Source organism: Periplaneta americana, chromosome 6 (assembly GCF_040183065.1).
Source record: "Periplaneta americana isolate PAMFEO1 chromosome 6, P.americana_PAMFEO1_priV1, whole genome shotgun sequence".
Classification (NCBI taxonomy): Eukaryota; Metazoa; Arthropoda; class Insecta; order Blattodea; family Blattidae; genus Periplaneta; species Periplaneta americana.
In genome coordinates this window covers 60823865-60968043 of record NC_091122.1, presented here as the reverse complement: position 1 = coordinate 60968043, position 144179 = coordinate 60823865, and the positions used below count along the sequence as shown (strand labels likewise).

The 144179-nt window shown below is 35.4% G+C and overlaps 3 protein-coding genes across 6 annotated transcripts in view; 1 reads left to right on the top strand and 2 right to left on the bottom strand.

Moving 5' to 3' along the window:
* Nucleotides 1-45967, bottom strand: part of Sec24AB (Protein transport protein Sec24AB) — an 81028-nt gene extending 35061 nt beyond the window's left edge. The window contains exons 1-10 of one of the 3 annotated variants that reach the window (XM_069828194.1): nucleotides 45808-45967; nucleotides 45217-45295; nucleotides 33152-33331; nucleotides 24543-25708; nucleotides 21078-21173; nucleotides 19038-19153; nucleotides 17577-17679; nucleotides 14692-14818; nucleotides 9777-9886; nucleotides 6996-7227 (exon numbers count right to left, since the gene is read on the bottom strand). In XM_069828194.1, coding sequence (XP_069684295.1) covers nucleotides 6996-7227; nucleotides 9777-9886; nucleotides 14692-14818; nucleotides 17577-17679; nucleotides 19038-19153; nucleotides 21078-21173; nucleotides 24543-25708; nucleotides 33152-33331; nucleotides 45217-45262 — 2176 coding nt within the window. In that variant the 5' untranslated portion in view covers nucleotides 45263-45295; nucleotides 45808-45967. The remainder of the gene's footprint in view (nucleotides 1-6995; nucleotides 7228-9776; nucleotides 9887-14691; nucleotides 14819-17576; nucleotides 17680-19037; nucleotides 19154-21077; nucleotides 21174-24542; nucleotides 25709-33151; nucleotides 33332-45216; nucleotides 45296-45807) is intronic. The other 2 variants (XM_069828197.1, XM_069828195.1) reach the window with 2 other exon arrangements.
* Nucleotides 45968-80172: 34205 nt separating this feature from the next.
* vimar (visceral mesodermal armadillo-repeats) lies at nucleotides 80173-130133 on the bottom strand. Its single transcript, XM_069828191.1, has 13 exons — nucleotides 129729-130133; nucleotides 124145-124267; nucleotides 119925-120167; nucleotides 116181-116344; nucleotides 112559-112679; nucleotides 108258-108380; nucleotides 101599-101745; nucleotides 99965-100096; nucleotides 92125-92245; nucleotides 87836-87978; nucleotides 87330-87462; nucleotides 83607-83875; nucleotides 80173-81390 (listed from the first exon to the last, which is right to left on the bottom strand). The coding sequence occupies exons 1-13, from the start codon at nucleotides 129733-129735 to the stop codon at nucleotides 81263-81265; spliced, it is 1854 nt and encodes a 617-aa protein (XP_069684292.1). The 5' UTR covers nucleotides 129736-130133; the 3' UTR covers nucleotides 80173-81262.
* Nucleotides 130040-136587, top strand: LOC138701369 (zinc finger and BTB domain-containing protein 14-like). Of its 2 annotated transcripts, none has more exons than XM_069828193.1 (4): nucleotides 130040-130213; nucleotides 130422-131372; nucleotides 135047-135241; nucleotides 136075-136587. In XM_069828193.1, the coding sequence occupies exons 1-4, from the start codon at nucleotides 130106-130108 to the stop codon at nucleotides 136456-136458; spliced, it is 1638 nt and encodes a 545-aa protein (XP_069684294.1). In that variant the 5' UTR covers nucleotides 130040-130105; the 3' UTR covers nucleotides 136459-136587. The 2 variants fall into 2 exon arrangements, with proteins under 2 accessions (XP_069684294.1, XP_069684293.1); XM_069828192.1 differs by having other exon boundaries at nucleotides 130040-130225.
* The last annotated feature ends 7592 nt before the right edge of the window (nucleotides 136588-144179 follow it).

Sequence of the window (144179 nt, the reverse complement as noted above, 5' to 3'; positions counted from 1 at the left end):
CCACAGATAAACTGAAGTTATAGGAGACTGCTTTAATGTAGACAGATAGTTTAGTAGGATTTCATTGAAAGCAGCAACTTCAGCAGTGCCATGACTCTGTGTATCACTAATGACTGCTAAACATATTGTTGTGACATCATCAGTAGAAGATTTTCGGAAATAGCAAACTGCAGTATAGATTGTCGTTGATGTTTCAGCTGATGTGTGTGTCTAGTGTGCTGCCATAACTTCATTCTGAAATTTTGCTACATAGTTCTCAGCAAAATCTGTTAGGAGAATCAGCTGTCCTGGTTGTAGTGATGATTTTTGATTCTGCTGTTCCTTCCATTGTCTTCTTTTATTGTATATATGATAGGATAGTTGCGTTAGCTGATTCTTGAAATAAGTGAAGAATTCATTTATAGACTTATCTTTTTGAACCAGATATCCACCTTCCCATTGCTTGGTGTGAACCTCATCACAGTCATTATCAATTTTTGTAATCAGCGTGGATTCAATATCTCCACATTCTTGGCAACTTCTTTTCATACAGTTCTTATTTTCAGTTTGACAAACTGTTTCTTTCAGAAGCTCCTGGATGGTTTTTGGTTTTTCACTTGTTTTCCAGGGCGCTGCTGAAATCATTAACTGCGCATTTTCACAGTAAGGGCAGCAGCACATTATCTGATCATTATCAGAGACCAACCTGACATGTTTCGGTCACATTTCACAAAATTTTGATAGACCAATCTTTACATTTGGATTCTGCTCTTGAAAAAGTGTGTATACTTCACGCAAATGATATACAAGCAGTCTTTTTTGCATATATTCTTTCTTTCCATCCTCACGTATTATAATAAAATCTTGTTTTCCAGGGAGTTGGCGGGAAACATCGTCACATTCATAAAAATCCTTCACCATTTTCATAGTATCTGCAGTAATAGACAATGTAGAAGATGTGGAATGTTTTGCTGGCTGTACTAATAGATTAAATGATTCGGCAAGCTTTCTTACTACGGCTGTTTGTTTTCGAGGGCTCCTTGGAAGGTTTCTTTGTGCTCTTTTTATAGCCTTTCCAAAAGAATTTGCACTCTTATAAGGAGGACTTCCTGAAGAACCGTCTTTCAAAATACATGAACTTAAAACTCTTGCTTTATGTCTTCTACGATATTCTTGTACTCGCTTCCTAGTGGCTTCTCTTTCTGCAGATTTTTCTGATTTTGATTTTGGCTTTTTCCTAAGTTTCCTCATAATATTACGACACTTTTCTAGTCTCTCTTGAGTTTTTTCTGTGTCCATTCTAGCTCTGTACTCACGCATTCTCTCAGCAGCAGATTTTGGAGCTTTTTTCATACTGAAATGCATATATGGCCCATCAAACATGAAAACGTATTAAAACACGTCTTATTTTAAATATAGGCCTACCAAACATAGGCCATTAATCAATAATTTCATGTATTAAACCTGATTATCTTATTATTTTTTGTGTAACAAACGTTACCACATTGTTATGTAACTTTTGTTATTATTTAATGTAACGTTTGTTACACAGAATTTATATAAAATTATTATTTTAAAAATCAGAACGTCTAGTATTTATGTAGCTTACATGAGGAAGTAAGATAATACAAAGTTTCATTTTAAAATAAAAAACAGTTTTCTAATTATGAAATAAAATAAATATTTTTGTAACAAACGTTACATAACCTAAGTATTTCTTTTAACAGTGGATAACTACTTTAATAGATTATATTTCCACTCATTGTTACTACATACAGGCACTGAAACAAACTTTCAAAGGTAATATAGCACTAACTTCATGGAATTTAATATTCTGATAGCTATGTCCTAAAATCAAATGATGTAATCTCACCAGAATCCCTCTTTAGCAGCCATGTCGACTTTGCTTGTTGGGAACAAAGAAATTATGCCGCCAAAATTAAAATTATACTATGCTGTATAAAGTCAATGAATTGGAGAATTTTTTAATGCAAAGGAACAGTTTCTTCGATTAAATATAAAATTTTGTCTTTATGTCCCTCATCTCGTGGAATGACCCATATGCTCGATTAGAAATCTCTTATGATGTGGAAACGTAATAAACAACTGTAATAAAATTGTAAACCAGATTAAGTTCTAGCCTAGATGCAAAGTAGAATTATACTGTACTTTTGTTACCGAAATAACTTTTACGTTAATTACGACTAAAGTGCTATTATTAAAAATAAAATAATTAATAATTAAACATGCATATTTAATGAAGTAAAGGCTAGGTGCTTGGATTCAATTAGGAGTTCACAATTAGCACTTTAATACAGCACATTTTTTAACCGGCACATAGATTGAAAAATCTTCACATGTAGAAAGTCTATGGTAATTATCCAAGATAATCATTTTCTAATTCCAAAATATCGCTCTAGAGGATCCTAGTTAATTTTTTTCTGTCTGAATATATTTAAATCTGCTATCCCACAAGAATTAATATATTTCGCTAATGCTCTGAATTGTCACTCTAATAACTCAAGGGTTCTTTCTTAGGCAAACGTGTTCTTTATATTGTCAATTACGTGTCATATATTTTCTAAAATCGTGTAATGCTAGAATTCTTTGTACAGGGCAGACGAGGGAGTCTTTGAGTTCAACGTATCTGCATGGTCGTTCATTCACCTTTGAATTCTTTTGTATTTTCACTTTCCTCGAACCCATCACAGTTTGTGACTCTAAAAAATGTATCGATTTTGAAAACTCACATTAAACAGCTGAAATGCTGGTCTGGAGTTCATTCACTGGAAGGAATTACGGTCTACAGTATTTGTTACGGTCAATGTAACTAGACATAATTTTGGGCATTCAGGTGTGGAGTAATGGTACATAAATGCATACAAGCGCATGATCAACTAAGGTGTTCTTCTGATTTTCGGGTGTCACATCCAATTATTTTTTACTCGGATATTTAACGATGCTGTATCAACTGCTGAATTATTTAGCGTCAATGGAATTGGTCATAGCCAGATGGTAATTGGTAAGGATACATTATTATGAGAACGGATTTATGTCCTCTTCGTTGGATATTTTCTCTTCTTTTCTTTTTTTAAGATATCGAGGCAAGTTTGGGAAAATATGTGTTATAGCATACGGTTTTGGTCTCCAGTTCTTGCGTGGAAGTCCTACCTCTTTACTGGCAATAATAAATTTATCGGCTCTTACAATCAAAATTCGCCCTCGGTAGCGCAGTTGACATAGCGCTGGCTTTCAATGCTCGAGGTTGCGGGTTCGAGCCCGGCCGAGATCGATGGCATTTAAGTATGTTTAAATGCGACAGGCTCATGTCAGTAGATTTAATGGCATGTAAAAAAAAACTCCTGTGGGACAAAATTCCGACACACCAGCGAAGCTGATATAACCTCTGCAGTTGCGAGCGTCGTTAAATAAATCATAATTTTAAAAAATTACAATCAAAACCGCAGAAAAATGGATATCACAGTTATAAGAACGAGCATACAGTTTTCTGTGTTCGTGGAATTGCTCTACACCACTTCTGAAAAATAGTCTAGTCTATGGATGGATAAAAGAAAGTCTCTTCCTTACAGATTATAGAGTATCTATAATTGGATTTACATCAAGAACAAAACAATTAGGCTTATTACTACTCGCTCACATAAACGGCACAATAAAAATCACCCGAACACCACAAGAAATATCTTCTTAATTCCATAGCAGAACGAGTTCTACATGCTCTGTCCATAGTATTAAGAGGAAAACTGCAATCTTAGAACGATTGCCACGCCAATGTTTCGCTCAGTTGCCGCGGCGACACTAGGGGATTTAAAAGTCCCATTAGACCCTTGCCGAGTTACCACACTTTCTATTCTAAACGCTCTGCCCTAAGGATGAAACCTAACCATTTTCTCCCTATTACTATATATGCTAGTGAATTGTGGCGATTTTCTAGTTTGCAGGTTGAATTTTCTTTTGTCAACTTCGTTTCGAATTTCGATACTGACAAATACTACAAATGGTAGTGATTTTGTAACTGGTATGTTGGCAGCTGAGATAACTATCGACAATATTTGTCGGTACTGGAGTTCCATGAAATTGAAATTGTACTAGATTTCTAAGCTGGTTAACTGGAAGCTAGTGAAATTTGAACATACTAATAATTAATTAATATCAGTATTAATATTAATATATAATAGTTATTTCATGTGTTGCATTGTGATTATAATTCAAGACTATAGTCAGGTAAGTTTTCGGAGTTAGTACTAATAATTTCATATGGTCAAACAAAATACATTTTTAGGTTAGGTCTCGTGAGTCAATTGTTTAGTCAAACCAATGAATTTCGTACTGCCAGAAAAAATATTTGACATGTTGATTCCTTTCCCCTATAGTTTGCCTACGAAAATATGTTACAAATTATTGAATTATTTAGAATAATCTTCCAACATAAAGCACGGCAAGTAAATAAGTCATTTAGTACACAGGATCGTGTGATATCTAGTAACAGTTGACAACACTGACAAGACGGCAATATTTGCTGTTTAGGAACTGTTCTTAAGTGACACTCACTATACACCAACTACTTATGCTTTCAGAGTTATATCTATTGTGAAATTAATAAATCTGGTTTCTAAAAATGGTATATATATCACCTTTCAATGGATATCAGGCAAGGTAACGTGATAGCAGATGAAAGAACAACCTTTTACCTATACCACAACCTACAGATTCCCTTGATAGAATAATAAATAATAAATAAGCAATGGACAGAAGACTGGTTAAGTGGACAAACAGGAAGAGCACTGTGGAAAATTTTGAAACAACTCAACAATATTAAAATCTACTGTGATATTTCCTGACAGGTACAAACTTTTGTTGCACAGGCTAGAATTGGACACCTTGTTATGGAAACTCATCTGTACTGATTTAAATTATCAGAGTCACCATTATATAAAAAATGTTTTAACAGAAGAAGAAACAATAGAACACATCCTACTTCAATGTAATAACACTAACCACAAACTGCAGGAAAGAATGAAAAACCACTTGCTACATGAAATTCTTACCAATCCACAACTCTGGAAAATTGCATATTTGATTTACAGTGAACATCATGTAATCAGCTTATAGCTGGACACATATATTAAGAAGTAAGTAGTAATAAGTAGGCTTCTGTATGTGCTAGATTTGGAAATTATGACTTTTTCCATCAGAAGGCTTGCCATACTCCAAAGAGTACATTACTTTTGAAGCTCTCTTTGTATTAAACATTTGCAAATTAAACAAAGGAGATTTTGAATAAAGGCCATCTTTTATAGAAAATTTAGATCAAGTATCACTCTTAAGGCTGGTCTCCACTAATAAACATTTAACAACACGTTAAATGTTAAACTGTTTACTGTTAACATCCCAACTTGTTAATTGAACATGTTTATGCTAATTTCATTTAACACTTTGTTCACACTGTTAAACACGTTAAACTTTACTTTCTTTGCAGAGTCCACCACAAATAGTCTATGAGATTTTAATGTACGTAGTGTCTTATTTTCAAACCCTGGACAATGGACTCAGATGAAGATGATTTGACTTTTGTAATTGTTGTTCTGTATGGTTGTGAAACTTGGACTCTCACTCTGAGAGAGGAACATAGGTTCAGGGTGTTTGAGAATAAGGTGCTAAGGAAAATATTTGGGGCTAAGCGGGATGAAGTTACAGGAGAATGGAGAAAGTTACACAACACAGAACTGCACGCATTGTATTCTTCACCTGACATAATTAGGAACATTAAATCCAGACGTTTGAGATGGGCAGGGCATGTAGCACGTATGGGCGAATCCAGAAATGCATATAGAGTGTTAGTTGGGAGACCGGAGGGAAAAAGACCTTTAGGGAGGCCGAGACGTAGATGGGAGGATAATATTAAAATGGATTTGAGGGAGGTGGGGTGTGATGATAGAGACTGGATTAATCTTGCACAGGATAGGGACCGCTGGCGGGCTTATGTGAGGGCGGCAATGAACCTTCGGGTTCCTTAAAAGCCATTTGTAAGTAAGTAAGTAAGTAATTGCATCTATAGCTTGTTAGAAGGCCTTGAAAAGGAAGAAATAAGAATGTGGATGTGGCAATATCTTAGCAAAAGACACAATGCAGAAGACATTCTAAACGAGCTTGAAGTTCAAGATTGATTTGGATTCAAAAACTTGCTAAGAATGTTTTTTTTAGTAGGTTATTTTATGACGCTTTATCAACAGCTTAGGTTATTTAGCGTCTGAATGAGATGAAGGTGATAATGCCGGTGAAATGAGTCCGGGGTCCAGCACCGAAAGTTATCCACCATGCTGATTTTAATAATATAGTGCTGCAAAAAATACTTCCTGTTATATCAAAGGAAGAGACACAATTAAGAGCACCTATTTCACCTCAATTAAAAAAAATTACAGAGTGATTGATTGTCATAGGAGCTACGACATGATAAATGTTAAAGGAGCGGCTAATATCATGTGATTCTTTCCGAAGTTTTACGAATGTTAACATACGTCACCAAATACGACCATTACTAACGTCAACATAGCATTAACATTTAGTGTACGAGGGTGCGACAACTCTCTATTGTATTCTCGAGAATAGTTAAATAATAATAATTTCAGTTCTCTAAAACAGTCGGCCTTCTTTGGTTTGTCTCTGTTATTATTTTGCAGCCATATCCCACAAACAAGGCGCCACAAAATCGAAAGTTAGTTGCTATGGAAACTGTACGAACTTTGCCGAGCTGTACCGATATTGCACAAGCAAGTGAACTGATTTTTGACATGTTTTCCATTGCTGCTGGAAAACACGCCAACATGTTAAAAGTGTTAAGTTCAACATACTCAGTTAACATGTTAAGTCAATTGAGACTTGAAATATCCATATACATGTTAAATTCAACATGTTGTTAAATGTTTAATAGTGGAGACGAGGCTTTACAGACTATACACTTTAATACACAATTAACGAAATGAATAAAATTTACTTACCATCAGTGTCCACAACTATCATCTGCTGAGGTTGACTCAAGCCTTCTGCAAGATTATAAAAATGTACACTACTGTCATAAGTAATGAATCCTATTTGTGTCCTGCCGTCTCCTGGTAATTTATCTAATTCTTCTAGTAAGATGTCACAGAAAAGTCGAAGGTACCCACATTCAACACCAAGTCTAGACACGTCCAAGAGGAACAGATAAACAGCAGGTTGTGGTGGCCGAAGCTGTAATAAAATTCAATTATCTTGTACAAATTCACAAAAACACAAACTAGAGTAGAATGACAATTATCTAGACAATTAATATATTATTAACAGGGATTAGTATTGAAGCACTATATACATGAAAACTGAGGTGTGTTCGCATTGCAGAATTAGTAAAATTTAAACATGAAAAAATGGTTATCATTTCCATTTACACATATATAAAACTTTAATAAACGTAACATAAACCACTACTACCCCACACAATTTCAGGACAAACTATTCAGTCAAATAAGTCTAGTCAACAGACTTGGCAAGGACAAAATCTTCATTCTTTCGTGAGGAGTTGTTAGCTTCATTTAGATTTAAATTATGTATGGTGAAGGGAAAGTCTATGTAGGTCAGCATCTTCCATTTTTGTAGATTCATGGCTAATACCCAACACTGTAAATTCACTTATGTCTTTTCACCAAGTTTTGATGTTCCTGTAGAAATTTTCATAACCTTCACAACAATGCCTGGATCTGATTTCTGTTTTCCTGCTTCGAACATTAAAGAGTATCATGGCTGTGTCATAAACCTGCAATAAAGAGGAAACTGGGCGAGAAATGGCTGCTAGTAATTTTCCTCTCTTTAATGAAGAAACGTGTTTTTTATGTGTCGTAGATATATGACAAGATATCTTTAGTTCAATTTTCCTTCCAAAGGAAGTCATGTTAAACATATTTATCATCCGAAAAAACACAGTTCTCTACTGAAGATTAACCCATGAATTTCAATTTCCATAGCAAACATGGTAGTTACTTGACATTGAGTATGACAGCTGTCATACCAATTTTCGAAGCATAGCATGGCCTCTATACAGATTCGTAAAATTTAGTTCCAATTGATTAATGAAAAAATTTGTCAAGAAACAATTTTTTACTTGTAGGGAAGCCATTTTTACATAATGGACAAAATGCTTAAAACGAATTTATTTTTAGATTTCTATACAAAAGCAACCTTATGCCAAACTTATGTTCGTGTGTAAATGTTTATCCCTAATAATTTTCAAACTAATAACATGATTATTTTAATGAAATACGACCACTGGTGAAGTTGTCTTCTTGGAGGCATGCCTGCAGAGAAACTTTAAATTACACACACAAAGTTAAGTGAAGATCATAATCATGCTTAAAATTTTATTAGTGTGTCCATTATAAAACGAAGTAAATTGGTATGATGATTGTGGAAAAAAATTAGACCAGATGTAAAATTACAATACATCTACATAAAGATTATTTATTTTATTTTTTTGGTCCTACAGGATACATCTGTTATGGTAACAATTAATATTAAAGGAGAAAAATTCACTCCAGTGCCAGGGATCGAACCCGCGTCCTTGGTTCTATGTACCAAGCGTCCTCACCATTGAGCTACGCTGAAGTTCAATCCACAGCACCGGATCGAACCCCACCTTCTCCAGTGTTTTTCCCTTCGTGGCCTGACTCCAAGTTGGGCATGTATGCTAACATTTTATATTAAGTCAACTGCCATTATACAAGGAGCACACTCAGTTGAGCGACTTGGTGGCCGGGTGTTACCATAACAGATGTATTTTGTAGGACCAAAAAAAAATAAATAAATAATCGTTATGTAGATTCTTCGAGCAACAGTGCATATTACTGTACAGATTACTGTGAAATCGCGGCCACCAAGTAACTCAACTGAGTGCGCTCCTTGTACAACGGCAGTTGACTTAATATAAAATGTCAACATACATGCCCAACTGGAGTCAAGCCACAAAGGAAAAATAATGGAGGAGGGGAGTTCGATCCGGTGCTATGGATTGAACTTTGATGTAGCTCAATGGTGAGAGCACTTGGTACGTAGATCCAAGGACTCGGGTTCGATCCCCGGTGCTGGAGCGAACTTTTCTCCTTTGACATTAATTATTACAATACGTGGTTTGTACTCTGAAATTTCGTACTGTTTAAATGAACTTTACGCCTTGAAAAGATTGAATCCATTTAGTCAATGTGCGTTGAAGTTTTGAAGTGTTGTTAAGCTCCACAATAAAGCAGGTCAGTATGCTTGTAACTAATCTATAGAAAAACATGCAATTTAGAGGAGCCATCTGTTGCTTACCCTGGTAAAGAGAAAATAAGAGAAATGATTATATACATGTTAATTTTCTGCAAATTCTTTTTTCGTTCTGGCCGAATCCATGCTGACAGTAGTGTCAACTCCATTTCTGTTCTGAAGTCAGGACTGTAAGCTCCACAAATTGGTTACATTCCTCCACCTCACATAATTTTCTTCAGGGTACAGATGGCATTTTATTTATGGCACCAAACTGTTTGAAATTGTTCAAAGGGTTTAAAATTATTATGAAAAATATTATCATACACTGTCTAAAATGTCTTTTCTTTTGGAGAATAGCTTAAAACAAAATCAATCAAACATATTAACTTGTAACTGAATTCGATGTCATCTCCATTTGCTGAATCAATTATGTCAGCAGTACAAAAATAATTTCTTCAATAAACAAACTGAGGAACAATAACTTTAAAGGAAACAACAGAACTTACCATATATTCGGATGGAGCTATAAATTCTATTGTTGAAGACTTAATTTCTGGTCTCCTTGTAGGATCACCATATGTTTTGCTCACAGGATCAAACTGGAATTCTTCTGGAACTGAACATGTTAAATAAAATTAATCAAAATGTCAAAACTACATAACCTCAATTAGATTTTCTTTACGACTGTATATGGTGTACACTGAAGAGTACATATTAAATAGAGAGATGCTTTAAGTTGTTCATACTGAAGCCGAATGGTTAGTGCAGAAACAATTATGGTTAAACTCTACACATCAGTTATAGGCATTTTTGTTAGTGAAATCCTGAAATAATTTTTTTTCTGCTGTTTCCAAATTACTGTAATTTGGTAATTATGATTTCATTAATTTATTCTCGTATTAAAATTATTTCAATGTTTTGAGATTACGTGTGCATGGCCTACCAGTAAATGTCAGATAATAAGCAAGTGCAAGAATCTATGCACCAAATTAAATCACGAGAATAATGAAGCTCTTCTTGGACTTGTGTGTGTGTATTTTTTTACACTAACTAATTACACTCAATAATGACAATTAATAATAAACACAAGTAATAAAAAATACAACAAATAATAAATTAATACCACTAATAATAATTAATAAGCAGCAGCAGCAGCAGTAATGACCATCCTAAATTATATGAAGCACGACCACTTAAAATAACATAACTTCTACAAGGTCGTGGATGATTTTTTGTTTGTTGGACAATAGTAACAAGGAAGTCATGAACATTACATGAATGTACTATATCTTATATTCAAGTCTTCTCCTTCTTTCTTAAATGCAACTTAAATTTATTTTGTTGAGTAATTCTAATGTAAGATTCCTTAAGCATTTTGAATTATTACCTTTATTTTAAATCCTGATATTTTAATTTGAAATACATTTTATTCCAGTTTTATTTATTTATATTATTGTTCCGTGATTTTTAATATATTTATTAATAGTTGAGAAGTTGATATACAGAGTGAACCAGAACTCTACCGACAAACTTTCACAGTTTGTTCAAGGATGTTAAATGTTATATTTTATTTTACAATGTTCACAACTGCCGAGGTTATATCAATAACCAACGTCGCCGATGTACCAAAATTTTGTCCCGCAGGAGTTCTTTTACATGCCAGTAAATCTACTGACATGAGCCTGTTGCATTTAAGTACACTTTAATACCATCGACCTGGCCTGGGATCGAACCCTGAACCTCAGGTATAGAAGACCAGTGCTATACCAACTGCCCAACCAGGCCGACTGTACAGGGATGTAGGCTGAGTGTTTAGATATAAGGAACCTATGGTCAACATGTTCAAAATATTCCTTCTTTGCTACCCTACAACTTTTGTATAAATGTTGTTGTTTTCTAATGCCAGGCGTTTGACAATGAAGTCATTTGACCTCTTGCACTCCAATATTTTTCACAGATATTATCATGACCAGCCACTGAAGCACAGATAGTTTTTCCATAAAATTGGAAATAAGAAAGTTACAAGCATTGTTCCATACTTTTTATTCACTCTGTATATATATATCGATGCTATGACAAGATAGAAGAGATAGTTGAGAAGGAGAAGAAGGGAGCATGAGTAATCCTAATGGGCGACTGGAATGCAGTTGTAAGAGGACAAGATAGAAGAACAGTTGGAAAAATATGGATTGGGAAAAAGAAATGATAGAGGAGAATATTTGGTGAATTTCTGTAACAGAAATGCAATGATTGTTGGAAATACATTATTCCAACAACATAAACAAAGAAGATACACATGGACATACCCAAGGGATGAAAGAAGATATCAGACAGACTATATACTGATGCAGGAAAGATTCCGAAATTGGTTAGAAAATGCAAAGACTCTACAAGGAGTGGATATTAACTCAGATCATGTCCTGCTGATAGGCGAAGTAGATATTCGTCTGAAGAAGATAAGAGGAAGACAGGTGACGAAAACTGAACATGAAAAAACTGAAGAACAGAGAAGAAAGAAGAGAATTTGAAGCAAATTTTTAAGAGAAAGCCGCTACATTAGAATCCACACCTGAGAATAGTAAAGAGTACTGGACTCATTTAAAAAGTTGTATACAGACAACAGCAGAAGAAATAATAGGATACACAGACTGTGTCAGAATTAAGAAACCTTGGATCAAAGGGAAAATGTTGGAGAAGATGGAGGAGAGGAGAAAATGGAAAAACATCAACACAGAAAAAGGTAGAAGACACTAAGGAAATTAAACAACGAACTAAGAAGAGGAACTAATAAAGCAAAAGAAAATTGCATGAATGAGAAATGTGAAGAAATAGAAGATCTATAGAGAAAAGGAAGATATGATTTAATGTACCACAAAATAAAATGTTTGACTTCACAAATAAGAACAGGAAATCCATGTGGTTGATAGAGAACATCAGAAATTAAATAACAGACAAACAAGAAATATTAAACAGATGGACGAAATATTTAGAAGAGTTATATGAGACCAGATGACTTAGTTATTGAAGATGAAGAAGCCGTATCAAAATACAGAAAAGGGTTTTGTATTCTAAGTGAAAAAGTTGAACTAGCACTTAAGGAAATGAAGAATGGGAAAGCAACATGACTTGCTGGAATCCCCATTGAATTAGTGAAATGCTTGGGTGAAGACAAAAAGCAAATTCTATCATTATGCAACGAAATATATGAGAAAGGCGAACGGCCTGAAGATTTTACGGAGACAGTGCTGAAGAAAAATAATGCAAAGAAATGTAAGGAGTTCAGGACTATCAGTCTAATATCGCACTCAGCGAAGATTCTCTTGTGAATACTGAATCGATGTTTACATTTTAAGGTGAAAAAACAGTTGGAAGAAGAGCAGTTTGGCTTCAGGAAGGATAAAGGTACGAGAGATGCAATTGGACTGCTACGGACAATCGGTGAAAGATACCTAGAGAAGAATAAAGAAGTGTATGTAGTATTTGTGGATCTAGAAATGGTTTTTTGACTGAGTGGATTGGAATAAACTGACGGGGATCATAAAGAAAATTCGTGTGGATTCGAAAGAGAGAAGAATGTTTAGTAATTTTTATACGAAACAACGAGTTAAAGTCGGGACAGGAGAAGAAATGTCAGAAGGAAATGAAACTGAGAGAGGAGTATGTCAAGGATGTCCTTCATCACCTACGCCGTTCAACATCTACTTGGAGAATTTAGTAAAGAACTGTTTTCAGAACATGGGAAAAGTGATAATAGGAGGAAGAAGAATAAAGTGCATAAGATTTGCTGCTGATATGGCGTTGTTAGCAGAAAAGAAGATGATACTAAGGGATATGCTACTGAAGCTAAATGACAGCTGTGAGCAGTATGGGATGAAGCTAAATGCAAATTAAACAAAGAGTATGGTCGTAGGAAGAAAAATACAGAAGATAAACTTGCGAATTCTAAATGAGGCAGTTGAGCAAGTGAACAGCTTTAAATGCTTGGGGTGTACTATAGGCAGTAACATGAGCTGCTGCCAGGAAGTCAAAAGGAGGATAGCAATGGCCAAGGAAGCTTTTAATAGAAAAAGAAGTATTTTCTGCAGACCTCTGGAAAAAGAACTAAGGAAGAGACTAGTGAAGTGCTTTGTATGGAATGTGGCTTATATGGGGCAGAAACATGAACATTACGATGAAGTGAAGAGAAGCGACTAGAAGCATTTGAAATGTGGATTTGGAGATGAATGGAGTGTGTGAAGTGGACAGACAGAATAAGAAATGAAGCTGTGTTGGAGAAAATGGGTGAAGAAAGAATGATATGAAACTGATCAGGAAGAGGAAAAGGAATTGGCTGGGTCACTGGCTGAGAAGAAACTACCTACTGAAGGATGCACTGGAAGGAATGGTGAACGGGAGAAGAGTTTGGGATAGAAGAAGATATCAGATGATAGACGACATTAAGATATATGGATCATATGAGGAAATGAAGAGGAAGACAGAAAATAGGAAAGATTAGAGAAAGCTGGGTTTGCAGTAAAAGACCTGCCCTTGGGCAGAACACTAAATGAAATGAAATGATATATATCGATAGCAAACTCTATTAAAACTGGACATTATGAATCATGTCTATAAAACATTCATTATATTTAAATTTACATAGTATATATATATATATATAATATCTCTCTCTCTCCTCCCCCCTCCCTCTCGTTTACAAGATAAAATTTGCTTTTGTTAAATATGGTCAGAATTTAAACTTCTGATCATACGGCCTTACTTTCGTGGCAGAGTATTGAGAGAACTGATGTACCACAAAACAAGTATTTCTGAAGCTTGTCACTAAGTTCAGGTACAGCTTAGATTAAAAAAATTTACCAAAATATTATACGATATATTCATTAATCACGAAAGGAAATATGGACATATAGAGAAAAATATATCCAATGAGGACACAGAAATGGCGTTTAGCAGGAGATACAGTGTAGGAATAAAGGGATCATTCCTACAATTGGTATTCGTTTACTGAAAATCGTAGGTAATTGTAAAAGTATAGGGAAGATTACTAAATTTTACAATTAAAAATAATTTTGTGTGTTTAAAAACGTTAAATTAATTATAATGAAAATATCACTTAATTCATAGAGCAGCATGTATTTAAAGCTACTGTTTGATAACATGTAAATGATAAAATATATTAATTCACAAAGGAAGAATAAAGCCATTACTTCTACAAACGAAGGAAGAATAAAGCCATTACTTCTACAAACGATATAAGTTGTAGAAGACTTCATAAAAATAGAACAAAATTTTTCCCAAGTGAATATAACAAACTCAACACTTCATTAACTACATAGGATTCTATTTCAATAATGTCGAACTTACAAACATACATACTCAGTCACTTTAACTAAATCTTATTATTAAAAAGAGGTAAAAACATACGTTCATTGACTCTGAAGCACAAATTACACTTCCATCGTTTGTGGTCGACAAAATATACGAAAGGATTGATGTAAGTTCTGCATGATCGGCATCTTACAATGGTGCTACATTGGATAACTGGCAAGTGCTGAAATACCAAGAAAAAAAAAACATCATTAAACACAATACAAAAAAAAATTTAGTTACATTACACTAATAGTCTAACTTTAAGGTTTGAAAGTTTTTTTTTTATTACTGAAGGAAAACTTACAACTGCAAACTAAAATTTCATATTTTGGTGAAGTACGTAAACTTCCAAAACTGCAATAACTAGTACATATCTCCACAAATATTCTTAAAACCAGAAGTACGAGGTATCTCACATTATAAACATTACAGCAACAAAGTTTAGATTAAAAAACAGGACATGAGACTGACTGTCCATTTCAGGTGGATGAAGTATTATAACTTTGGAGAAATCCTCAAGGATCACTGATGAACAATGACATAATATGTCATCTGAGGAAACTGAACACACAAGGCAGAAAGTCTCGTACTGGGATAAAAAATTTAAAATGATCCTGTGAAGATAGTTTCTTATGCACAAGTATTGTGTTAGTAAAAATAGGAAGTTGTATTTTTTGTTTAAATTATAGAAATGTTTTAAATCTGTAGCACAATCTGCTGTACACTATGAATTCAACTATTTTCATTTCAATTGGTTTTATCATTGTTTGTTCAAGTGTGTTGATGCAGAGAAAATACTGAAGTTGGTTGGACTACATTAGTAATCAAATACAAATAAAATATGTAATATTTAATCAAAATCAAATATGTAGTATTTATATCATCTTGTGTAACAAAGCGATATCTAGCTTTCATAAACCATGGATTCACGAAATACGATATTTCAGTTGATAAAGCAAACATTTTATATTTCATGCCCTTTCAGGTCAAAATACTGTTTAATTTAAACTCGCGAAACTGTATATATACGCGAAATTTTTGTTCTTAGTACGAATTTATCCGAAATGAGTATTTTTCAAGTGAAAATCTGATCATTTTCTTTTACTAAATTTCAATTTAAAATGTCCAAAAGACGTCAGAGATGGATGTGATCTGGAATTACTTGGCTTGTCTGATTTTGTTTCTGAACATTTACGCACAGTTTAGTATATACAGTCACGAAGCTTGAGTTTATGAGGGTACTAGGAACAATAGACTGTGCAGGTAATATTTCGCATTGTCTGTAATGAGGCGATAGTAGCAATCCTAGTGGTTAGCAACTATCTATGGATGCATATTTACTATGTATTGAACTTCGTGACTGTATATACTAGACTGTGATTTAAGTTTGTTTTAATTAGGTAGTGGAATTTTCTTGAAAATTGTAGAGTAAGTGATTAAAATATAATCTGTTCTGCACTGATATTTATGTACAAAATTTCGAATTTAATGTTCAAATCCTATTCAATACAGAATTTTGAATTTAATATTCAAATTTTATTTCAAGTGAAGGACTTTTAAGATTCCCTTGATGATACCGAGCGAATACATGTATATTTTTTTGTGCGAAAGGACACTGAAATTAGCCAAATTTTTATATTGAAATTTTAAAATTTTCATTCATTGTAAAATAAGATCCCTACTAATAGATTATATCTCATGTAATGTAGTGTGAAGTATAACTTAACCTCACATTTTCTTTTCTCACTAAAACTAATGTGTATAATATATTTAAACTATGGTCGCAAATCCTGAAGCTGGAACTTCCACACGTATGTCCTCGTGAAAAACCACATCCATGGGAAAGGTTTTAACCCAGGTGAAAGGATGCAAATTATTAATTTGAACAGATGTCTGTCGAAGTCAATCCTAATGTATTTGTAAAAGATATAGTGGATGAAGTAACAAAATCAATAGGAGTAGGAATAAGCAGCATGAACAAAATCCTAAAGCAATATGAAAATATTGGGGAGCTTAAGTCACCTGTAGAGTTATATGTTTCAATATTAATAACCTTTGCAGTTTGCTTAATGGATAAAACATCCATATGCATAGTTTACCAGGAATAGCTAAACTCTTTTTTGGCATACTACTTTCAATCAAAATCTTTCACAATATACCACGGTATGTTCATTAATGTGCATGTACTATATTGCTACTTATTGAAGAGTCATCAATTTTTTTTTTTTACAAAGAGACATACAAACAACCAAGCACACAACATCCGCACATAATGAAGATTTAAAAGCCAGTGCACAATATGAATAAATTGTTAATATTGATTAATTTTAGCAAGATCTTATTTTAAAAAAAATGTTCACAATCTACTACAAAATAATTGCAATTGACTGTTTGGCTAGCCCTGATTCATACAATTGTGTATTAATACTCATGTCATATATTTTCTAATTTTCCGGTTGAGCACAGGGGATTATTCCTGTGTTCGTCCATGGTCTGGAATTTAGGTTAAGTTTAGATTTAAGACCTCTCCTGGCACCACATTATCATAATCATCCTATCACATCATTGGGGTAATGTACCTCTGCCTTCCAGGCGCCCCAACCACGGAAGTGGGTTACAACTAAGCCACTGCCAAGAGAGAAGACCAGAAATGTCGAAAAGACAACCTGGTGGCATTGGATTAAAAAAAAAAAAAATATATATATATATATATATATATATATATATATATTTTCTAATTCCTTTCTCAGCAAGAAATATACTGAAATAGAACCTTGTAAATTGCGTTTTCACTTATTTCTTTTGTTTACTTGCACTCTATAGACATCCTGAATGTAGTACAAAATACATATTGCACACATCGAAGAATTTTTCATCACATCTATTAAAGAAAAAATTTCATAGCATTTTCATACTGTTAAATGCATTTTTATACTTACATTTAAATCTTTAAATGGATGAATTAAAATTCCTAATGGTAATCTCGATTTTTGAAGAAGAGAATTAGTTTCTGGAATTTTTGTTAAAGTGCATCTAAAAATTCTGAAAGAGAAAAAGAAAACAATGAATAAATATGATATTGTTCGCACAATCAAGAAACCCTACAATAATACCTCACTTAATTTAAACAGTGCAGTGAAAATATAATATTTTTTCGGACCATAATACGCACATTTTCTTATATAAAAAAAACATTTAAAACATAACTGCGCCTTATGTTCTGATGGTATGTCGATGCATGCCAATGCGACAGTTACCATTTTATATATTATTTTAATGTACCGAAGTACATATGATATTTCCATGCAGATATTCTGCGTCATCATACGATGAAAGAGTAATGGAACGGAGAAAAATTCTCTCCGGCACCGGGATTTGAACCCGGGTTTTCAGCTCTACGTGCTGATGCTTTATCCACTAAGCCACACCGGATACCATTTTGTTCTCATCCCAAAGCAAAGCTACAAATAAGGATGAATGCCCCTCAAAGAATGCAGTGGATAAAGAAATATGCTATCCACATCCTCAGTTCACTTGTTTTCTATTCAGTAGCGGCTAGTGGATGAACACTGGTCCTGTCAAATGAAAGTTATCCTTTGTTTACGTAACTTTTGTTCCACCAACCCACCTTTCCTTCCACTATTGAAAATAATATCTATGGATTATCTGAAAAACATGTTATCCAAAATGGCTCCATGCCCTTTATTTCAGATAAACGAGATTTTACTGTATTTTACCCTGATCACAAAAAACATGTACAGCTAGTCAATAAATGATTGAATACTGTATATTTTGTTATCCAAAATGGCTCCGCCCCATTTAGTTTGAATAAATGGGGTTCTACTATATTTTATCTTGGTCACACGAAATGTAAAGCTAGTCAAGAAATGATAGTGCTGTACATTCTGTATCATTTGGCACAAAGTCACCTAAGCTCTAAACAAATATAGTAATAATGTCAGTATCTGTTCTCGAACTTCAATCTCCAGCATATTTATCAGATAAGTTACTTCTATGCCTCGAGGCAGCTGCTGAAAATGCTTATGAGAGCATTAAATTATTTTTTGACTAATTTTACAAAATATGAAAATGTCAAATTAAATCTGAAATATGGAATCAAAATCAAGTAAGAACAACATAGTGTGACCCATAAAAATTGTAACTTCCGATTTCATCTCCATATTCAACATCATGTATTCAACTTATGGTCAAATATCCCTAAAATATAAATAAGAAAAAAAAAAACACGTACTATATATACCAGTAAATATGAACTATATCTATTCATTCATATTATTACATCTCACAAAAATATAAACTTGTGAGTAAGACGTCAATTTCACAAACTAAATTATACAGAATTATCACTAACTTGGTAATAAAATAACTAATACACTTACTCTGAACTACAATTTACACTATCTAAGAACTCTTGATGTAATCTAACTTTTGGTGCTTCAACTTTCTCTGGAGGCAAAACGTTTCTATTTTGAAGGAGATCAACATTTTCCAAGCCCTGAAATGATTAAATACACAATTAGAGATGGATTTCATGCAAGTGAGTGTTGGACAAAATGAGAGATTAAATATTTGTTTTCTATTGGCATCTAGATTACAGTTTTAGACCTTTTTCCTTCTAATATGGTTTGAACAGTTCCAATCTCACAATTCTGTAAATCGAGAATTTTCGAGACAATACCGCTTTTCCAGTCAAAATACTATCTCATGATTGCTGGCATCTGTTGCTATTCCAAGAAATGGCATGGCATCAATGTAGATTTAAGGAAATGTGGTATCAAGAAAATATGGTGACCACATTTCATTGATGAGGACTTCTGTTTTCGTTTTTGCACTCTGTTATTTATTGGTGATTTCTGAGTCGTCAAAAAGTTAATTTTTTCATTAACACTGAGGTGCAGTCTATGAGCCTATATGACTGATAGTGGCTCACAATATGGAATGCCAACATTCCTTCAGCCGCACTAGCTTTTTCGTCTATTTTATTACTTTTTTGCGTAAAATAACTGTTACTTTAATAGATGAACATGAGCTTTAGAAGCATTTAGTATACTTGGTAGATTTGTATGTCACTCCAAATCCAAAACATCTCCTGATGCTACAGATATGTAACAATCACACACAATATACAGTGCGTTCATAGCTTGGCAGAACCGTTATAACATAACCTAAATAATATAAACAAGTGTTACAAAAGTTTTAATTAGGGATGATAAAATAAACAAGAAAACTTTTAATTAAGGAAGATGAAATAAAAAATAAACATGAATAACTTTAAAAGGAACAATTACTGTAAGTACAATCTTCAAATTTGAATGTTTTAGTGGTCCGGCCGAGCTACGAACGCACTATATTTAGCTTCAGTTTCAACACATCTTTGAATGAAGCATGGATATTTGCTTCTTATATCATTGAATTTGCATTTTCTTTTGTTGCTATTCAATAATTTACTTCCTCCAACTGCACTACTGCCAATGTCTTCTTTTCTCAACATTTAAAATTTTTAAGCTTTCAGGATTGCATGAAAATCTTTAATTTCAGAGAACTTTAGATACACAACACAGAAACACACATGCTCCACTGCTTGCAATTAGCCAACTTGAAAATCCAGCAACCAGAAGTTCATAAAAGTAGGAAACGAAAGTGAAAAAGGCAATAGTGGAACACTGTTACCAACAGTTTTAATGATTAGAACTATAGAATTATCCTTAAACTATAGATTCTTTTGCAATATTTTCGTTGTTAATTTCTTTGATTGATATTCTTCAACTTAAATACATTTCTTCGCAAATAGGGATAAAAAGCCGGGCATTTTCCAAATTTTTAGCTGGAAGCTCACAAAATGGTAGAAAAGTAGGACATGTCCAGTGAAATGTGGATATCTGCAATCTCTAGAAACATTTGAATGTCGTTCTGTGCAGTGCTGTTACAAGAGATCCAAAATGTCTGATGCTCTGTATCTCAAACTCAAGATTTTGTAGTGAAGTTCTTGTTCCAGAGAACACTTCAATTGGTTTTTCTCCATATGTCTCAAGTTTAGTGTGTACAACAGCATTAAGCAAACAAACGCCATAATGCTCTTTCATATGTGATACACCACAAAACTTCACTGCATTTCTAGAGGAGACTACGCTTTAGATTTAGTCAACCAAACACACTATTACTACTCAGCCAGCCTTGGACCTGTAATCCTTGAGTCTCGAGGCAAGCCCAAAACACCGAGGACGATTATTATAATGACCATATAACATTAGATGAACGAGAATGCCACTTCACTCATCATGTGTCTCATAGAAGTGATTGAGATGCAAACTTGGTCACTTTGTTGAGAAGCTTCTGGTTGAACTTTCTTCTTCTTAATAATAGTGACATGTCAATTTATTACATCCCCCCACCAAAATTTGTTGGAAGATGTTACATACCCAGAGTTTGTTGAAGCCCATTTGTGTTACAGACAAGCCAGACATCTGTGGTGCAAGAGCATCCCCACCAGACTGACCTCTTTGTTGATATGTCTGCTAGAAAATATCCAAAATAAAAATAATTATAAGACGAAATAAATAGAGCACTTGGAACACAAACAGAACCTCAGGACAGACAATCTATCTTGTAAACAAGATCATGCTCCTTACACTTACGGGTATACATTTTCTTTAAATTACAACACTGTACATAGAATAGAAAGATTAAAAATGCAAAATTAATATATTGCACTGAAAAAATACAAGATAATACATTTTTCTTTTATTTCAAGACTCTCGGACAGAAAGATTATCAAAATGCGATATTATGTAATCAAGCCATAAAAAGTAATAAAAATGGAACAGTGCTTACTAATATTCTGAAGATGTATTCACATCTGGAATATCAACAAATTACCAGTCAAACAAAATTAAATTCACAACCGTATTTTGAAATTCCCAGGAAAAATTAAATTATTATTATTATTACTATTACTACTATTATTATTATTATTACTATTATTATTATTATTATTAATATTATTATTATTTCCTCCCCCCTCTAAATTAGCTTAATCTATGTAAAGATGTATTATTATAAAAGAAAATCACAGCATAGAATGTTTCAATATGTAAACTGCTATGATTATTTTGTCATTAGAACCTGATCAGAACTAATGTTACCACATAATGCCAATTCTTAATTTCGTATCAGATACAGTGAAACCTCGATCCATCATTTTTTGGGGGAACAGGGAATAAAAATGATATATTATACGGGAAAACGATAATACCAAAAAACCATAAAAATTACCATATGTAGGAGTATAATAGATGCAACAGAGTTATGAATGTATCCCACTGTTCCCTAGATGATTAAAGAAGGACTAATCATATAATCGACGCATTTAAATTTTAACAATAATCTATACTAATAATAAATCTGTAGCCAAAACTTTTCTGGTAATTTTCGATTTTCCAAAAATAATTGGTGTTAACATGTATAATTAACCATCCTGAAACCGAAAATCGCTTTTTTGAAATTTTTGTTTGTATGTCTGTCTGTCTGCCTGTCCGTCTGTCTGGATGTCTGTTACCTTTTCACGCGATAATGGTTGAATGGATTTCGATGAAAATTTGAATATAAATTAAGTTCGTTGTAACTTAGATTTTAGGCTATATGGCATTCAAAATACGTTATTTAAAAGGGGGGTTATAAGGGGGCCTGAATTAAATAAATCGAAATATCTCACTTATTATTGATTTTTGTGAAAAATGTTACATAACAAAAGTTTCTTTAAAAATTATTTCTGATAAGTTTTATTCTAAGCAAAATTTTGATAGGACTGATATTTAAGGATATAAAAGACTTTTAAAATAACACTATATTACATTTTCACCGCTGCCTCAGATTATAGCGTTGTTCCTGCAGTAACTCCTATGTGCAAAATATAAAATTTATGAGTAGAAAAAAAGACACATTTATTCATTCCATGGGAATGGTACATAGGAGATCGTGAATTCTTACATTTTCGAAAGAAAGAAATATAATTAAATACCACTGTATATGCTGTATCATTATTTATCTTATTTGAAGGGTTCAGAACCATAGTGGGCCAAGTGCCATTTACTGAAGACGTAGAAAACAATGGTTAAAATTAAGTTATTACCATAATTCAATTGAAACATATAGCAAGTAATATAAAGTTTACACATTAAGAATAAATGATATGTCGATGTTCATTAAACTATGGTTGCATGTAATAACAATTAAGAAACATGTTAAAGGAACTGTCAGTGCACCAAATGAGTGATCTCTGGACCAAAATGATCGCATTTTAATTATTTAAATACAATTTAAATTAAGTAACATATTAAACGATTTATCCTTCTATCAGACATGAATGTTCCCTGGATCAAACGTCCTATTTTAATTATGTAATTACTTTATATTTATTTCTATCTAACAGGTGCAGAGGAGAGCATGGGTACGGCTAGTCATAAATAATATAAAATCATAATGAACGTGTCTTGTTAATATTTTATTCTTGTTTGTAAACTTATGATAAGAAATCTGTTGTTTGCTTAAATAAGGTATAGAATAAAGAACCAATTGGTTAGTGATTACATTTAATGCACCTTTATTAGAATATTACAGTACGTACACTATTTCTTGCAGAAAAAATCTGCAGTTAGCTTTTGTTTTTTTTTTTTTTAACACCTGAATTTTATAGTGAATTTCTGATAAGAATGATACTGAAGTAAACAGAAAGGTAGAGTTTTATCACCTCCCACACCAACATACCAAGCCATGTGTGCGATGAGGATGACATATGCACTAGAAATTAGTTCACTATTCCTCATGAGATGTTGGTCGTTACTGATAATTTAGACAGAAATTAAGTATGTGAAAATCGTAAACCATAAATCATTCGTGTTATGTTCAGAATGCAGATATGTGTTACCACAAATCCATTCCCATAAAATTAATACTATTGTTTAAAATAGGAGGGCTTCCATTAGTCCACACTGTTGCATTACATGCAACTAGAACCTGCGTCACAAATTAGATCTATATCATATCGTATGAAAATAACGCCAAAACTTGTCAAGCTCTTTAGTAACTCTACAAAGATACTTCTCCTGTATGTATCTAAGCATATAAACATGTACTGAACATAAACAATGTACAGAAACCCTTGCCATTGTGGAGCTCGGCATCTGTGTTGTAGTACAGCTGACTCTAAACAAGTCGCAGAATTAAGACGACAAATCCAGTCAGGTAAGACGACTGCGTAATATATTCCATAATAATACTGTATCAAGTGTTTATACACCTCCACATCGTTCTTGTGTGGAAAAATATGATTAATCAATAAGTTACTATAAAATTGCATTTCTTTTCAGAATCTAATACCTGTCTTCATAGCACAGATCACACATGTAGTAACTAATTTCCACATTAACAGACTATACCAAACGCACGTGGAGAGTACGCGTGCTGCAATAAGATGATGAATCACATCACATATCATGACGGAATAATACATTTTACATTTTTCCACAAAGTTTGACACAGTCTCCGGATCGCAATCTTCTGCATCTTGCTTCAAAGATAATAATGGAGAGCAAAAAGTTCGCCCTTTCGAAGTAAAAGAAAACTAACCATGCGGGAAAATATGGCGTCGGCACTGTGATTTCTCAACGATCGATGCGATAAAACAATAGTTTAAGGAATGATGGAACTGGGAAAAAAATAACGTTATTTATATGGGACTATTTCTGGGACCAAAAAAAAAGGCGGGAAAACGACGATAACAGGAATCAAGGTTCCACTGTATTTCAGAAATTATATATAAAAAAAATTTGTTTGCAATAATGTTCGTATTTTTTCTTTCCGACAAAATACACTAAATATGTTCATACCTGCTGAGGATATCTTTTTCCCAGATGACTAACATCATGCTGAACTGCACCAGACTGAGGCATACTCTGATACTGGCTGGAGGTTGGAGGCATGGGAGGTTGTGAGTAGCCCATGCTAGTAGGTGGCATTGGAGGTCCTGGAGCCATTCCAGGCTGCATTGGAGGCATTCCTTGCTGAGCCGGACGATTACCCATGGGCGAGACAATCCCATGCTGAGTCATCTGCTGACTAACAGGTGGTTGTGGTTGTTGAGACATTATTCCTGGCTGAGAAGGCATAGGTCCGTGTATACCAGAAGGCGGATTTGGCATAGGTGGGACACCACTAGGGGGTCCTGGCTGACCCATTGGCCTGCTGGTTGGTTGGGGCGGTACAAAGCCCTGAGAATTTGTTCTTGGCACAGGTGCAGTCATCATTGGGGTCTGTCCTTGCATACTCTGTGACATGCCCATGCCCAGCCCAGGTCGAGACATTGGTTGCTGTTGAGGGGGACCATTCATAATGCCTGGCATTGCTTGTACATAAGGAGCATAACTTGGGTTTGCCTGCGGTGGCATGTTTCGTGATGGTCCTGGTCTTCCATCAAACTTTTGTTGATTAGAACTGGATTCCATATGTTGTAAGTGAATATTTGAAGGTAACTGACTAGTTCCTAATCTCTCTTGGTTACTTTGATTTAACTGTGAAGGAATGTTCTGAGAAGCAACATTTTGCTGATAACTCACTGGGCGCGAACTTGATTCCACAGGCCCTACATGAGGAGCACTAGCAAGGTTACTACGTTGAGATGGTGGAAAGGGGCTATTTGTTGAAAACTGGGGACTTGTAGAACTTTGTTGTACACCTACAGGTTTTGATTGGCCAGAATTCTGTGTGACTAGGGATGGAGGCATTCCTGGGGTATTATACATTGTAGACACAGGTTGTCCTGCAGGAGGTTGCATAATCCTGTTATGGGAAGAGTTTACAATCATTCCTGGAGATCCTCTTTGAGATGATGCGTTCAACACAGGAGGTGTTGGTGACTGCTGCTGAAGATGTGGTCTTTGCTGTGGAGGTTGACTGTTCAATGTGTGGAGACTTTGTGATGAACCAGAAAGACTTTCACTAGGTCGATTAGGAGGAATAGGTGATGGGTCCCTTGAAGAGTGTGATGATAAGCTGCCTAAAATAACATAAGAACATCAATACAGCAAATAATATTATTATTTATCCTCAAATTCTTAATAGTTTAATTTTGTATTTCACACAATCTTACTACCAGTAAAGCAATAGGCAAAGTAAAAGTAATCAATCATAAAGAGACACAAGGGACAAGTGGCAGGGCTCCTGTAGCCATAGCACTACAAAGATATGGGTGATTAGTAGACAGCGGAGAAAAAGTCAAATAAAAGTCATGTTTACGGTTTACAAGTATTGTAAGCATTGACTATGGCATGAGGTGTGCACGCATCCCAAGTAGGTACAACACGGTACCGTCCGCAGAGAGCACCACTCGAACACCAAAATCAACTGCCACTCTGCGTTCTCAGTCAGTCCTCGTCCGTACGTGAACAGAGAATATTGAGATACATAGGGGAGACTGTTGTACCTTTAAACACTTTTCACATTTTACTTTTTTTAATTTTGGAAAATGATATTTTTTAAATTAAAAAATACTTTAAATAATTATTGAAGATTCCTTTACAACTTCGTGTATATATTTTCCTGTTCTACACATCTATTAAAGATGGAAAAAATAAAATGTAATATGTTCAAAGGTACAACAGGTTCATGTACCTTAGAACATACCCTCTTGTAAGTTGGAACACATGTAATATAGGTGGGAATATAGTTGCAAGAACTAACAACAATATTTAAAATGTATTTGCAATCATAAACCAGAGCAGGCTGCTCTGATTGAGATTTTATTTCCTGGAGGAGCAATAACTGCTTCAACAGTTTTCTTCAAGGCATCCGGATCAATTGGGGGACCTCTTAATTCCAGATTTACTTCGTGGCATGATCTTAAAATAAAATAAAAACAAAAACTAATAGTATTATGTACCTTGGAACATGTTCCGTGGTACAAGGTGTTCTGTGTTCGAAGGTACAAGAGGGTGCACATTTAAACAAATGTGGCTACCAAAACTAGAGATTCGAATAAATCATGGAAATTAAAATGTGTTATTACCAGACATCGGATTCTAGGGCAAATGCCTATTTTGTTTCTTTAGGAGAAAAGTAAAAATAATTATTAATATTTGTGTTTCATGGAAATTGAAAGGTATTCAAAGAGTTTTATAGTGCCCTAAAATGCCCTAAAACGGTTATTAGAGCCTAATTTGTTAATATTCGCCTAAAAATGCCTAACTCACTGTAAAGTTTCGCATTTTACTCTTACTTTTTATAATTTATACATGCATTCACTGCGAAATTTAAGGCATTTAAAAAGTGGAAAGTTTGCTTCACACCGGCCACGAAACCATCGATAAAGGAAACAAAATGTTTTGAATCTCACGACACTCGCAATAGATTTCACAGAATTTAACATGTTTGGAGGCATAAATGCCGACAAAGAACCAACCTTAGTTTTGAAGCAGGCAACAATCACAACATGTGCTGCTACCGATTCAGAGATATACTATACTATAAAAATGACTGTTTTCGGTCTGAAACCGATTAGCTGTACTGCCCTTCAGAGTGTCATAAAATCACAATTTTTGGAGAAAGAGTGTTTTGAAATATTTATGAAAAGTCGTAAAACTGCGAATTAGTAGGGTAAACCGTTGCAAAATATTTAAAAGAATGGCCCTCCTAGTGTTAACACTACCAGGAAATGCAACAATAAGTGGAACTTTGTATTTTTGTCCAATTGAATCTCAATAACAACAGTTCATTTGAATGCTCGTTAACAGTTGCTCTTTCCCTCACCTTATTTGTGTCGAGAAGTTTTGAGCGGTAGGACGTTTTCCTGTGAAGTTTAACGCGATAATGCCGAAAAATATAATTGCAAAATCTACATTGATCCGGCAATAGCTAACAGAATATTCAGAATTCACTTATGATGGAAAAATAATATTCTGCAAGATTTGTAGCAAACAGGTATGTAACAATAGTTGAAATATATAAATTCTATTAATTTTAATGAGTAGGCCTATAATATTTATATATTGACTGAGCTATCCTGAGGTATAATTCTTTTTAAGACCACTACACTTTAACCTTTTAAATTTCGGTAGTTAAAGTATTTGCAGGTCATTAAAATTTTGATTGTTCGAACCCACTAACTTTGTGATAGAAATACGGCAATACAACAATTAGGATTTTATTTTAATTCAGTTTACTTTACATTTTTAGATTTCGCAAGAAAAGAAGTGCCACCTAAAGCAGCATGTGCAAGGAGCGGCTCATAAGACTAAAGCTCAGCAGAAAAATCAACTGCAACAAACTTTACTAACACAGCCTACTTCATCCAATCTCAGCAGCAATTTCTATGCTGATTTAACCAGAGCATTTGTTGCTGCTAACATTCCCTGGAATGCAATTGAAAATCCGGTTTTAAGACAGCTTTTACAAAAATACTGCAAACAAAATATCCCATCTGAGTCGACCCTAAGAAAAAATTACTTAGACAGAATATACAACGAAACTTTAGCTTCCATTCGGGAGGATATAAGTGATTCTTACATATGGGTCTCTGTGGATGAAACCTCAGATCCTATGAATAGGTATATAGCAAATATGGTAGTAGGAAAACTTAGTCCTGATGGACCTTCGATTCCACACCTCGTATGTGTTAAGGAACTTTCGAAAGTGAATAGCAAGCCATTGCTTATTTTGTAAATAAATGCCTACAGTCTTTATACTCAGGTAATATAGACGATTGTAAAGTTCTGTTGTTTTGTACTGATGCTGCCTCATACATGGTTGCTGCAGCTCCACTTCTTAAAACATTTTATCCTAACCTCACGCATGTAACCTGTCTAGCACATGGCCTTCACAGGGTTTCTGAAACAATCCGGAATGAATTTCCTCTTGTCAATTCGTTTATTTCTAACACAAAAAAATGTTTTTGTAAAGCCCCATCCAGGATTTCAATATTCAGAGAGAACTTTCCAGATATCCCACTCCCACTCAGCCGGTTGTTACACGATGGGAAACCTGGATTCAGTCAGTGGTGTATTATTCTAAGTATTTTAAAGAAGTGGTCACAGTTATTGATAAATTACCTGAAACTGATAGTGCAGCGTGTGTGAAAGCAGTGAAAGATTGTCTGAATGACTCACGAGTGAAAAACGATATTGCCTACATAACATCAAACTTTTCTTTCATACCTGCAAGGATTGAACAATTAGAACGTGAAAAAAAAAATCTCTTTGTAGCCAAATAGCAATAGTAAAGGAAGCTCAAGTGAACATACATTCTGCTTTGGGCGAAACTGGGAAAAAAGTTAAAAATAAGTGGGACAACGTATTAAATAAGAATGTAGGATTTTCATTGTTGGAAAAAGTATCAAGAGTGATATCAGGGGAAAGTGTAAATGTTCGAGTAAGTATTGATGTTTCTATTGTACCTAATTTAAAATTTGCGCCTCTCGCATCAGTTTCGGTTGAAAGAAGTTTTTCTGCTTTCAAAATGATTCTTAGTGACAAAAGGCAAAGTTTAACTGTGGAGAATTTAGAAAAAATTCTGGTGGTGTACTGTGCAGATAATTATAATAAAGTCTGAGCATGGAACTGAATTTCAATAACTTAAAATGAGTAATCTTGATATCAATAATCATTATTTCATTAGTTTCAATATATTAAATTTGTGCAGCTCTGTTTATAAATATAATATAGTATTCTTTTTTAATGTTTAAACATACTTTTTTGTGCGTATTTTAGTGTATAACTAAAAATTTCAGTGAAAGAAATAAGTATGATACCTTGATGTGCCTAAAATGCCTATTTTCATTAAAATAGAGCCTAATTTTACAAATTTTGAGCTTATTTTAGGCGCCTAAAACTGCGATTTTTAGTGCCTAAAAATCCGATGTCTAGTTATTACTCACCAGATGATATGGAACACATTGTACTTAATGGATGGTAGCAAATACAATCTGGTTTTATGTTAGATAACATATATCAATGAACGAAATGTTTACTTTTGGTACTAAAAAAGATTCTTTCGTTCACAGAACTCACACTTTGCAATCAATCAAACCAAAACTACGACCAGAGCTACTTAGCGGCTTTCCCTGTAATCTACTTCAGTTTGAGTCCTCTAGGTAGTAGCAAAAAATAAAAAACAAAAAAAGTTCAAAGGTACACTATGCTAAAGGTACAACAGTCTCCCCTAAACATATTCATTTGTGTTCAGTGAAGTGATCATAATGTCGAAGACATACAGTGTATTCTTTAATACAAGAATACAGAGTCAACATTTTTAATAGTGATACTGGTGAAACAATTAAGTGTCGATTATGTATGTGTATATTAAAAAAAAATAACAAAACAATCGAAAGAACATCACTGTAATACACAGAAACAGATGAAAAATGTTTCTCGTGTGTTAGAAGAAAATAAGGGTTCAAGTTCAAATTCAGCCTCAAATACGAAATATGACTTTTGCCAGTATTTGTGTCGAATGATGATAAGTTGCAATATTCCATTCAAAACATTGGGCAATCCTCACTTTAAAGGGTTTATAGAAAAGTACACAAAATATCAGGCACCTTCTGAATCATCGATTATAAAACAGTTCTTATCTGTGTGTTATAACGAAGTTATAAATCAAATTAGGAATACAGTAGCAAACAATAACATTTGGGTTTCAATAGAAAAAACCACCGACATGAAAGGTATATACGTAGCAAATGTAATCGTTGAAATAATGTCACTTACTTGTGCGGGTGAAAAGTTTTTATTGATGTCAGACACACTTGAAAAAGTCGACCATGCACAGATAGATACGTTATTTGAAAATGCCATGTCAATATGATGCTGCATATATGGTGAAGGCTGGCAAACAAATAAAATGTACTTATTCGAAAATGCTACACTTAACCTGCCTAGTTCACGAGATTCATAGGGTGGCAGAAGTTATTCGTTTTTCTTTTGGTTATGTTGACGCTTTACATTTCTCCGGGCCTATACCTGCATGCGCCTCTAGTGTACCTTCTGTGCTTACGTAAACAACCCTCTGACAAGACAAACTAGTCGCATTGTAGCGACCTTCACATCCGAATGACTTTTTTTCCACTGTCTAGTGATTAGCATCATAGTCTAGCCATTTATATCTAAGATTTATATGACAGGAACGTGAGTAGGCTTCAAAGTCATTATGGTACTTATGGTAAAGATATACAACAAATGCTTCTTCACAAGATAAAAACTAAGCCCTTTCAGTCCTAAGTCACTGTAATGACAGAAAACTTGGCATAAAGACGCAAGATCTGTGGGTTAATAAAATTACACATTGTAAACATATGAAAAAATTTTTGTACTTCAGAATTCGACGCTAATATTCTATTTTGTAGAGTTAGAAGGTTAATAATGTGCAAGAACTCGATGTTTACATAACTCACAAAAAAAAAAAAAAAAACAGTTATTCCATTGTATAGTCAAATATGTTTTGTTATAAGCTCTAAACGAATTATTCCACAAAAATTTAAGAAACAAAATTATTTTCATGTATCAGGACCAAATAGTTTTTATGCTAGCCATTGAATATCAGGTTCACATATTCAAATCTGGCAAAGAGAGATGTTATTTCAAGGACATTAAAAATTCTTAGCATAATACATTTATGGCATGCAAAAAAAATCTTTCCCTGGATGAGAGGGCACCAGGCAAATCTACCTACTATTTCTTGCCCAATTCAATTCTGTCAGTCGTCATTCTCACACATCTTTTCATTAGGTGCAATTTATTATTAAGTTCATGCATAAGTTCGTAGTTTTTTTTGTTCATCATCAACAACACTGCGTTGTTAGGAGATTGTCATTAGTTTTTTTTAGTAGGTTATTTTACGAAGCTGTATCAACATCTTAGGTTATTTAGCATCTGAATTTGATGAAGGTGATAATGACTGTGAAATAAGTCCAGGGTCCAGCACCGATAGCTACCCAGTATTTGCTCATATTGGGTTGAGGGAAACCCCAGAAAAAAAGTTCAACCAGGTAACTTGCCCCAACCGGGATTCAAACTCGGGCCACCTGGTTTTGCAACCAGACGCGCTAACCATTACTCCACAGGTGTGGACAATTAGTTATTTGAAGTGTTGTGTTTGTAAATAAACCTTGCATTTTGTGGATTTGAAGAACATTTGTGCTATTTTGTGGATTACAGAAGATGGAGTGTCAGGTGAAAAAAAAAAAAGAACACTTCTAACATATTCTTTTGACTTTAAAAGGGGAGCGCAGTGACAGATTTAGGCCTAGATAACCTAGGTAGTTGCCTAGGGTGGCAATTTCCAGGGAGCAGCATTTTCTCTCTCTATTTTCTATTATTTTCTAATGCCAGGCATTTGACAGTGAAGTCATTTTTCTTCTTGCACTCCAATATTTTTCGAAGATAAGAAATAAAATCCTCCCAACATTTCAGGCACCAGTGAAATGTAGATCAATAATTAGTATAACAGTTAAATACTGAGTGTATTTACGTTCACTTTTATGTTAGTATTGATGTATTCTGAATAAAATACAATTTTGAATCTACCTATTTTATTTCTTATAACTTATTAATTATCTTCATGTTACATTTAAAAAACAAAATGCTTCTTGTCAATATCTTTCAATAATTTTGTGACACATAAATGATAAAAGCACACTCATGTTTAATGGATATGCATCTTAACTGAGTATTTACAATCACATGATAATGAAAAGAGAGAATTAAAGAGAAAGACGTGTGACCTTGTGTTCACAAATCAAATATTAAGTACTGTACTTTAGATAAGTGCTATCTTTCAGCTGATGTTTTATATTAATAAACATCAATTGGGAACTGTTTTCTCTTTGAAATTTCAAACAGATCTTTAAACATCATCCTACAAGATAAATTATACATTATTCAGTTAATATTTTATTTTATGTTTAGTTGATCCTCCACTATTCATCACTTTTGAGTGCCAGATGTAAAAGAAGCATGGAAATCGATGATAATAGTTGTAGGTAACAAATGTAAAGGAAGATGATGTAAAAAAGCTGCCACTGGTTAAAAACTATAAGTAAGCCTCTTAACTTGGTTGTTCAGTATATAAGGGAAGTTTGATTTTAATACCGGTATATAAAATGTCGAGAATGTGTATGTTTATACTGCTACAGTAAAATCCCTCATAACTGGCACACAAATAACTGGCAATACTAAAACAACGGCACTTTTGGCTGGACAAAAAAAATTTAATATTAAAAATAGCATGAGCGTGCATGCACGCAGGCACAAACGCTATGTAATGGGGCATGTTGAAATATATACTGTAAAAAAACACACACACTATGTAATGAGGCATGTTGAAATATATACTGTAAAAAAAAAAAAACACGCACACACACAAAAACCGCCCCTCCCCCCGAATCTTTCACATATAAGTAGTTTTGAAGCAGTAAACTATACTGGAATTAGAAACATCAAAATCAACAAACCTGGGTGGCTGTAACTGGGTGGAGTTGGTGTACCATTTGATGTAACAGAAGCAACAATGTTGGATCCTGTTGGAGGTGGTCTGGATTTCATGGCATGTGGAAAGGCTGGAGGACGATTCCATTGTGGTGGCTGTCCATTGGGAATAAGACTAGGCCCTGGAGGTACTCCAACACCTTGTGCTGAAACAATCGTAAATCAAATTAATTTTCTCCTAACATTAAACATCTACCAGAATTCAGGTTACATTGAGTTCTGTCCTCTTTAACCTGCATGGCTTCATGTATTCTATATCTCTTATTATTAGTTGCTGTCAATCCTGGACCTTCCTTTTCAGGCAATGACGAAATGATGATAGGAAACTTTGTGCAGAAAAGAATTTACTTCTGGTTGATCAGGATCTGAACATGAATCCTTAACACACAAAAGCAGCAATTTAACCATTCAAAAAATGGTGCACTGTAGAAATAATTAAAAATGTAAATTTCCAAAGAAACTTATATTTGTAATTTTAATTTATTATTAAACCCTGAACATCTAAAAAATTAAAAAAAAACTCAAAACTGGTCGCTTCGAAGTGAGTTTCAATGCTAAGTTTCCTCAGAGAGAAAGAAAGCTTTCAGCATACATACATTTAAAGCATTGTGTACATATTCAAATCGATCATTTCAAACTATTTATAAAGGAAAGAAAATACTTATGTTTATTACAACATTTAAAATAAACACATCACACTTTCTGCATAACATGAACACACTTAAATATATATATTAAATATAACATTAAAATCAATTATTTCAACTTTTGAATGGCTGGACAGAATACTTGCAAATATTTTCGAAAGTAAATCCTCTTCCTTCGACTAAAATGTTGAGGTCTAAAATAACTTGATTACTTTATTGTTACTAGAAAAAGATCTCTCAAATCAATTAATTAAATTAAGCAACAATTAAAAGCAGTGGAAAGGATTGAAATTTCTAAGTTAGACTACATGGAAATAAACATACTAGACCAAAGAATCTGGCGCTTATAACACTCAAACTTTCAAAACCATTAAATACTACGGAATCAGGGGTATTTTAATACACAATACTTAACAATCCATACTTATGAAAATGAATCTACATAATTACTTCAAATCGTTCACACCTGTGGAGTAACAGCATGTCTGGCTGATGTACGATATTCACTGGAGAAAGACTATTGTGACAAGACTTCGCCGCTTTATGAGCCTGTTTTGGTAAATTTAAAACTTGTACAATATTTTTAGGCCTATTAACATTAATTTCGACCCATTACGACAAAAAAATAAGAACAAAAATCAATGTTACACTTTTTTCTGTTTTAATGATGCATTGCACTACACAAAACAAACCAGCATTATTAAACTAATAATCGTTTTAAATGTCCTTTTACCATGTTTTAAAACATTTTTTCACTTCACTAGACCAATCACCATCGCATATTCCCTCCTCTAGCCGCAATTACAGCTTCCAGGCACGATCTGAATAACATTTCTGGTACCCTGGTGATCTAGGTTGTCTCACTCCTGCTATATGGCTTTCATGAGCTGGTGTAAGCTTTCTGCTGCAGGCACTACTCGATTCCGTACAAGTCTTCCCAGCAAATTCCATACATTCTCTATAAGATTTAAATCTGGACTGCGTGCTGGCCAGTTCATTTTCTGAATCCCCACCTCTTGGAGAAAGCTGATAACACATTGTGCTACATGGGGCCTTCCTCTGTCTCCTCATATGATCCATATACTTTAATGTCGTCTATCATCTGATACCTTCTTCTGTCCTGAACTCCTCCCATTCACCATTCCTTCCAGTGCATCCTTCAGTACGCAGTTCTTCTCAGCCAGTGACCCAACCAATTCCTTTTTCTCTTCCTAGTCAGTTTCAGCATCATTCTTTCTTCACTCACTCTAACACAGCTTCATTTCTTATTCTATCTGTCCATTTCACACGCTCCATTCTTCTCCATATCCACATTTCAAATGATTCTATTTGCTTCTCATCACTTCGTCGTCATATCCATGTTTCTGCTCTATACAATACCACACACCACACAAAGCACTTCACTAGTCTCTTCCTTAGTTCTTTATCCAGAGTTCCGCAGAAGATGCTCCCATTTTCTATTAAAAGATTATGTATTAGTACCGGTACTGTACAACATTTCTTCTTATTGAGAACAGAATCTTTTTTCTCACCACTTACAAAAGAATTTAACATCACAATGTTTCAATCACCTCTGATTTAAATTTTAAATGTTATGTTTTATTTAACGACACTTGCAACTGCCGAGGTTATATCAGTGTTGTCGGTGTGCCAGAATTTTGTCCCACAGAAGTTCTTTTACATACCAGTAAATCTACTGACATGAGCACACTTAAATGCCATCAACTTAGCCCAGGATCGAACCCGCAACCTCGGGCATAGAAGGCCAGCACTATTCCAACTCCGCCAACCAGGCCAACACCTCTGATTGAGGTTCTGGCTGATATGTACAGTAGTGGCAAAAAAAACCGGACCGACTCTTGTAACTGATTTCTGAGCCTTGTTCACTCAAGAGCACAATAGACTGGTAACTAAGACTTTCGTAATTCGAATCCTGCCTGGGAAGGAAACTTTTTTTTGTTTCTTATTCAAATTTATTCCCAATACTTTTCGATTGCTGGTAATATTCATGTTCTGGGAATAATAAGTTAATTAAGTAGTAAAATATCGCTGCAATCGAAAAGTATTGGGAATAAATTTGAATAAGGAACAAAAAAAAGTTTCCTTCCCAGGCAGGATTCGAACCACGAAAGTCTTAGTTACCAGTCTATCGTGCTCTGAGTGGACAAGGCTCTGAAAACAGCTACAAGGGTCGGTCCAGTTTTTTTTTTTGCCTCTACTGTACATCTATTATCAGGCAGTACATCTCACTTTCGATGATATATGTCAGAGGAAGAACACAATTGTTTGTATGCACCTGAAATCTGATTAGTGGAATATGTAGCTAAACAGCGACTGGAGGGGGGAAAAGAACTGGCCACCATACCCAATTTCTCCTGGCCTATTTGCCTCATGAATGATGCCTTATTGGTGTCACTTATGAGGTTCAAACCTATCTTCGGACAGTTGACTAAACAACAACAACAATGTTGCTGTCAGTTTAATCCTACAGTGAACAATAGCATTTGACTGAAATGCAACTGCCCACAGTTTGATGCCACCGATTCTCGGTACGCAATCCCACCCACTTTCATACAGACCCAGTTATAACATAATGAGCATGCGCAGTATGTTATAACTGGAGCTTGGAAAATTCAGGTGGCCTAAATTTTGTTTCTGGGTCTGTACAATATGTTTCATCTCAAACATTTCCAGTTGCTTATCAATACAGGTCTAACGTTATTACTATGCATTCGATTGCTTAGGAAACAGTTACTTCCTAATTAATTATGTTTTTTTTTTTTTTTTTTTTTTTAAGTGTAACATCAATCGGTGTCAAATGTGTTATTCCTGTCTTATGTTTAACAACATACAGACCGAGGTTGAAATCATTAAACCATGCACAGCTGTCAAAAGAAAAAGTGGCCGCTCTTCTGTATCAAAGTTCCCTTCGGGTATCTTCGCTACAATTCGGAGACAGGCGATGTTACATGTTGTTGGACCACGTTGCCTGATATCTACAGTTATAATTGAAGTATACTGTGTGTTATTCGATAGCATAATGGTAGCGTTCAGGCGTCTTATTCATGAGGTCCTGCGTTCGACTACAACCTCGTGCTTTTTATGTCCTTTTTTGTTCTGTTTTTGAGAGAGACAAACTAGACATAATGGCTCCTTTCTCTTTTATGATTATTTTAGTAATTAACATCAGGTTCATTAATATATTATGCCATGACTTTATCATTATCATTATGATATTGTGGCTGCAAATGGAAAGAAAAAAGATTTTATTCTCATTAAAATATCTTTCGTGGCATAAACATAACAAATTTACTGGCGTCGGCCTTAAAACATTCAAACAATTAATCGTTCAAAAAACAAAACAAAAGGCCACAATTCAATATTTAGTCTATCTTCCTCTTATCTCGATCATCTTGCAGTCGAGTGGGCATGGAATTGACTAGTCTTTGCAAATAGCGACTGTTCTTAGACACGATATTCCAGGCATTCTGAACATACACACATAAATGTTCTGTTCCTCTTAGTCTCCGCATATGATCCACATATCCTAATGTAGTCTATTATTCTTTTCAACCAGAGACCCAACCAATTCCTTTTTCTCTTTCTAATCAGTTTCAGCATCATTCTTTCTTCACTCACTTTTTCAAACACAATTTTATTTCTTATTCTGCCTGTCCACTTTACACGCACCGTTCTTCTCCACATCCACATTTCAAATGTTCAATTCGTTTCTCTTCATTTCGTCGTAATGTCCATGTTCTTTCCCCATACAATGCCACACTCCACACAAAGCACTTCACTAGTCTCTTCCTTAGTTCTTTTTCCAGAGGTCCGCAGAAGATCCTTCTTCTTCTATTAAAAGCTTCCTTTGTTCATGTTTGCAGTTTTCTTAGGAAGGATAGGCCTAAATGCGGTAACATCCCGTTGCTTTCCGCACACCACAATCTCTTTCGCATTTTATTAAATTCCAAGGGGCCCAAACGTGGAGATGAGGAGAGTGGATTTGACTAATTGGGCCCTCCGGACTTCACCGAAAGTCACGGCAAGGGTTAAATATTAATTCTATCAGGATGTTTGACCCGGTCAGAGACCGGGAAATCTCAATTAGCCTTTGCCCCCCCGCATCCTGGACTAGCTTCTACGAATCATCAGAAGATCTTAGAGTGTGATTGGGCCAATTTTTCCAAAAATGTTTCCACACTTTTGCTCTCGTAGCTCAGCGGACGAACGTCGGAATTTAGATGTCAACGTCTCAGGTTCAATTCCTCGTTACTCCTTTTCATTTTATTGTGGTTCAAGATAGTATAATGTAATAATACAAAAAGAAAAACTAATAGCAGTATTATACAACTGGATTTTTCCAAACCTAATATTAAATTTATGTTATTTATATCGCTAAAGAACGATTACAATATAAATAACTTGAATATTATTTATACAGTCTCACTAAAGAACGATAACAGAATATAAATGATAAATATTGGTTTGTTTAATTAATATATTGCGAAAGAACAATAACAATATAAATAACTTGAATATTGTTTTATAATGCTAATGAAGGAAAACAGACTATAAATGATAACTTGAATATTATTTAAATCGCTAAAAAACGATAACAATATAAAAAGCGTGAATATTATTCATATCGGAATTTCACAGATTTATTACAGATGTATTTAAGAAATTGTAGAAGAATAGTAATTAGTAACAGTGTCCTATTTATTCTTCTTGGAGCCAAATTTGTAACTTTTAAAAGTGTGGTTACTATGTTGAAGTGTATGTGTTGTAACGGATGCTTGATTTGTTATGTATGTGAGTCAGTTATGTGATGCTTGATGTCGTCGCAATGTCGTAATTATGGTTTGATTGTGTTTGTGTGACTATTGTGTATTAATTTATGATGTATGGTACGGAAAGCTGCATATTTGTGTTATAGAAGTGTTACGTATGTGTGTTGTTAATGTTTTTGTATGTTACAAATTGATACCTGATATTTGTTTTGCAATCGCAATGCCTAATTTACGGATTATTTATGTTTTGTTTACATCGCGTAAGCTAATTTAATTTTCTTTTCCATTTCTCTTTATGCTTATCTTTTTTTGTGTATAAAACTATAGCCCTAACATACATATGTAAAATACGGCTAACCCCCATTGGAAATACAATAATAATTATTATTCATATCGTTATAATACGATAACAGAATACAAATGATGACCTGAATTTTGTTCATATCTCTAAAGAACGATAACAAAATATAAATAACGTGATATCCATAAAGAACGATAACTGGATATAAATGATAATTTGAATATTATTTACATCGCTAAAGAAAGATTAAAAAATAAAATGAAAACTTGAAGAAGGCCCGAACCCACGACCTTTGAATCATTAAACAAGCACTCTACCGCTGGTCTACAAGGCGTAGATATGGAACACTTTCATAGTTCCGGAACTGCTTGTACAAGCACATGCATCGTGTAACATCGCCGCGACCCGAAGTGGACTTTGAAAATATTCGCTGTTCACGAGTGCGGCCACTTTTTTTTTTTTTGACAGCTGTACTTACATGGGCAAGTTCAAGTGACACCAGCTTGTTACAAAAACAGACTACTTTCGTATTATTCTTTGTATTCATCTGCTTTCATAGTCTTTTTCATAAATACGAGCTTTACAAAAGATAAATAGGCCTACTAAATGTATGATTATTTTGTACAAATAGGAAAATATGTTAGAAGACCTGCCCTTGGGCAGAACACTATGAATGAATGAATCGAATGTATGTAACATTGTCAATCGAAATATAATTTAAATGCCATAAAATATCAGTTTCACACACATTCTAGAATGCTCCATGGATTATGCAGTTTCGAAGGATGTTCCATACATTATGTAATTTTGAAGGATGTTTCATACATTATGCAATTTTGAAGGATGTCCCATGCATTGTGAATTTCTGAAAGATGTTCCATGCATTATGCAATTTTATTTATAAATTTGAGTTTTAATTATGGGCTAATTAAGATCTTGATTTTTCTAAATCACAGTAATTCGTTTGCTTAATCTTTAAAATAACACACGTATAAGAATTAATATTCAGTTGTTTATGACATTCATTTGAATCAAAATATCTCAACAATGTTTACTGAAATGGCAACCTCCAGCAACAGACTGCTCAACAAAAATTTCAGTTACTCAAACTGGCCAGAACATTGAATAATTCAAGGGAAAAATTGTTCCAGGGCTGGGTATCGATCCCGGGACCCTTCGCTTAGTGCACGAATGCTCTACCAACTGTGCTACCCCAGGAACCATACACGACACTGTCACAACTCTTCCCTTTATATCCACACAACTCAAATGGGCTGACAAGACACCAGAAACCCAACTTTGAGCCTATTTGAGTTGTGTGGATATAAAGGGAAGAGTTGTGACAGTGTCGTGTATGGTTCCTGAGGTAGCACAGTCGTTAGAGCATTTGTGCGCTAAGCGAACGGTCCCAGGATCGATACCCGGCCCCGGAACAATTTTTCCCTTGAAATTATTCAAGCCTGCTTCACAGGGAGCTTCTACCTGAAAACCAGGTTTGCATGACCAGAATATTATTTGATTGTATTTTTACACTGGCATGCAAAAAAACATAGCTTTAATAAGCCTAAATATATTGAAATATCACAGATTATAAATGTGTCATTAGTTTTAAAAGAACTCAGACTCACTATTCCACGAAAAAGTTTCAATAATGCTTTCTTTTTAATTATGATGTACCAGTAGTTTTAAAATTCTGTTCCTTCAATTAGTACTATCAGTTAACTAAGACTAGTTCCTATAAGACTAATTTCGGCAACATACATGAAAAACACATATCACATCCAGGGCCAACTGCAATATAATTCTCAGTTTGTTCACGTTATGTTTAATATACTCAGTTTATGGCAAAGTTGCCAAGGTGTGCAATACAAACTTTATTTAAGGAAACTGAAAGCTTTACAAGCTCACATTTTATAATATAAATGAAAAAGGTTACACTTTTTCACTATATTGTTTTATATTTCTAACGCATTTCGAAACAATTCAGTTCCTTTATCATATTGTAAGTAATATTATCGTTTGTAGTTTATTTTCTTACAATCATTTAAAAGACATGCTTAAATGAAATAATTTAATAAAAACAAACTTTCGTTGTCTGGATTACACATAACACAATGTTCTCTATAACCAGACTAAAATTAAGAACATTCAGTACATTGCGTAATTAATTTTTTTCACAAATTAATATAAAATAGCTACAGTGAGATTATTCATTTGTGAGTCAACATTCCCATTATGTTATCAAATGTGAATGCGTCGCCAGCTGGCAAGATCAATCTGTTCAGCAGTATTCAATCAGTTATACACTGAGCGAATAAGCGCTTACAGTTACCCGATTTTAATGTTTTTGCCTTTGTGAGATAATAAGTAATGAAGAATTCAGTAGTGCATAGGTCTACGAGTCTTTGTGATTAGGACATCAAAATGCAGCCAAATAGCAAAGCAAGACTAAATTATTGTACTTCAACAACTGGTCATAATAGAATTATTGTTGACCAGTACTTAGTTATTTCTACTGATGAGACATGGTTCCGTTTGAGTAGTTACATTAATAAACAAAATTATCGTCATTGGAATTGTGAAAATCGACACTGTAGTCTACATGTTTCTCTCTTTGACAAAAGAAACAGTACGGTGGGCATAGGATAACTGGACCCATTTTTTTAGAAGACTATGAATTCCCGTTATTATGTGGAAAACATACCCACTCCTTTTTTCAATGAACAGATGAGGAAAAATCATATGGATTGTTTATGCAGGATAATATGACTGCTTATGCTGCAGACATTTTCTTGAGAAATAAATTCAGTTTTTGGTGACGAAGTTGTGAGTCGTGATATGTGGTCTCCGAGGAGTTTGTAACTTTTATCTGTGGGGAATTTTGAAAGGATGTTTGTATGCAAATAGTCCGCATTCCAACAACAAACTCAAAAACAATATACAATACGAATTTCGAGCAATACAGGTAGAAGAGCTCTGTCAAGTGATCGCGAATGTGAGATGTGAAATGTACCAGGCAGCTGAGGGTCGTTATTTTGAACATTTTTGTTAGGAACAAGGTAAGTTTTCATGAAAGTTGTATATTCCGTACTTGGTGGTTACATAAAATTAGAATAGTGTAAGTCTTTCTTTCTGAGTCTTAATTTGAAAGCAAATTTATCATTAAATATAACTGGGTCAAAATTTATTTCAATCAAGCAGTTAAAACTTGTAAAAACCATGATTAAACCACTATATGTTCAAAATATGCCAACCTTATTTTTTAAACAATACATGGGCATTGTATCTTTCATCTAGGGTGAACAGACGTCCTCTTTTGTCCAGACATGTCCTCCTTTTTACACCTTTGTCCAGGGTCCGAGCGGATTTTTAAAAAATCAAGAAATGTCTTCCTTTTCGTAACTTGTATGCCTGATATTTTGAAATTAGCTAATTTGACGCTTTTTTCAAGTAATTTGCCTGTAGGTGACAGCAGCATCAACGGAATATAGTCTTTGCCAACGATCATAACTCTTTTTGCTTACAAAGTAATATTAAATTCACATTTTTTTGCGGTCTTTTTATATATTTCGATAATAACTTCTAGTTCTCTTCGCTTTTATGTAGTTAACTGTAAAATCATTTTATGCTCGACCATGCCGAAATGTAGTAATTATACACCTGGTAGCAGACCTTTAATGCATGTCATTAAAGTACACCTACTCATTAAAGGTCAGGTCTTTCAGCCAATGACGACTCAGGTTACAACTGTTCAGCCAATGACAGGTCAGCTTTCTACCGTTATAAAACCGCAAGTATCGATTATTCTCGGATATGCAATCGAAAGAGAATTAGCGAAAAGTCACAGAGGCTGGAAATCCAATACTGTCGCAGAAGGTTATGTTCTGTTACTATAATAATTAGCGTTAATTGTAAATAATATTCAAATAAATTCAATTTGTCATCTCGTTTTTCAATGTCTAATTTAATGTCAATGTTATCTCTGTAGGTTCTTATGGCCTAGCAAGGTCAATGTGGACATCTGTTCCTCGGAAAAAATCAATACTTTCGCGTCTGCGCACATCTCACAACATACAGGACATTGGTCAAGGTCAGATACAAAGAAAATTAATAATATGAAGTTAGAAATATGGTCGAGCATAAAAAGTCGTATGAAACTCGCCTATAATGGTAATTAAGAAGCTCGTATGAAAATTATGAAACTTGCTTGCGCTCGTTTCATAAATATCCATACTCGCTTCTTAATTACCTTCATTATAGGCTCGTTGTATAATGTACTATTATATTATTAAGTTTTATCATAGCACACTGTAATAAAATAGATATTGACATAATTTTAAGTATAATATAGACCTAAGCCTAAATCTAATTAGATATTTTCTGTCCTCTTTAATAATTATAGTTCCCTTGACTTTCAAATGTAGGCCTAGCTAACTGTAAAATCATTATCAAGTTTTACCATAATTATTTTGTAATATTAATACACTTTTAAGTATAATATAAGCCTAAATCTGTATTGTAAATATTTTGTAAGAAAATAGATATTGACGTAATTTGTAGTATAATACAGGTCTAAACCTAAATCTAAGTACATAGTTTGTCCTCTTTTTTTCGAACAATGTCCTCCTGTTTGAAGCTTTGTGTCCTCTTTTCTATTGATGTGAATCTGATCATCCTACTTTCACCAAACTTTAAATTCCTTGATTACAATGTTGTGAAGTTTAAATGTATTTCAGCCAACAGATAAAAGAGAACCTGATCTGATATTATTCTGATTGGCTACTTCTATTAGACCTAAATTGTCTTTTCGAAACTATTAAGAATGTACATATATCTAAACAAGAATATTATTAGTACACATAACTGTACATCAAAAAATTTAAATGGTTTGTGAAGACACATACGTCACTGTCAATGTTATCTTTAGCAACTAGGTTAACTATTCATGTATTAACTTACTTGCCACGCACAAATAACACACATTAAAAAATAAGCCTAAAGTAAATTTCTAACAGGTACACCACGAAAATAATCAACTGAACATTTATTACAGTATTGTAAGTCGAAATGGTTTATCCTATTCCTATACACTTAAAATACTTGTACAACTTTAAAGAAAGAATATTATTATTGCTGCACGGCCATGCAATACAATGTTATTGCAAGTGTCATTACAGCATATTCAGTAAGATCTGTACATGGCTTTCAGAATTAGCCTACTTATTAACTTCAATAAACAATTTGAGATCTGCTAATCGCTACTTTTTATTCCTTGCAAAAGAATGTTTTGGTTACGAGAGTTTTTTTTAACATCACTAAGTATACAAAAATTCAGAGTAAATATTGAATGACACAAAGTAGTTAGAGGAAAAGTCACTTTACGTGTCAATGGTGATAACAATTACTGACCTCGGCCACATTTTGAGTTAATATAAGATACCGTTATACAAGAGTGTTTCATGTATAGGCCTAATAAAGATAAGAAGCCTTCAACACTTTAGCAGTTTTATTCTACATAGCTACTTCACTAAAATCTCACGTAGACCTAGACCCAATTAGATTGTCACACACAAATAGGCTCATTTTCACCTTATCTATTAATGCTTTTGTTTATACAAGCATTGTTAAATCATCAGTCCTGCTAAATGAAACTTTTAGTTAATAGGAACAGTATAACTACAGTCAAACATGAACAAGACCTGGGATGTGAACATTTGAAGGTACCAGTAATGCCAATATACCTAGGTAATAAACATGTTAAATATTATGTATGCGGAGACTAAGAGAAAGGCGGAATATACGGAAGATTCGAGAATACTGGGTTTCCAGTGAAAGACCTGCCCTTGTGCAGGAAACTATGAATGAATGTCATTTAATAATCTGGATAGAGGAATTTATGCTCAGTTATCTCATTTCGAATAGTAGTGGTGTACGAGGATCTCTAGAAAATTGTATTGACATTTTCAACTAGTCTTTTGATACCTGTATTCTGCAGTTTAGCACATTTTACTTGTCACAATGTACCTGCCACACTTTGTCACTTCACAAAAATTGTTAAAGGAATCGAGCACAATACATACCTACTACTTACTTGTACTTAAACTTGTCATGTTGGATTAGTTTTATCAAATAGGCCTAATTTAGAATAGTTACATAAACTTTATTGTTAAATCTCTATCACAACAGCATCATCTCTTTACAAATTAGGCGTGGTCACTATAACGAAAATATAGGTACTTCGACTATATTAATGACAGCTAACTTAATATAATGTTATACTCATATCAATGTACCTGCAGCAGATGCCACGATATTGGGATGTCCACTTGGTTGGGCCATGTGTGAAGCTTTACTTTTTCTTGAGACCTGTAACTACAATATTGAACTTTAAAATTTTATCCCGAACAAAAATGTTCAATAAATGGGCCAAGGTTATGGTAATAAATTTCTGCTACTAATCCGATAATACGGGTTTTAATTTCAACTTCTATTAACATCTAGTGAAGTCTAAGTGATCACTTGCATAATATAAAACCGAATTAATAGACACCGCAGGATATGCCATAAGCAAAAAAAATCTGATCTATACAAGAAGGCCAAGAAGGCTGACCTCGAAGTTGGTTAAGTCTGGGTCACGTCAGTTTCTCACGGTCAAATAACTAAATCAATTATACTAAGCTAGTCTAACCATTCCACGTCCCTTAAATTAATAACGTTTAATATTAACTTAATAAAATACGTGTATAACTTCGTTTAATGACTAAAATTCGTAATTTTTCTGCAGCATCATCACTAACCGGGCTGCCTGGAGACAGTTACAGAGTACTGAAAATCGATTTTCTGATACAATCGTATTGTAATTTGTGCAAATCATATTTACTTACCCCAGTTTCCAAAAGTTTGACTTAAAAAGTCGTGTTATGTTTCAATATTCACGTTTTCTCTCATCACGACACATCTGATTGTGACTTGTTATCGGAAGTCGTCACACATTACGTGGCACAGCTCCCACAGTCCATTGCGAGGACGTATAGCCCACAGGCGCTCTGGGTGCTTTTAAGCATTTGTAGACCTCGCTGGTGAATACTGTATGCAATTTACACGTCACTGGCATGGTAGTTACTGTAAATCTTATCATTATATTATGAAACATTAAATAGTATCCATAATTTACGATTTTTTAAACTGTCCTTTGACATAACTTTTCTGTTTCAATGGTAGTGCTTAAAATTTGTGGCATTGGTTACTAAGCTGATTTTCTACGTATACCTTCCCACAAAGAGCGTTTGAATTGGTTACATAGTACTGAAAATGAAGTTCAAAGCACCTTCAAACACTCTCCTTAAAATAAATACAAATATAATGTATTAATTACCTATTTCTTTAATGTCGGTACTAAATAAAATTCACTACTAAAGATAGCCTACGTATTTACATCAGAGGAACAGTTGCGTGTTTTCTATCTTTGAATTTTGCAGATAATATCTGGCAAAGCCTACCATAAATTTAATAATGTCTCATGAAAATACAGGATACTTTTACTATCGACGTTCTTTGATAAGACAATTTTAACTTTGAAGTTACTAATAGAATGTTTCTTTTTTTCCCCCTTTTTTACGAAGAAGCCGGAAGGCTTGCACTGCACTGAAGCTGTGAATGGTACTTGTCTTCGAAAGTTTGGGCCTTTGTACGAATACAGCACAGTAAACTTAATCCGGGCTATGATATGTGAATAAATTATGGCAAAATGAGTCCAAGGCCCAACGCCGAAAGTACCCAGCAATCTACTTCATTTGGCTGAGGAAAAATCTTGGAAAGGATTTGAACTCTAGCCCGCTCGTTTAAAGGTCAGACGGTACTCCACAGCAGTAGACCGAAAATGTATTAAGTACGGGAACTTCCTTCTTGAACTAAAAAAAAAATATTTAGATTTCAGTATTTTTTTTATCCATAATCGTTTTCCCTTCCTCAATTTTTCACTGTCAGAGTAACAAACTTCACGACAACTTAAGGCATAATCCTCCTACATCTTCTTCAATCTCTGTAATTGGTGCTGCTGCACGTTCGAAATATAACAATGCTATTTTTATCATAGAGAGACATACCACCTAGTACCGATCTTGTAATAAAATGAAGCCGACAAAATATTAAATTTAACTTAATATGTTAAAAATTGGATGGCTATAAAAAATTATGTATCAAAGATTTTATAAGGATATTAATGAATATGTTCTATTAGAACATAGTATAATAATAATAATAATAATAATAATAATAATAATAATAATAATAATAATAATAACCAAAGACCGGAACTTTGGCAGAATGCCTTTTTAAATGTGTTAAATCTATCTTCATTTTGAAAGTAAATCTGTACGAATTATACCTTTATGATTGAAACGTCACAGTTTTATGTTGCCCTTTTTTTGCCTAATTTACAAAATAAATGCCTTTTTTTGCCTTTATTTGATTATTTATCTATTATTTATTAATTTATTATTAAAATTGCGTACAGGTGTATTTTTATTTATTTCTATAACTGCTACAATGAAAGTGACTTCACCGAATGTATATTATTGTCTTTCAGTCAGGTCATATTCTTTTTGCAACAATGAGTGCTGCCTTGCAAAATTGTATAACAATCAATAAGCGTTTTAATTAACGTTTGTGTTTATTTGACAAGGCAACAATGAGTGCGAGTCTAACGTTATTTTTAACGGTTATTTTTCTTTCAGTTTTCATTGCGAGTTTTTGTAGCTAGCTAAATATTTCATATCGCAACATATTAGTACAACCAAACACAAAAATGCACTTTCCAAGGCTACTGGGAAGAAGATTTCTTTGCTTCCAACAATAATTGCAACTCGAGTCGAAAATCTCAATTTGCATTCGACTTATGTAAAGCTTTTCTTGCTGCCGAAACCCCTCTGTGGAAAGTGCAAGGTTGTGGGTCTAGCGCAAGGTTTTGTAATTGACTTTTATTGCGTATTTTAGCTATTTATAATGCCTTTTTTCCTGCCTATTTTAGCTATTTATGATGCCTTTTTGTCTGTCTATTTTAATGATTCATAATGCCTAAACTTCCGATCTCTAATAATAATAATAATAATAATAATAATAATAATAATAATAATAATAATAATAATAATACACAACATTTAAAACACCGATAATGTAAATTGTAAACAATTTTAATAATGACCCCCCCCCCCCCATTGATAAAATTCTGCATACGCCACTGATTCATGTCAATTTATTTACGTTACTTAATAGTATTTTGCACTATCTTTTTGTCTAACAGTACCCTTCATACATAGTTATTCATGTTTGCTGATTTCAAAATAAAAATCAGCAAACATTTATACAAATCAAAACAACATGTCAGCATATTTATGAAGTAAACATCAATTTTAGAAATTATTGATTTTTACATTATGAAATAAAGTTCTGTTAAAATACGAGACTTGTGTGTCCAAACAAAAATTATGGGGATGCCAAACACATAGACCGAAAAAGGGGACTGTCCCGTTTTTTACAGGCCATATGGTAAGCTTAATCTGTCAAATGTAGAAACACGACCACTGGACCTTAGTGAAAACGGAACAACAGTTATTTTGAATAATGATCAGAGGACGAGCGACCTGGTGCACAAGAGAATGACTAGTTGAGGTAATAAAATTAGTTTTGTTTCGTTGTATGTCTGATCATACACACTACCGTACCTCCTTTCTGGGACTTACAAGTATCTGTGCAACAAAACTTTTTCTAAGACTGTACCTATCAGTCAGAACCTCAATCAGAGGCAAGGTGCTTAGTAATGGAATAATAAGCGTTTTAAATAATAAACTTTCTAGGTTTTGCACAAAAGAACGTCCTTTTGGAAGAATGTCAGGATAATGTGGCTACATTTTCATAATAAATGTGAAGAAAGATTTTGCATAAGAGACAAGCGAATTTCTCCAGTGCGTACTCGAAGATTATACACATGGCCTTGCGAAAACTTAAGAGATAATATAAATAATATTTAATCATGTTAAAATATACACAGAATTAGATTTAGTGCCTATTTATTTAGGAATGATATGTTGCAGTACCTCAAAACAAAAACAATTGAGAACATGCAGGAAATAATAGTTATCACAAAGTACTTAGCATGAATTAGCTGTGGATAACCAGTCGTTCAGGTTTTTTTTTTTTTTCATCAATCTTTTCACTTTGTGTAAAATGACACTAAATAGCTCACATCGAGGGGTAGACCACATTTGCTTTCTTCTGGCACATTTTGCATTTCGGTTGCTTCTTCTTGTACCGGTATGTATGTGTACTGGCAGAGCAGCAATATAAGTGGTCTCATCCATTATACCGGGATTCAATTTTCGATATTTTGGAAGGCCTACCTATACTGATGATAACCCGTAATTCCAGAATATCTGTAGCAAATCGTCTCCAAAAAGGCAGATGATGCGTATTCTCGTCATCATACCTGTACAAAGTCCCGTGCCAAGGCGTCGTGGTCTAAGGCATCCTGCCTTGGACTCGCGTTTCGGACTGCACGCTGGTTCGAGTCCTCAAGGGGGAAGAAATTTTCTCATGAAATTTCGGCCAGTGTATGGGACCAGTGCCCAACCAGCATCGTGATGCACTTGGGGAGCTACAATAGGTAGCAAAATCCGGTTCCGAATGCCAGGTATAACAGCTGGGGGGATCATCGTGCTAACCACACGATACCTCCATTCTGGTTGGATGATCGTCCACCTCTGCTTCGGCATGTAGGCGTGAGGCCAGCAGCTGGCTGGTCGGCCTAGGCCCTTCACGGGCTGTAGCGCCACAGATTATTATTATTATTATTATTATTATTATTATTATTATTATTATTATTATTATTATTAAACTTGTACAAATGCCAGGTGTTCTCTTCAGCGACATCTATGATGTGAGCAATGATTGGAAAGTACGGTACCATTTCTTCCCTCTGCTGGACGTTTGTTAGAGAGAGACCTTCTGGTCACCGTGATCAATACCTTCCATATGACTGTTGTATGACTCAAAAGGACGAGGCACAGTTATCCTTCGTTTCTTCTCTCTTGAAAAGAGCCCAACTTGCCTCAATGGAAAAACCTCATCATAATTTGTTGGTATTGTAACAAAACTGTTATCATTCCATTGGACAATGCTTAGCAACATGCGAATTTTTGCAAAGGCCATAGTTATGTTATCACACACATGTAAGTTCATCATGATGAAGTCGAATCTATCTTTTGATATGGCATTTGTCACAAGTTCATTGTGTCATTGTGTCTGTTCTGTTCCCCTTGCAAGTACATTGTTCTTCTGGGAACTGCTACACACCAGTAACAATTAAGCATAAATAACTCTAGAAACATCAGTATTTCGTTTTCAGAGGAGTCTCCTACTCTGTTATTTTTTGCCACGTACTGATTGGTATAAGTACCGGTAACCATCATGTTCAATATTTCTTCATCGAAAAATTGTGTTAAGTATTCTAATAAACTTCTTCTGGGTTTTAGTGATACTTACCGGTACTTCATAAATCAGAAGCCATACTGTACGTGGAAGAGTTGAGTCTTCATTTACAGATTCCCCTGTAGTTTTTCTCTTTGTATCTATTACCCCAGTCATATCTTTCTCTTGTTTGTCTCTGAGACTGGTGGCACTAATTGTTAAGGTCGACTATCAACTCTGTTCCAGACCCTTCTCGAGCTGGTTGGAAGCAACAGACTGTTCAGCGTATAGCTTGCAATATCAATCTCGTGAATGATTCTGTAAAGAAGGTTTGTAACGTCACTGCTTTTTTGATACCTTGGAGTATCTGTATAAGTTCGTTTATTGCCAGTGTTAAAAGATGGACATCACATCATGAAAATCATATTCCTTTATGGACTTTCAAATCATTGTGCCCAACAAGCTGCACTGACGAAGTTTTGACAACAGTTCAATTAGAGTAAAAATAAGTTTAACACGTGAAAGATTAAGAATTTAAATTTTATTCTGTAGTAGTAATTTTTTCTAAAATGTTTTCCTTCCTAACCCATTGAATAAGTACCTTCATTCAAAGCCTAACTATACAGAATGTCCCCAAATCGCTGTCCACTTTGAACGAGTAGGCAACCCAAATAACAGCATAAGGGATGTGCAAAGCCACTGGTATAAGATCTCTACCATTTTACCATTACATTAAGTAGGGCTACTGCCCACTGGTGTAGCTCAGTCGGCTAAGTCCGGAATTGCACTCAGACGCGGGTTCGATTCCTGCTTGGGCTGATTACCTGGTTGAGTTTTTTTCGAGGTTTTCCCCAGCTGTAACGCAAATGTCAGGTAATCTACAGCAAATCCTCGGCCTCATCTCGCTAAATACCATCTCGCTATCACCAATCCCATCGACTCTAAATATCCTCGTAGCTGATACAGCATCGTTAAATAACCAAATAAAAAAAAGTAGGACTACTTGTTTCCATTGCAGTTCTATTATTTAAAACTGACTTTGTGGTATTGTTAACACTGTCACCCCATATAAGGCAAGTGTATTTAGTGTACTGATGTTTAACTTTGATTATTACATCGATCTAATCGACATAATTATGTTTATTATTATTAATTCATATAGTACCACAATGCTAATAATATGAATAATTAATAGTCCAATAATAATAATAATAATAATAATAATAATAATAATAATAATAATAATGTCTCATCCGTTATGAATCAGAAATCGCAAGAGTACCAGTAGCTGTTAGATTGCGGCTTTGACCTACAAATCTACAGTTGTGCTTTGTATACAAATGGTTAAGACAGCGGGTTTCTAACGGAGAGGTCCCGAGTTCGAATCTCGCTATCACCTACAGCAGCGGTCATCAGCACAGTACACCTTCAGGCTAGCGTCTCTTACCAGTGGGTAAGATATAATGCTAGTGTGCATCCTGGCTGCTGGCGGGTATGCTTTCTCCCTAGCTGCACGACAGTGCATATTCTGATACACTTCTTACCTGTTACCCATTTCTGCGAGTGCTGACGAGCACTGACCTACAGAATTTTAAACCTGTAATACATACTTTATATCTACGTAATTATGTCCTATTTCTAGACGTTTCGAGAAACACTATGTTATTAGTCTAGAAGAATATGTTTCCAGAATATTCCTGTCGAGTATAATAGCGATGGTTCTGTCATACGAGGCGCATCCAGAAAGTAAGTTTCCCTATTTTAAAAAAAAAAAAGAACACACACTTTCAGAAAAACATTTATTGGCAACAGGTACAGCAATGTTTCAGCTATTTTTCAACATAGCCACCATCAGAATTGAGACACTTGTCGTATCATGGGATCAACTTTTGTATCCCTCTGTCATAGAACTCTGCTGCCTGTGAATGGAACAGCGTGTGACAGACGTCTTCAGCTCTTCGTCATTGCCAAAACGCTCACTAGAGGACAAGAATTTCTTGAGGTGCAAGAAAACGTGAAAATCGCTGGGAGCAAGATCAGGACTGTAGGGTGGAAGATCAAACAACTCCCAGCCAAATTCCGTCAAAACAGCTGCTGTGCGCCGAGCCGTACGTGGACGAGCAGTCATGGAGGAGCACAACACCTGCAGTAAGCATTCCACGCCTCTTGTTTTGAATGGCACGTCCCAATTTTCGCAGTGTTTCACAGTAATGGTCAGCGTTCACTGTTTCACCTCTTGGAAGGAAGTCAATGAGCAGAATGCCATTCCTGTCCCAGAACACCGTGCACATCACTTTCCGTACCGACAGCGTCTGTTTGAATTTTGTCCTGACCAGAGATCCACTATGCCGCCAATGCATTGACTGCTGCTTGGTTTCCGGGGTGAAGTGCGAAATCCAAGTCTCATCGCCCATGACGATCTTGTCGAGGAACTCGTCGCCGTCATCGATATACCATTGTAGAAATGTCAGTGCTGCTCCTAAACGTTGCATTTTGTGTTCGGGTGTCAGGTTTTTCGGCACCCACCTGGCACACACTTTTTTGAACAGCAGGTGCTTAGTGACAATCTCATGCAACAAGGATCGTGATATCTGCGGAAAATGGCTGCTCAGCTCCGTAATCGTGAAGCGATGGTTCTCCATGATGCACTGCTGCACCAGCTCAACACGATCATCATTGATGAGGGACAGTCGCCCACTGTGCTCTTCATCATGGACACTTTGACGACCTTCGGAAAACTGCCTACACCAGTGACGCACCATCTGCTTACTCATGATGTTCGGCCCATAGACCTGACAGAGCTGCCGATGAATTTCAATTGGCACAATGCTTTGTGCATTAAAGAACTTTATCACCGACCGAACATCGCAGGCGGCGGGAGAAGGAATAAGAGCTTCCATTTCGGACCACTGCTGCCACGCTACTGGAACCAGGTGGGACCTGTCCGGCTGGCATATGATTGATACGTCATAGATCTGTTATGCATGCACAATTGACACGGCTAATTACGTTTACTTTCAAGGGGAAAAAATCGGGAAACTTACTTTCTGGATGCGCCTCGTACAACAGTAGCGTAACGAAGATGTACATATACGACGAATACATAGCAATGGTACATATCAACACCCGTTTCCGTGACATCGTTTACCTTAGGGTCATGTAATTCAGGATACGATTGTGAGACTAGAAATCCACGGAACTCTACGATCAATCCGTGCACCAAAGGTTAGATCAATTGGTGTTGGACATCAGGAAGATGTTGTGGCTTTATTTCGCGAAAACCCCCACGTGAGAATCAGATAAGCCGCAGTCGATTTAGGAATCAGCGAGGCTTCCATTCATCGAATACTCGAAGAACAGAAGTGGCACCCATACAAACTTCAGTTGGTCAAGTGTTAGCAGAAAATGTCTCTCAAACCACCATTACCTACTGCAATGCGATGATACGCTGTCTCCAACAACAATCGGATTTCATCCATCGAGCTCTATGGACAGATGATAGTGCCTTCACCAATACCGGTGTGTAAACTGGCGTAGGCCTACTGGGCAGATCACAATCCTCGATGGTTCCATGAACATCATACCCAGATTCGGTGGAAGCTGAATGTATGGTGTATTTTAGTGGATCATATTATTGGACCAGTCTTTTTGAAAGGTGATCTCAATGGAGAACATTTCTTGGACTTCCTTAGACTCGTCTAATGGACAGTGGTCATCAGCACTCGCTGAAATGGGTAAAGGGTTTATTGCGTGTATTTGTAATTTTAATTAATTTTTCTGTATTTAATTATATTTGGATTTCTCTTCGATTGGTTGGTGGTGTAATTGTTAGTTTAATTTGTATACGTCAGACTGATTCAAAATCTTTAATTGCTTATTCTTCCCATGTGCTCTGTCATGCAGCAGGAAGAGGTAGAGAGCATACCTGCTAGCAGCTATGAATGCACCATAGTGCAATGTGTTCTCCACGGGTAAGAGACTCTAACCCTAGGGTGCTCTGTGCTGATGACCGCTGTTTTAGAGGTTGTCCTGCTGCAGCTGGCAACACATTACTGGCTACAGATGGATGGCGCACCAGCACATTATGACCTCATGGTGCAGGATTTTCTCCATCTTACTTATTCATGGAGGTGGATTGGCCGCTGTGGGCCTATATTCTGATACCTCTCGTTTGCCGGACCTCACACCAGTAGATTTCTTTCTATGGGGACACCTAAAAGCACAGGTCTATCGCATCAAGCCACGAAACATTGCAGTCCTCTGCAGATGAATTATTGCTGCTGGCGTAATGTGATACGACAGATTCTCTTTTGCAGTCAGGATACAGAGCGGTGTCTTTATAGGTCTCGCAATCAGGGATTACCGACAGGAAGGAATGCGTATCAAACAATGCGATAAGGAAGAGAGGGCGAGAGGAAAGGTCACGAGATAGCTTGAATGATATTCAAGAGTACAGTCTGAAGAGAAATGACATCGATAGAATCAGTCTTGCGTTGTGATAGTTACATTACGACTTCAGTTTATTCCATTGCATGTGAATACACGTCTTGTATCGCACGGTATTATTATTTCATTTCTTAAACATATGATGAGTGTTTAATTAGCTTCGAATTTTTCTCGTTCTACATTTTTTATTTCCACAGCGATATCCTCATCTGTTTATCTTCTTGGAAGAGACAGTACTTCCATAGGTTCGAACCTCTCGCCCCCTTGGCGTGCCTACATACACATGTCAAAACAGACAGTAATGCTACCGCCGATATCTCTATTATCTACATTCTCCAAAATCCTTGAAAAAGTTATGTATAATAGATTAGTTCGGTTTTTAGATTGCAATGGTTCACTATCTAATGCTCAATTTGGGTTTCAAAAAGGCAAAGGAATTAATAACGCCATATTCACTTTCACGGACTTTATTCTAAATTCAAAAGACAACAAGAATCAAACAGTTGGGCTATTCCTGGACCTGAGCAAAGCATTTGACACAGTTGACCATAAGATACTGATCCAGAAACTACAATGGTTTGGCATAAGGGGGTTAGCTAAAAGTTGGTTTGTTTCTTACCTAAGTGAAAGGCAACAATTTGTTGAAATAGGCTCAATGAAATCATATCCCACTATCATGAAATGCGGGGTGCCCCAGGGTTCCATACTTGCCCCAATTCTATTTCTCCTATATATAAACGACCTTCCCTCAAGGATAACGCAAGCTAAAACCGTTCTCTTTGCAGATGACACTAATATTGTTTTCAATGCTCTTGATAAAAATAATTTACAGGAGAAAATAAATGAAACCTCAAGACAACTAGAACAGTGGTTAGCTAGCAATAGACTAAAACTGAATGTCAGTAAAACCGTTTGTATGTATTTCAGTCAGAAACAACTACATGACTCCATTGAAATACTACTTAATAATACAGGAATAAAGGACGTCGATTGTACAAAATTTTTAGGGATATGGATTGATTCCAACCTCACGTGGGAAAGTCATATTCAATTCTTAACTGATAAACTAAGTCGTTTGTGTTATGCTTTCCAATATAACTCCCAAGGAACTACTTAGAGCGGTTTACTTTGGCTATGTTCACTCTGTATTATCATATGGGATAATTATCTGGGGGTCGTCATCAAAACTTGCACAAGTGTTTAGACTGCAAAAGAGAATATTGAAAATTATAAAGAAAGTACCTATTCGCTCAGATAGTAAAAAAATATTCAAAGAGTTTGATATTTTGCCCCTACCTTGTATTTACATTCTTGAAACAGTCTGTTTCATCCACCAAAATTATGATAGTTTTAAAATAAACTCTGATTATCACAGCTACAGCACAAGAACATGCAATAATTTACATTTTAATCATCATAGGTTATCCAAAAGTCTCAATAGCTTATCACATACAGGGATAAGACTTTAAAACAAACTCCCTGTTGAAACTAAAGCCCTTAACTATGCTAGATTTAAAAAGTCAGTGAAACATATTTTACTTTTCCACATGCCTTTTACTGTCAATGAGTATCTTAGTTTAGCACTCCAAATTTAGCTTACAGTAGTTAGTATCTCCTTTTGTGTTTACTGCTCTTCTTTTCTGTCTGATTCATGTCTGGGGTGAGACTGCCCAAGAAGATAAGGAAACCAAGAACTTTGTACAAATAATGGTCTGAAGAAAACTGTGGAGAACTGACTTCATTACAGAATGTGGTGATTGTATATTATTTGTATATTATTGTAGACATCTTGCATGTCGGAATAACATGTATGTAACCGCATATTTATTATGTATTCACTCTGACGATGCCATGAAATCATTGTATTTCCTAAGGCTAATAAATATCTATCTATCTATCTATTGCTTTTCGGTAATCGTTCCTTGCGCGAGCTATACCATTGCATATGCTCCAAGGAAAGTCAACCGAACTCAAGAGATAAAGAACAGCAGCATTAAGACCTGTGTTATATGTAGTGATATGTCATTGTTTAACTAATATGAATGTAAAGTGAAAGCAGAGCAAGAGACGTCAGATACAATGAATTATGTATATTAATTTACTAACATCATGTTATCAACAGTAGTAGGCTACAGCATTAAGACAATCAAATAGGGTTTTTGTTTTGTCAAAACAATAATGCAGTTTCAGTTTACTGTAAAACCCACCTTTAATTTTTATCGCGTACAGTGGCATTACATGGTATTGTCACATCCCTAACATTTTGAATTTTATTAAGGCAGCAATGAGGAAAAATCATACTAAACTACGCAAACAAAGAGAACACACAATGATATATACCCAATTTACTAGAACTCCAAATTACACATCTACAGATTATCTCCACAATCAGACTTGATGACAATGGCCCTTCAACTGATAACCAGTCTCATTGTGACACACTGGAAATAAGCAGAAAACCGAGGCAGGTTCAGCTTTTAACATTAGCAATTCCATTGAATGTTCCTATGCTATCAAACCATTTGCACTGTCTGTAGTATACACCACATTCATCAAATTCGACGAAATATAACGCATTTTCACTAGTTGTATTCAGAATTATCACAACTTATTTTGACGAACACACACCACTGCAGTTAAAGAGTCAAAACTCGTAACTGAATATAATTTGTACCATCCCTGAAACCCCTGTAACATGCAACCATCATTACTTGCGCGCCATTAAAAACTAAGAGATATAACTTCAAGAAATGCATGGCGATTCGGGGACATTCTGTATAAAAAGATACTGAAACTTACCTCAACAACGTTTATGAGGAGCTAAGACAATAAGTGTTTCTCTTTAAAACTCAAGGACCCAAGTACAGAACTTGCACTTTTATGGGAAGCAGAATCTAAGTTTCAAAAGAGACTCCGCAGTGTAAAAAAAAAAAATCCTTAGTCAAGGTGAAAGAATCGAAGATATTGAAAGGAAATACAAAGCAGAGGTTTATTTTAAAGTAATTGATTAAATGGCGATCTTACTCGTGTTAATTATGTAAGCATGTGAGGTTTACAGCTGTTTCGGTGCTACTTGACACCATCCTCAGAGCCTTCTGTGTCTCGGCATCATCTCAGTTTCGCTGCCTGTTGTGTGGGTGCGTTCGTGTTATGAAGAGTTGAGTCAAATAGTGTGTGTGTTCTGAAATTGATCGCCATTTAATCAATTATTTATATTCAAGTATTAAAAGTAGTGTACGAAAGATTCAACATGGATTATTTTAAAGTGTTCGACATTCAAATTTCCCGAATGAGAGAACGTTTACTTGCCCCTCTGATGAGTAATACACAAATTTGAGGTTTTGAGTCCTAACATTTTAGTCAGAGTTAGTGACGATAAGCTTCATCGCTTAGTAGAATTTTTAAGTAATCAATATAATAGGATCTGATTCTTTCCCTCATCAAGTGGTTAGCTTCTATTCAATTATGAGAAAATAAATTAAGAACGCTGAAAATATCAGGGAAATGACTAAAGTTATAATTAAAAAAAATTCAACTCTGTCTGCCAGCTTCCCCAAGTTTCCTACAGCTTACGTTTTATGTATCACATTGGACTTTACGATTATGACAGCTGAGAGATCGTTTTCAAAAACAAGCACTGAGAATGCGCAGTATGTTATAAGTGAAACTTGGAAAATTCAGGTGGCCTAAATTTTGTTTCTGGGTCTGTAGGCCTACACATATTGCACAATTATATTTTAGCGTAAGTTACATTTTATTATTCCAGTCCTATTCTTTCTGTTTCTTCTCTTCAAATTGTTGCCTAGTAGGTAGATATTGAAATAAATAAAAAAAATATTATTAACATATTTGATCGTTTGTATTAAAATGTATGAAGTTGCAAGGTAGCGGTAACATAAAGGAAGCACAATATTTTAAGCAGCAGGAGGGAGTGGAAGAGGAAGCAACCAAACCAACCTCTGCCCTGGGCATGGTGAGATTAGCTAAGAACACCAAGCCTCAAAGAGTTTGTTGTGCATACCTCTTAAACATTGGAAGCCAGATAACTCAGTTCAATTCATTTTCACTTATTTTAATAATCTTGTAGAATCAGTTAGGTAGGATGACCAGACGTCCGGATTTTGCCGGACATGTCCTGCTTGTTTAGTATTTTTGTGGGTGTCCGGCCGGCTTTTTACGATAAAGCCAAAATGTTCGGCTTTCTGCCTTTCAACAGCATAATGTACCAGATATAGTGAAACCTCTCCTTACGGACACTTCTCATATACGGACAGATTTTTGTGTCCCAACTGAAATAATATAGAAATAATGATAGATTTAACTCTCGTTTACGGAAATTCACGGATATGGACACAGACAGCTGTTTCACAGTCCTAAAGCTTGCTTTACCTCCTGACTGCGGACAGAACTTGGATTTCAAGACCTAATGTGTTACAAAAATGGAAAATTTAGTTTTGAGAACTGTATAGAAATTCTTTAATATGAAAAAAGACAATAAGGACCTTGTAGGCTACCACTAGTGCAGCCAGCTACCCCTTGTTAGCTGGAAGTGGGTGGATAAAGAAAATCATAAAATTTAATCTGTCTGATGGGTCCAAGGTTTCCACGATCGTGAAATTGTATTCGACACATGATAGGATTAATAGGATTATTCTCTTCACTCCAATCAGTTGTACTGTTTCGAGAGACATGGCACCTGAACGTAAAGGTTAATTTGAAAACTGTAAATTACAGTACTGCATAACTGTAGACCTAGAATAAAATTGCATGGCACAGTACTGTATTTTCCTTTTTCGGTCTTATCTACTGTAGTTCAAAGTTGCAAAGAATTTACTGCAATACTGTATTTAGAATTAAACTACAGTAATACATTTCATTTAAAGCGTATTATAAATTTACTGTTAGATTGGGGAGCCTCCCTCCCAATAAAGGACAGCACCCAGATGCGGACAGATTGTTACATCCCTTCGATGTTCATAAATGAGAGGTTTCATGTATTGAAATACAGTAGGCCTACGTATATAAGATAAAATCTGAGGTTAGAAGTATGTGTTTCTGTCATTATACGAAAATAAGTACCTATTTTATGAATTCTGTGCTCTAAAAGAATTTGTTTTGAAGCAAGATGAAGCATTTTTCTTGGAAACAATATATTTTCTGTGGAGTACATTTTTTTTGGACAGGTTGTGAATGTTAAATGTTTCCAAACTTTGCTGTATATAATATATCAATTCTTTTTTTCATATTACACAAAATGCCAATGTTGAAAGGATATTTTCACTAATCAACACCCAATGGTCAGATTAAAGGAGCAGACTGAAGAAGTAAAGGGTATTGTAACAGTACAATATAATTTGAAGCATTTTACATGTAAAGAATTTCACCCTATTTATTGAAATCCCCAAAGCTACTGAAGGACATTTCCTCTTCACAGAAATATGAACAACAAAATTGTAAGATTAATAACAATGGATGACTTTGGTACTGTGTTTGCCTATTGTTTTTATTGTTCTCAGTGAATGAAAAGGAATTTAATAAGTTGTCAGGCTTTTTTTTTTTTTTTAATGTCCTGCTTTTTTCCTTCAAATGTCCTGCTTTTGAACATGTTGATCTGATCACCTCATGCTTAGGACATTTGCAATAATGCAAGAAACGCATTTTTATATTTTCTTGATTCGAGCATCATGTGATACTAATCTCTTATAGGTACCTGAAGAGGCATTTGTTTGTGATACAAAAAAGTTCAATGAGGAAATAGGCAATAATTTTGTTAGCCAAGGTAAGAATTTCTTTCTCACCTTCAGCGAGGTTGTTTAGCATGTATGGCAACTGCTAGACAATTGAGGACGAACAGGAACATTGTATTCATACTAACAAATATTTTGAATAATAAAGAGTATCATATGAAGACTGAATTTTCAAATACTACGTATCAATAAATAACACTTTCAAAATCATATTTAAAGATTCCGTTTAATAATGCCATTTAATAATTACAGCTCACATTATAAGTTATACATAACAAAATATGGCAAATATTAATAAACATGTGGCATAAACTAGCTTGTTTTAGAATGTGTTGTACACTTTTCTTATTATTTGTTATATGCAGGGGTGTAATGTAAAGTACATGCAGTAAACAATATATGCATTTAAAAGAAAGAAAATAAAGTGTTTAATTCTACAAGGTAAACACATATGTACTAACCTATACAGCATTCAGAGAGTGTAATCAATCAATAATCTACTGGGATGGTTCCAAAATGACAGTTTTTCCGATTAACAAGCACTTTTTAAGAAATATATTGACAGTAATAAAATTACGAAGATGCACATATTATCCCAACATCTTAAACTGGTGAATGAACAGTTGATATTTTCATGATTGGATAAGGATCACTGAACTTCACTGATAAATAATGAACCGTGACCAGTCATATAATGTATACTGTTTACTTTTAAACATTACACCATTGCTTACATGATATGCGATTTCTACATGTTCTACAACATGCACAAAAGTATATGTGAATATCATAAGATTAAATTACATTTAAAATATGCTTTGCAGTTTGTCTTAATGTGAACAATGAGTCAGAAATGCAACATATGTGAATGTATTAACCATTAACACTTTTTAATATTAAAAAGTCTCAAGCTGGATATGATTGACAAAATGACAGATATACCATTTCAATTATGGTTTTCGTTATTACAAAAATGTGATTTCATTGAAAATTGTGCATTAACTGGACATAAAAATAATATTTTTAAATAAATTATTATGTAACTAGCACAGTTAAAAATGCGTATGATCTTGTAGCACATTATAAATACTGAGCCCATATCAAGTTATTGCAAGAGTATTCAACAAAACAAGTTATAAGTAGTACAAAATCACTGTATGCACAGAGTCCTTCTACAGCCCCCAAAATTAATGGATTAATGTATGAGGAATATACAAATATAGAGATGGAGAGAAGATTTCGAAATAAATTCTGTAACAATAATTAGCGTTTATATAATTCATGTATTAATATACACAAAATAAAGATTAATAGTGTTTTAACTTAGAATTTGTTAATTTCGACTGAAGATCTCTGTAATGATATTAAAAAATACGTACATGAGAAATTCACTATCATCATCTACTACCTTTATTGTACATAAAGTATGTGTGACCGTTCCTGGACATGATGATGTTGCAGGTAACAAAAATATCATTCTCCCCTACTGAACCAGAGTCCTCAGCCTGATTTCAACTAACCTTTTCTTTCCTATAAAAATGACAAAAATATGGTGACAAGTATGATTTGAAGCTTTCCTGGTACTCAATGTGGTACGAGGTTTTTGGAGTTTTGCATTGTGTCTTAGATGCAGAAACATCCAATGTTTTGGAGATCTATTCATTACAAAGAGTTATTCTCCTGAACTAGACTAGCTATTGATAACGGATCCAACAGACAGGTTTCCCCTTCTCCGCCTTCCCTCATAATAGAGCCAATATGTAGCTCGAAAATATTGTTTTTACAAAAAAATAAAAAAATTTCCACCATGATTCAAAGGTACACCAACAAGTCACAGTTGTCCGAAAAGAGAGTTCAAAGACATTGGTATCAACAATGATTCCGTATGTAAGTGATTGGAAGGCAGCAATTTCTTCATATAACTTGCTCAAATGTTCTGATCTGGATGGAGCCAGATGCAAATATCTTGAAAACTATATTCGACCTTAAGGTTTGAAGGAGAGTAAACCAATGAAAGTTTATGTTTGCCTCTGTCATGTCAATATAATTCCTGTACAGCCTAATTAATGGGCCTAAGTGTATAAGGCCATTTTAGAACACGAGAGAGAGGGAGTGAGAGAGAGAGATGATAACGATCACAACAACTGATGATTCAAGGAAAGGAAGTTGCATGGGGATTTAAGGTAAACTAGCAGCTGTGCAATACAGCACTGCAAACAATTTTCTGATTATACACATCACCTAAGGCGATTCTCATACGAAATTTTGATTTGTGAGTTTTGTTCTCATGTCTCAGAAATTTATACATATTCTTGTATAAATTGGAATTATCATCACTTATGACTCTTCGAAAACGAAAAACTCAACATGTATAGGTACATAAGAATAACTGCAAATAGGACATGCAAAATTTATACAAGACATAGATTATTTCCCGAAGTTGGTTCAAATGTTTAAACAGGTGTGTGATGTTACATTAGTGGAAGCTAATTTACATGAATAGCTGGGATGTGGAAGTTAACCTTGCTCTCCTGTCATTAACGCATGAATTGTAGGTAGCAATGTGTGTTTATATTCAGTGAATACTTCATTGGGAATTTGTGTTTGTTCATACAGGGTGGAAGTAAAATAACCAGGCAAATTATCAGAATGAATAGTTCATGTTACACATAACAGAAAAGTCTACAATCATATTGGCGTAAAGTTTATAGTTTTCGCAGAAAAATATAATTTTCCCAAAATCTTTAACACCCTCTGTTTTGATAACTATTGCGAGTGGGAACGTGATTTGTGTCTATGTTGAGAGAGAATCTAATGAATTATTTTTCTCTTTGACGTATTTTAGTAGAGTGCACAGTTTTCGAGTAAATTTAATGTAAACGTATGGATAGTTTAAACATTTTAAAATTCGAGCAGGTTGCAACATTGTAACCTGAGGGGATGGTTAGTGAGGGTTGTTCACTCGGCAAACAAACTTGAGTTCGTTTCCTTGTTGTATAGGGTATTTCAAAAGCCAGTCCAAACATTAAACCACTATAAATATTATATTTGAGATAGGGAAAAAACAAAAAACATCACAGTGTTGGGCAAACAATGGAGTTTACAAAACATTGGGAAGATGTCTGCTGTTCTCTTGTTCAATGTACAGCATTCTGTCTGCAACACCATGCACAACATTTTGCAGATAATGTCTTGGAATAATGGCAATATCTTACGAGATGGCCTCTTTCAATTGCAGTAGGGTTGTTGGATGTGTCAGGAAAACTCGTTTTTTAAGGTAACCCCACAACCAAAAATCGGCCAGATTGAAATCTGGAGATCGTGGAGGTCACATTATTATTATTATTATTATTATTATCATCATCCTGTCAAATACTAGTCCCAAAAGAACTGTTACGGCCTGAAAATTTGAAATGACGATGTATGGAAATACAACAGAATGACGTCAGCAAACATGAGTATCTCAGAATACAGTTGAATATAATCATGGACCTTACAAATTGTAAAGAAATATTATAGCAATTCAGTTTACAGTATATTACAAAAATAAAATGGTTACAGCACACTTCAATAATGAAACATTGCATTGGAAAATTTTAGTGTGAATACACAGATAAGAACAGAATGACATAATCGAAATTCATTTGGAGACCAAATACACCATGCAGGCTTAATCTGGGAACTAGTAGTAGGTTATTAGCCCTAATCACTTCAGTGCCAAGAGACCCATTGTGCCTTCCACTTTAACATTAGATACTTAACACAGTTGCTTTTCTTCCTGTAAATTTTTAATGATATACGTAGAATTATGTTAACAATCACTTTATTCCCCTAATCTGAGAACCGTACCATAAGAACCTTAGAGACATATCTGTGAAGCAAAGAACATGAGTGAGGAAATGATCAGTAATTTTGCATAGTTTCCTAATTCAAGGACAGGATTCTGTAACATAACATGCTAGACATAAAAACATGGCATCCCTGGATTTAAATATGCACTGAATGACGCTTGTTTGGTATTTTTTTCCATCCGTAAAAATCCATTGTTTTTGGCTGGCTTTCGACACATGAATCTTAATGTGAATGGAAAGTGTGGCAATGGCAAGATTACCAAGGAAAACGTTTCATAATTAAGATGCTGATAAAAACATTTACAGTCACCTAAAATTGCAAAAATAAATTAAATTGCAATAAAGCTCTGATTTATTCAGTCATTTTATCACGTGATTACGTGCCATATACCTATTTACAGAAGTGTAAAGGACTGTGTTCATCCAGTGCACAAATACAGTAAATGAAATAGACAAAGACGGATACAAAAATTATATATTCCACCATAGATAAAACAATTAGCCGTTAAGTTTGTCAAAGCAGTGCAGAAAACTTCAGACCTTCCATTGAAATTAAATTATACTGTATAGGTAAATACATGAAAACATGAAAATAAAAACTGAACATGATACAACTGAAATTAGATTAATATACAAAATTGAAAGAGTCCTATTTACTTATTAAATGATAACATACACAGTAAAATGTTGAGGTAAGAATACGTCTTTATTCTTATATACGTTTAAAGTATCTATTGTTACTGCTAAGACTTCTGATGTTAATACCGGTAATAGTGAAGATAAAGCATTTACTTTCTGAGTACACTTCCAAGATTAGTATGTGGTGATCTTTCTGGAGTAAGATGTTATGTAGGATGGAACAAATTATACATTTAGTAGCATCAGGGAACAGTTTAACATATTCACTATACCTCATAATGATGTGACTTAAGTTGTCTCCCATACCATGGCGCTCAGATGAGAACAGAAATAATAATTAACAAATACTAAATATCTTTGGTGAAGAATCTTACAAAAATTAAACAAGAAACATTAAGTTAACAAAAAATTTTTAATTACAATTTATTTAACGACGCTCGCAACTGCAGAGGTTACACCAGTGTCGCTGGTGTGCCGGAATTTTGTCCTGCAGGAGCTCTTTTACATGCCAGTAAATTTACTGACATGAGCCTGTCGCATTTAAACACACTTAAATGCCATCGATCTTGGCCGGGATCGAACCCGCAACCTCGAGCGTAGAAGGCCAGCGCTATACCAACTACGCTACCAAGGGTGACTTAAATCAACAATTTGTAATAGTATACAGAGTACGTGTGTTGTTTGTCACAAACATCAGTATCACCAAATTGAGTTGTTTAACCCTAAGGAATTTAACTGTGATGATATTTTAATAAAGTTACATGTCCAAATTTATGCTTAGGCACTAATTATTCAAATCACTAACAGCTCCAGAGTTAAGACAATTTTTTTAAACTGATCAATGACCAACAATAGAGAAGCAAAATATTTTAGATAACACCCTTTCAGATATCATCATCATCATCATCATCATCATCATCATCATCATCATCATCATCATCATTGTCGTCGACTGCAAATAAACACTAATATAGAGCCTAAGAACTGTTCGACTATAGAAATAAAAGAAGGAATGTAGAAAATAACTGGTTATTGCTACTGGAAATGAACTGACATTCGAAATATAAAAACAAAGTATTAATATTCATTTCCAATACAATGTTGAAAACTAAAAATTCTTTTCTATTAGTTAGTTAATATATAGTTATGTAGATTTTTTTATTACTTTCGCGTCAATTCTTATGCATTCTTAATTCTTAGACCTATATGAAAATAAATATACTGTAATCTATCTAAAAGCAAATGTATATTTAATTAGAGTTATTTACATCAGAACTGTTCACTTTAAATATCACAAAAACAGAAAATAATAATTTATTTTTAATTACTATAAATTAAATGATTTCTTTGTTGAAATCAGCTACATGAAAATGAAAATAATTAAGGATTAAATCAGATTGTTGAAAGAGATGCACCATACCAGTATTCATAAATCTGTTTTAAAGTTCATTCTCAAGCATTAGATCTGTATCAGCAACGGAAAAAAAAAAACAACTTACGAGACTACATTACGTTGATTCTTTCTTTTAATGTTTACATATGTAACTTACTAATTTCTTTCTGTGACTGACTGAAGAAACATGATAATTGCCAATAACATAAATATAGAATGAAAAGTGAAACACACTCTGAATGCTAAGATGTTGTTTGCAAGATCAAAATTCTTATATTTGTCACATACTGTCTCTGTGTAGTAACACCTTTCCCGCAATATAATTTTTCCCAGTATTTTTACGTTAAAAAAACTTGAGATTACAAAATACAGTATATATAAACACACCTGTTTAAATTTTAAAATTTTCAGCTACTAAATTTCTTTAACATAATCTTGTTTTGTTCCATCCATTACAACAAAATAATATGCTATACAAAATTAATCTTAAATTTATACAAAATGTAATGTTCATATATGTAAATCACATTAAGTGCCACTATTTTAAAACATTTTTGTAATAAAATATCCAACAATGAATCGTCAGATTACAGATAAAAATCACAGCCATACTAGCATAAACAACTTTTTGTCGAGTTATTATACCAAAAAATACAATAACATACAATCACAAAGCTAGTAAATAAAAACAAGTGTATAAAACTAATACGTCCTGCAGATAGTGAAGTTAATCACAATTTCCAAATTGCACATTATTATCACAAGTGTATGAATTTCTTACTAAGAGTATTCATAGAATCTTTCAAACATCTTATTCCATGAGTCTAAATTTATTTTTAAGCAAACTAAGAATATTTTACTTGCTAGATGGGCATTGTATGCAATTCTCAAAATTCCTATTTTTAAATATAGGCTACCTATATATTGAGACATTCACTGTCTAATGATTACTAATATTATTGTTACTATTACCGGTATTATTATAAGTTGGCACTTCTATCTGGCACTAAGCATTTTGCTTTTCATTCTTTTATAATAATTTGTAATTTAACAGCACATGGATTTGATCACTTTTCTAGTTCACACTCAATTTCATAAAACTATGTGTACCGGTACTGTTTTCTTACTCTTCTTACAGAAAATTTTTTCAGCTCTATGTATTGCAATAATTTTAATTTTATAATACCATTAACTAATTTCACCTAAACAGCAACACACATTTTTATAAACAGGCTACTGTAATATAGCAATATTATTTTCTATTTTTGGCCTTTACAATTTTCTTTGTTGCATAGGAAACATTATTGTGATTTATTGTTAAAAATATTTATTTATCAGAGTTCAATGAAGATTAACATTTGTAATGGAAAATTATTGTAATTTATTCCTAAATGATTAAGGTTATTTAATTTTTTATTACTTGTTTACGCAATTGATTCAAAATTTGTATAATTTGAAAAGATGAAGGTATTATAATTTTATATTTCAATCTATGGCCAGCCCTCTTAGGATAATAATTCTATGGTGCGTGGTAAAAAGGGCATAAGTCATACATTGCAAGTTCTGAGTAGACAAAAGCAAAGTTTGAAATGAGGACTAATATCATTATGATGGCTCGAAATCTGATACGCTACATCTTTATGGAAGATAGATATATGCCCTTTATATCATGTGAAGAAATGTATTTTTTGTATTCACATTGAGGTCATAACTCAATGTCTGACTTACGCTCTTTTTACCGCGCACCTTAGAATTATTCGTTTATGATTTGGAATAGTGGATATCATAGGGAAAAAGGACACGCAATTCTTAAGAAAATTATGTATACTATGCCACTCTGAATTGATTTCATAAAAAATATTACTTATAATCTTACACTACTATATAGGCCTACAATGTTGTTTTACATCTTGCTTAATTACTGAGTATACTGAAGTGAGTTTAATAAATTCAATTCAGAAAGTGTCTTAACACTATTCTGAATCAGTAGTTCCCAATCTATAGACTACAGAATCCTATGAAGGTCCAAAGTACAGTAAAATGAGTCCACAATCTGGTATCATTATCTGAAATAACAAGAATGATGAATGCATTACACTTTGAAATAACATACAATATTCTTTCCATTTTATCAAAATAATAATTTCAGAAAAATGTTTGTGATACTTGAAATTTTGCACTTTCTAGTAAACATAGGTAGTTTTACAGTGTCTGCAAAGAGACGAAAAGTGAGAGAATCTATATCTATCATTCTTTATTTGGCGATGACAAAGATGCCATGTTATGACTTACAATATATTGGCCATGTAACACAGTTTGTTTAAAGAGATCATATGTGAAAGTATTATGATAGTAAAAAATCGGACACCTAGCCTTCACTGAAAATTCTCTTTCGGGTTTGTTGTTCATTCTTATGACATGAAGATTTATATGATAATAGTATTAGGCATTCAAGTACGAACTTTAAATTGTGTCTTGCTTGTGAAGGAAGAGTACTGGTTTTAAAGTAAAAATAACGCATTTCTATATCATTACATTGGCCTTCAGCAAATTTTTTTTATTATTTTTCCAACATTTTTTTTCTTTTTGTCTTTTTCAACAACCACTTCTATTTTCTTCAATTTTCTGTAAAGAATATTTTAGAATGTGCAATGTCTATTGTGTTAACTTTTTTTTTTGTCTGTAACATTGAGTTGTACAGTAGTTTGAAATATATGTATGATAGTTTATTCCATAAATGTTACAACTACTGGCCCAATTAAATTTTACAAATGTGTAGTTTAATACTCTGTCAGCTAGTTTTATCACACAGTCTGCAGCACATGTGAATTTACTCGACAATAGTCCATAAATATGTGTTACAGTAGGTAGAAAAATATAATTTAAAATAAAAATACAATGGCAGATTAAACATTACAGAATATATTTTCACGAAATAATTCTTGGCCGTAAAAATATGGGAACCACTTTTATTATAATAATATTTCTAGCAGTGGACGTGTGCACATATGAAATGCAATGTTTAAAGTGAAATTTCTCTTTCACACAGAAAATAAACCTTCAATTTAGAATATTAAGATCAATGATTCTAAAACTTTCAGAACTTTTATCCTGAAGAAAGTAGTTCCTCTATAATGAACTTAGTGAAATCAGCTTTGTTTAATTTTTACCGTATTTACATATAAAAATACAATTGAATCGGTCATTTGGCAAAGACCACTTCTCCATAAAATCAAATTTTACAGGACAAAAAATTGTATTTTTCATAATTCACATTACCCATACATAAACTGAGATTACTAATATAAAAAGTGACTAATATGAATTGGTTTTTATGTATTAAAAGTTTTTTAAGTGTATAACCTCTTAATTATGTAAACATATATGTATCTTGGAGATGTGGTTTTTTCCGAAAAAAATTTACATTGAGGACTAAAAACAATGTTATCTGCTCGAACATAATGAGACAGAAATAATATTTTTCATAAATAGATATTAAAATACATATTTTATAATAATACCATAATAAGGATGACAATGAGTACTTAGAACAAATAAGTATAATATAGTTTTTTAATTTATGATACCAGAATATGAGTAGTACTTACAAATACATTAGTATGCATAAAGTATTTGTCTTTTTAAATAAACGGAATATTCACTAACATTAATATAATGACCATATTAACATAATAGAAAAATAAGTATGACAATATAGAGATGCAAACAGGATGTTGAATTTCTTATATCCTCTTCTTACATTTTGTGAAGTCAGTAGTCATTCAATATTTTCTAACTTTTTAGTTTTTCACATCTAGAAGTCTTCTTCTAGTGATTCAACATTAGCAGTTGTTGGCCAAGATAAGATATCTTCATAGAATACTTTTTTCACTAGGGAAGTAACAAACCAATTTCTTAATGTCGTTCATTTTTTTGTCATTAATGAGGAGCTTGCCTGAGTATACTATAGATGAAGGCAAGTTTGGTCTTACTCCAGAAGATTTTCTTGCCGCCAATTCAACAATATTGATGAGATGAGTGGCTCCAATGAAGTCTTATTGCAGTGCATTCTGTTGAAAAAGCTCACAGTGGCCTTCTCAAACCAATTGGTAGGATACCATGTAGGTTTCAGCAGTAACGCTTCATGCTAGAGATGGCGTTTTCGCACATAATATGTCTGCCATTACTGAGTCGATTGGTACCAAGAACTGAATTTCTGAAAAAAAAAGTGTAGATGTGGCCTTTTCCAAATAACTGATTCAATTAAGAAAACTGAATTGCATTACAGTAGAACCTCTATTATCCGTTGTAATGAAGGGGGTGGACTGAATGGTTAATCAAAAAAATCGGATAATCCGTACCATGAAATATTTTCGTAAATTAAGTGAATAATACTTGCATTTCTTAATTTCCTCCCTGCTCTTGTGTTTAAGATGCTAGGTAGTGAATCAGAAGTTCACTCATTCAAGCCTGCTTGTCAACGACGGATTTTTAAGGGGCAAGGAAATTCCTTGTAATGGCTGTCAGCAGAAACATAGGAGTAATACAGATCTCGTGTTGTAGATGTACGTACTTTATACACTTTATTGTTGATTTATATTAAATCGCGCACAGTTGCAACACTAATCTCGTACTTTGATGCGAGACGAGACACAGTTTCTCTTTCCCCAGACCACTCAATTATTTGCGTTTTTTTTTTTCGGTACTTAGCACAACACTTTTTCTTTTGACACTCATGAAATAAATTTTATATAGACGTTGTATAGTACAGCAAGTCGAACAGCAGATCATACTGTGTAAGTGTCAAGGTTTACAATAACACTCTCTAGAAAAAATACGTACTGGTACTAATATAAGTATAGTAGTTCTTCATACATATGAAGAAGATAGACTATATTATGTGTGTCTGTAGCAAAAAAAGAAGAGAGCGAGAGAAAGATAGTCGGATAATTCGGTAATCAGTTAATAGGGTGACGGAAAATCGGGGTTCTACTGTATATTAATTCTGCACTTACCTTACCTATTTAGTAATATGAGAAGAAATAAGACATCAATAATGCTCTTGAACTTCAGTTATCGAGTATCAGAGTGCTTCAGATGGTTAACTATATATACATATATATATATATATATATATATATATATATATATATATATATATATATATATATGTATGAAGAGTACATTAAGTTCTGGTTGACTTTAATTCTACATTAATGTGAATTACTTCTCAATCACTAACAAAAAAATACACTTCCAAATACTGGATTTGAGTAGTTACGAATTATTTTATGATAATTTTCAGAAGGATTATTAATAATGAAATACTTTAATTAATTGATAATATATTATTTTCGTAGTCTTGAACAACATGAAGTATGAAATTACACAATAAAGATGTAAAAAAATATATATATGACCAGTTACTTTAAAAACAAGTGGACAAGATCGGGTAAACTCCATTATGAATATTACTACGGTTTCCAATTTCATAATAGATAATTGCATATCATTCATCTCTACAAGTAAAAATATTAGCAATGAAAAACCAATTAAATTTTTCATATAGACTGTAGTCAAAGAGGCTGTACTGTACAAAAACTGAAATACATAAGGTACCACTTCATAGTTTATTCATTATAAAGAAGGAGGAGTAAGAAGAGGAGAAAGGAGGAGAAGGAGAGGGCATTCTTACAATTTCAATACGAATAGCTGAAAATGTTTGCATAGTGTACGCCAATGTTTTCTCAAATGTGGTGTGTTTGACTTAAAAGTCTTCTATGTAGGCCTATGTAGAGGAAATTTTCAATATAACAGAATCGTTGATTACTGAGGTGAAAGATGTTTATTTCGAGGTTAATCTTCATTTCAATATCGTTGCTAAGATTCTACTTCTCGATCTAGAAATTTCATGACAACAATTCAATAACATGAAGTTTTAGTACCACCAGCATTCAATTTCATTTTTTCTAATCTAATTCATGAAATTCCTTTCATGTACAGTAGGAGACATCGGCCTAAGAACAATGAAAATAAACTACATCATCGTACTTGTAAAGTTTCAACTCGCTAGATTTCTGAAAGATGACTACTTTTGTTATTCAATCCTTCATATCTGGATATGTTAACTATCACAAACATCTGACGTAATAGTAGAAAACATTTGTGGTAGGTATGGCTAAGCATCAGTACTGGATTATACTCTCATTCATTCACCATAAAGTCGTGATTCCATATCTGCTTATTCAAAACATTCTAAAATGCTTTTATTGGATACAACAATTTTCTTTCAACTTTAACTCTATGCAAATTATTAAGGTACACTCTCATATATTAAAACTGATCCCAGAATTTGGCTTACAAAGGAAAAACAAGTGAAACATTAACAGTTTCAACAACACTTTTAATGACACTTGAGCTTATGTATACATTATTTCTGACAAGAGTTTCATATTTTATATTTAATGCAAGCCTATGTTGATTCCAATCAGACCAGTAATTTAAGACTCTATTATTTGAAATCAAGATATTCTCTGTTATACACCAGAAATTATTAATAAATTAAAATGTTGCTACTGAAAGTCGTATTAAATGCAATACATACTGATAACCAAAGTGTTACATTGTTATACATAAAACACACTCACCACAGTGCCAATTTTCATTACAGTATCAAAAGAAAAAAAAAAAAACAACTATATAACTGAAGCGTTGGGCCGAATAACAGTCTATGTTACAATTTTTCGAAATCGAATTTTTAATGGAATAATGCTCTGTAATGTATAGTCTTACACAGCTGTCACAAAAATTGTTTTTCAATATTGTATCAGAGGGTTATAACCACGTATTTCTTGGTTGGAACAACGATCTATGTCACTAGTCACTTCTAGCATAGCCAGTTGTTTACATCATATCGGGAGTTAATGCATGGGAGTTTGTTCTCTTTACGAATACTGGGTATTTGAACTCTGTGTATCATGTATTGGTTACTCTCAGGGGCGGCTGCAAGGGGGGGGGATTAAGGGGATATATCCCCTCCCGAAATTTTGAGAAAAATACGAAACAAGAAACAAAACTAATATTAATTTTAATTCGTGAATGTACATAGGAATTAGAGAGTTTTCCACGTAAATTCTCTTTGTTAAATTCCAAGAATTGCAGGAAGACAAACACAGAGTTCTTACTTCAAGACAGAGAGTCATGAAGAGTATTTTAGGCTTTTAATTTTCCTTCCCTTCTTAGACTATTTCATTAGTCAGCTCAAGAACAGGTTTTTAAATCATAAGGGAATCCTAAAGTCCATACAAACTTTGCTGCCTAAAAACATAGTGCGAGCGTCAGATGAAGATTTAGAAACTGCTGTTCAGGCTGTAGTAAATCAGTGGCCCAATGATGTTGATGCATCACCAGAGTCTTTCTTCAATGAATTGAGGATGCGGAGAAGAAATTTCTTTGATCAGAAAAATCTTCAGCTAATACCTACTGATTTTATATCATCTTTGAACAGGTGCAATGAAATTATTTTTCCCTGTACTCACAAGGCGCTGAAACTTTTCTGCACATTGCCTGTAACTACAGCAACACCAGAACTATCGTTCTCAACTTTGCGGTATTTGAAGACTTACTTGAGGAGCATGATGGGAGCAGATAGATTAAATGGACTGGCCTTGATGTATATACATAAAAATGTACAAATAAAAGCTCATGAAGTACTGGATGAAATGTCTAAGAAGCCTCATCGCCTTCTTCTGTAAATGTCATTCTGTCATTGTTTTTGTATTGCAGTCATTGTAAATGTTAGAATAAAAAAAATTATGGTTTATTTAACAACGCTCGCAATTGCCGAGGTTATATCAGCGTTGCCGGTGTGCCGGAATTTTTTCCCTCAGGACTTCTTTTACATGCCAGTAAATCGACTGATATGAGGCCCGTCACATTTAAACACACTTAAATGCCATCGAGCTGGTTTGGGGTAGAACCCGCAACTTTGAGCACAGAAGGCTATACCGACTACGCTACTCAGGTCAACTTGTAAATATTTGTGACTCGGAAACAAATTGTGAGTATATACACTTATTTCTCATTACTCCATTTTTACTATCTCCTCAAATCCCTCCCCGAAACAAAATTCTGCGTCCGCCCCGGGTTGCTTTATTATGTAAAGTGAACGACTGCAAGACAGTGACGATTTCTACGGTCTATATTGACCAGCTAAATAAATCTAAAAAATAAAGGATCCAGACAAATTAATATTAATAAGTGGAAAGATATGTCACGAAAGTCGCTGAGAGATAGTACTCTTGAGTATACAACAAGGAAGACGAAGTCACAAGTTAGTGCGAAAGATCCCCCAAATAATGTAAGTTCCTGTCTTGTTATTTTTGCAGTATTTTATTAGTTGTATTTATTTGCTATAATGTCCAGCAATAAAGAAAATAGATGCTGATTTACCATTGCAGCCCACCAAATACTACTGGGACGCCCGCAGGAGGATGAAAGAAATCCAAGATCCTTAGCATTGGTAAACAACATTAGTTGTATTTTAATTTACACTTTACCTAGTATTAGTTGGTCTATGTTGTGTTTGCCACTATAGTTTATCTTAGAATTTTATCAAGGTATTTCGTTTCAGGAACAGATTTGTGGAAATTCTTGTAAGGAGATGTGCTCACAGCTTACTCTTATGTCAGAAAGGGGCTGTTAAAAATGTATTACTCTTTTACAGTCAGCAGTTAACAACTGTGATTGTTATTGTCTTAATTATTAATAAAATTTATACTTAACCGATAAGCAATCTGTTGGAATGGATACTGAATATTCGGGACAGGGGTTCAAATACCATCCCCCAACAATTTCTCAACTGTAATATTTATTTTTTTTAATTCGTTTGTTATTGTTACAACTTTCATTAATTTAATGGTGTCCCTACATCTCAATACTGCAGTTATTTTCTAATAACAGTGTTATTATTTGATCAATATTGCATGTTTATTCATAATATGATATTGAGTGTAACTTTAATAAATTACATGGTGTTAATTCATATTAATATACTAGCCGTACCCGTGCGCTCTGCTGCACTTGTTACAAATAAATATAAAGTAATTACATAATTAAAATACGACGTTTGATCCACGGAACATACGTGTTTGATAGAAGGATAAATCGTTTAATATGTTACTTAATTTAAATTGTATTTAAAATATTAAAATGCGATCATTTTGGTCCAGAGACCACTCATTTGGTGCAATGACAATTCCTTTAATATGTTTCTTAATTGTTATTACATGCAGCCATAGTTTAATGAAGATTGACATATCATTTAGTAATTAATTAGCTTCCGATATTACTTCATACAAACACAGAAACATTCTCCGTAGGCTATGCTTAATAGCTTTCGATTGTTGTTGTCCAAGGCCCCTTATAGACGAAGTCACTTGTTTTTATTTCATTACAGCGCCTTAGGTGGCATTGTTATCTTAATTTTAAAACCCTTTTACCTCATTAAATATCAGTCCTATCAAAATTTTGTGTAGAATAAAACTTATCGGGAATCATTTTTAAAGAAACCTTTGTTATGTAACACTTTTCATGAAAATTAATAATAAGGGAGATATTTCGATTTATTTAATTCAACCCCCCTTATAAGCCCCCTTTTAAATAAGGTATTTTGAATGCTATATATCCTAAAATCTAAGTTAAAACGAACTTAATTTATATTCCAATTTTCATATAAATCAGTTCAGCCATTATCGCGTGAAAAGGTAACAAACATCCAGACAGACAGACAGAAATTAAAAAAAAAGCGATTTTCGGTTTCAGGATGGTTAAATATACATGTTAGGACCAATTATTTTTGGAAAAGCGAAAATTACCAGAAAAATTTCCGCTACAGATTTATTATTAGTATAGATATCATTTAAAAATGAATGTCGTAATCATTTTCTTCATAATTTAACCTTTTTATTGATTTTGTATATTTCATAATATTCTGATTGTATAAAACTGTTTGTCAGTATTTCCCAGTAGCATTTCTGTGGAGTTAAAAATGTTACAAACTTCTATGATGTGTAATATGACTTTCAATAACATATAATCATATACTTTGCTGAGTATACAAAACATACTGATGGAATAATGGTCTATGTTGCCTGTCCGATAGTAAATTTATGAGTGAAATTACTATGTAACATTTTTGGTCCTCCTGCAAAGTTAGCAGATATACTGTTATTCGGCTCAATGCTTCAACTGTTAACTGTTTCCTTGTTACAGGAGCATAAATGATGAATTTTCTATATTAATTATCTAATGGTTCGTCATCTAAACCATTTTTATTTTTTTAGTCTACAGTTACATTTAATTATATATTGTTTACGTACAGAAAACCACTTTAAACCAAAACTTACAGGATCAATAATAATTTCTCTCTTTTCTTTAATGTTCGTCAAAGAACATTATACTTAATGTTAGTTTCCAGAAAACCATATTTATATTAGTGTGTTCAAAAAGAGGTATAATCAGTTTATTTTATTCACGTCATTAAACATAAATTCAGTTAATAATTATCAATTCTGTAATTAATAGAATGGAACGATTTTGCAGTTAAATGAGACAAAATGATACCTGGAGGTTGGATCAGATCAATAAGAGAACACAAAATATTTGTAAAATAAAACTTTATGTTTAGAATATGATGCATATCACACTTACATGAAGTTATGAAATACTGTAGAAATTTTACATTGTCTCTTTATATTTTGAACTTGCAAGTACTGGTTTAAAGAAGTGAAGAATTACATTATTTAACTTTAGAAAACAATTTTTTATAGTAAATTGCGAAAAAGATTTTAAACATTATGCATAGACTTGCGCACTGTATTACTGTTCCAAGATTTTCTTTAAAAATAATTTACAATATAAATTCCTGATATGGAAAAAACCTCTATACACTTGAGTAATAATATCCATTTTCCATTACATTATCATATCCTCACAAAGTTTCAGAGGTTACAACATTATTTTCTTTAAACTGAAATTAAATATTTTTATGTATTTAAAAATTACATCTATCAGTAAACTACTTTTTAGAGAAACTAAAATCTATATCCTATGGAATGTAATTTATAAACCTTATTAACCAAACTTACGACGTACATTTTTTGCTTTCTAATCCAATTTAATGTAAAAATACACTGTCGGGGAGGGGAAGAAAAATTCAAATACTGTCTTGAATGGAAATGGAATATGAACATGCAGAGAAGGACATAAAGAATCTAATGAGAAATTGCCCAGGTAACGCCGTATAAAGCACATGTGTTCGAAAAATCTTTAATGTAAACCTAAAACATACAATAAGAAACATATTAGACATAAAATGTTGTTCCACTTCTAATTCATTGTCATAGAATTGTAAATATAATGAGGCATACTGATACTTACATACAATAAATTATAATGAAACAACTAACATGAAATTTTATTTGAGGTTCTATTACAATTCAGTGCTATTGGATGTAATATTTGCCATTACTTATGGTAGTACATTAAATTGATATATTTGATTACATTAAAGCTTGTATACGTGTAACAAAACAATAGGAAACAAATGCATTATTTGTACAAAATTAGAATGTTACTTTCTTAATACAGCGAAGATTGTGCATATCAGGTTGAAAGTTAAATTTGTGAAAATTAATCACATCACAGGTGCAATGCATTTCCGGTAAATATAAATACAAATCCTCGTCTCAAATGCACAGTATTCAAAATTTGCATCTCTACGTCTTTTATCTCCTATGTATTAAGAACAAAATAAGTCCATGAAATTCATTTGTTAAGAACATCAACAAAACAATGAAATGATATTTAAAAAAATACAAATCCCTTGTACTTCACAGTATAACATGTCTTACTACAGAAAACAAAGGTAATTTTTTTATCAATACTCTCCTGTTGGAATACTTTCCTTCAACTAAAACTATCTTCAGAAAACACACTGTGTCTTTCTTGTGTTAAATTTTACATTACCTAGTTAACATATTTCAGTCTGCTATCGGCCATCTTCAGAACTGGTTGTTGCTGGTCTTGGCGCCTTTTGTTTGTGCTTCCTGTGGGGGTGTGTTTGTTTAGGGTAATGAGGAGTCAAAAAGTGTGTGTGTTCTGAAATTGAGCTGTGTGTTGAGAATTTCATTTGGGTGTTTTTTTGTGTGTCTATATATTTCGTATTGTTCTAGTGTGTTTAGTTTTTGGCTTTTTGGTTGAATGTGTAGAATTTCCATGTCTGTGTTGATGTCTCTGTAGGTGTGGTTAACAAAAAAAAAAAGCCAAGACCAGTAACAATCAGTTCTGAAGATGGTCGACAGCAGGCTGAAACATGTTAACGAGGTAATGTAAAATTTAACACAAGAAAGACACATAATACGTTTTCCGAAGTGATATAGTGTTAAAAGTTGTGTAATCAAGATATTGTTGTTGTTTTCTAATGCCAGGCATTTGACAATAAAGTCATTTGACCTCTTCCACTGACTTTATTGTCAAAAGCCTGGCATTAGAAATCAAGATGTATAAAACTATCTCCTTTCTCCAACATTGACAGAGCCAAAGGAAACACTTCTTAAATGTATTTTTATGGTGTCACTGTAATAATTTATTCTCTAGAACGGGAATATAGACAAATTTATCTTTTGACAGACTGAACAATAAAACTAACGATCAAGGAAGTACTGAATGGTGAAAAATAAACACAAATTGATGTCATCATGTCCTAAAACTTAACATCTCGAGTGTTTTGAAACTTCATTAAGGTTCTATCATCAGGGCAAATTGGCATGGCCTTAAGGATCAGTCGTCTATTCTGTTGGACTCATTATGCTTAGCTGCTGCAAATGCAAACAATAATTGGGCCCAATATAACAGACCCACAAAAGTAAATTACCCTTCAGATCGTGCCATTCAAGTATTAGACCATGTGGCCCATTATAGTCTCAAAGAAGAATTGTCCCTCAGAATCTACATGTAGTTCCGAAATATTGGAAATGTTAGGTTCCAGTACACGGTGGAACACCCAAAAGCCTACTTCTCAACATAAACACCATGAAAACCTAAAAAATCATAGTAATTAAATCCTTTGGAGAATACCAATAATTATAGAGAGAGAGCTTCATCCTGTACACAGACTATAGTATACTGAATTGTGCATTAAAAAATTGAAGATTATTATAGTTTAAAGCTATTTAAGCATTGCAATATTAATCCACATGTATATTGAAATGAATGTAATTTATCAAATATATCCATTCAAATTTGCACTACTATCTATGTGCGTTTTAATTTAATTTGAGACATTCAAAGAAATCGTCCTTCTGTAAAGTATAATTGAGCAAATTTATTAGCATTATATAGTAGCAAATAGCATACTATTTATTTCACTAATCAATAGCTTAAAAAATATAAAGAAAGCACCATAGTTCCCTTTCACTTCACTACAAACAATACATATATAGCAAGATTTTAGTTTATGTCTGCAATGTAAGGTATATGTCATGCTAAAATTGTTGCATTTGATTTCATTTTCGTGCTATAAGACTATACAGTTATAATAATCTGAACATAAATACTACGTAGGATATTCACGACAATAGAAAGCTTATGTAATAATCATACTCACCTAAGCAATAACATTATGAGATCAACTAGGTTAGTGAAAGAGAAAAAAAAAAAAAAACATATGGAATACTTTGGCTCTCGAATGATATTCAAAGCTACTTACGATTCCGATCTCAAAAAAAAAAAAAAATCTCACCTATATACAGAAAGACATAATTGCAGGATGAGAGTATGTTTATATAAATATGTTAGTAATTTTAACCTGTTGCACAATGCCACGAGCTTACACTACTTAATGTAAAACCACTCTTTTATGATGTCCTGCTTTTGTGCCCCATTCTAATTACAGAAATGAGCATTCATTCATGTTTCGTATCAAAGTTGTGGTGTGAACACAATGAGCTACATGTAAATAACCCGCCATTAAGTAAATTCCTATAAAATTACATATACATCATATATTACTCAACTATATGTGACAATATTTGTGCCGTTATTGTATCTTCATTACCGACTTATTGTCTACAGATATTATATGGCTCAGTCCATTTGCAGCATCGAACATTTCGCCATTTATTTGTTAATATTTTGAGGTAAGAAATTTCATTCCCTTAAAAAATCTTCAACGAAATTCTATAGCAAATTATCTGCTTTGACAAACTTTATCGAACTTTTATGCGATATGCTCAAATTTAAATAACTTGTACTCAACCATTACAAAGTTAAATCCAAAGTATTTCAACATATCTACAAGAAACAGCCAAATATTATATATTTTTGCCTTTGTTTTCTTATTCAAAGTTACCTTACTTTCACAGTAATACCTTCTCAATTACCCATGATAAACACAACTATTTTCTAATTATAAAATTCAACATGTATAAAAGCAATAAAAGCAATTAAACTGGTCTACCTTATGCAGAAAATTCAACTGGTAATTACCAATGCTGACACGAATTATAAATATCTTATAAATATTTAAACAAGTCCATTTGAAAAAACAATGTGCTTACAAGCTTAAGCAAGTTCAAATTGCAAATTGCTTTAAACAGTCCCACATAAGCAAGACATCATTAAAAGATAACTCTCAAATGAGAAGATGTTTAAACATTGAGATAATGAGATCACAAGAGATTAAAGAACCAAATTAATTGTGGAGCAAATAATTGAACAATCTGCAATTTATGTTTAAAGCTCAGCCAGAATCCAACATTGATGTCAACTGAGAAATCCGATCACTGAAACTGGCCACATTCTCCTCGGAAGAAAGTTTTGACAGTGCTGTACTGATACCAGAGTCAATGAGATGATGCTGTAATATATCTGGAAGAAAATACAAGTGTTAAAAAAATACATTAGAGTCAGAATACATTAACATTGAAATCCAGTAACTATGGAATATTTAAAGATTCTAATTTCATCAGGAATAATGTTAGACAAGCTTGTAACAGACAGTGTTTTCATTCAACTAATTAAAATATAAAAACAATTATTACAGTATTAAAACACACAATGTTGAACAGTTATTAAAAAGTACCATTTAATTAAAGAAAAAACGAACTGTAGGAAACACATGAAAGTTGTTATAACCATATTCCTAAGTGATACAAAGTGTTAAAAGTGTGTAATCTAGATGCAATACACAAGTTTTTATGGACAAGCAAAAATGCAAAAATTATACAAACATTTACAATAAGAGACAGTGGAGAGCTTCATAAATGGTTATTTTAAATATTCTTAATCCACAGTTAATTCCCGATTTACCACGAAACTGCATTTACATTGGCAACAGGGCATGACTGTTTGGCCAAACACCTGCATAGAATTGGAATATATCAGTCCCCTAACTGCCCATTATGGAACTCAAACCAAGAAATGGATTCGGAACACCTCAAAATCTGTGCTTCAGTGGCTGACCATGATAATATCTTTGAAAAATATTGGAGTGCAAGAGGTCAAATGACTTTATTGTCGAACGTCTGGCATTAGAAAACAACAACAACAACAAATGTTCTTAATCATTTCGTACTAATATGAAAATTAATCTTTAGATGTTCCTTCATTTAAACATTTTCACATAAATATAATTTATTGCAAAGAAACAACATTTCATAGTTATCAACTTGGCTAATTTTTCCCGAGTGATATAATAAAAATTCTTGCAATGCTACCTATATTTTGTTCAGTGTCGAAGTTATTATGCCAGACATTTTGTTGTTTAATAAGACTGAGGTCTGGGCTGTGTGCTGGCGAGTTTAGGAATTGTATCTCAACAGAGTGTAAATATTTCATCATACAACAAGAAGCAGGGGTTGGGCTTTTTCACGCATAAAGGTGAATCAGTGTGCATTCAGAGCACCACTCTCCAATGAAAACAAACACTGTCCAGGCCTCGAAGTTGATAACAACCCATACTACACAGTGTACACTTAAAATGTTATATGCAAAGTCAACTTGCCGTATCTGTGTGACCTCGCTGTACCTTACAGCTGATATTGGTCATCTTATGGCGGTGACTCACTTGCTCCGTCATGCAATTTGGTCATGAGATAAAAAAAATTATTATATACTTTTCTTTAATTACAGTACTGTCTCCTTGCCGTTTGTCCAACAAATTCGGAGTTCATTGTACATTAAATATAAATTATATTATACAGTCAACTCCCGAGAATTCACAGTAATTAATGCATGAACTTCTGCGAAATATCGAAAATCGTGAATTATCCGCAAAAATTTGTTGTTATTGTTTTCTAATGCCAGGCGTTTGACAATAAAGTCATTTGACCTCTTGCACTCCAATATTTTTCAAAGATATTATCATGGCCAGCCACTGAAGCACAGATTTGAGGTGTTCCGCATCCATTTCTTGGTTTGAATTGCACAATGGGCAGTTAGGGGACTGATATATTCCAATTCTATGCAGGTGTTTGGCCAAACAATCATGGGCTGTTGCCAATCTAAATGCAGCTACAGACGATTTTCGTGGTAAATCGGGAACTAACTGTGGATTATGATGCAGAGAGTTCCATTTTTTCCCTTGAGATTGTAAAAATTTGTATTATTATTTATAATCCAGTAAAAGTTAGTCTGACAGGTTTAATTACTAAAATACACTTCAAAATCTTAAGTACAAAATGTGAAACAGTCCAAACAATTTTGAATAAAATTATTGATGACATTTCCCCTGTTACAGATTATAGTACGTTGAACATTCTGCAATGAAATTATGCTACATTTTAGCATTACGCTATGGATGTTATGCTACATGCTACTTGAATTCTGTTAAGCATAGTATAATTATGCTACAGTTGGCAACTCTGGTCGAAAATGTTGGAGTGGGGAGGAAGAGAGCATACATCGAGTAAAAATGGAAATAACAACTTTATCACGAATTATATGCAATGTCAATTAACCACATTCGAATTATCGGGAGTCAACTGTAAATAATAACTGAAACATCTGAAATTATGAAATTGATTTACAATTTAAATTATTACATATTTGTTATCTGAATAAATATTTTACAACATAAATCTTACCTGATTTTGCCAATTGACTGACTAATGATAAAATGTTTTGTATTATTTCACATGCCAATGTTGGTCCAAAATCGTTAAGCAATCTCACTAATTTTACACCAATTTTAGCTTCAAGTAAATTTGATTCAGCATCAGCTCTCCGCATTGCTGCTAGTAATGTAAGTGCAATTATAGCTTCATTCTGCATAACAGCATGTTCGGCAGTAAGCATATCTACGAGGCATGGGACAGCGCCACCTTCCAGAATAGTTTTTAAAACTTCCTGGTCTCTGAGGAAAAGATAAAAATAATGCCATAAGAACAATCATTCTAAAACCACTGAGTTTAAAGTTACACATATAAAAAAACGTACAGTAATGGCAAAAAAAACCGGACTGACCCTTGTAGCTGGTTTCAGAGCCTTGTTCACTCCAGAGCACGATAGACTGGTAACTAAGACTTTCGTGGTTCGAATCCTGCCTGGGAAGGAAACTTTTTTTTTTGTTCCTTATTCAAATTTATTCCCAATAACTTTTCAAGTGCAGCGATATTTTACTACTTAATTAACTTATTATTCCCAGAACATGAATTTTACCAGCAATCAAAAAGTATTGGGAATAAATTTGAATAAGGAACAAAAAAAAGTTTCCTTCCCAGGCAGGATTCGAACCACGAAAGTCTTAGTTACCAGTCTATCGTGCTCTGGAGTGAACAAGGCTCTGAAATAGCTACAAGGATCGGTCCGGTTTTTTTGCCACTACTGTACACTAGTAAAATGTCCTCATATATATTACTAAAACAAAGTAATATTCAAGATACAAAATGACTGCACTGACTGCATTTCTAATGCAATAATGGTGATACTTGTGAAGTTCCTCACAAGCTTACAAGCAGATATTCTCATGAGAACAGATAAAAAAGTTAATTTTTTTCTTCCACCATGTTAATATGTCAAAACAAGTGCATGTACAAATTTTGGCCACTCGAGCGCAATTATGAAGGCCATAAAAAATTAGTTTCCATAGGGTCGTTTACAGATAGAAAACACAATTTCATTGGAAAAAATTATACAACTACTGTTGAGCTATTTTTCAACATATTCCCCACTAGAACTGAAACATTTGTCATACCGTGGGATCGACAGAGAGGTGCAGACGGCTGTCACACACTGGTTCTGATCCCAGGCGACAGACTTGTACGACATAGGGCTATAAAAGTTTATCTCATGGTATGACAAATGTCTCAATTCCGATGGGAATATGTTGAAAAATAGCTCAACAATTAAATAGCCACACAGAACAAAGTTGTAACCTGCAAATACAGAATTCTTCAAAAATGAGGAAAAACACATTGTACTGTACATTTTTAAAATTTTTTAAAGCAAGGTTGACAATCAGACATGTGTGCTGATTTTAATACGAGTACAAGCATTACACACAGCGCATCATTAACAACCTTTATTCAAGAAAAAGTCAACTTATGAGAAATGAGGGTTACAGCCTTGTTCTGGGTGGCTATTCAATTGCTGTATCAGTTCCAATAAATATTTCCATGAAATTGTGTTTTGTTTCAGTAAACGGCCCCAGGGAAACGTATTTTTTTACGGCCCTGATAATTGCACTCGAGTGGCCAAAATTTCTATAAGCACTTGTTTTGACATTATTAACATGGTGGAAGAAAAAATAATAACTTTTTTATCTTCCCCATGAGAATGTTTGCTTGTTAGTTTAAGCCTTTCTCATGCCAGTTCAAAGCACCGATAATGTTAGCACTGACGAGATTATAAAATGAACAATGGTAGAATGAAGATGGTAGAACTCATCAATGATCCATCACAGTCTTCGTCAGTAGACATAAATACTGTTTTTGTCTTTGTCATCATTTTCTTCTTTTCTACTTCCCATTTATTATTTTAATCTCCTTCATAATTTGCTTTTTTTGCGTTTCTGATTTTTTTCTCATCCTCTTCTTTCTCCACCATCTTATTTCATTATGATCAGCTGTAGCAGTAGCACCACCATATTCATAATTTTGTTATTCCTCATCCAGAGGTTAGTAAAACAGCAATCATATCACTGGATTTGTCCCCTTCTGGCTAGGAATGTATTGAAAAAGAATATATACACTACTGCTTATGAAAAGTGCAACACCCAGAAAGAATGGCTCAAACGACTCCAAACTCGGGAGATGTGTAGAACAGTGTACCAACAATAATTGATTATGTTTCCAGAGAGATGGCGTACACATAGGCCCAACAGTGATGTCTCTTGTGTCACCAGCAAGGTCAGTGTTATGCCTTGCTCAGTCAGTGCAGAGCTTCCAAACGAAGTGGAAACATGAAAGCTAGTGCAGGTATGCCTCGTCGACGTGGAAGGGCGCAATATCAGCAAGTGAGTTCGAAAGGGGCAGAATGGTTGGTCTACGGGAAGCAGGTTTGTCGTACAATGGCATTTCAGCTCGTATAGGGCATACTGCTACAACAGTGATGCATGTGTGGAACCAGTGGATAGAAGAGGGTCGTATGCAGAGACGAGCAGATACTGGACCACATAATGTGACCACAGCACGGAATGACCGTTATCTTGTCAGCATGGCCGTGACGGACCGTACATCTTCATCCACAGTGTTGAATCGAGTACTGCAACAGGTGTGGACCTGTCTGCATCAACGGTTCGTTGCCATCTTTTGAGGGTTGGACTAGTGACTCGTATGCTGTTGTGTCAGCTTCCACTGTCCAGAAACCACCAACGCCTCAGACTGCAATGGGCACGTGAACGCCGTCATTGGCGTGCTGAGTGACAAAATGTAGTGTTTTCGGATGAGTCTCACTTCAACTTGTCCTACAATGATGGCTGCATACATGTTAGACGCTACCATGGTGAACGCAATCTGAGAGCCTGCATTGTTGAGCGGCATAGCAGACAAACACCTAGTGTGATGGTTTGGAGCACCATTGGATACGATATGCGATCTCGCCTCCTACGCATTCAGGGCAATCTGAACACCAACCGCTACATTAGGGAGGTTTTAGAGCCCGAGGTACTGCCCCTTCTTCAGGCGACTCCACATGCCATATTTCGGCAGGACAATGTCCGGCCATATGTGGCGAGGATTATGCAAGCCTTTTTCGAAGAACGACGGGTATCACTGCTTCCCTGGCATCCACGTTTGCCAGACATGTCGCCCATCGAACATGTCTGGGATATGGTTGGTCGGCAACTTGTTCGTCATGGTCCTCCAGCACCCACTCTTGACGCTTTGTGAAATCGCATACAAACTGCGTGGAGGGAGATTCCCCAGGAACATATGCAGGCCCTCTTTGATTCCATGCCACGACACTAGAGGCTCTAATTGCAGCGCATGGAGACTTCACATCATACTGAAATCTCACGGTCACACATCAGGTACAGTTCTGTAATTCTAATCATTTGTGTATTGTCAGGTACCTAATCTGTGGCATAAATTTCATTTCAGTCACATAAATGAATAAATGAGCGAATTTATAAATAGACAGACGGACACAGACAGACAGACAGACAGACAGACAGAGAGACAGATAGATAGATAGATAGATAGATAGATAGATAGATAGATAGATAGATAGATAGATAGATAGATAGACAGATAGACAGATAGATAGATAGATAGATAGATAGATAGATAGATAGATAGATAGATAGATAGATAGATAGATAGATAAGAAACACTGCATAATCACTCACAGTATCTGTACAATTTCAATACCTGCTTTTATTTATAAGCCATGCTAATAAGCGATTGGCTTCACCCTGCACACCAGGATGATCTTCTGTTCCACACCAAGTCACCAACCTGCTTATTAGATCCTTTTTACGACCAAGTTTACAAGCAGCACTTCCTGAAAGCAAATAAGAGAACTTTATGAATTTTTTTTATTTTCTGAAGCATAAACTATTCTCAAAAGATACAGTTCATTGTTACTAATATAAAGGAATGGATTAAATTTAATTGAATGATTCCAATAAGTGAGCATTAAATATCCTAGGCTCATCTAAATGAGAAAAAATTTGAATGTTCATACTTGTCAGACATCTATTACTGTATAACATTACATTTTTACAACATTTATTACATACAGAATAAACTAAGCATACCCTATATTGTCAGGAAACTGCATGTTCCATTTTTTAATGACATGACGAAGCAGAAATCACAGTAAAACGAGGCCTTGTCATTTAGATCAAGACACTACATGTGCTCACTTCACTCACCTTGTCCATCTATGACCATACGCAGTGTGCCCAGTAGCTTGAACACAACAGGAAAAGTAGGGATTTCTAACATTGGATATACTGCATCCACTAAACCATCTTCTAAAACCGTAGCTTTGTTCTGACTTGGTATAACCAGATTCCTGCAATTCATAAGGAATATTAATAAGAAGCAGATGCTCAGACTATTTAAAAATAATAAACAAGAGAACTACTTAGAACGAGGATAAAAGCCATATTGAAAATAAATGGAATGGGAGATAATCTATGCTTCACTGAATTTATAGATTCACCTGTATGTGACTGAAACTTTTACTTATCTATTTATTTATTTAAACTGACAGGATTAAGGCCTTCTTTTCCATCCTACCAGATAGCACATATGAATACAAAAAAGAAATACAAACACTGATGAAAATAATACAAATTAAATTAAGGCCCTATAGACGGTCAACAGGGTCTAAAGAACACTATAGAGCTTCATCAAGCTAATACAAGGGGGGGGGGAAAGAGAGAGAGAGAGAACACCCATGAAACCAGAAGTTACACAAGCCTGCTGCAATAAACCAATGAGACCTATAGTTGACTAAAACATCAAATCAGTGAACTAAATGTTTAATTAATTTTGTCACACAACATAAAATGGAGACAGGTATAGAACATTCGTTATCTCGTGAAATCTACCTGCATGTCAGGGGAAGAAGAAATGGACTGAAAAGCTTCCATCCCTCACCACGATTCCACTGGTACCTAGCGAGCACACTTATGGTATGAGTTACAGCGCACACAAGCATTTGGTTTCATAAGATACGAATGACCTAGAAATGTGTCGTGCATACACCCATGGAAAGAGTGTACAGCATAAAGAGATAAACAGACCCACAGATTTAAAATGCCAGAGCTCTGAAGCAAATAGTCAAATTATGCACTGACTATACACCAACTGAAAAATTACCTCTTCTAATATTTGATAGGTTGCTGAATGGATCCAAAGCTGTACTGCAAGTTATGGAAAGGTGATAAGTAGGGGGCGGATGTTGATGAAAAGTCATCTTCTTATTTTTCACATTAGAATATAGAAATCCTTTCTATGTTAATATAACATAAAAAATAATTTCTTATACCGGTAATGCATTTTTTTGACGTTTTTGAACTAATAGGTCATTCTTATATTTTTTTCGGCATTTTTTGGTTATTTTTAATACTTTGAAGAACTTTTAGATCATTTGGAATGCACTTTACTTTCTTCTTTACCGATAGGTCTCTTAAATCATTTTCTAAGCAAATAGGTCAGTAGTAATTATCCACTGAATAAGTGAATAACAGTGAAGTTTGAGTTTTGTAGTTTGGGCAGATTCTAAAGTCCATCCCTCAATCCATTAAAGGCTTCACTTCACACAATAGAAGTAACATAAAATGCTTGACATCAGCTTAGTTTAAGTGAGGGCTTTGACCACTACTATTCTTTTGTCGGTATGAAGGTGTCTTTAGAATTTATGTTTGGAAGGGGGGAAACTTTCACCATGTCCTGGACATGACATGGTTTGGAAGGGATGTCTACTGTAATAGACAGTATTTTCAACAAAAAGATTGCAAGAATGCATGCTGTGCCCACAATTTTTGTCACTCACACTCCCTCATCTGGAAGATCTGGTAACAAAAGTGAAGAGCGGAAGGAGGAGGAGAGACAATGAAGGCACTGACATAGACCACCCCTGATTGAAACACATTGTAAACTCTCATTAAAATCTATAGTTTTCCCGTAAAACTTTCATTTTGTTGCATGTTCTTTTCCTTTATCTTAGCCAAATTCCAGAATGTTGCCTCCTCTCTCCGAGATTTGTAGGGCAGCCACTGAAACAAAGTGACTAATTTTTAAGAAGTTGTGCGAGTACGGTGAATAATATTTAAATGTTATTTTCTTTTAATTTTACGTCATTTTTCCATTAGTTTAAGGGCATTTTAATGATCATTTTAAGTAGATTTTTAGGTCATCAACATCCTCCCCCTCCCCCAGTGATAAGATATCTGCTACTATCCTAGATCAAACCAATCACTCACCTAACAAAACAACATATTCTCTCATTATCTTCTTTATCAGAGTACAATAACACAACAATTTTATATATATGTAAACTATAGACGATCATCTTTGATTTCTAGCCGTTAATAAATTTAACAACCTTATTTCAGTTTACTTTATTTCTGATTTTAAATTTCAGAATAAATAAAGTAAACTACTATCATGGTCTAAGCCAACTATATCAATGAGTACTTGCTGTAGACATTTGCTCGCTCTAGCAATTCTCGCTCATAAGTATAAAGTTTGCTTCCTCTTTCACAGGTCTAAGAGGAGAAGCAAGGGCCTTGTATAGCAGGGGTTATTACACATTCACTTGTGGCCAGGAACATTATAGACAATGACAGTAAATGTAGATGATCCCATTTGACAGTAATCTGAAGTCCATAATGAGACCTGCTTCTGCTCGAAGTATTAAACCCAACACTGACATCATTATCGCCAGCAAACACAGGAGGAGCACAAACTTGAAATGTTTGATAATGTCCTTCATTTATATCTAAAGACTAGTGCACTTCTAAGTTAAAGAACTTCAATTTGTACCCTAAATTAATTTATTTCAAGTAGTAGTACTTCATAAGAATTAAACCCTTAATTTACAATACATTGTGCAATGACTATAGAAAGGTTAGTTTATGTTCGTCTTTTTTTTCTTCTTCTTGAGATCATCATAATCAATTTTGTTATGTTTTATTATTCGGCAGAAAATATGATTTATGTAACTATTGTACAAAGATCAAAATCAGTTTAAGTTGTTAGTATAGGCCTATGCATTGTTGTTTTTTTCTTCAGACGACAGTATTACATGGAGATACAAATATTATTATTCTTGGTCCAACTATTATGCAGTTATCAGTTATTTAAATTATGTACAATCCTGCCCTTCGTGCTAGACGCATTCTTACATCAGGCCACATAATCGCAGTAATGTTACAGTGCTTGTGAATTCCTAGACGTGCAATGAAGTCTGACAAGACTGGTCTAAACCCAAGCAATAAATGGATATTCAGTACAATGAAGTCGGCTTATTCTACAACTTTATTTTAAAATGTTATGTGGTTGTTGACTAGTTACTTTATGTATGAACACATAAATCTTTCTGAACTCTTACTAGGGGGAGATGGCAACTAGGAAGCTGGAATTTCTATTTTTCATGTAATTACAGTACTAGCTTATAATAATTGCTATAAACTTAATACAGGATGTACAGTATTACAATTTTGATTTCAGCATTGGAGAAACTAGCGTTGAGTGACTTCCACCAATTTTGGAAAAGACACCGACGCACTTGAATTGCCAACATAGAAAACAAAAAATCACTACTTGGTCAAGAGCGCCACACTCATTCGTTTTCACCTTCATCTTCACAAGGATAATAAAAGCCTAAACTAACCAAACCTAAGCTAACCTGTTACTAAAATCCTAACCTAACCTAACTTGTCGCAGATTTGCCTATACAAGACATAACAAAAGCCTAAACTATCCTAACCTAACCTGTCACAGTTTCGTATATGCAAAGCATAATAAAAGCCTACACTAAACTAACCTAACCTGTCACTAAAATCCTAAACTAACCTAACCTGTTCACAGATTTGTCTATACAAGGTATAACAAAACCCTAAACTACTGTAACCTAACCTGTCACAGATAAGTGCGCAAGACATAATAAAACTCTAAACTAACCTAACCTTCATAACACTCCATTTTCCTATCTCTACACACTTCCCTAAGGTATGAAAATAGCCGAATTTTATCCTGCGTGAAACGTTCGTAATGTCTCGTAAGTTATGTTGGTACGACATGTAAGATGACTGAAGATGCATATCTGCAATAGGAAAAGAAGTCACTCAATGGTCATTTAACCAAGCTTTTTCTTTAAAAATCTCTCTTATGCAAACACATCTCCACACCGGACACTTTTTGCAATCTCTATGGTGTCCGTTATAAAGAGGTTTCACTGTACGTTTTATTTATTTATTTTAATACGGAAGAACCCTATTGAGCCTGAGCTCACAATTGAAGCAGTGCATATAAACATTTGTTCAACAACATTACAGTAAATTATTATTAAAGAAATTAATTCAGACACATACATAAACCATACATTACTTTGAAAGAAAACATTTTCCAAATCGTTACTATGAAATCATTAACACACAACTAATTTTGATCTATATTTATTAATCTGTAAAGTATACAGAATTGTTACCTGAGGGCACTAAGAAGAGCATGCTGCAATCTTATGTCCCCTGATGGAGTATTATTTTTTTCAACTAGTGCTAAAAGTTTCTTGCTCACACCAGCCTCCACCATTTGAATACAATGTTTATCTGAAAACAGAGAAGTTGAAATATCTAACACTCTGTGTAATGTTTAGTTTCTTGTTGTCATCAGGAACAGAGTCTTCAGTCTGTTCCATCCTCACTTTTCTGAGGATTTTCAAACGAGACATTCCCTGTTCATGGAGCAAGATCACTACTCAAGAAATACAGGTTGAACACATAACAAGAAATACACAACCAATCTGTAAAACCAGGTGCGTTGGGTCTATTGCCAGTTATGCTACCCAATGAAGCACAGTGGAAAACGCAATGTATGGGAGTGATTATAAAAGCCTATTAAAGAACAGAAGTATAATTGTAAAGCTCCTGTTGTTTTCGTAACAATACATACCATATTTAAACATGTAATAGACGCCCTGCATAATGGATGCACCCCAATTTTTCGCGTTAAAATAAAAAAAAAATCCTTGTGTAATAGACACATCTCATTTTAAACAAAGACCGTTTTAATAATATCAAAAGTCGTAAAATTGGATGCACTGCTCATGTTTAATTTCAAGTTTTTAAACAATGCATGGTACCACCACAGTGTAGTATATAGTCACGAAGCTTGAGGTGATGAGAGTACTAGGAACAATAGACTGTGCCAGTACTATTTCACATTGTCTGTGAGAGGCGACAGTAGTGATCCTAGTGGTTAGCAACTATCTATGGATGCATATTCCCTACGTATTGTGCTTCGTGACTGTATATACTAGACTGTGGTACCACTGCAATCGTGATTGGTTCTTTTTTTACGTGTGTAAAATATAGGTATTCTCCAATTAATAATGCAGTATTCTTAGGACATCTGCAATAATCATTGTATTTCGACAATGTATAAGAACCGCCTGAAATATTCAAGTTATAGAGCGAGTTTTAAGCCGAGAGTTATAAAATTCGTGAAAGAACACAGTCGAGAATTTACCATGTTGGAGTGTAATGTGCGTAAGTGACGGAAACAAAAAGAACCACTATTAAAAATCCCTAACAAATCAAGAAAATCATTTCGTGGTCCAAAATGTGGAAAGTATCCCGAAATTGAAAATATACTACTGGAATACATAATGGAGTTAAGGAACAATGGCACACCTTTAATACATGTTTTATTTTTCACTAAAATTTTTTCCTCATATAAAGGACGCATCTTAAGTTTTTTGTTATAAAAATCGAAAAAGAAAAGTGCGTCTTTTACGCGGATAAATACAATACTTATAAAGGCATTGTTAAGAGCAAATCAAATCTAAGTTACCAGCATTCTTAGAAAGCCATAAGGCTGATTTTGACAGAGAGCATGTTGGATTTTTCCACTTAGTTCCTATTATATATACAGTACACGAACACATTTTCCTTGTTGAAATGTATCTACAAAGAAGAAGTTGTACGAGTTGTGTTTATATTTCAGACAATGTTTCTGAGAACCTGTTTCTCGCCACTTAATGCAAAGTGCCAGCAAAATTGTACTGCCAGCTTAGTGCGAACAATTAACAAGGAAACCATACGCAACATGTACTGTGTCAGACTTAGAGGAAACAACTAAATGAGAAAAAAGAACATGCTGCCTATCAAAAAACAACCTCGTGGCTCAGTAAGAATGCTGGTAACTTAGGTCTGACTCATTCTGTATAACAAGAGACAGAATATTGTAAAGTCTGCTAATTCATAATTAAAGATAACACTTCTTTCTGTCCGTTATGATTTCAAAATAATATTAAAGATGAGAAAAGCATAAAGAAATAACGTGACCTATTTTCTCTTGGGATGCATGCACGGTAACACAGAAAAGCACCATGCAAATAATGAAAATTACAAATATCTAGGTAAAACACCAGACAAATCAGTAACATGATCATTTGAGAATTATAACTGTAAGAAGTTCATGGTCACTCGAACGTCCAATTATGTACCACTGTCTTAAAGAGAGGGTGTTTAAATTTGAGTCCATGTGAATACAAAAGATAATAGTTTCACATTACAACCTTCGAATTATTAAAAGTGAAATGCATATGCCTCAACTATCTCATAAAAATACCTCCAAATAAGTGGGAAACCACAGTAATATTAAAATACTTTCTAAGGAAATGGTGGACAACTTACTATTACTTTAATGAATATGAAGATGTGGAATTTAGTCTTTGAGACTTGCTAACCTGATAATATTTACATTGATTTTCTTTTGTTATACAGAAAAATGATAGAATATCAATGTTCATACTCGAATCACAATCATTTTACTAACATAGAGGTAATGAACAACAGTGGCAGCTGGTAGTAATTTTGAATGTATGTGCATTACCATAAGTAAGTTAGATAACTATTTCTAAGTAAACTGTGCAATTAGAATATGTGACCCATTGCGCGAAAAGGGACCTAAAGTCGTGAAAAAAAAATTTTACAGGAGAACAAAATAACGAGTTTAGTGTAAAAACTGCATTTCTATGTTTTGACATAATGCGCTACCTGTAGGTTTTCTTTACATACTAAACTAGGACGTAGTTTTACACAATGCTTCTTAAATACCTAAATCTTTCTAATTGTTGCAAAGAAAACAAGTGAAAGCTTTAATTGCATTTTTCTCGAAAAGTACATAATGTAATATCAACATTCAATAAGTAATATATTAAAAACTATAGCACCTAGAATCATGAATTAAAAAAAATGCTCAGTATTTCATCCTCTTTTTGAAACCACAAAAAACAAAAAAATGAAAAATCCGACTTTAGGTCCCATTTCCTGCAACTGCTTCGTTTCTGAACAAAGTATACACACAAAATTTAGGTATCCCGAGAGGTTAGTCTTGATGACTGCAAGTACTGTTGAATTAATTGCATGATTAATATGCTAAACATACTACAAATCTGGCTTTCAGGTATAGCTCCCTGTAAAGCTGACCTGAATAATTTCAAGGAAAAAATCGTTTACTGTTCGGTAACAGAAAATCACAAATTTAAGTCACACAGTAAATGTGCACTCAATGCTGGGCTCTGACGTTCTGTCAACCCACTTGAGGTAAGCGGATATAAGAGAAATAATTGAGCCGGGGTCTGGTGCAGTTCTTGAATAGCTCAGTCGGTAGAGCGTTGGCATGCTCAGCCAAAGGTTTTGGGTTCAGTACCTGGCCTTGGAACAATTTTTACCTTGGAATTATTCATAGTAAACATAAGTTGGGTTAAATGAATCTAATTTGTGCATGCATAATTTAATTGGTATGAAATTCTCAAATCTTTATCCCCATATTCAATCTCATACTACATTCTATGCCCCGTGCACAATTTACCCTCAAACACTGGCTTGTCACTAAACTCATCCAATATGTAGACTAGCAAAATCGTGAAAAATTTAAAAGTTATACTTTTTAAACACAATATAGCCTATAGTGTTAAACTTGAGCTTTGGTGACACATACAGCACCAAACTGGCTAGTTAAATTTTGGATGTGCACTATCTCCAATGCGTATATCCAGAAATCACCATTGGTGAACATTCACTACTGATGAGTGTCATTTAGATAGCACTAAATAACAGATAACTTCACATCTAAAAATCTCATTTACAAGTGCTAATGTGTGCTTTATCAAGTATAAATTAAAAAACAAGACTTGTATTAAAATGTACTGTATATACATATGTATGTGTGTAAGTGGCAGTTGCAGAACTCTTGATTAGAAATATACTAATATATAATTTAGATTCAACATAAGGTGCAGTGTGATAGCAATTTATATTCCAAAATATTATATATGTTTAAAAGTAGTGCTACCTCTATACTATTCAAGAAATTGGTTCAAGTGTGTGGTTTTATGAAACACGTTACCTTACATGAAGGTCTTATAGTAATAGTGATAATCCATCATGTCAGCATTTGAACAAAGTGCAAATATCAAATTTTGTCAAAAACTGTGAGAAACAAGTACACACATCCTTCATATATCCCATACTTCATTATTTGTTAATTTTTCTTGCTTTTCTTTCAAAAGACCAATTCTGAAAAACTCATATCAGAACTTCCTCCAGCATGTTAACAGTAAAGCAACATGGTTAACAGACTGAAGTGCATAAGGTGCCATAACTGTCACCAGTATCTATAGCAGCCATAGTCTATGCAAGTACTATCATGTGCAAAAAGTAACAGAACTCAGTGTACTTCTGTAATGGACAACAGATTGCTAGAAAAGAAAAGGACAAAATTTGGGCAGTTATTTATATATTTTTTAAAGATTTAGATTCCTTCAGAGCTACAACACTGCAGTAAAATCACATGACTTCGGTGGTGCCGTAATTTCTTAGTCTTAAAAAGGTAACATATAAATCTTTCTCAGCATATATGAGTTGGCTCAATGATGCTTTAACATCTACAGGGTTAGTTAAAAGTCCCACACCACCTAAATAACTTTTGAAGCATACGGTTCAGTGACATGAAACTTGGTATGTGAGAATAACCATATACTAAGAACTCAATAATGGTATTACCGAGGTTTCTCTACTTCCGGTTTAGCCGGAAGTAACTCCAACTCTCTTATTTTAAATGGAACACCCAATATATTTTTTTTATTTTTGAATAGTGCTCATTAAGAGCTTTTCAAAAAGTACCCACACTCAATACTTCTGTACAAATTCAGTGTTGCTAAGTCAAGAAAACAGAAAAGTGTATCGAATATTAAAATAATAAAATACTCCTTCCTTAACAAAAACAAAACAAAGCTAGCTTACCTTCTAAATTGTGTGTTCAAATTGGTAGCCCTCAGCTGCTTTACAATGTGTCACTCGATCATAGAAACCATTTAAGGAATGATTTAACCAGGCTTTAGGAATATCTTACTGTATGCTTCAAAAGTTATTTAGGTAGTGCATTTATTATTTTAATATTTGATACACTTTTCTGTTTTCTTGACTTAGCAACACTGAATTTGTACAGAAGTATCAAGTGTGGGTAATTTTTGAAAAGCTCTTAATGAGCTTTATTAATATATATATATATATATATATATATATATATATATTGGGTGTTCCATTTAAAATAAGAGAGTTGGAGTTGCTTCCGGTTAAACCGGAAGTAGAAAAAACTCGGTAATACCATTATTGAGTTCTTAGTATATGGTTATCCCCACATACCAAGTTTAATGTCACAGAACCACATGCTTCAAAAGTTATTTAGGTGGCGCGGGACTTTTAACTAACCCTGTATATTACCTGCTTTGGATAGTGTGTATGTGTATAGTGTTAAAATGTTTACATCTGGTACTCAATTCCCTTTATATGAATAATGAAGTTCGTATGTTAAAATTAAATAACACTAAATAGCTAAATTAAAAAAAAAAAAACAAACAAACAATTCGTTCAGATTAAATTTCTCTAACAAATTCTGCATTCAATACTGACAATTTCAAATGGTTATATCATAACAAAGGCTCAAATGTTAGTTACTATTGCAGGATAATAGATGAAATGAAGGGAAGGTGGAGAGTATTGGTGAAATGAAAGAGGGAAATGAGTGTACTCCGAGAAAAACCCTCTACAATGTCTCCTTTGTCCATTATAAATTCCATCACTACCTAGCCAGGGATCGAACCTGGGCCACCTGGATGAGAAACCAGCACACTAGCACTCCAGTCACAGACGTGGCACTGTAAGTAACTTAAGAGTTCAAAATTACTAAAATAATTTTTTTCTTTCTTTTCTTTTTTTCCATAGAGTGAAATAATTGTGCCACAATTAGTGTACCGTAATATGACTTAAACATTGAGGATTTTGAGGATAGCACATTAGCACTGTACTCTGACTCAAAGAGTATTTACAAGTGGCCGATGTTCTTGTTACAGACATGTGTGAGTTGGAGGTCAGCTGGGAGTTGAGCAGAACATGTGCCAGTTTATCACTGTTCATGTAAAACCATTTAGCAAGAAAGCTTTGTTATGCTCAACTTGATATGCTGGATCTGCAGAAATTCCCACTCCCTTGATTCCCCTCTCTTATTACTTGGCCTTGGGATGAACTGCAGCAATTATCGCTATACTGTACTTCTATAATCTTCTGGTAAATTCTTAGCTCCTTTTTTATGGATTGGTGTTATGTAACTTCAGTATGTCTTCTCTATAGATACATCTTTCAAATAGAGTCTTCAACATGGTTATTAATTTCTGTGGTGCATTCTTTAGTAACTCAGGGAAAATCCCTCCTGGTCCTGATGTCCTCCTTGTTTTAGCTTCAACTTCTGTACCATATGCTATAAGACCAGCTGAATTTTATTTCCTTGTGCTTCAGTTACTTTCCTGGGACATTCAGTAGGTGTGCATTTTTTCTATATGACGAGGAAGAAGAGGAGGCGGAGGATGTTGATGTTTATGTAATGATGATAATAAGTGGTGGATACATATATGACCCTGTGAAACCATTCAGTGAGATTACAATCATGTGACATAACCACATATTAGGTGCAATTTGCTTTTAGATAGTCCACACATTAACCTAAGCATGACAATTTCATATAATATGATGATTAATTGCTTTGGAAAACATATCATGTGTCTTCCACGTGTTAAATTTTATGTTACCTTGTTAACATGTTTCGGCAACAAGGTAACATAAAATTTAACACGTGAAAGACACATAATACGTTTTCCAAATTGATATAGTGTTAAAAGTTATGTAATCAAGATGTATGATTGTTTAATTGTCTACAGCAGCTGCAATCAACTAATTTGATCATTTGACTTCGAAGAAAGTGCACTTATTCGGGTTGGGGTTGTTTATATGACTACTTACAGTTCCGTCAAGAACACAACATGTTTCTGATAAACATGAAAGAATATTAAGTGTTCGCGTAGGCTTCCGTGTCTGGTGTACATGGTGTGTGGATAAGCTTCAGGGCTTCTACCGTGTTGTCTTGGTGTTATTGGCTGACTTTTCGACCAGTCACGCTTTCGGACCTTATGAGGGCCAGTATTTAATATGAATACTCCCCTTCACACAGACTCCAACCCGATTGGACCACGTAGGACCAAGCAGATGCCAGAAGAAGAACCTACAACCTATACTAAGGAACGAGAAACCAGGTATCCACATGTACGCGGCGCTCCCCCCCCCCCTTCATCCGGACAACGGGCACGGTATCAAGGTCACTCTTTCGGACCTTATGAGGGCCAGTATTTAATATGAATACTCCCCTTCATACAGACCTCAACTGGATTGGACCACGTAGGACCAATCAGATGCCAGAAGGAGAACCTACGACCTATCACAGCAAGTACTCCCCCCCATCGAGACTACTATATATATAAGTACTGGCAGACTATTTCCTTATCCAACAACTGCTCTGAAGATGGCCACAACACAGCAGTCGAAACGTCAGCCAATAACACCAAGACAACGCGGTAGAAGCCCTGAAGCTTATCCACACACCATGAAAGAATGTTATTTGTCTAGTTTTTTTTAACAAAATTATTCAAAACAAATATTAATAACACCACTGCATAGCAACAATATTTTTCTGAATGTATTAATTTCATTTTCTTGAGGTATTTACTCTTCAATCTTGAAAGAGCTGTTTCATGTATACTACTTAAGTTTAAATGTGTGGTTCCTATGGTTAATGGTCTTTACTATTGTATATTAATGGTTGTCATCTCTTCTTGTTGATTTACTTTTTAACTCAGAATACATTTCAAGACATCTCAAGGTTTGTAAATTGCAAATTAAATTAGCACAATGCACGAAAATATTTCAACTCACCTGTTCTAGCGAAATTTCCCATTGCAAGAACGCCAGTAATCTGCAAATCCTCATCCCCTGAGCTCAACCAGGCAACCATCTCTTGAAAAACTTGACCTTTCCCTTCAGCATACAATGCATTCATACTAACATCTGAAACAAAAGTTTTTGTTTGAATATTGAATAATAGTGTTAGCAAAGTCGCAGTATAGTTTTTTAAAGAAGTGTCTAACTAGGAGTCCCATCTGTAACAACATTAACTTCCGAGTTGGTTTCATTCCCTCCCTTCCTAATTCTCCTTTAGTAATCATGGAACAACTAATGTTACCAACATTCTTAAGGGATGTACCTGGATGGTGCACAGCGAAAGTACGAAGGGTAGTCATAAAGTTTTAATTATCACCTCGAAAAAATGAAGCTGCGACCATGAAACTTGGTGATGGTGTTAGTCCTTTTCTACATATTCACCCTTCAACGCGACACATTTTTCCCAACGATGGATGACTTGACGGAGGCCTTGGTTGTAGAAGTCTGCATTTTGACTGTTCAGGAATTGTTCCACCTCAAAAATCACCTCGTCGTCATTCTGGAAATGCCTGCCACGCAATGGTTTCTTCATCCGAGGAAAGAGGAAGAAGTCACTGGGTGCCATATCAGGAGAATACGGGGGATGAGGCAAAATTTGATAGTCTAAAGAAGCAGCATGTGTGACTGTGTCCTGTGTTTTTTGGGACATCCAAGGTGTCGCGGTAAGCTTTCCAAGGGGGTCCTTTTGCTTTATGACAACGCCCCAGCTCATTCTGCACAGGACACAGTCACACATGCTGCTTCTTTAGGCTATCAAATTTTGCCTCAACCCTGATATGGCACCCAGTGATTTCTTCCTCTTTCCTCGGATGAAGAAACCATTGCGTGGCAGGCATTTCCAGAATGACGACGAGGTGATTTTTGAGGTGGAACATTTCCTGAACAGCCAAAATGCAGACTTCTACAACCAAGGCCTCCGTCAAGTCATCCATTGTTGGGAAAAATGTTTCACGTTGAAGGGTGAATATATAGAAAAGGACTAACACCATCAAGTTTCATGGTCGCAGCTTCATTTTTTCGAGGTGATAATTAAAACTTTATGAGGCTGTAACTGCAAATTATTTTATAAAAATGCAATATAAATTCCGTCTTTCTGACCAAAATTTAACATGATTGGTGGTTGGTTGCCAATATTTCCAGATATGGTCACTCAGATCCTTTTGGATTCTGCTAGTTTGACAGTGTGAAATATTTAATTTATGAGCTCGGCACCAGCAAGGCAAAATTCACTATCCCTGACGATAATATGACAGGCGAGAATATTGAATAGCAGAGATAAAATTGACGTAAGCAAAAAGTGGCCTATAAAATTTTCCTGAACTCTACTCACTCAGGAACAAGATTCTTTTATGTGCCATAAATTTATAACACAGATTTCCCAGTTTTTCTTCCCTTCTACATGGAACCATCAACGTCCAGTTACAAAATTCACTGAAACATCTGAGACAATGATTTTACCCATCTTATTAATTATGATAAGTGTGTCATGTGTATATTTTGTTTCATAGCCCTGTTAATTTCAACATCATACTACTAATGACGACATTCAACAAAATTATTTTCCTTACCACCCGTAAGAATGAGTACAATCAGGTCACAGGCCATCTTCATAAGATTTCTGGTTTCATCATCATCCACTAAAGGTTTATGTTTCTCCAAGAGCTGCACTAGTAATTCACATAAACCTGCATGTGCCAAGTGATTTTTAACATTTTCTGTCAAAGAAAAGAAACATGTAACAGAATTCAGGATCAGACATCTTAAAATTATATTAAAAACAATGAGTCACTGAAATACGAATCAGCATTTGTATTAATGTCGAGTGTACAACTAGTTCCTGCATGCGGGCATATTATCAAGGTCATGTTAAGGTAAGTGTTCACTGATCTGCATCGTACGTGCTGCAAGAGCCGCATGAATCACAGTTTCATATTATTTGCATTATTTTAAATAGACATGCGTCAACAGACCTGCACTGCAAGAATTGCCACTTGGAAATTGTGGTTGGATTACTTAGCTGAGCAACTCTTTTGATTCATGCGGTACGTATTGATGACATCAGAGTCGAATTCTGGTTAGTGAATGATACAACAAGAATTATGTCTCCATTTTCTTCTTGAAGTACAGGATTTCTCATTGGTAAGCTAGGTAAAATGGCTACTTCAAGGACAGACGTAAATTTTTCATGGGTCATTCAATAATACTGGAAAAATTTAACAGCTTCCATTAAATTCAGAAATAAAGCAGTGGCGGCCGCTGATCATGTTGTAGCATTGCACAATGACCAAGTTTTTCCCGCACATTAAAATTTTGTTTATATTAAATAACTAAACAGATTTTAAGTTTCCTTCTCGTCCAATTGAAATATATACATATTTTTATTTATATATCATTAAAAAATTCGAGTATAAAATAATCAGCTTTTATAAAATTCATCAAATTGTGAATACTTCAGAAGTGGTCGTTGTGCGGCTCAAGCAACAGCAGATTCGTGTAGCGGCTGGTACTGAAGGTAGGCTCAGTTCAGAGTTCCCTATCCCAGCAGTTAGCACAGCTGGTCGCGGCAAAGCTCTTGCAACAACCGGAAGCAAATAGTTCTTGTATTTGCTCGTAGATTGCAGAAGTGACCATTCCGAATGGATACATTCTCTGGATGAATAGTGACTTGAGACGAAATTTTCCCGATTTTTTCCGAGTCTTCATTTCTTACGTGGTTTCTCACTTCCTGTTTCCTGACCAATGTGCAGCTAGGTGAGCACGTGGTCCAGTCGTTTTATAATCGTGTGAAATCCATTTAATCCTCTCTTAAATATTTATTTTTTGTTGGAATTTAAATAGTTTTATGTGAATTGTGCTGCATAATACAATTTTTTTTTTATTGGATGTTGTATTTTCGTCAAGTTTGTGACATAGGTATGTAGGCATATAATGTTATGAATTTTGTAATTTGTTTAAAAAACAGGAACTTTTCTGGAGTTTAATGAGTTTTATGTGAAGTGATGTTTTCTTCAAGTTTGTGATATACATGCATTTACCATTACGAATTCTGTAAATAGTTTACAAAACAAGAACTTCTCTGTACTTTCTGACGAAGAAAAATAAAACAATTAAAGAACTTGGTAGACCATTGCCTGATTTAAATATTGTCCAGTCAGTTACTACGGGAAAAAGACAGTTCAAGGGAATTTTTAGAAAAGAAATTTACAATAATCATGACTGGCTTTATGGCCGTGAAGTGAAAAACGCACTGTTTTGTTTTCCATGTATTTTGTTTGATTGGGAACAGTCGTGGACAAGAATGGGCATTACTGATATTAATCATTTAGTACCAGCATTGGATTAAAATGTTCATGACCATGTATTGATAAAGGTAACTAATTCTACCCCACTCATCACAGAAAGTGCAACACCTAGACCCAAACTTCACTGGCCGCCACTGAAATAAAGTATGAAATTCCCCATGGTCTAATCTTTTGCTGTAGATGTTATGCACCCAAAATCATTTATATCACTTCTTCTTTCTTCGCTTTTCATCAATGAGTAGGCAGACAACAATAATTTCATCACTATCACTCATGTTTGACAGTCACATTCAACTCCAAGTTGTAGAATGACAGAAAATTCGAGTTCTCAAATGCATGTGATGCAGATGATATTGATACTGATCAGTGAACGCAATTGTAATAAATATTGCGATTCGTGCAGCTCTTGCGGTGCGGATCAATGAATGCTTATCTTTAGTAAGCTTGTAGCTCAACAATAATAAAATAAAATAACTTAAATATTATTTATAATGCTAAAGAGCAATAACAGAGTATAAATGATAACTTGAATACTATTTATATCACTAAAGAACGATAACAGAATATAAATGATAACTTGAATATTATTTATATCACTAAAGAATAACAAAATAAAATAACTTGAACAAGGCCCGAATTCACAACCTTCGAATTATTAAGCGAACATACTACCCCTGCTCTAAGAGACACAGACGTGAGTGACTCCTGCTTAAACATCTTAGTTCCGAAACAGCTTCTATAAGAGCACGCATCATGTAACATCACCGTTATCCGAAGTGGACTTGAGAAAATACAGTGAAACCTCTCCTTATGGATACTCCTCATATACGGAGAGATTTTTATGTCCCAACTGAAATAATATAGAAATAATGATAAATTTAACTCTCGTTTATGGATACTCTCAGACACAGACACGGACAGCTGTTTCACAATCCTAAAGCTTGCTTTATCTCCTGACTGCAGACAGAACTTGGATTTCAAGATCTAATGTGGGTTACAAAAATGGAAAATTTAGTTTTGAGAACTGTACAGAAATTCCTTAACATGAAAGAAGGCAATAAGGGTCTCGTAGGCTACCACTAGCCCAGCTGGCTACCCCTTGTTAGCTGGAAGCTGGTGGATAAACAGAGTCATAAAATTTAATCTGTCTGAAGGGTCCAAGGTTTCCACGATCGTGAAATTGTATTCGACACATGATAGGAATAATAGGATTATTCTCTTCACTTCAATGAGTTGTACTGTTTCGAGAGACATGGCACCTGAACGTAAAGGTTAATTTGAAAACTGTAAATTACAGAACTGCATAACTGTAGACCTAGAATAAAATTGCATGGCACAGTACTGTATTTTCCTTTTTCGGCCTTATCTACTGTAGTTCAAAGTTGTAAAGAATTTACTGTAATACTGTATTTAGAATTAAACTACAGTAATACATTTCATTTAAAGTGTGAAGGGATTACATAATGCATATTATAAATTTACTGTTAGATTGAGGAGCCTCCCTCCCAATAAAGGACACCTCCCAGATGTGGACAGATTGTTACGTCCCTTCGATGTCCGTAAATGAGAGGTTTCACTGTATTTACTGTTCACGAGTGCGGCCACTTTTTTTTTTTTTTGACAGTTGTACATTCATAATGATTTTAATAAAAGTGCATAAAACTTAATATTAAACTTTTTTATTCACATTTCTGATAATCCTACTTGTCTGTGGTGTAATAATCAAGATGAAGATCTGAAACACATTCTTCTATACTGTCCATCCATAAACCACAAAAGAAGTAAATTAAAATCATCAGTACCAGTTGCAGAAGACACAGCCCTGCAGTATATATTGACTACACCCCACCTCTGCCTACTAGCAACAGGCATCTATAATGAACACCGATCAAAATACCCCTCATTTCTCGTGAAAAACAACAACTGAATAGACTACAGTGGACTATAGTGGACTTTATGTTGTCAGCAAACAGCTGGATACATTAAGAAGATTGATTATTAATATTATTGTTGTTGTTTAGTCAATTGTCCGAAGACAGGTATGAACCTCATAAGTGACACCAATCAGGCATCACTCATGAGGCAACTAAGCCTGGAGATAATGGGGTAGGATGACCAGTTCCTTTCCCGCTCCATTGCATACATCATTGATTAGCTACATATTACACTAATCAGACTTCAGATGTATATAAAGAGTTGTTCTTCCTCTGACATATATCATCAAGTGAGATGTACTGCCTGATAATAGATGTTCATATCAGCCAGAACCTCAATCAAAGGCAAACCTAATAACCAGGGAAAGGATTTATATGTAAATACATATTTACTTATAAAGCTAATATAATTTATATTTTGCATTATCTTTATGTTTCACAATGTGTAGGGTTGAAAAATCCTACTTTTATTTTCCATATTTTTCCATATTTTAGAGTTTAGTACATATTTTCGTTAATTTCCATATATTTTCCATATTTCATATAAAACAGTCCATATTATATTAGGTTTAACAATAAAACAAAACAAAATTCCATTAACTTTTAAAAATACATTTCAACAATAGAGATTTAAACACATGTTCAGTAATCCCTTTAACATCAGAGTTATTTGAAAATTAGCAGTCCTATCAACAATGGGAAAGTAAGTTACAAAACTGTATTAATTTAATTTAAAATTTTTAACAGACTTCAGTTGTGCAGCTCAACAGTTAAATGCCAGTCAGAGTACACATAGGTTCAGTTTTGTAAATCATACTATAAAGACGGTAAATATGCCAAAATTACGTCATTCAGTCAATTTAAAATCAAAACTAACAAGTTACATTTCAGAATTTAAAGAAGATGGTTTATCAACTGACAATAAAATATTATTTTGTAATTTGTGTCAGTGTGCAGTATCATCTACACAAAAGTTCCTGGTGCAACAACACATTACAACTAGTAAACATCAGGCCAACAAACAACTAAATTCCAAGCAGAGACAATTGTTTTTAACACAACCAACAACATCGAATGTAAGATCTGAGTTTAACATCGACCTGTGCCGTTCTCTCATCTCTGCTGATATTCCTCTCTACAAACTAAAGAATAAGGTCTTCAGGGAATTCCTTGAAAAATATACTCAACATACAATCCCGGATGAGTCAACACTTAGGAAGACGTATGCTCCATCCATCTACGATGAGACAATACAGAAGATAAGAGATGAAATTAAAGATAGTTCAATTTGGGTTTCCATTGATGAGACTCCCGACAAAGAAGGTAGACTTGTTGGTAATGTAGTTATCGGTTTGTTAAGTGAACAATATTCTGAACGAATTCTTTTACATTGTGATGTTCTAGAAAAGTGCAATAACAAAACTATAGTTAAACTGTTCAACGAAGCTATGGGTATCCTGTGGCCAAAGGGTATTATGTACGATAATGTGTTATTCTTTATTAGCGATGCTGCCCCTTATATGGTCAAAGCTGGACAAGCATTATCTGTTGTATATCCTAAATTGACTCATTTTACTTGTGTGGCGCATGCATTTCATCGTGTGGCAGAAGTGGTCAGAGACAATTTCCCTAAAGTAGATTTGTTGATTTCATCAGTGAAAAAAGTATTTCTCAAAGCTCCCAGTAGAGTTAACGTGTTGAAAGAAATGTACCCTGAAATTCCATTGCCACCAAAGCCAATTTTAACTAGATGGGGTACATGGCTAGAAGCAGTTGAATATTATGCCGAACATATAGACTCTATTAACAATGTTCTCCTTGCATTGGACTCTGAAGATGCAGTCTCAATTGATACTGCGAAAACAGTTACCTGTGACATAAGTGTGAAGAATGACTTAGCTCACATTCAGCATACATTTTCATGCATCATAAAAACGCTCAAAAGTCTCCAAAATAGGCACCTTTCACTATCTGAAAGTTTTGAAATTATAAATAGTACTGTGGAACAACTGAATCGTGGTAGAGGTAAAGTTGCAGATGCAGTAAGAGCTAAGGTGGACACTGTACTTTCAAAAAACCCTGGATATGAAGAACTACAAAAGGTTGTTGCTGTGATGAGTGGTGAATCAACAGTGAAGATTAACTTGGACTTATCCCCAGCAGACATTGTGAAATTGAATTATGTACCAGTTACTTCTTGTGACGTCGAACGCTCTTTTAGTCAGTATAAATCTATCCTCAGAGACAATAGAAGAAGATTCACTTTTCAGCACTTGAAAGAAATGTTTGTAACCTATTGTTATGGTAACAGACAATAAAAATTGTGTTTTGTTGAAACTACATTGGAAGATAAGGTACGTCCATTATATTTTTTGTTTAGTTTGATTAAAATGTACCAATATTTAACGTACATAGTCATTTTTTTATAATTTTAAGTCCATATTTAATTCCATATTTTGGTAAAAATAACTACATATATATTTACATATTTCATATATTTTTAGTCCATATAAATCCGTTCCCTGCTAATAACGATGATGCTCAATTTGTTGCGTGTGAGAGGGGAGGGGGCTACAAGCATGGCTGGTGTAGAGCCTCAACATCTCGAGATGTCACACTGCATGCTGCCACAAAGACAGTGGTTTCCTTTCTTGGATTTATCGCTCCCAATAATGAAAAGAGTTTGGTTCATATGACAATCTTACTCATTCCAGCCAGTGGAGGAAGCAATAAAGTGACACTGTTTTGGCTGATCGCTACAAGTGTTCCACCATACAGTTATCTTTTCTTTTTTCTTAACAGGTTGTTTTGCGTAATCCCTCCATTCTCTCCCCCCCCTCCCTCCCTCTATCTCTCTCTTTCAGAAAGTTTAAATCTACATTTCAGAATGATACACTTCTTCAAATTGTTAGTTCAAATATAGGTATTTGGTAAAGCACAACTACCAAGAACCCCGCACCACTGTTTAAACGTTTCTCTGAGAAAACTCACCATTTTCTGCTTGTTCATGCAAGAGCTCCAGACACACCTCACTAACTTCAGGGGAAGATGATGCACCCAATACTTTCACTGTCACCTGACACAGCCTCTCATCCAGCAATGAATCACAAGACACTAAAACAGCAATGTATAACTATAATAAATGGGACAAATATTCAATATTTACGTGGCATTATATTTTATACAATGATTTCTCTAAATTATTTACTAAATTAAAGATTCAGTATTTTTAGCTGACAATTTGATACATAAAATATGCAAAACGAAAATATCATTTTAAACAAATTGGAGGGGTAAGAATGAGATAATCCACTGCCATACTTCTTTGTGCGAATTGGTAGACATATGGGGAAGCTATTAGTAAAATATTATAAAAACTACTCAACAAATGACGTAAGTATACGCCAAAGAAATTATGTTGTTGTTTTCTAATGCCAGGAATTTGACAATGAAGTCATTTGATCTCTTGCACTCCAATATTTTTCAAAGATATTATCATGACCAGCCACTGAAAAATGGCAAGTTGTAGCCGATTTAAGTGAACACTATATTTTAACGTTTCGGTGGCTACTTCATTCACACACAACCCCCAGAATGTCTGGAGGACCACACCTGCTGTTGGTCAACGGGTCCATTGGACCTAGCTGGGAGATCTTGTTGATCACCAGCTTTCCCTCCTTAAGCCACTGGAGGACGATTTTAGTGCCATAGCAGGTCAGCTCTAGGAACAGAAAAGTAGAAAGAGGAGGAAGTAAAGGGAAATGAACCCCTAGGCCTCGAATGCTCTAATGCCGTCAGGGTCGAAGAAAGTAAGAGTTCAGTCAGAGGACTGGATAGGAAAGGGTAAAGAGGTAATTAGGTATTGGTTAGAGGAAAATTATACCAAATTCAGTCATTAACTCCTCAAGCTGACCAGTGCTAATTGATGAGTAGCCCCTCCCTTTAGTTCAGCTTGTAAAATTACGCTTACTAACAGCTGCACCACGGGAAGGTAGGGATGGGACATTGGGTATTTGTCCAGGTTGGCTCCTTAAAGCCTTCAACGGGCAGGATTAATGGCTCTCCCCCCTGTATCCGACAGATACCTTTTGCAATATTGTAAACCAGCTATAATGGTTGAAGGGGGGGGGGGGGTTTCTCAACTGCAGGATGGTTGAGAATAAAAACTACTGATCAACTTGTCAAGAAAAGAGACATTAGGCAAAGATAAAATTTGACCGACACATATCAAGCAAATTCAGTAATTAGTGATATGCACATAACTTCAATTACTTGAAAAATACGGAAAAAATATTTTTATAAATCAGTTTATCATCCCATATCATCGTTATAAAACAGTTGTGGCAATATTCAAACATTGAAACAAAATGAATTCTTACTTCACCAAACTATGTTTATGTAACACCATGCCATGGTTAGAAATCATGAACTTTTTCGTAACAATCTTAGGTCAGAACTACTGCCTTTCAAGATTGTGGATGATTTTGCTCACAAAATGTTGAACAGACATTACTATTCAGGACACAATTCAAAATAAAAATAAGGTGGATTACAACTGTGATATGTTCTCCACATCACCTGAACAAAAGACATCTTATTTTTAAACTTAAGCCAAAGAAATTATGGTATGGCACCTAATAACATTGGACTCTACACCTTTAACACGCTTTCGTGTAAAATTTTGTCTGTGTGACTAAGGACTACGTATATCATTCTCACCCCTTCAATTGCTTGTCAATTGAAGTCTTTTGTATTTTATAACAATTTTTCTTTACTATAGGCAATAATGGTCTACATAATGAACTTCTGTTGTGAAATAATGCTAATTTTTATAAATTGAACATTGCAATAAGATTTTATTGTAAACTTATATTTAAACATTGATAAAAAGTATACATACGTTTACTAGTATTTTTAAAGAGTTAAGAGTGACTTACACTGTTTTGCTCTTTCCTTTTTATTAATAGTCAAAGTGTAAAAAATTTTGTTTTTAATTTTTTCTTATCGAGTTTCCAGTTAATCAATTAATTATGAACTACATTAAAAAATTAAAGAACATTCTGAATTCTCTGAGATCAATAATAATAATAATAATAATAATAATAATAATAATAATAATAATAATAATAATAATAATAATAATAATAATAATAATAATAAATTTAAATAATAGGCCTTTAATGGCCTGTTATGGTCTCCTTTTCAAGGCTCAACCTATGAAGCTTTTTCCTCAAGGCGTAAAGCAGAGAATCTGTTGAGGCAAGCTGGAATAATCCATTATGTTGGTGTACTGGAATCAATTCTGCCTATAATTAGTACAACGTTCATGAATAAGTGTTATTTTTAATTAATTATTGATTTATTTTATGATCAAGTAAACTGTAGCCAGCAGTTCTTCGTAAAAAATCTCATTTCTGTGGTTGTTATGTGTTGTATGTCTTCATTTTGGATAATCCAGGCTTCACTACCATACAGGAGCGTAAGCCTTGCCAAAAATGTTATGTTTTTATTCTTGTATGTTTTTGCACTTTAGTTGTTGTAAAAACTTGATTGACAATTCTAAGCACATTGTTGAAGCTGTGAATTTTCTGTGATATTTCACTTTCGGTTTGTTATGTCAAATTGAAACTTAAATATTTAAACAAATTTACTTGTTCTAAAACAGAATTCTCAATGCAAATTTTACTACTGATAGACATTTTACCATAATGTTCACGTAGGCTTCCGTGGCTGGTGTACATGGTGTGTGGATAAGCTTCAGGGCTTCTACCGCGTTGTCTTGGTGTTATTGGCTGACGTTTCGACCTACGACCTATCACAGCAAGTACTCCCCCCCATCGAGACTACTATATATATAAGTACTGGCAGACTATTTCATTATCCGACAACTGCTCTGAAGATGGACACAACACAGCGGTCGAAACATCAGCCAATAACACCAAGACAACGCAGTAGAAGCCCTGAAGCTTATCCACACACCATTTTACCATAATCTTTGTTTTGTAGAAATTCCTGCATTAAAACTTTATACTATTATATTAAGATGGTGTATTGAAGAGTATAACTCATCTTCATTATTATTTTTATGATTCTTGGCATCTCTCAGTGCAGTCCCTACCTGGAGATCCGATATTTTACCTCCGGAGAATTTTACACTGAGGGACTCCATGTATTATAAGCAGTGAAAAATATAGTGGGACTGCGTTGGTGTTAATGCAGCTTCTGTGGGTACCTCTTTGTTACTTATTAGCTTAAACAACAAGTTTAAACCCCCTCACAATGACAAGGTGAGTACCCACACAATTGTACCTACACCGATTTCACATTTCTGATAATCCTACTTGTCTGTGGTGTAATAATCATGATGAAGATCTGGAACACATTCTTCTATACTGTCCATCCATAAACCACAAAAGAAGTAAATTAAAATCATCAGTACCAGTTGCAGAAGACACAGCCCTGCAGTATATATTGACTACACCCCAACACTGGCTACTAGCAACAGGCATCTATAATGAACACCGATCAAAATATCATTCATTTCTCGTGAAAAACAAAAACTGAATAGACTATAGTGGACTTTATGTTGTCAGCAAATGGCTGAATACATTAAGAAGACTGATTAAGCTTAAATATCCATTTGTTATTAATGGAGAAAAATTCGCTCTGGTGCAGAGGATTGAACCCGGGTCTCCAGTTCTACACACTTGGCGCTCTAACTACTGAGCTACTGTAAATTCCGAAGTTCAACCCACCACACCGGTCGAATCTTTCTCCTTTGGTTCTTTTTCCTTAGTGGCCTTACTCCATGTTCGACTTGTACATATTGACATATATTTTAAATCAACAGTCATCACACAAGGAGCGCACTCAATTGAGTGACTTGGCGGCCAGGACTCCTACAATATATGCACTGTTAGGCGAATAAACTATGTAGAGATTAATTTTTGGTCCTACAGATTTATCTGTGATGGTTAGCATTTGTTATTAACGGAGAAAAAACAGTGCCAAGAATCGAACCCAGGTCCCCCAGTTCTACGAAAGATTCGATCCGTGTGGTGAGTTGAACTTCGGCGTAGCTCAGTGGTTAGAGCACCCAGTGTGTAGAACTGGGAGACTCGGGTTCGATTCTCATTGCTGGAGCGAATTTTTCTCCGTTAATAACAAATGGTAACCATCACAGAAAACTCTGTCAAAAATTAATCTCTATATTGACTAATCCAGTTCATTGCTTATATCGTTAGCAATGCGGAAATCGGATCTGAAAGAAGCTCATGCATTTATCACATTACCTGAATCTGTAAGCAGCCCAAGAATAAACAATACATGTGTAGAAGCTTCTTCTCCTTCAGGTACAGTTCCATCAAGCTCCAAAATACTGCACAATAAGTTCGTTACTCCCAGTTCTATTGCCTGTTTTAAAAAATATAAATTGTGTTTAAGCTGAAACTGTGCTACCAAATTGCTCTTGAAACCTATATACTATGAATGTGAAACTGTGGCACTTCATCAGTATAACAGTAGAACACAACATTTATAAGATTTTCACTGCTGCTACAGTAGAAGTACTCTGCGTAGTGTTGAATATCCTAGCAATTCGATACCGGCACTTATGAAAACAGTGACAGTATTATCAAGTGCACTGGATAGATGCAAACTCACTCAAATATCACAAATAAACCGTTTCTTCTCAGTTTAAAAAGATAAAGATCTCCTTGAAATGAGTAAACTAAAACAGAAACAACATTGAAATGAGTTTTGACAGAAGCATTCTCTGCTGGGGTGATGTGTACAAACAGATACATTGAAATATGCAGTAATTTCTTAATGCCATTTTAGTACCTTTCATACGTGTGTTTTGTGTGTGTGTGTGTGTGTGTGTGTGTGTGTGCGCGCGCGCCAATTGCCTCAAATATTCGTAAAACAGAGATACATACAGACCTAAGACGCACTGACCAGACAGCTTTAGTATCAGATGCACTCATGATTACCGACACACAATCTGAACTATTCCCACTCTATATGACAAGGTTTCGATTTTTAATGATTACGTTATCCAACTGTATGATAAACAGTGAAAAGACCAGCAGCCCCATGGTTAACTTCCTCAATGACTGAATACAGAAGGACCAGATCTGAGGACAATCTAAATCAGTACAAATTACGGAACAAAGTTACCCAAGAAATAAGAAATTCGAAACTACGGCTCATGGATGACATTATTAGACCATCTTCAAATCCATCAGCATTATGGAGAGACTTGAAAGCAAGGGCATAGGGAGACAGAAGGACCAGGTAAACGACTTTTCTATTTCACGGGACGCTCTTGATGAACACTTTACTACGATACGCTCACAACAAATTGACCCTAAGGAAAAAAAAAACAGACAATGCATGAACTACTGCAAGCGACCTGTCAAATGAGCGAGAAATTTTTCTTCACATACATAACAGACTTAGACATAAAGAAAGCTATAAAACAGACAAGTACTACAGCTGAAGGAGTTGACTGTATCAGCATTGTTCTACTGCAAAGATCATCAACTTGGCCGAAGTGAGCATAGAGGCTCAACACTGCTCCTGTGCAGGGCAAGTGGGCATTATCTCATCCTTGGCATTATGCAACCCTATCTCCCATTCAGTACCGACTCTTGGCAGAAGCTATTTTAGCTGCAGTGTTGAAGAGAAGTAGTATGTCTCAAGGGTCGTGATCTCCTTCGTGAGGGATTTCATTCATAATTGAAAGACTTGAATGTATGGAGTCAGATTTCAAGATTTTCATAGCCTAGTGTTGGGAAAAGTTGTCCTCTTTCCGGAATTTTTGCGAGTGCTTCGGTTCCAAGAAAATGTTAGGTCCAAAGAACAGTTCAGAAATACCAGCAAGCGTCTGAAAATGTAATAATAATCAAAATATTATATTGTTTCGGAACTAGTTCCGTTTCCAATGCAATTCGAAACACAGCAGTTGTTATAGTCAGGTGTAAGGGTAGTAATTTATACACACTATAAAACATCGCAATGGTTTTATCATTCCTTCTGCTAAATAAAGGTTTCTTGAATGTCGACTCTTAAAATACTGTTGCGTACCTTCTTAAACCTTATTCTTTCCTGTTGGATGCTGCCTGGCACAGAATTGAATGAATAAGTACAGTAGAACTTGGTTATAGCGACCTCGTTTTGTGCGACACCTCGCCTATAACATCAAATATTCTGTGGTCCCAACTAATTCCCCATAAGACATATGCTTTCCTACCTTGCTTAATACGACAAACGCATATGCGTCTACCTCGCATATAATGTCATGTTCAACCTTAGTTTGGAATAAGATTTTCTAAGAACCAAAGTATTTTAAGAAATATTGTGTTGAAATCTGACCCTGACAAATTCTTTACAGTCCACCTTCTGTCATAGACCTCTGGAATGCATGCGGATTCCCCACCCCATTGTAACCTGAACGAATTCATGCGGTATTAAATCAGTTTCGACAGGAAGTTTTCACTAAGTGCACACATTTTAATGCAGTATGGCCACTAAAAGAAGTGAGTGATGCTTTAGAAGTCATTAGAATTATGAACATGTTCTATGAAGCTAGGCAAGGGAGCAGTGAAATTGCAACTGAAATTATGAACACAGAACGTAATTTAGCCCTAGAAAGTGTGTATTGGGCAAGTAGAAGACAACAGAGTAAAATGACTGATTAGTTCACTTCTAAGTAAAGTAGTTTGGTGAGTACTGAACAAAATGTTTTAATACAGGATACTGTATTTATAATTGAGGCCTACGTGTAGTTTATCATGCTCATTTTAGGCTTAAAAGTCAATACATAAATCTAAAATAAGTCTAATTAAGTTTGTTATTTTTCATTTTCCACCTCATTAGATTGATAATGTGAATCTCGGTTACTACGACACTCGTTTATAACAACATAATGTTTAAGGTCCCTTGGCTGTCATTATAACCAAGTTCTACTGTACTTAGTATCCAGAAAGCCATAAAAGAGTGCATGAATTTCAAAGGAAAAGTGACAACAAACAATGGAATATTTTACTAAATAACACAGAAATAATTGCGGATTTTCCCAGGAAAGCAACAGTCGTACTATTCAGATTATATATTGGGCATGATTGCCTGGCTGCTCATCTCCACAGATTAAAATATATCCATCATCACGTTGCATACTGTGCAAGGATAAGAACTCAACCATGAATATCCACTATCTCCCCTACCACTCAGGAATTACTGAACTCAACACAGATCTAGAGAGACAGCTAACTTCGTACTATTGGGATAAAATAATATTTGTAAAATTAAGATGCTTATTTTCCATTATAGTTTTCATTTTCCATTCAGTTTCCACATTAGACAGTTATCACCAAAAACGTCCAGTTTAAATAGCTTTATGGTGGTAAATTCATGGGACTAGTGAACAATAGTTCTTTATGGATAGGTTTTCGTTCTGTTATAGACAGGTTTTATTGTAGCTCGAAGATGTGAAATATACGTATATAGGCAGATGGTCATTATTTAGAGTATTTTACGTAAATAACAAGCATGTACAATGAGGACCGTTCTTGCAAAACTTGCTAACTGCAAAATTTAGATTTTGGTGGATTCGTTAACATAAAGCAGGCCTCTACACGATGTTAATGTTATCTTAGTAAAATTGAATTATTTCTCTTCATTATAGTTTGTCAAAGTGTGATGGTTGCACCTATAACCTACTTGTCTTCATTCAGTTTTTTCTCTCTCCTGTAAAATTTAATTTTTTCAGTTAGCAAGTTTTGCAAAAACGGTCCTCAATTCTACTTTTAATCGTAAAAGTGGGTTGTAATTTAAGTTCATAGCTATAGGAGAGGGCATTCTTAATATACAGCGTTGTAAACGACTTCCTTTTAGTTTTAAATATTTGCTCACCTTCTGATGAATATCCTCCTGACCAATGAGTAAGTTAAAAAGAAATCCAGCTGCAACATTTCGAAGTGTTCTGCCTTCTTCACCACTTTCATTGATGGATCTTTCCAAGACACTTAGCAAGACTGTTAAGCATTCAGCATCAAGAACGAATTTTCTGCCTTTGTCTGAAATTATATATATACAAAAACATATTAATTATAATTGAAACTTTTCACAATAAAAGTCTTAAGAGTCCACGTATGCTATCAAAACAAGTCATAAACTACATTTTTTACATTTATGGCTCCATATTATTCAACATTATACAATTAAGTAAAATAAAAAAATGATAATGTAGTAATTTTTGTAAGAATCTTTGGACCCTCCAAGGATAGAGATGGCAAATGGAGAATAAAAACTAACAAAGAACTAACAAGGGCAATGAGGTTAAGTTGGTTTGGCCATGTTAAAAGAATGGAAGACCAGAGGCTAGTGAAAAGTATATATAAATGGAAACCTCTGGCAACTAGAGCAGCGGGTAGACTGAAAAGCTACTGGGAAGATGATATTGTGAATGATTTGAGGAAGCTAAGGCCCTTTTCACACTGGGACACCGGTGACGGTCACCTGTGTTTGCAATGAACACTCGTGGGTCACTGGTGTCGAACACAGCTAGTATTGCCAACTGATTAGTTAGTAGTTTCTGATAAAACAATTTGTGATTAATTAGTAAAATGGATTCGAGTTAGGATGTTTTGTCGTTACTGCTATAGAACAGGAGGAGGATGAAGAAAAAACGTTCATTACACAGATATTCACTGCTAGAAATCACAGGAATGGACACAACACTAAAGAAAAGCTATCTCATCAGATGAAAAACTTTCTCTTACTTTACTGTTGTTTTATTTTCTTTTATTTTGAGCACATTTGACAGATTTTAACTGGTAGTAGTATATTATATATTTTAAAATATTATAAAACTGTCACTCGTAAGTTCGTCGTTGCTCTTCATGAGCTGTTGGAAAGTATAACAAAGATTACTAGAAATGTTATGTCAACATTTGTAATTGCTACATGTCAATACTTACTTAGGTACTTACAAATGGCATTTAAGGAACCCGGAGGTTCATTGCCATTCACATAAGCTCGCCATTGGTCCCTATCCTGTGCAAGATTAATCCAGTCCCTATCACCATATCCCACCTCCCTCAAATCCATTTTAATATTATCTTCCCATCTACGTCTCGGCCTCCCCAAAGATCTTTTTCCCTCTGGCCTCCCAATTAACACTCTATATGCATTTCTGTACTCGCCCATAAGTGCCATATGGCCTGCCCATCTCAAACATATGGATTTAATGTTCCTAATTATGTCAGGTGAAGAATACAATGTGTGCAGTTCTGCGTTGTGTAACTTTCTCCATTCTCCTGTAACTTCATCCCTCTTAGCCCCAAATATTTTCCTAAGAACCTTATTCTCAAGCACCTTTAATCTCTGTTCCTCTCTCAAAGTCAGAGTCTAAGTTTCACAACCATACAGAACAACCGGTAGTATAACTGTTTTATAAATTCTAACTTTCAGACTTTTTGACAGCAGACTAGATGACAAAGCTTCTCAACCGAATAATAACAGGCATTTCCCATATTTATTCTGCGTTTAATTTCCTCCCGAGTGTCATTTATATTTGTTACTGTTGCTCCAAGGTATTTGAATTTTTCCACCTCTTCGAAGGATAAATCTCCAATTTTTATATTTCCATTTCGTACAATATTCTGGTCACGAGACATATAATTATATACTCTGTCTTTTCAGGATTTATTTCCAAACTTATCGCTTTACTTGCTTTAAGTAAAATTTCCGTGTTTTTCCTAATCGTTTGTGAATTTTTCTCATAACATATTTACGTCATCCGCATAGACAAAAAGCAGATGTAACCCGTTCAATTACAAACCCTCTGTGTTATCCTGAACTTTTCTAATGGCGATTCTAGAGCAAAGTTAAAAAGTAAAGGTGATAGTGCATCTCCTTGCTTTAGCCCGCAGTGAATTGGAAATGCTACAGATAGAAACTGGCCTATACGGACTCTGCTGTAAGTTTCACCGATACGCATTTTAATTAATCGAACTAGTTTCTTGGGAATACCAAATTCAATAAGAATATTATACAAAATTTCTCTCTTAACCGAGTCATATGCCTTTTTTATATCTATGAATAACTGATGTATTGTACCCTTATAATCCCATTTTTTCTCCAATATCTGCAGAATACAAAACAATCTTATCAATAGTCGATCTATTACGCCTAAAACTGCACTGATGATCCCCAATAATTTCATCTACATATGGAGTTAATGTTCTCAAAAGAATATTGGACAAAATTTTGTACAACGTCAACAAAAGTGACATTCCTCGGAATTTACTACAGTTAGACTTGTCCCCCTTCTTAAAAATAGGTTCAATTATGGACTCCTTCCATTATTCTGGTACAATTTCCTTTTCCCAAATAGCAGGTACAAGTTTATAAATTTCGCTAGATAATGCACTTCCACCCTCTTGTATTAATTCCACTGGAATTTGATCGATACCTGGAGACTTGTACTTTTTCAGATTTTCTATCGCAATTCCGACTTCAGAAAGTGTGGGTTCGGGTATAAATGGCTCAGCAATTTGTCTTGCATTTCGTCCCGATCATTTCTATTTGGTCTATTTAAATTTAGTAGTTGCCCAAAACAGTTTTTACATCTGTTCAGAATTGAATGAGTGTCTGCAAGCAAGTCGCCATTCTCATCCTTGATCACATTTACCTTTGCCTGATATCCATTCTTAAATTCCTTTATACGGTTATAATATATCTCGAATGCTTTTATTCTTACTGTCTGTTAACATTTCATTTAAGTTTATTTTTTCTATCACTGTAGTTGTGATGTGTATAGTTGTACTTCAATGCTAAATGTTACGTATTGTTAAATATAACTTTCCATTGTAAATTAATATGGCAACAAATTACAAACCATATTGCCATATATCGTTACTTAGCATCATATGAAATGTAATTTACAATTTTTTACAGTGGAAAAGAAAATATGCAACTTAGGTACAAATTTTGCTTCATCCATTCATACTTTTCTCATTGAAATCAGGCACAAACTTAGCTATAATTTCTTGCTAAGCATTCGTTTTCACCACTTTATTGCTATAGTTAACGCTTTTGACATCCCAAATAGCAGGTAGACTTTCTATTTCAGTTATAAAATCTTCCGTGTTAATCAAATCTAAACTCATGGATGGATAGACTAGTTTCACTGTGCTTAGTGAATGTTCTGTTGGCAGTCTGGAAGCTGTGTCCTGTGATTTGTGTCCCAGTGTGAAAACTCCAATTCAAAGCAATGTATGTCGGGCAGTGACTGGTCTGGACACAGTGACCCTATCCGTCACATGTGTAGAGGGCGAGACACTGCTGGGACACTGTGACTGGGTGAGACACTGCAGTGTCCCGGTATGAACGCTCCAATTCAAACTAATGTATCTCCGTCAGTGACTGTCACTTGTGACCGTCACCGGTGTCCTAGTGTGAAAAGGCTCTAAGGATCACAGATTGGATGATAGTTATACAGAAAAGAAGTTCCTGGAAAAAAATTGTTGAGAAGGCCAAGACATTCAATTTTGAAGTTGTAGTGCCTTGAGAAGAAGAAGAAGAAGAAGTAATTTTTGTATTCTTTATAAGTAAAATCTAAATTAACATATATCCATTCAATTTTGGATATACCATTGTCATAGCATATGTTTCCCAAGGCTCTGCAGACTTGTGTTAGAATTCCCAAATCCTGGTCCTCAGTTTTCAGAAGTTCAACAAGTATCTTGAGCACAGATGTGGTTCCATAGTCTTCTCGTCCTGACTCTGATTTCGCTAATTCCGCCACAACTTGTGCTGATTTTGCTACAATAGTCTTGGATTCCCATTGTAATAATGTCTCCAATTGGGTTAGAAAAGAATGACAGCTTCCACAATCTGAAAAAGAATATCGGAGTTCAAGTCCATCCCTAAATGTAAATGACAAATAAAATCCACATTAAATAAAATCTCCTCCAACACTTTACTATAGTATACAGTAAATTAAGTATGAACTATGTCAAGATAAGCAGCATATGAACATGCATTGACAGGCAGGATTGCAAATTCCTTTTTTTAAAGAATTAGGAATAATAATAATAATAGTAGTAGTAGTAGTAGTAGTAGTAGTAGTAGTAGTAGTAGTAGTAATAATAATAATAATAATAATATAAAACAATAATTTAAAATTTCTCTTATTTGATCACATAACATCAGTTCAGATTCATATCATTTTACAAATTTTAGACTCTTCACATAAATGTCTTCAGTAATGATCTCTGCCTGCTGTAAGTACTGTGTTCGATCAAATTTAGTTCATTAGTATTGAAATATCGTCCGTTAGTATGAAATAGTGTTTGAAAATAACCTATATTTACTAAATTTTTAATAGTTCTCGGCATCCACCACTGTGGAGTAATAGCATGTAAAACGAGTGGGCCTGGATTCAAATCTTGGTTGGGACAGGTTATCTGGTTGGGGTTCTTTCCGAGTTTTTCCCCCCCCTCAACCAAATGAAGTATAATTACTGGGTAACTTTCGACGTTGAACCTTGGACTCTTTTCTCTTCATTAATTATTTAAAATTAATTTATTATCCTCCAATAGTCTCAGGTTGACTGGAGATGCAGCATATGTAGTACCAATATTTGCATAAAGAGAGAGTTGCATAAGGAGGAGGAATCTGTCAGACTTGGGTGACGTGCAACTGAACTGACAGATAGCACCAAATAGTGCATCACGATACCTATAGTAATGTGATCTTCAGGTCAATAAAAGATGCAGCAGGACGTAGTACCGTGACTTCCATACAGATGGCATAGATATGAGGAACTTATTCACATGCCAGGGGGCAGGAACATGAGCTTTGTTAGACCAGAGTGTTACAGGTCTAGCAGACCACAGCATCTTAGCACGGAAGAACTGTATCACATAGACACCGGCTATGGAAGTCTACATGCTAAGACAAAATATTTAATCTTCATCTTACGATGTTTGTTGACGTATACACGCCCGTTGATGTGACATATTAATGAATTTAAATACTATTACAGTCACAATCATGCCATGGTATGAAAGAAAAATTTCACAACCTCGAGCGGGAATTGAACCTGCGACTTCCTGTTCTCTGGTCAGGCGCTCTACCACTGAGCTATCGAGTTCGTCTCACGCCAAAGGCTTGGAATTATCCTTTCATACTGGTGACTCTGGCCTTTGGTGTGAGACGAACTCGACAGCTCAGTGGTAGAGCGCCTGACTGGAGAACAGGAAGTCGCAGGTTCGATTCCCGCTCGAGGTTGTGAAATTTTTCTTTCATACCATGGCATGATTGTGACTGTAATAGTATTTAAATTCATTAATATGTCACATCAACGGACGTGTATATGTCACCAAACATCGTAAGATGAAGATTACATTTATAAAGTTTCTTTCAAGCCATAAGCAGTGCTGACTAGATCAGACGCTATGGACAGTACTCTATAACAGAGTCGCCAGTATGAAAGGATAATTCCAAGCCTTTGGTGTGAGACGAACTCGATAGCTCAGTGGTAGAGTGCCTGACCGGAGAACAGGAAGTCGCAGGTTCGATTCCCGCTCGAGGTTGTGAAATTTTTCTTTCATACCATGGCATGATTGTGACTATAATAGTATTTAAATTCACAAAATATTTAGTATAGTATAGATGGAGAACTCCATTTTTATTTTATTTTGTAAATTATGTGAAGTGAAGTTTCAGGAATTAAATGAAGTAATGCATTGAACATTGTAAAATATACGGAACAACTGGATAATACGCACGGCAGACCAATATCGATAGTCGACTCTACCCGCTGGCCACTAGTCACCGGGCCGTACCGAGCCGTATCAAACAAAATATAATCGAAATGGTGGTAGTCAAATTCGCGACTATATTCTTAAATAATTCACTCCATTAGTCAAGTTCAAGGTTTTATGTAGTACAACGGCGGTTTTTTGAATGCATTAAAAGAAAATGAAGATGTAATAAGATAATAAACTAGGTTATCACAAGGGAATTAACAGGAAAAAAGGTGTGTTTCACGGAATACAATTAAAATGACGGAAAGTAAATTTCCGGTTAATGTTCGCCAAAGCGTAAAGTACGTAATTATGACGGCGTTGCTGTTTTATTTCTGGCCTATAGAAAAATACCTAGCCTTTTACGAAAAAAAATTTAAGGACCATGAAATTATTCACCGCTTTCATTATAGGCCTATTATTTTTTAACAATATTACGAATCAAAAACTGTCATATTATATAATTTTAACTACTACATGGACGAATCAAATCAAGCTAACCTAACCAAAGCTAGCCTAACCAAAGCTAAGCTAACCTAACCAAAACTAATCTAACCTAACCAAAGCTAATCTGACCTAAGCTAAGCTAATCTAAGCTAACCTAACATAACATAACCTTCGTAAATGCAAGGCCTGTAACCGGAGCAAGAAGAGATCTCAATCATTTAATCTGTAAGTACACGCAAAAATAAATTCAAGTAAGGATCACGCTCCCACTGCATGAGAGGTCCGCGCATGCGCTACAGCAAAACTGTTTCTGTCCCGAGCCTCTCATCTAAGGCACTCGTCATAATTTACTCGCAATATTTACACAAATACACATTGTCGCTAACAGTGGTGCTATCTCTCAATAATGTTCAGAACGAAGGAGCTAGACAGAGAGAGAAAAAATTTCTCCCACCAACTACGCCACACACCAACGTCATGTTCTTATGTTGGTGACATTGTGTATTTACTTAAATTTGGTGGTAAACGTAACGGCACGGTTCAAAGTGACCGTGCTAATTCTCCAGTATAGCGAAATATACTAAACACGAGCTAACATGAGCAAAAGGAACAATAACAGCGAAAGTTAGTGCTAAATTTGTGACTGCACTGAAAAAGAATCCTGGATTTTTGTAACTGTGTGTACTATGTGACTTTTTTGTGGAAACGAATCATATGCAGATTTCGAATATGAATTTTCAACCTCACATACGTTTAACTATGCTTCCATTATGTCATATGATATGGAAAGAAGATTCTCTTGCTACAAGGCAATACTCAGGGACAACAGGAGAGGATTAAACTTAAAATGCATGTTGTCATCAATTACAACAATCTAGCACAGTGTACCCTTGGGCTAGCAACTCTTACTTGCGATAACAGATATACTAGCATGCATCCGTGGCTGCTGGCGTGTATCCTTTCTCTTTCTCTCTCTTCTGCACGACGGTGCATATTCTGATACACTCCTTATCCATTACTCATTTCAGGGAATGCTGACGACCACTGATCTAGCTGATTATGCAGAATGAAATCAAATATGAATATTTTTTCAATACATTCATATTTTTAATAGTTCTTACATGTTTGCAAGTTTCAATAATGAATTTTTAAGTAAAATAATTTTATATTATTTTTCCCCTGTACAGGGTTCATGCTGTTTTGCAAAATGCAGTTAAAGAAGTTGCAAATGCTGTATTGTGTTACCATTTTTCAAGACAGATGTTTCAGTTAATTAAATTATAACACCCAATGGGTTTAACATTGTATTTTATTAATGTATAATAGTGAGAATTTAAAACATGTGACAAACTTGAGTGCTACTGATGAAGTCAAATTTTGAATTTTATTGATCATATTTTTGTTTTTTTGTTTTTCGGATCCTACTTTTTAGGTCATAGAAATCCGCCCTGTAATTATTATTATGCAATTACAAAGAAGTATGTAAGCTTTTTGCTGCAGACTTCACAATGTCATACGTTTCTTCAATCTAGAAATACAGAAATTGAGAATTCAAGTCTCCAAAAATGGAGTCTCTTTTCGCCTAAAGAGAGAAAGTGATCTTGTACTACTCACCACTTCCCGATGCCTGTATCTGAGGAACAAGAGAATCTAAAATGTCTGCTATGTCTTCAGATTTATTTTCTACTGCTATTGCCAAGCCTTCCATTAATTTGGGAAGACCATCTTCTGTCGAACCTAGAAATATAAATTACTATTAAGTTGCATAAATCATTACTATATCATAACATAAATAGTCTCAACAAGATCTTGAAAGTAAAGCTATGAGAAACATTTCATAAAGATAAAGCATTCCTCCTAAATCACAGAATTCCAGGGAAAACTTATCAGTCTTTTTATCCACATCAAGCTCAACTCTACTTGTCATCATTTCCACGTAGGTGGATGTAATGAGTTCCATATTATAAGTTGCCCTCCTCAAAAATTGAATTCCTCACACCAACCAGCCAGAGTAGTCAATAATATCAGGGGGTATCAGAATCAACCAAATTTTACATAGTAAGTTATTCAGCGATAGTACTTTGGAAATGTATACTAAACTACAGGGTTGTTTCTGATCTCTGATAACGAATTTGAATGACGTCATGTGCGTCAGGAGTCACACAACAGCTGAACTGTGGCGCGAGGTGACAGACCAGTAGTGAGTGATTTCTTATATATTTAATAAAAAAAAAGTTTTTCCGAAAGCTTATTTCCTCTTATTTTTTTTTTAATTTCTAGGGCAAATACTTTAACTATGAACATGGAGAAAAGCATTGAATTGGAAGCATGACAATACCCAATGTTCACATAGAATATAGGCAAATATGAACATAATATTATTTTATGTGTATGGTTAGTAATTAATTAAAGCATTAACCTAGATAACTAAGTTAAGATAATCCAACTTGAGGTATTCTAAATTAGAAAAAGGGAACAGCTTTCTTTTATGTTAGCCTACTTCACTAAATATGTAAATCTCGAACCAGTGAAGTTGGATTTATTTATTGGGTTTTATTGGGTTTAATAACAGCACGAAGACGAAAATACATGTTTAAAATGTTGTTGTTGTTGTCTTCTAATGCCACGCGTTTGACAACAAAGTCATTTGACCTCTTGCACTCCAATATTTTTCAAAGATATTATCATGGCCAGCCACTGAAGCACAGATTTTGGGGTGTTCCGAAACCATTTCTTGGTTTGAGTTGCACAATGAGCAGTTAGAGGACTGATATATTCCAATTCTATGCATATGCTTGGCCAAACAGTCATGGCCTGTTGCCAATCTAAATGCAGCTACAGACGATTTGCATGGTAAATCGGGAATTAACTGTGAATTATGATGCAGAGAGTTTCATTTTTTTCCTTGAGATTGTGTTATCAAATTTTGTTTGTTGAAGTCTGAATATGTAGATTTAATAAATCTTTTCACAGAGTAATACGTAGATTTAGTAATAGGCCTGTAAGTAGCAGTGCTGCCCTTCTTTGCTAAAGCATCTGCATTCTCGTTTCCCAGGATTCCACAATAGGATGGTATCCATTGGAATACAATTCTTTTATTGAGTGACATTAATTGAGAGAGCATTTTAATTATTTCTGCTGTTTGAGATGAAGGTATGTGTTTAAAGACTACTGATAGATCAGCTGCTTTGGAGTCTGACAATATAACTGCATTCTTAAATTTATTGATGTGGCATAAAAGATTCCTGAGACTTTCACTTATTGCAGTGATTTCTCCATCAAAACTTGTTGTTCCATATCCAAGAGTTCTATAAAGTGAGAAGAGACAGTACGTAACACCTGCGCCGGCACCTTGTTCTCTGGAGATCAAGGATCCATCAGTGTATAAATGAAGCCAGTTTTGTGGAGGGTACCTAGTATTAATTGTCTCTAAAGACAATTGTTTCATTATTTCAGTGTTTACTTCTGATTTCAATATTTCTTCTGTTAAATTTAGATTATACTCTATATTTAATAAGTTAAAGGGTTTGGTTTAATTTGTAAGTTTTCTTTTAAATTCGGGATATTGATTTTCTGTTTTAATTCTAGAACCATGGATATGAAACTTTTTTGAGTTTTCAATCTACAGAGAGGACTGTATGAATGCCAATTGTTTCCTGGTAATCTGATAAGTTTTTCATATTGAATCCGTGCTTTTTCTTCTATTGTCATTTTGATGCTGTTAATATTAGTGAGGAATCTCATAGAATCTATTGGAGTTGTTTTGTTTCCACCAGTAATGAGCTTTGAACATATTCTATTTCGTTTATGAAAGGTGAAGTAATTATAATTTCTCTGCAGTATGTCAGTACTGGCTGTATAAACATTTTGTATGTAGTGTTCAAAGTATTTCTAGAGCATCCCCATTTCTTTCCTGCTAGTCTTTTTTAGAAGGGAGAATCTTTTACGAGCTTTTTCAGAAATGTATTTCATATGGTTGCTCCATGTTAACTTACTATCGAAAATAAGTCCAAGATATTTGGGTTCATAAGTCCTAGGAAGGTGTTGGCCATTGTATTGGATATTGAATTCTCTTTCTTTTTTACCAGGAAGTGAAAATATTTGGTAGTTACTTTTGCTTAAAATGAGTGTCATCAAATTTTGAATTTTGAATTTTGTTTCTATGTCTGTAAGATCCGGAAGTCCACAAAACTATATCATCTGCAAATAGTGCTGTTTTCATATTTGATTTCTCTAATAGGGATGGTAAGTCATTTATGTAAATATTGAATAAAGTTGTGCTGAGGACAGCGCCCTGAGGTAGGCCTCGATATGTCTGTCTGTAACTAGAAAGTGAGCTATTGAATTTAGTGGCAATGAATCTTTGACTAAGAAATTCTGATATCCATCTGAACATAATGCTGGATATACCTAATTTATGGAGTTTTAGTAATAATTTATTTTTCCAAACAGAGTCATATGCTAACTGAAAGTCAATAAATATTGCCAAGGTATCTTCTTTCTTGTTAAAACTGTCTTTTATTTCTTGGCGAAGGCGTAGGACTTGTTCATTAGTAGAATGTAGTTGTCGAAAGCCGGCTTGTCTTGGTGATAAAAGATTTTGGGATTCTAAATACCAAGTTAATCTGTTGGAGATCATGGACTCCACGGTTTTTGCTATCATGCTCAATAGTGCTATTGGTCGATAACTATTAACATCATGAGCAGGTTTCCCTTTTTTTGTGAATTGGTAAAATGATTGCTTTTTTCCAAGCTGCAGGAATTGAGGTATTCCATGATAAATTGAAAATGGATAGAAGTACAGACTTGGCTTTTTCCCCCAGATATTTAAAAAATTCGGAATGAATGTTGTCGGGGCCAGGAGATTTCTTGATTTTTAAATTTTGTATAGCTATAGTTAATTCTTTGGAAGTAAAATTTTGATGAAATACTTCAGGTTTTGTGATATTACTAGTAATATTATTTTAATTATTTTTATGTAATTCTCTTTTGATAAATTTGTCAGTTTTCTTTATATCGGGATGTAATCTGTAAGAGTTTGAGTAGTGTTTATTAAATGCGTTTGCTATATCTCTATGTAAAAAATATTCAAATTATATAATATAAGAGAATATAAAATCAACAATCCTCATGACTTTTTTGTGAATATAGGTTCTAATTTAGCGAACTTAATACCAAAAAAGGAATCTTAAATAAAAAACAATCCTCATGACGTCATTCTCACTGTTACGCACGTTATTCAACTTTCACAAAAGAATTTCCAACTCCTTGCGAATATAAGTTTTAGATACATGATAGCCAAAAAGTTCATTTACAAAATTAAACTAAAATAATGGAAACATTCACTAGTAGACAGCTGACTATAGCAACTTTGGATGAAGAGAAATCTATCACATTTTGCATAGAACATAATCTTCTGCCAGATAATTTAAAGAAGAAAAAACGTGTGAAAAGTGTCATACCGAAGGAAGTGTAGGATGGGTAAAAGATACAACAAAACAGTTTTTTCCCTACAGAATGGGGTGCCGAAATTGCAGATACTGTATTTCTCTATGTTCCAATACATGGTTTGAAGGCAGCAAGAGAAAGTGAGCACGGATTCCTTTATCTATCAGAATTCATATATAGACTTACCAGTACAAAAAGGTTTGCTTCTAAAATGTTCCTTCAATTCCTTAAAGACATTTCACGAGTGTATCCGGGTCCAGGGAAAATTTGTATAAAAGTACGTGATGAGGTTTGAAGTGAAACTCTTATGTTAAAAGTGAAATATGGAAATGTGAAAAAAGGTGGTGTAAGATAAGTTTTCCGTTAATATAATTTATTGATTTCTTGTATTAATATATTAGATAATCTGACCCCTATTATAAACCAATGTAACGTAATCTAATTATCGAGCGATTGGGGGACAAAGCCCCCCAAGTCCCAACTGGGAACTTCGCCCCCAGACCCGTATCCTTAACATATCATATTAAATATAACTGCAAGACATAATTTCTACAAAATGAACAAGAAAACATTAATGAAACTCGTAATACTGAAAGAAGTTTCGTATGTGTAACAGTTAGGTACATCGCAACAGTGATAGAGATTTGACGTGGAACTTTTATAGTGAAAGTACAAAATGGACAAGATGGTATGGGATTATTATATGTTAATAAAAGTAATCTGAGCCCCATTATAAATACGTAACCTAATTTAAACATCGTGCGATTGGGGGGCTTTGCTCCCCGAGCTCCGACTGGGGGCTTCGCGCCCAGGCCCCTATAATTAACATACCACATTAAATATAACTGCAACAGACATAATTTTCTGTAAAATCAAGAAGAAATGTTTTGCTCACTGACGATTCGATAGTTAGAGCAAGAACTGGCATAAATGCAGTCCCGGATACTAGGAAACTACCAAAAAACGTATGCAAGGCATACCATAAACCTCTACAAACCAAACCTAACTTGTCACTGATCTTCGATTATGTCTGCTTCGCCCTATTGACCAACATTTTCTATCGAATTATCGGAACGCATTACATTCAACATATATGATACATGGATTTCCCGGTACAGTATGAAACTTCAGTTTTAACCGATAGGTCTACTTATAGCCTAGCCCTATTATTATGACGAACATCCTTCACATAGCCTATGGAAACAAACTACAAACCTAACGCTTTAATAAATTATAACATTTCCTATATTAGGCCTACAATTAGTCAAAAACTTAAATTGTAACATGGTTTCTTGTGTATACAACTGGAATGTATAAATCTGACAACTTCATAGAAAACAAAATATCTAGAACACAAAACCAGTTATGAAATACCTCAGGTAATTTCTCGAATATTGTGATATACATCGTTAACATTATATAGGGTAATATGCAATGCCTTATAGTAAATGTGGTTGGACCTAAATTTGACTTCTAAATGTAAAAGAGCTTTACACGTTCTTTTTCCAACGAAAATAATGTCGTCCATTAGATAAGAATAAAAATAATTCCATGTTATTTTCGTTAATAAATCATATTAATATTACAAACATTTTATAAGGTTCCCAAACTTAATATTACTGTGCTCCGGACTAATGATTATTTACTGGTAGCATTTTGAGGTTAATTCTTACTCGTTCCAAACAATGAAAATCAATAAAAGTAAAAAACACTTAAATTAACAAGGATAGTTTCACAATCTTTAATTTACCTTCCATTTCTCATTCGCATTTATAACGCCACTTTTATTTGAGTATAATGACAAATTTAAATAATATTCACACTTCTAGGATTGAAATGTCGATTATCAAATGCGCTCGTAACGCCTTGCCACTGCCCCTTGAAACACTACTCATGCGTGATCAGAAACAAAAGATCACAGTAAATATTATTGATACGAGTCATTGGCCGAATTTAGATAAAAATTTAGCTTTTTAACAAAACGTATTCTCATCCATGTAACAAGTTCCTCAGTTTTGTAATATAATTTCCCATCCATTTATATATTATCCACTTTGAAGGGTACATGTGAACAATATCGTCTGCTACCATCTAACAACCAATACCGATCGATGATAATGAAAGGATATGATTGGTTGTTCGTACCGAAAATCGATAATGCGCACTAATGATCGATTTTTCGCTTTCCCAACGACGTTGTGTTTTGACAGAATCCGGGAGTTCTGGAGAACAAAGGTTATTTTGGTGGTAATTTGTAATTATTGTTGTCTTTGTATAGGTTTCATGTGTACAGTACTGCAGTTAGTATAACCTTACTTATAATAGCATGTATTATTACTTTTACTACATAAATGGACAGTATATGGCTCTGTAGTAATTTGTTTTTGTTTTTAATGCTTACCTTAATTTAAGATTTGCCCTAATAGAGATGTTTTTTCTTCAGTGCAAGACTATGGCAATTGCTGCAGCAGAAAATTTCCAGTTAAAATGGCACAGCTACGGGGCCCATCTTCACACATCTATTGCTTCGTTACTCCGATCAGAATCATTTACGGACATTACACTTGCGACTGTTGACGGCAGGCAGATTGCTGCCCACCGTTTTGTTTTATCTGCTTGCAGTTCATATATTAAGCAACTCCTGCAGACAGTTTATCCAGGTACAAATAGTCATCTTCCTCTTGTTGTTGTATTACCATCAGAAATCAGTTACAGAATTCTGAGGATCCTTATTGAGTACATGTATAGTGGTGAAGCAACTGTTAGTTATGGGCAACTCGATGGAATTTTAAGAGCAGCACATATCCTGGGTATTAGAGGACTGTGTCGAGAAAAAGGAAGCCATGGGCAAGGTACACAGGAGAAGTACAGAAGGTCATCTGATGGTGAACAACATACTTACAGACGTACCGGTGTTGACAGTGCTAATGAAGGGAATAAGAAAAACGGACCCTCGACAAATAGTGCAGAAAAAAATACAAAGCAGGGACAGATAGATAATTGTGGCACAAAATCAAGTGAACAGAGTGCAAATAGTGTACGATGTGAAAATGAAAATAAGAAGCAAGAAAAATATGGTGAATCATCATGCCAGAAAAAAGTGGACAACGCATTGAGTGATAGTGATGTAATCTGTCATATGAACGGTGAAAATAGCAGAAGTAATGGTACAGAAAAGAATAATTCAACCACAGAAAGAAACGGTATTTCAGAAGTCTTGGAAAACTCTACTGATAAACAGAATACCGGAAACAGAATTGACTTACATCCAATGCAGCTATTGGTACCGGTGAAGCAAGAGCCAATTGACTGGGAAGATACAGAAATAGAAATGCCGTTGGCGGTAACACATGACAGTGATGACCAAATGCATACAGAGATGACAATTAAACCAGTAAGTATTTTAAAAATTCAGCTAGTTATTATTAGTTGGTGATCACTTGTACTCGCAATACATAATTCGTATATACTGATTTTTTATTGCATGCCTATCTTTGAAGTAGTACGTTAGGTTAGATTGCAGTTTACGTTTGTAGCTTACACTTACATTAATTATTTATTCTGGTAGATAGGCCTACATTTTTGCGAAGTAATAGCAGTATCGGTAATTAGCAAGGGACTGTCGGTCTTTTACAAGGTATGTGGGTTAGTAGAGGGGATTTCTAAGTGACGTGAGGTCGAGGAATGTGCGAAAAGATTTCAATGTTCTAATTCCTCAACCTCACGTCACTTAGATATCCCCTCAACTAATCCAATAACTTTGTCACATACCTTGTAAAAGACCTGCAGTCCCTTGCTAATTACCGCAGAATCTACTAGATATGACTAGTGCAACGTTTTGTATCAGTAGTAGCAAAGAATTTACGAGTAAACATTATCTTAAGCAGTCACAACACAGCAGCGCTAAGTGGTAGGAGGCCAAGGACTGTGAAAAGGTTACAGTGGGTTAGATGAGGGGATAGCTAAGTGAGCACCTTGTCAACTCCTTGGCCTTCTGTCACTTAGCTGTCCCCTAACCCAGGGGTTCCCAACCGGTGTGTCGCGCAGCCCCATGGAGTATATCGCGAAATTTTGTAATTGAAAAATAAATTTTATGCCATCCAGAAAGTCTCTTTACAAAGCATTTTTTTATTTACAACGAAGTCTTTTAAGTAGGTATATGGTACATTTTATTTTGAGACAGACTTTACCAATGAAACGTGAACACGAGCAACAATGCTTAGTTTAATTTTTCTACCTGGCGATAATTCGAATGAAAGTGAACACCTGCAACAATGATTAGTAATTCGTTTAGGCCACTCTTCCCATTTACATGCAAACATTCTGATGGGGACAGATAAAAAAGTTTTTTTTTTTCTTTCACCATGTTAATAATGTCAAAAGAAGTGCTTATACAAATTTTGGCCACACGACCACAATTACCAGACCGTCCAGAAAGTCTACAGTCATGGCAATATTCAGATATAGGAACTCTCTTCAAAAATCTCATTTCAGCAGATGTTATACGTCTTTCATTTGGATTTGTATGGTCCCTGCTTAACTACCATAACAGAGGGTGGGTCTCTTGCCAAAAATTTATAAGCCTCAATCTTGTTAAATACATTTTTTTCTGAACACAATCTATAAATGCATATAACTACAGATGGCATAGTGCTCGAGTCTCTTCTTACATATATCGCACCATGGGAAGAAGAGGGTCACAAGTCTAAAAATTTCATGAACTGAGGTAATACTGCTGCCTAATAGAGAAAAACTTTCTATGTCTGTTTCTATATTGCCACAAGCGGTAGGTTAAAATTTGGAGGCAGCCATAATTGTGTCCATGTGGTACTATTGCAAATCAAATGAATTTATTGCACATTAAACTTCAAATATCTCATTAGTACAGTTTTTGCACTTGTTGGCATCTTCTTTTGTGTTTGAGAATAAGGTGCTTAGGAAAATATTTGTAACTAAGAGGGATGAAGTTATAGGAGAATGATTCTTCACCTGGCATAATTAGAAACAGTAAATCCAGACGTTTGAGATGGGCAGGGCATGTAGCACATATGAACGAATCCAGAAATGCATATAGAGTGTTAGGTGGGAGGCCTGAAAGAAAAAGACCTTTAGGGAGACCGAGACATAGATGAGAAGATGATATTAATATGATGGTAGAGACTGGATTAATCTTGCTTAGGATGGGACCGATGGCGGGCTCATGTGAGGGCGGCAATGAATCTTTGAGTTCTCTAAAAAGCCATTTGTAAGTAAGTAAGGCCGTCTTCTTCCCAGTATGTAATTTCTGAACGTTTTTAATATCATTCGAAAGTTAATTGTACATTTTTAGAATCAGTATAGAACATTGATTTAATTTCATATGTTGTAGACTTCAGTCTTCTCATATTAATGTTAGTAATTGCCTAGTATTATAATTATGAATTTCTGTATTAATTTGGATTTTAAAATTCAAATGTGTTAGGTGGTGTTCTAAATGGTAGTTCATACTACTAATTCCACAATTTGGGACATCTGGCTGACATCTACGGCTGACCACTAGGATCCAGAATACAAAGCAGAGGTTAAATTAAAAATAAAATACAATATGATTTACGGAGAGAGTACAGAACAATGATAAATTTAAAAAATAAAGTACAATTTGATTTCGGAGAAACATGAGATGAAAGTATAATGAAGTGTAATGAAATGAAGTAAAAAAAAATATATATATATATATATTACGTAGTGTTATACAAGTGTAAAATGGATAATGAATCTCTCAATACCATTAGACAAATTTTGTTAATGTCCTCATTAGGAAATTTAAGAGAAAGAGAATGGTTTTGGTTAACTTAAATGAATTTCCACTAGCGGCAAAAAGAAGTCCTTTCACTTCCCATGTATCATTTCATTTTGTATCTCTCACTGAAGTGAGGAATACATGGATTGTAAATATGTTTAAAGCTCTTCTTTACAAATGTCTAACTCAGTAATAAATTTTTTATTACAGGTCCCCAATATTGGGCTCAAATTAAATATGAGATTGAATTAATGCTTAACCCTTAAATTCACAAAGTGTTCTATAGGATACAACAGGTTAATGGGTTATATGCTATAATTTTAATAGGATAGAAAAAAAATTGGTATGAAAATTAAATTTAACCAAAATTTCACAATTCTATATATTGTGCAACATATAAAATATGAACATTGCGATAGTTATTTTCTTTACAGTCTAACACGGTTTGATAAACTAGTGTGAGAAATGAAGTTTTGCCAATTTAAGGGTTAATATACGCTTTACAATTGTTAATGTTTTAATTTTCCTTTTAGTCTACATGTTTATAACTGTTATTCCTGGTATTTATCTTCTTCATATTAGTCCTAAATACAATAGTTTAAAAATTCGAAGAAGGTTTGCAAATAATTCTACAAGTGTCAAAGTTTCGAGTCGTCCTACAATCCTTCATATTGTTAAACATTTAGAGATTGAAAGTATACAAGACAGAAAACATAGAAGGAGGCGACATGTTTTGACCCAGGAAACCCTAGACTATGAAATTCTCGTTTAATATTTTAAAATAAAGTTTTGTATTTTATTTATATTTTTTGTATAATATAACTAGTAGTAATAATGAGTGACTGTATAAGAGATTCTTTTTCGGCCATTTTGCAGACCACATGACAGACGTTAATATTGCAGCTGTGAACAGTTAATGTGCCTCTTAACGGTAAGGTTTTAAATCTGGCACATTCTACTTCAGGTATACTGTCTTATCCTACTCCATATCATTGTTTTATTTTCTTGGTTTTTCTGTAATATTAGTTTCTTGGAAGCCGTAGACAATCTTAGTTTTTATCTATCCCGCACTCCGTTGGCAGCCATTGGTCAGTCATGTGGATAGAATAGCCATTTGTAACAAGTTCAGCAAGTAGGATACAGTTTTATGTTCACTTGAAGCCGAAAATAGGTCTAGCCTTCAACCTTCGAAGCATTTTGAGATTCTTATATTCGCCACCAGCCATGCAAAAGTTCAACTTTAGGGTATGGTACTTAAACTCTTCATTTCCATTATTTTGGCTTTTCAGGAAATCTTCCACGCAACAGGTGGTGGTGACGACGATGATGACGATGACGACGATGATGGAGCACTCTATTCCCCTCTTAGCTGTGATCTGTGCCAGAAAATGTTCACCACTCCTGCTGAATGGGTGCGCCATATTGAAGCACATCCAGAAAATCAACAGCAACAACAACGCAGTAGACGAGGAAGACAGTCTAGGGTAATGTGAATTTTCTACTTACCAAAACAAAAATTGGCTGATTCTGATTGTTAAATGTCTGGACATGAAGTACAGAATATGGCATATGCTACATTTGATATATTATTCCGTTTTGATGTCCCTGTGCATCAGAAATTAACAAGATATGCATAATTATGTAATTCCTTTAGGGCAGGGTTTCTAAAGTGGGAGGTCCCGGTTAATACGCGGTTTACACGTGGTCCCTTGAACGACGTCTTATCGGGGTTTTACTGTATTTGTCAATCCACTTGTTGGGAAAAATAGTATTCAGTACTCCATGAACAACTCCCCATGTACCAAATGGGCATCCGTCCTGTTAAAAGCACATGTCCAGGTGTAATTGCAGAGGAAGATATTCTAGCAAGACAGGAAGATTTGTCTCCAACAAGGCTGCATATTGAGCCCTCACTGCTTAGAATTCCTTCAGGAAAAAGAGGATCACAATTTCATTTCCATTAATGATGCACAAAACATTTACGTTTCCAAACATGTTGATGAGCCAATTCTCTGAGCCAGTGAGGATTATGTCGCGATCAATAATGACAGTTCTAGGCTAGGTATCGACAGATCCATAACTTTAAAATGTACTGCTTTATGGTGAAAACCAGGTGGTTGCTGTCTAATCCAATTGCAAAATGCAGGTACAGAGCTTCAGAAATGAGAGTTTTGTGACTGTGTATTAAAAAAAAGGGACTCTATTTCTGTGATTGTGGATAGTGCTACAGACCTTTACTTAATACAATGGTTATTTTAATTGTAGTGTAACATGCGTAATGAGGAAGTAAGTGTTATTTTCTGATATCCTTTTTTAGGATATGGAGAATGGAAATAATCTCAATCAGCAGCCATTTGCAGAATATCCACCTTTACGTTGTGAGCTCTGTCAACAAGTATTTACCAGTCCAGCTGATTGGGTCCGTCACATTCAAACCTCTCATACTGAAGAACAACTGGCAATTAGCAACAATTCTTCAGCACATGCTTCAAGATTGAGAAGAGGTGGTCGAAAACGTTGCCAAATTTGTAGCAAGACATTTCCATCCCATGCATCGATGCTGATTCACCGGCGCACACACACTGGAGAAAAACCGTATGTCTGTGCAGTGTGTGGGAAAGGTTTTAATGTTAAAAGCAACTTATTGCGTCACCTTCGTACTCTACATGATCGCATAGTAAGTCCTTCCACAGTGGAATGAGTGGGAAGGGCCTATGTTTTAGTAGCTGACATTACATTCATTGGCAGAATTTCTTATTTATCGATATAAAGTACATTATGCATGGAGATCATGTTATTTTAAAAGATCTCATAGGAATTAAGATTTATATTCATATTTTATGTCTAATCAACATGTGCTATAAGCTTGTATCCATCTAGTCCTCAATCCTTTGTTCTAAACTACAGGATGTTTCAGAATTCACAAAACCTAAGTGTTATAATTGTGTGTTAGTTTAAAATTGAATAAGCATTAAATTTTAATGAAATTTTATGTACGCCTTTAAACATATCCTTTAGAACTTCACCAGCTATAGCCTACCAGTATTCATCAGTCATGAGAACTTTGAGATTCACGAAATTTATCAGTCAACCACCAGGATTTTTTAGAACTGTAGAATTGGAGAGTTATGCATAGAAATCTTGATTACTTTCCTGAGATTTATAAATGAAATGAGATTCAATTACGCATGCGTGCATGGTCAGTCCAGGGTAGTGAAATGCACTCGAGTTTCGATAATTGTTAATAATTTGTTTCACAAAACTATAACAATTGTCAATACAATCAAATTATTTGAACTCATTCGTTCCGAAATAAAACACAGTCAGCTATAGACCCATAAACAATTCTCTCTTGGATTATAACTAAGGGAACAGAAAAGCCTAATAAATGCTGAATACCTTGTTTCGATGGGAAGCCATGTTTTTTTTACCGTTTGTGTCATCGAAATTAACAGCTGACATGCTCTTAGATGTCTGCGTCACCACGATAATGGCCTACAGAATGCTATTGTGAATTTATTTCAACTCAACAATAGGATTTATTCTTCCAACAATAATTCCTTTCTACAATTCACCTTAACCGCTCTCATCAACAATTGGATTTTCACTCAACACAGTATTCGTTATAGCACTCCACCGACGACAATGACAATTTACTTGGACTAGTACGAACAACAATGAACTGTTAATCTTAACTAATATTTACAAAGCACTATTTACAAATCAGAACTATCAGTTCTCAGTTCACAGTTCTTCTAGCTCAGTCACTCGAGTTCACAGTATCTCGAACCACAGACCTTCAGAGACAGTCCACTGTACTCGAACTCAGATCCCTCCAACTGTGGTCCACTGCACTCGAACTCAGGTCCCTCCAACTGCGGTCCACTGCACTCGAACTCAGGCCTTTGGATGCTGATACAGTTGCGGACGCACACTCGAGTCGAACTCCGGTACACAAGACTGGCTTGCTTTCTCTGGCTTACTCACTGACTGAATAACTGAAAACTGCTCGAGTTTGCTGGCGTTTCTTCTTTTATAGCGAAATCATAGTTGCGAGAAATTTCTACAGGTATGCAGAGAATTATCTGGATATCTCCACTTCGACGGACTTCTCGAAGAGTCGGGAGGGTCCGCCCCCCCCCTTACTCCGTACGCAGCAGTTGCGCGCGCACTCTCTCGCCGCGTAGGCCCTTTCCCCGCCGCGCGCCGTCCATCAGTGCTCCGTGAAGCCCGCGTGATCTGCTTTCTTGCGGGACGCTGGTCGTGAGTTCGAATCTCACGTCGCTGTCACATTGCTCCCTCCTTAGGACTGCTCGTCTCGGGCAGTCCCTTGGTAGGCTGCTAATCGGTCCAGATGCACCACCATCATCTTCCCTCGAGGTTGTCGCTGGATGCGGTACACCACGTCGTTGATCCTGGTCACCACGCGGTATGGTCCATCCCAGGCACGCTGTAGCTTTGGTGATTTCCCTTTGGTCCTGGTAGGTCGATACGGCCACACCAGGTCGCCCTCCTGGAATCCTGCAGAGTTGGCTAATCTGTCGTAGCGCACCTTCATCCTGTCGCTGGCCATCTTGAGGTGCTCTCTGGCCAGTTGGTGAACTCCATTCAACTTCTCGGTGAGTTCTGCCACATAGTCAGTCGCTGGCTGGTCGGCGCTGGGTGGCGTGCCAAACAGCAGATCGCAGGGCAGGCGCAGCTCTCTTCCGAAGACCATGTTTGCCGGTGTCATCCCTGTTGTATCATGGACCGAAGCTCTGTAGGCCAAGAGGAACAGTGGGACTCTGGCATCCCAGTCCCGTTGATGGTTGGACACCACCTTCCGCAGGTGCTCCTCCACGGTTTTGATGTAGTGTTCCACCATGCCGTCGGACTGTGGGTGGAGGGGAGTGGTCCTGGTTTTATTCACTCCAAGACGCTCGAGCAATTCTCCCATCAGACTGGATTCGAAGTTGCGCCCCTGATCGCTATGCAATTCCCGGGGCACCCCGAATCGGCAGATGAAGTTGTCAAGCAGCTCGTCGACCATTGTTGAAACCTCTTGGTTGGGAATCGCGTACACTTCTGGCCATTTTGTAAAGTAATCCATGGCGACTAGCAGGTAGCAGTTCCCGCGATCCGTGACCGGGAACAGTCCAGCAACGTCGATGGCGATCCTCTCAAAAGGAGTTCCCACGTTGTACTGCTGCATGGCTCCCCTGCTGCGTGTCCTTGGTCCGCGACTGGCTGCACAAGTGTCGCATCTTCGGCACCATTGTTCCGTGTCGGTTCTCTGATGCAACCAATAGAACCTCTGCCTTAACTTGTCCAGCGTCTTGTTGGCTCCCAGGTGGCCTCCAGTCACTCCAGCATGAGTCTCCTCCAGCACTTCCTTCACCTTGCTCCTGGGCAGGACAAGTTGTTCTATGCGGGTCCTTCCATTGGCCGACTCCCAAATCCTCTTCAGGATACCGTCCTTGACAGTGAAGGATGATTCCCACTGGGCTCAGTAGCTCTTGTAAGTGGTGCTACAGTTGGCGATATCGGCCCATACTGGTCTCTGGCCGGACTCCACATCATGCAGTAGCTGTCCAATGTTTGGGTCCTCCAGCTGCTCCCTCCTTATGGCGGCTTTATCCCATCCTGGGCTCGGCTGGGCGGCAATTGCTCGGACTGCGTGGGCGCCATCCCGCTCTTCTACTTTCAGGCAGTGTTTGCAGCCATCCGGGCATGGACGTCGTGATAGGGCATCAGCGTTGGAATGTTTCTTCCCTTGTCAGTGTTCAGAGGTGAAGTTGTACTCCTGCAGTCGTTGAACCCAACGGGCGGTCTGCCCCTCCAGATTCTTGAAGCCCAATAGCCAGGTGAGTGCAGAATGGTCTGTCCTCAGATGGAATTCCTGGCCATACAAATATTTGTGGAAATGCTTCAGGGCTTCCACAATGGCAAGAAGTTCTCTACGTGTCACGCAGTAGTTTCTCTCAGCCTTGGATAATGTTCGGCTGAAGTAGGCAATCACCCTCTCTTGCCCGTCCTGTTCCCGAGAGAGTACTCCGCCGATGCCTACGTTGCTAGCGTCCGTGTCAAGTGTGAACTTCCTTCCAGGGATAGGGTATCCCAGTACAGGAGCAGTGCAGAGCGCCTCTTTCAGTGACTGGAAGGATGACTCCGCCTCGTCCGTCCATTGGAATTGTCGTTTCTCCTCGGTCAGCTGGGTTAGAGGCTTAGCAATGTTGGCGTACCCAGCTACGAATCTTCTGTAATAAGTGCAGAGGCCGAGAAAGCGGCGCAACTCCTGCTTGTCCCTCGGTCTCGGCCATCCTCTGACGGCTTGTAGCTTCTCCGGGTCCGTGGCCACTCCATTGGTCCCTACTACGTGCCCCAGGTAGCTGACTTTCTTCTGGAACAGATGACATTTCTTCGGGTTCAACTTCAGTCTGGCTTGTCGCAGTCTCTCAAACACTTTCCTCAGGTTCGACAGTTGTTCGCCGAAAGTCTTGCCGACCACGATGACGTCATCAAGGTACAGCAAACATGTGTCGTATGTCAGGCCTCTCATTACGGACTCCATTAGTCTCTGGAATGTAGCCGGGGCGTTGCAGAGGCCGAATGGCATAACGGTGAACTGCCATAGTCCCTGGCCTGTAGCGAATGCCGTTTTCTCCTTATCCTCCGGATGTAGCGCCACCTGCCAGTATCCTGACTTGAGATCCAACGTCGAGAACCACTCTGCTCCGGCCAGGGTGTCCAAGGTGTCGTCAATTCGTGGAAGGGGAAAGCAGTCCTTCTTGGTGACGTCATTCAGTCTTCTATAGTCCACGCAGAAGCGCAGGTCCCCATTCTTTTTCTTCACCAGCACTACAGGTGATGACCAAGGGCTGTCGGATTCCTCGATGACCCCTCTTGCTTTCATGCCCTCCAGTTGGTTGTCAATCTCCCTCTGTTTAGCTAGAGGGACGCGTCGAGGAGGTTGTCTGATTGGGCGAGCATTTCCGGTGTCAATGCGGTGCTGAACTTTCTCCGTTCTTCCGTAGTCGTTTTCAGACAGACTGAACATGTCTTGAAATTCTGTCAGTAGATCGTGGACTTGTCTTCTTTCTCCTTTGCTTAAATTCTCCGCCAATTCTCGAGCCAGCTCTTTCAGTGATGGGTCTAGATCTGGACGTGGTCGGTGACACTCCTCGTTATCTGCTAGAGACGTCACAGACACCACCGGCTCGACGCTACCTAGTACAGTTCCACTAGGCACCTCCTTGTCCCGATTGGTGACATTCAGAACCCTTACCGGTACCACCTTCTTGTTCGGGAGTAGGGATCTGGCCACATAAACCCCATCTATCGGAGTTGTCTGCGAATCGAGGAGCAGGTTTCTCTTAGGCTGTCCGTCCAGTCTTGCCGTCACCACCATCTCGCAGCCTGCCGGGATTGTCACTTGATTGTCCAAGGTGAGTCTGCTGGCCATGGGTTGGTCTTCGACGTCCCTCAGGAACACTTCATCCTGACCAAAACGGAGGATACGCCGCTGGACGTCCACTGTTGCATCGAAGATCCGCATGGCGTCGAGTCCCAGGATGACGTCTTCAGTGATGTTGGCGACGAACACCCACATCTCCAGTCTCCTCTTTCCCAAGGTCAAGTCCAGGAAAACCTCCTTTTGGATGGGTAGGTTCTCGCCTGAGGCAGTACGTAGCTCATACCGGCGCAGCGACGTCCTCCCAGGTAGGCCACGCACGACTTCCGGTCTGGCGATTGTGAGCGACGCCCCGGTGTCTGCCAGTACTCTGCATGGGCGGCCTCTTATCCATCCGTCAGCAATCAGCCCATCGTCGCATCTTCTGTTAACCGTCTTCAAGATCAGCCGAGGGGATGGTGATGACGGCGCCGACGTGCCCCTCGTCGCATCGGCCCCTTTTAGTTTTCCTGTTTGTGACCAGATCGGTCACAGTCCCTCCTCAAGTGCCCAGGTTCGCCGCAGGACCAGCAGGTAGGCAATCCTCGTCTTCGTCGCTCGGGTGATTTCGGTTGACGTTCCTCGACGTCGGCCGCCGCGACGCTCCTAATCCGGTGCGATGCCGAGACGTTCGCCGTCAACTTGGCTGCCTCCATCCTGAGGGCCGCTGCCAGAGCTGCGTTGATGGTACGATGCTCTGCCAGGAGTAGCTGTTGTCTGATTTCGAGGTCTCGAACCCCACTGCCGAAGGTGTAGGCCGCCTCTCCAGCGATGAAATCATTAGGTAGGCCCCTGAGGGCCTTATGGGCCAGTTGTTCCACCGCCATCGCGAATTCTTATAGGGACTCGCCTGACTGTTGGACCTCGTTTTTAGTTGGGTCCTAAATGCTGCAGCAAGTTGATGGTCACCATAACGTCCCTCCAGGGCCTCCATTATCTCAGCGGCTGTCCCATCTTCTGGAACGCTGTGAAGAATCTCCGATGCCTGTCCCTGAAGCGCGGCCAGCAGCTGAGTAGTTTTCTCTGCCGGTGTCCACCCATTGTGCTCTGCGATGGCCTCGAACTGGCGACGGAATATCGCCCAAGACGTCGTACCGTCGAACTTCGGCGTCTTAACGTTGTGATGCCTGGCTGAGGGCGATGGTTCCACATGGCCACTACATGAGGTCCTCAATTCTGTCGTCGATCTTTCCACGGCCCGTTGAACTTCCTCGGCAATTATCTGTTTCTGTTCTCTAGCCTGGCGATCCACTAACGCGAGGATGTGCTTGTTTTCTACAGCATGTTGGTCCATCAGCACACTCGTTTCCTCTTGACGACGTTCGAGAGCGCGGATTTTGCCGTCAAAATGGTCTACATCCTGTCTCAACTCGGCTACTGTCTCGTTTATAGTTGTAAAATTCTGGTTTAGTTTATCCAAATCGGCCTTAAGTTCGTCTTTTACGATGGCGACAATTCCATCTACGTGGGCCGAAACGCTTTCAATTTGCGTAGTGACGTCATCTTTCACTCCGCTTATGTCGCCTTTCACTTCACTTATGTCACTTTTCATCTCCGTTTTCACTTCACTTATGTCGTTTTTAACCTCACTGATGTGCTTGTTCATGTCGTCTTTCATTTCTGCTTTCACTGCACTTAAGTTGTTTTTCAGTTCTGCGATGGCTTGCAGGATCAGCTGTAGGTTCTCCATTGTCGATAATGTCCCGATTCTGACACCAATGTGAATTTTTTTTTACTCAACAATAGGATTTATTCTTCCAACAATAATTCCTTTCTACAATTCACCTTAACCGCTCTCGTCAACAATTGGATTTTCACTCAACACAGTATTCGTTATAGCACTCCACCGACGACAATAACAATTTACTTGGACTAGTACGAACAACAATGAACTGTTAATCTTAACTAATATTTACAAAGCACTATTTACAAATCAGAACTATCAGTTCTCAGTTCACAGTTCTTCTAGCTCAGTCACTCGAGTTCACAGTATCTCGAACCACAGACCTTCAGAGACAGTCCACTGTACTCGAACTCAGGTCCCTCCAACTGCGGTCCACTGCACTCGAACTCAGGCCGTCGGATGCTGATACAGTTGCGGACGCACACTCGAGTCGAACTCCGGTACACAAGACTGGCTTGCTTGCTCTGGCTTACTCACTGAAAACTGCTCGAGTTCGCTGGCGTTTCTTCTTTTATAGCGAAATCATAGTTGCGAGAAATTTCTACAGGTGTGCAGAGAATTATCTGGATATCTCCACTTCGACGGACTTCTCGAAGAGTCGGGAGGGTGCGCCCCCCCCCTTACTCCGTACGCAGCAGTTGCGCGCGCACTCTCTCTCCACTCTCTCGCCGCGTAGGCCCTTTCCCCGCCGCGCGCCGTCCATCAGTGCTCCGTGAAGCCCGCGCGATCTGCTTTCTTGCGGGACGCTGGTCGTGAGTTCGAATCTCACGTCGCTGTCACACTATATAAAGCCTTGATCACATACAGAAACAAACATTTTGTAACCAAACAAAATATTTGACTGCAAGGAATGAAAACTAGTATGTTATAAACATGATTGAAAATCAGTGTGGTTCGTGGTATAATTTATACTGTAGGTAGTTGCAGTTAACCTACGTGGTGTATCTAAAAAGTTCGGTGAATGGTGTCATATCTGAACGGCAACTTGGTGCATGTGCTTGCGCATGCGCATGGTTCTTCAGAGACTTGGGGAGAATCGATACACAGCATGCAATGCATGTGACTGGCAGTGTAAACAGACTGCGACCAGTCGAACGTAGTCAGTGTGAGAGGAAGTGTCACAGCGCAATGGAGCAACGTGTAAACATCAAGTTCTGCTACAAATTGGGGAAGACTGCAACGGAGACACATGGAATGTTGGTGCAGGTGTACGGGAGGGAAGCTGTGAGCAGAAAATGTGTTTACGAATGGTTTAAACTCTTCTGTGAAGGGAAGGAAACAATTGAGGATGAGCCACGTTCAGGTCGGC

Bases quoted from the DNA above. Each gene is read 5' to 3' on its own strand.
- vimar (XM_069828191.1), bottom strand. The intron at 92,246-99,964 runs GTGAGTTGAAAT...CTCTGTTTTCAG, and splicing joins GGGAAATTTCGCTAGAACAG to ATAAACATTGTATTCAAATG. The intron at 87,463-87,835 runs GTGAGTGAAGTG...ATTTGCTTTCAG, and splicing joins TATGGTCATAGATGGACAAG to GAAGTGCTGCTTGTAAACTT.
- LOC138701369 (XM_069828192.1), top strand. From the start codon at position 130,106: ATGATTGGTTGTTCGTACCGAAAATCGATAATGCGCACTAATGATCGA. The intron at 130,226-130,421 runs GTAATTTGTAAT...TTTTTTCTTCAG, and splicing joins GAACAAAGGTTATTTTGGTG to TGCAAGACTATGGCAATTGC. The intron at 131,373-135,046 runs GTAAGTATTTTA...TTGGCTTTTCAG, and splicing joins CAGAGATGACAATTAAACCA to GAAATCTTCCACGCAACAGG.